General features: G+C 42.1%; 4 protein-coding genes and 1 non-coding gene across 9 annotated transcripts in view; 3 read left to right on the forward strand and 2 right to left on the reverse strand.

The window, feature by feature from the left end:
* Window positions 1-1,334: 1,334 nt before the first annotated feature.
* CA5B (carbonic anhydrase 5B) lies at window positions 1,335-32,962 on the reverse strand. Of its 5 annotated transcripts, XM_038757447.1 has the most exons (9): window positions 28,646-28,714; window positions 22,596-22,734; window positions 20,619-20,819; window positions 16,285-16,482; window positions 9,690-9,808; window positions 6,720-6,815; window positions 5,497-5,559; window positions 3,281-3,436; window positions 1,335-2,118 (listed from the first exon to the last, which is right to left on the reverse strand). In XM_038757447.1, the coding sequence occupies exons 3-9, from the start codon at window positions 20,752-20,754 to the stop codon at window positions 1,939-1,941; spliced, it is 948 nt and encodes a 315-aa protein (XP_038613375.1). In that variant the 5' UTR covers window positions 20,755-20,819; window positions 22,596-22,734; window positions 28,646-28,714; the 3' UTR covers window positions 1,335-1,938. The 5 variants fall into 5 exon arrangements, with proteins under 5 accessions (XP_038613375.1, XP_038613376.1, XP_038613378.1 ...); XM_038757448.1 differs by lacking the exons at window positions 22,596-22,734; window positions 28,646-28,714 and adding an exon at window positions 32,896-32,962; XM_038757450.1 differs by lacking the exons at window positions 22,596-22,734; window positions 28,646-28,714 and adding an exon at window positions 32,325-32,343.
* Window positions 32,963-41,218: 8,256 nt separating this feature from the next.
* On the forward strand, window positions 41,219-68,653 carry CLTRN (collectrin, amino acid transport regulator). The gene is made up of 6 exons (XM_038757518.1): window positions 41,219-41,316; window positions 41,654-41,712; window positions 46,304-46,389; window positions 54,191-54,304; window positions 58,786-58,980; window positions 67,783-68,653. The coding sequence occupies exons 1-6, from the start codon at window positions 41,250-41,252 to the stop codon at window positions 67,937-67,939; spliced, it is 678 nt and encodes a 225-aa protein (XP_038613446.1). The 5' UTR covers window positions 41,219-41,249; the 3' UTR covers window positions 67,940-68,653.
* A 14,679-nt stretch (window positions 68,654-83,332) lies between these two features.
* On the forward strand, window positions 83,333-110,810 carry ACE2 (angiotensin I converting enzyme 2). The gene is made up of 18 exons (XM_038757070.1): window positions 83,333-83,588; window positions 86,935-87,093; window positions 91,186-91,279; window positions 91,677-91,820; window positions 92,966-93,075; window positions 94,612-94,720; window positions 95,952-96,049; window positions 96,593-96,762; window positions 97,363-97,589; window positions 99,753-99,897; window positions 101,358-101,456; window positions 102,776-102,898; window positions 103,287-103,474; window positions 103,730-103,782; window positions 104,403-104,503; window positions 105,572-105,685; window positions 108,975-109,169; window positions 110,681-110,810. The coding sequence occupies exons 1-18, from the start codon at window positions 83,406-83,408 to the stop codon at window positions 110,781-110,783; spliced, it is 2,415 nt and encodes an 804-aa protein (XP_038612998.1). The 5' UTR covers window positions 83,333-83,405; the 3' UTR covers window positions 110,784-110,810.
* LOC119937902 lies at window positions 101,921-102,058 on the forward strand. The gene has a single exon (XR_005454274.1). It is a non-coding gene; the product is annotated as a small nucleolar RNA SNORA7 (small nucleolar RNA).
* Window positions 110,811-114,122: 3,312 nt separating the features above from the next.
* Window positions 114,123-144,179, reverse strand: part of BMX (BMX non-receptor tyrosine kinase) — a 42,460-nt gene continuing 12,403 nt past the window's right edge. The window contains exons 6-19 of the mRNA XM_038757071.1: window positions 141,686-141,747; window positions 139,576-139,751; window positions 137,248-137,319; window positions 135,989-136,105; window positions 132,759-132,813; window positions 131,067-131,146; window positions 129,166-129,293; window positions 127,877-127,951; window positions 125,613-125,784; window positions 122,904-123,120; window positions 122,071-122,135; window positions 118,704-118,822; window positions 116,214-116,371; window positions 114,123-114,490 (exon numbers count right to left, since the gene is read on the reverse strand). Of these exons, the coding sequence (XP_038612999.1) occupies window positions 114,416-114,490; window positions 116,214-116,371; window positions 118,704-118,822; window positions 122,071-122,135; window positions 122,904-123,120; window positions 125,613-125,784; window positions 127,877-127,951; window positions 129,166-129,293; window positions 131,067-131,146; window positions 132,759-132,813; window positions 135,989-136,105; window positions 137,248-137,319; window positions 139,576-139,751; window positions 141,686-141,747 (1,571 nt within the window). The 3' untranslated portion in view covers window positions 114,123-114,415. The remainder of the gene's footprint in view (window positions 114,491-116,213; window positions 116,372-118,703; window positions 118,823-122,070; window positions 122,136-122,903; window positions 123,121-125,612; window positions 125,785-127,876; window positions 127,952-129,165; window positions 129,294-131,066; window positions 131,147-132,758; window positions 132,814-135,988; window positions 136,106-137,247; window positions 137,320-139,575; window positions 139,752-141,685; window positions 141,748-144,179) is intronic.

Below are 144,179 nucleotides of genomic sequence, written 5' to 3' on the forward strand. Positions count from 1 at the left end.
GGCCTGACCTGGGTTCTAATCCCGACTCCCCCAACTGTCAGATGGGTGACTTTTGGGCAAGTCACTTCACTTCTCTGGGCCTCAGTTCCCTCATCTGTAAAATGGGGATGAAGACTGGGAGCCCCCCGGGGGACAACCTGACACCATGTACCCTTTCCAGCGCTTAGAACAGTGTTTTGCACATAGCAATCACTTAATAAATGTCATTATTATTATTCTAATCCCGGCTCCACCGATTATCATCTGGGAGACTTTGGGCAAGTCACTTCACTTCTCTGGGCCTCAGTTCCCTCATCTGTAAAATGGGGATGAAGACTGTGAACCCCTCGTGGGACAACCTCATCACCTTGTAACCTCCCCAGCTCTTAAAACAGTGGTTGACACATAGTAAGTGCTTAATAAATGCCATTATTATTATTATTATTATTAAGCCCCCCTCTTTTCCTCAGCTCCCCCTCACCCCCACCTCGCCCCAACTTGCTCCCTTTGCTCTACTCAGACCCCGGGCTGGGGAGTCAGAGGCCCTGGGTTCTAATGTGACTCTGCCACTTGTCTGTTGTGTGACCTTGGGCAAGTCACTTCACTTCTCTAGGCCTCAGTTCCCTCATCTGTAAAATGGGGATGAAGCCTGTGCACCCCCCGTGGGACAACCTGATTACCCTGTATCTACCCCTGTGCTTAGAACAGTGCTTGGCACATAATAAGCGCTTAACAAATACCATCATTATTACCACCCTCCCTCCCTGTCCCACAGCAGTTGTGTATATATGTACATATCTATAATTCTATTTAGATATTATAAATATAATGTTAATACATAATCTATATACACTATAATCTATATATAATATAATTATATATACAGTACAATATATTCATGCCTGTTTCACTTGTTCTGATGTATATTTAGATCTCTAATTCTATTTATTTAGCTTGAGGCTGCTGATGCCTGTTTACTTGTTTTGATGTCTGTTTCCCCCCTCCTAGACTGTGAGCCCTTTGTGGGCAGGGATTGTCTGTTGCTGAACTGTACTTTCCAAGCGCTTAGTACAGTGCTCTGCACATAGTAAGCGCTCAATAAATACGATTGAATGAATGAATGAATGATGTACACATTGGATATTTTTGAGTGCTCATGGTGCATGATGCTATACAGGGTGTTCTATTTAAAACACAGATTTAAATTAGTAAACATATTACTGTTCCGTCTGGCTACAGAACATCTTTTTCACCAGAGGGCCCAGTGAATATTCTGTAGCTGATGAGCAATATTAAGTGACCTCCAGACATTAAGGGAATTAACTGTAGAACTGACATGAATTCACCAACTATAATCACTTTTCTAAAGCATTTTATTAGAAATAAATGAGCTTGATTATTTGATCTATAATAGTCTGCTCCTTTTAAATAAGAATTTTCCCCATAATTAAATGTTCAAATATTTTCTAGCTCTCCGTATAAACTTATTTTTAAGACTTAAAAACAACCTTGCTTATAATCACTCTCATATGTTATTTTAAAGAAATCTTTTCCATACATTTGCCAGAACCACAGTCACCTTTATATGCTGATTTGGGGGATTCTTTATCTTCCCCTCTCTTTGAACAGATGTTTTTTAACATCTCTGGAATAGTTTCTAAAACCCAAGCAAGCTAGCTTCCAAAGGTGCTTCTCTACACCACATCTTGAATGTTTTACGAAGTTCCCTATGAATATTGCTCCTAAAACATGGAATGCATAGCAAGAAGTAATAGCAGGAATTTAAGACTCGAGTTACCTTGTAAATATTTTCCTCTTAGAGATGAGGAACTCTAAAGAAAAACCCAAATCCGTTAAAAATAATATTACCCACCTGCTTGGGCTGCTCTAAATGTTTTAAAAAGAAAGCTAAAATAGTAAACTATTTATGGGATGAGCAACTGCCCCTGTGTCCCTGCTTTATGGAATAACTTGCTGTGTCTGTTCCTTGGTTCGTTTTTGAATATGCAAGATATAGTCGTGCTGGAAGGAAGAACGGACAGTTCGGTTCATAAGTGGCTGAAGTGGACGGAAGTTGTCGACCATCTTCTTTTCTTTCTCCCCAGCTGAAGTGAAGAGCAGCATCCGAAATTCCTCAAGCTGGGAATAAAAGCACGGATAATGATTTCCAACACAACAGACTTTCCTAGAGGTCAATGGCTGTAACTGAGACTAGAACAGAAGACGGTGTGACATTACTCCCGACCATTAGACTGTGAGCTCATCGGGGACAGGGAATGGGTCCCATTTTTGTTTTGCACTTTTCAAGCCTTTAGTACAGCAGGTTGCACCCAACGGATGTTCAAAAAGTGTTACTATTTCTATTACTATCACCACTCCCACCTCCCACTTCTCACACTTGCAAATAACAGAAAGCTTTGGCCCTGTCATGCTCTTGCAGGCCCAGAGGCTGTGGAAAACATGCTCCGGAATCTGATGAATCAATAGAAACATCCCTCCACCCACCTCTTGCAGTCTCTGCCCCAAACGCTCCATACGGGAAGCCTGATAAGCAGAAAAGCACAACGATGGTTGTTTCCAGCAAAATCACTGTGTTTGGGTACCTGCCAGCCTACTCGCAACTCCCAGTGGCGCTAACCATCATTATGTGCCTAGTCAAGTAAGGACCAAGCATCCTGATGCTGGGAATTTATAAAGAGTTGCCCTCTGGTTCAAAGATGATGCTGGGGAGGGGACCACATAGTCCGTGGAGGTTGGGCCAGAAATGAAACAGTGACTTCAACAGACCTTTCTTAATTACAATCATGTCTAGAATCTTTGCAGTTGCCTCCTGAAAAACATATTGGCAAGGTCGGTGGGAGACCTGGGGGTGGTTGCAGTGGCCACTGGGACTACAGTAATGAGCTGGAAGTGGTGAAACTGAATCCTGAAGAATTGGAACTGGAGTCTTAGCTCACGTCTGATAAGGAGTCACCCTGGATCTGCTCTCTTCACCTCAAAGGGACTCCGTAGCCCTGGCTCGGGCATAGGGACGGCCAGGAAGAAGAGGTTGGGACACTGGGATTAAGCAAGGATCAGCACCAACAAAGGCCCGGTGAGGGAGAGTCGGGAACAAAGGACTCTGTGACAAGGAAATACTAATGCTAGAGAGGGTGAGGAGAAACCCGGTGAAGCTTTGGGAAGGGGACAGGATAATTGTGAATCAGAAGCTACATAGATTTTTGGCCCAAGTTTTCCCCCTTTGGTCCTGGAAAGCTTGGAACACAACATTTCTTAAGGGAATAAAAAGCGAAAAGCCTACCTGGTTATGATCAACCTCTATGGGCTTTTTCTTAATGATCCAAGTGACAGACTCTGAAAGCGGGGGAGTGGTCAGCGATCCCGAGTAGGTCCAAAAATCTGGGCAGGATGGCATTAGGCAGGAAGGATCAAATTGGCCAAATTCAATGAGTGTGTCCTGATGAAAAGAGTTAAGCATCAAAAAACAATTTCTTCCTTAAAAAATACAGCTACTTATAGTTCAAAGGAAGCAAAATACGGCACTGTTTAGTTTAACAGCCTTCCAAGGGGTTAAAATAAATAGAGCGTCTTTAGAGTTAGAATGAGAAAATACACACAGCACTTAGAGCCTTGTGGGGAAAGGCTTGGGCCGTGCTCTCACCCTAAACCTGGGTGTCTCTGAGCATATCGGGGTGGGGATTGAGAGAAGGGAAGGGTAGATTCCCTTCATCTTCCCTGGCTACCTCACCTACCCATTCTGGATCGCCTGTTCTGGCTGGTGGGAAACTCAACTCATCTAAGCGGTTGGAGAGACCTGATGGTTCCTCTGAAGGACTCTTAGCCCTGACACAACTCAGGATCCCCCTCTAGACTGTGAGCTCATTGTCGGCAGGGAATGTGTCTGTTTATTGTTATACTGTATTCTCCCAAATGCTTATTATAGTGCTTTCCGCACTGTAAGCGCTCGATGAATGAAGTCTCGAGGACAGACTGGAACTGGGAGTCGGAAGGTTATGGTTCTAAACTCCTCACGGGTACTGACCTGCTGTGTGACCTCAGGTAAATCGCTTAACCCGCCTGTGTCTCAGTGTCCTCATCTGTAAAATGGGAATCATAATATATCTGCCTACCTCAGAGGGATGTTGTGAGGATCAAGTGAGATAAGTATTTTAAAACCACTTGGCAAATTCTCAATGGCTCAGTGATGCGATGCATGACTTAAAAGGACATTATGTTTAAAATGTGAAAATGAGATGTCATTCCCCTGTACTTGAACAAAGTGGGAGAGTTTTCTGCATTCTTGAAAACAAAATCTGCAGATCCTGAATGTCCTGAACAGAAAGAAAAATACCGGTAACCTGATGCCTTTAAAACTCCTTAAGAAAGACTTCTGTTTCAAGAACTAATATAAATGGCTTTTGGGCATTAAAATAAATGGTATACTGTGTAATTTAAAAATTATCAATAATTAAAGTAGAAGAGCTGAGCCACTGCTTGAGGGAAGCTACAAGCCAACTGGATTATTGAATTCAATAAAAGGGAGAGCAGCTGTCAGAAAGAAAGCCCGCACACTACAATGTGGAGCCAAAGAATAAAAGTTTAGATGACAGCATAATGTAGTATACTGCAGCTGCATCTAATACCAACCTTCCAGACTGGCTCAGGGACATCAATTGGGTCATGATCCATAAAATATCGCAAAGAGACCGTCCTCCAATATATCAAACCATTCAAATGAATACTCAAGGATAAACACACAAAAAGGCATAAAAGCCATTAATTTTGCCCCACCCAAAATGGCATTTGTTATGCACTTATTATGTGCCAACCACTTAATCAGGCCCCATATGGGGCTCACAATCTGAGTACGAAGGAGGACAGGCATTGAGGCACAGAGAAGTTAAGTCTCAACTTATGCATCAAAGTCACACACCAAACAAATGGCGGAGCTTATATTAGAACCCAGGTCTTCTGATTCCCAGGCCTTTGCTCTTTCCACTAGATGATGGTGATTCACTGTCAACCAAGAGGCCTGCAGCTTCTAATATGGGATTGGAGTAAGAAATGAGACATAAATATGAAATGGGATACATCTTGGAGCAAAGGTGTACCAAATCTTCTAGGAATAAAACTCTTGAGTTCCATCCCTCCGCTATTTCTTCCTTGTTAAAGTGCGTTCTTTGGCTCAGCCCAAAGAGATAAAAGACAGCAGAATTTACAATAGAAAGGCCTTTTCCTCTGAACATTCATTCAAATCTATAATTAACTCATTGAAGTGAGGGAGTGGGTTTCTATTGGTCAACTATCAACAATACTTTAAAAACATTGTTTCTTAAAAGCTAATTTCATTTTGACATAATATTTAGCTCTTTTGCAGCAATCAATTACAGAATCAAGCTCCTTTAAATGTGATTAAGTTTAGAAACAGATTGCAAGCATTGCTTTATCACCTTGACCTTTGGGCAAATTACTGTATAGTTAAAAAAATTTCAAGTCCTTTTAGATGAAAAATATTACCTTATGTTTAATGGCAGGCAAAGCATCGACCAATTTCTGTAATTCCTTATGATGTGTTCCTAACTGGAAGAAGAAGAAGACGTATTTTAAAAGTGTCAACAGGAGACATCCCCTAAATAAACACTCAATCAGCAATTTGACAAAATCTAAGAAAAATCAAGATTTCCGGAGTACTCTAGAAACAAACCACATCTGGAGCTGAACGGCTAATCATAATATACTAGGGATAAGCGCTTGAAAGACAACTGTATTCAATGCGGGACAGGATAGGGAATGTCTCAGCTCTTCTCCCTGAGGTCATTGGGGGAATATAGCCAAACCACAGGAAGAAAAAGCCCATAGTGGTTGATCACAACCAGACAGGCCTGTCACTTTTTATTCTAATCTTAAGAAATGGCGCGTTCCAAAGGTGTCCACTGCATATACAACACAGACACACACACACCCACACACCCCGCCAGGGAGGAAACAAGTACCATCAGGTAGAGACTATGACTCCACATAGGAGGATGCACCATTTGTCAAATGAGTTCACGCCAAGGAATGCACATCCTCTTGGCCATCATCCCCGCCATCCAGATAAACGGAGAGCCAGAAATAATCAGAAGGCAACTATTCCCTGCCGGAGGTCGGGCCTCCAATTGGATTGACTGCAGAGGTGCCAGACTGTTGAGAGCTAAGCCGGCGTCCATCTAGGTTCACGGGGCCTCCACAGGCAGAAGAGACATCATGAGGGTGATTATCCCTAAATAAATCTGCTTGTGATACTGACTCTGTGTGTCCATGATCCCACTGTTGGGTAGGGACCGTCTCTATATGTTGCCGACTTGTACTTCCCAAGCGCTTAGTACAGTGTTCTGCACACAGTAAGCACTCAATAAATACAACTGAATGAATGAATGAATGTCTCTATCACACCTGGATCCTCAAAACAGCCCATTTCAGCACATCATTTCAGATTAGTGGGACTGGAGGAAGAGTAAAAGGGGTGAATGCTCCCAGGTCCCATGGCACTAGGGATGGGGAAACTACCAGTGACAAGGATTCGTCCTGCCCAAGACGTGGAAGCTCTCTTGGGTTCCCCTCTCGCCGGACTTTACACACCACTCCTAGCCCTCAAATTTGAATGCCAATGTCCACATCCATATCCTGGGTCTCTCCAACAGCCCCTCCTTGGGCTCATCCCACCCCAGAGCCAACACTGCAGACCCAACTGATTTTACCTTCAAAAATACTCCAATCACAGCCAAGCCATTTTCCTCCATTGCAGCATCTTCAAAACTTTCATATTTCACTGCATTCCAGTGCACTAAATGTAGCTAAAATATAATTAGGGGAGCATTAATGCATGAAAGTGGGGAAAATAAGCAAGATAATTAAAATTACTTGATCTTTTTAGATGAGATTTGGGTCTTTGGCTCAGTGAAAAGAGCCCAGGCTTGGGACTCAGTTCATGGGTTCAAATCCCGACTTAACCAATTGTCAGCTGTGTGACTTTGGGCAAGTCACTTAACTTCTCTGGGCCTCAGTTACCTCATCTGTAAAATGGGGATTAAGACTGTGAGCCTCACGTGAGGCAACCTGATCACCTTGTATCCTCCCCAGTGCTTAGAACAGTGCTTGGCACATAGTAAGTGCTTAATAAATGCCATCATTATTATTATTGTTATATTTTTAAATATCAGAGATTCCTAAAATGAACCCAACAGGAAAAGTGAACTTGAATACGGTGGTAGGTCAAATAAAAGAAAATCAGGAATCAAAATTTTTTGAAAGCGTGAAGGATTTATATGGGGGAATAATGAAAAGAAACAGACATATAGTAGATCGCTTTAGCAAACGTTGCCTCCGTGGTGGTGAGGTGCACTGCACTTGTCAATCATCATCATCAATCGTATTTATTCAGAGCTTACTATGTGCAGAGCACTGTACTAAGCGCTTGGGTAGTACAAATTGGCAACATATGTCAATTTTCATACTGTTACTCTGGAGACACCACTTATTCAGTCTACATATGCTTGAGAAGTGTTTGATATGTGGAAATGGCAGAGTCTATTTAAGTCAGAGAAAAAGACCTTCCAGGAGGAATGAGATGAGCATATAACATGTGGGTTAATCTCTGTGGGGTTACTTTGGTCGACAATTCAAAGCTACTGGAGTCCACACTTTCCTCTCCTTTCCAAGTTGCTCAGGTTGCTCAGCCCCTTACAGTGTTCTCACTAGCCAAAACAAAATTCCTGTTTTTTTCTTCTAAATGAAAAGTTCAGTGACTTGGCAAGTCATTTAACTTTTCTGTGCCTCTGTTTCCTCTTCTGCAAAATGGGGATTCAATACCTGTTCTTCCCCATACGTAGACTGTGAGCCCCATGTGGGCCAGGGACCAGTGTCCAACCTGTTTTCCTTGTATCTTCCCTAGTGGTTAGTACAGTGCTTGGCAGAAAGTAAGAGCTTAACAAATACCAGGATTATTATTACCATTGTTATGATCTTGGGAAAAAAATCTCCATGTTGGCTGCTTCACCACAAATTTTCTGCTTCCTACTGCTCCTTTTCTCATTTCCTCTCCCGTCAACCCCTGACTGCTCAAGTACAGCCCAGGGGAACAGAGAGGAAAAGTTACCTGTTAATTTGCCAGCTGGCTCCACCAGAGACAGAATTTTATTACCTGTGGGGATGATGTCCCAGGAGGAGGAAACCACACCTTAGATTACACCAGGACAGGACTGTGGGTTGTGAATGCATCTAAGCCAAGGGGATGCTATGACTGAGATGAATGCAAGTGGGTGGGTTCTGCTTATTTTTGATTTTGGTTTGTTAGGCTCATCTGACTAACTACAATTGCTCTCAAGCATGCCTGTACATGTATACAGCAGAATGTAATCTCCTGTATAGGGTATAGAGACATAGGGTATATGTATAGAGACATAGGGTATATGTCTCTATATGTCTCTATATGTCTCTATAGGGTATATGTATAGAGACATAGGGTATATGTCTCTGGCTTCTGTTGCGCTTGCCCACACGCTTAGTCCAGTGCGCTGACCCCAGCGGGCTGTCGATTACCACCATCATCATCATCATCATCAATCGTATTTATTGAGCGCTTACTGTGTGCAGAGCACTGTACTAAGCACTTGGGAAGTCAAATTGGCAACATATAGAGACAGTCCCTACCCAACAGTGGGCTCACAGTCTAAAAGGGGGAGACAGAGAACAAAACCAAACATACTAACAAAATAAAATAAATAGAATAGATATGTACAAGTAAAATAAATAGAGTAATAAATGTACAAAATAAATATGTACAAAGTCATGCTGCATCATCACTACTTCTACATTGTGCCCACGCACCCCTACAATCCCTGGCCATCTGACAGAATAAGTTTCGTTTCACTGGCAATCTAAGCCACTATTTGTCGAGTGCTGCCTCTCTGTATCTAATGTGGGTCGCATCCCTGAAGGCCTGCTCCAGGTTCTAATTTGTTGGTAGAATAAATTTCGTTTCACTGGCAATCTAAGCCAATATTTGTTGAGTGCTGCCTCTCTGTAGCTAATGTGGGTCGCATCCCTGAAGGCCTGCTCCAGGTTCTAATTTGTGGTTGGAGCAGTAGATCACGGCGGGACTCACTCTGGGCCACAGTTGTGATTCAGTTTTATGACCACACTAACCAAAGAATTTGTTTGAAATTCATGTGGCTACTGAATTCAATTAGAGCCTGTATTATCTCTATAAGTCCCCAGCATTGACTCTGGGGAGAAATGTGGCTGGAGGTACAAGAAAATAGAAGTCAGAATGAAAACTGGGCATTATTTTATTTAAAAAAGAAATCTTTAAAATTCTTCCTATTTGTGCTTTTACTTTATCCCTGCTCTTTGAGTCTTCTTTAAAATGTGATTTTCTTTGCCCACAGGTTGACAATTTAGGAAGAACTCATTTTTGTCTGTTTTATCTTTGCTATTGGTCTGTTTACTTAGTCTGTTTCACCTTCTACATCTCTAAAATAAGATATATACATATATTTACATATATACATTTCCACATATCTTATAGTAATCCTATGAGGAAGAAACGCCTGGTTAACAGTAATCACACTCATCAATATGGCTCTTTGCTAGATTTCAATTTTAGACTTTTTAAAAATGACTGTATTCATGTATCTATGTCTTTCATCTTAAACAGTTTTTCTGCATACCTCTGCTGGGTAACATTTACTGTCCACAGTGTGTTCTGAACCCCAGTCATTTATTGCTCCCCAGTGAAAGTGGAATTGCTTTAGTCTGTAGTTGCCTTCCAGCGGACCTCCAGTAATTACTGCAACAACAATAAAAACAATCTGTTAGTCACTCATTCGGGAAAGCTGGGGCTAGGATTTAAATTGATGGTGAGGGCTGTTTCAAAGCAGTCCCCATTTAAAGTCATGCTGCATTAAATAAAACTGCTTTAAATGAATCACTTTTTTTTAACCTCAATCTCTCTGAGCTAGTGATACGACTGAGCTAATGTGCATTAAAGGCACCCCCTGACTTTTAGTAATTGGCTGAAATTAGCCACCATCAAAGATAAAAGCCAGAGTAACTCTTTTCCTCATATTTTTAAAAGCAAACCGGGTGGGACAATGACAACTCTTGTGGATATCCAACACCCAGATTTATTACTCTATTTATTTTACTTGTACATATTCATTATTTAATTTATTTTGTTAATGATGTGCTTCTAGCTTTATTTCTATTTGCTCTGACGACTTGACAACCGTCCACATGTTTTGTTGTGTTGTCTGTCTCCCCCTTCTAGACTGTGAGGCCGTTGTTGGGTAGGGACCGTCTCTTTATGTTGCCAACTTGTACTTCCCAAGCGCTTAGTGCACAGTAAGCACTCAATAAATACAATTGAATGAATGAATGTATCATCACGTGTGTTACACTGGGCATGCCATGGAACACGATGATATCATATATGCCATTTTGTAGAAGTACACCTAGTTGGACCAAGAGTGTTTCTATGGAGGTACAGGCATAACCTTGCAACTCCAACCACTCCCTGCCACCCTGGGCTCCAGATGACTTGTATTTCTCTCCCAGGCCGTATGAATCCAGGTGCCAAATCCGAGTCATAGAACATGATGGCAGGAGGGAAATGATGATGTACAATTACAGAGAAGGGACAGACCAGGCTAGAAAACTGGATGACTGGCCATCCTACTTCCAACTTGGATAACATTCACCATCGGTGGGATCATCATCGTTTAAGTGCATTTTCCTAGAGAGAAAATGAAACATTTTCTTCTCAACACTTGCTTTGAAATTTAATTCATTCATTCAATCATATTTATTGAGCACTTACTCTGTGCAGAGCACTTCACTAGGTGCTTGGGAAGTACAATTCAGCAACAGAGACAATGTCCGCCCACAACGGGCTCACAGTCTAGAAGACTAATTGAAATTTAATATGAAGCCTCCCTTCTTCCCTTCCAAAAAAAAGAAAAAAAATGTGGCATCTCACAGACAGTTGTAGACAAAACTATACCTCATCTTAAGTTAGTTGGTTGCGTATGCTTAGGAAAGGTCTGGACCAACAGGAATGTTATAGGTTGGAACTGAGATGTTTATGGAGAACTGCATACTAAGTACCTAACAACAGAGAACACTCTAGTTCTAGCGCAATGCCATTGATCAATGACTTTCATGTGCACTAAATTAATAGAGTTAATGAACTATCTAATTAATTTCACCGAGTTTTGAAGAAAGAGGTCAGCCACACTCTAAAATGGATGAAAAAGAAATGCAGCGCAGAGTATAACTGGTAGACTTGACTGATTCAGGAGGGGGACGTTCCCAGGATAAGAGAAAAATGATGCTTTTATTTCTTCCTTTTTATGTCTTTTTAGCCAGACCTTTCAGCCTGGATAGTGGCATGTTCAGTAATGAGTAGCATAACTGAACATAAATGCCAATTCAAAGAAGTTTTTTCTTCTCCGTACTTACTTTCAAAAGGTAAACTTAAGTGATCCACTTTTTCCAGAGGGGAAGGAAAGTGCTTCCACAAATTAAAAACCCTTCATTTTCTAGTATATACAAGGTAAGAGTCATCTGTAACAGACAAGTGTGGGGAGCTAAGTTTGGCCCCTACCAAGGCTAGCTGGGATCAATCTCCATGAGTTACAGATAGCGTATCATCTTTACTTGAGGAAAAGGACTGGATGAGAGTAGGCCCTGTAAGGTTCTTAAATGTTGAAGACCCATTCAGTCAATTAACCAATAGCCATGCGTGTGAAAAAGACATACATTTGAAGTAAAGTTCAGCTGATCAGATCACTCTTGTGCTTTGTCTGCACAGCCCAGTTGAAATGGAAAAGCGAACAATCAGCCAATAATTAGGATGAAATCATGTAACCAATTTGGATCATTCAAGCCAAAAACCTTCTTTTCCCCTTAATAGCTTTTCCCATATACTAGATATTTGTCTAATCTTTCTGTTTCAGTTTGCTGAAGGACTCATGTGTTCCCAGACTCACAAAATGTATTTACATCTCCAGGTGGGACAGCAGACCCGATGTTTGCTCTAGGCCATACAGACGAGAAGTGCAGTAAAAAAAAAATAAGATTTCAATAGCATATCTGTTGACTTTATATAGGAAGTAGCGTGGTTTGGTGGATAGAGCACACACCTGGAAGCCAAGTGTCTGCTTTGTGACCCTGAACAGGTTGCTGACCTTCTCTGACTCAGTTGCTTCATTTGTAAATGGGGATTAAGAGCTGCACAAGGGTCAGGGACTGTGGCCAACCTGATCAACCTGTCCGTACCTCAGTGCTTAGAACAGTGCTTGGCACACAGTACTACTAATAATAATGATGATAATAATAATTTGTTAAGCGCTTACTAGGTGCCAAGCACTGTTCTAAACGCTGGGGTAGAGACAAGGTAATCAGGTGGTGCACATGGGGCACACAGTCTTAATCCCCATTTTACAGATGAGGTAACTGAGGCACAGAGAAGTTAAGTAAGCACTTAACAAGTATGATAATTGTTATTATCATTATGTGCATTTCATGTGATTAGCACTCTGGGATCTGCAGATGTTCAGGAAATCTGCCTGAAGAATTTCACCAAAATTCTAGGTTAATAGATGTTTAGATAAAAATACAATACACAGAAAGAAAAAAATGAGAGGGACATGAATGAAATCTACAAAATCATGAAAAATCATTATTCACCAAACCCTAAAGCATCAGAATTGGGGGCATCTAGTGAAGACTGAAGTTCATAGATTCAATAAAAAGGATATAAAAAGAGGGTTGAAAGTATGAGGAATTCATTATCCTAAGAAATTCTGCAGGTAGAAAATACCAATATGTTCAAGAATGGCTTGGAAAAATTCAGTGGGCCATAATGGGCTGTCTGTAGGGAAAAGTTAAAGATGTTATAAAATATCCCTAGCCAGGCAGTAGATCTCACGGCTTCTGAGGACTTTTTGTTGCCACATTTGGAGACAGAATACTGTCCTGGAATGACTAGATGTTAGCTAGACTCAATGTGGACTTAGGTAATGGTAAGGGTATATAGACAAAGGCACTGAGCAATGATCAGAAATAGAGCATCTCTCCTTGAATCTAAGCTTTAACCAGAGCCAAGGAAGTCCATGTGACAACAGCTCAGGTGATGCAAGTGGTAGCTGAGCCACAAACCAATAATATTTACCTGTGAACACGTGGATAGGATTGCTTTTACATATTGGTCTTTTCTATCTATAAACTCAGATATATAGTTCCCATATGATTCTATGTATAATATGCATACAGAATTACATACCTTCCTCAAACTCTTTTCTTGTGAGATTTTTTCCCCAAAATTCCTGGTGGAAAAATAAGCTGTGATACTTCCTAGTCTTCCATTTTGTTGTTTTAGGGTATTTATGTTCCATTAGCTCCTTACATTCTGGGATGTTTTTCTTATTAAAAGTGTCCTTAATTTCTTCAAAAATGTACCCATTTTCCAACTGCTGTATTTTATTTTGAGGCAGCATTTCTTTCCTTCTAAATAGTGTTTTCTTTTACTGCTGAATGGCATAAGCATGAAGAAAAGAAGAAATATTAACAGGAAGCAGAGGAGGTAAAAACTGAAAAGTGGAAGGAGAGAGAGAAAGATTAGGCTCTTTGAAGATTAGTTAAGGTATCATCATCATCATCATCAATCGTATTTATTGAGTGCTTACTATGTGCAGAGCACTGTACTTGGAAGGTATGACTTCCAAGGAGTGAAATCTTAGTAAACTTGGTAAGGACCATTAAAACAGGTCAGTCACATGCCAATTAATGATGTTCTGTAATTATCTCATATGGCTCTAGCCTAGAAATTAAAAGTGCTTCACAGTTAAAAAAATGAACAAATGACTTTGTTCTTTTAACACTATAGTATATTACTAATAACGGTGTGAATTCGGAAATAGAAGAATGGAAGGTATGACTTCCAAGGAGTGAAATCTTAGTAAACTTGGTAAGGACCATTAAAACAGGTCAGTCACATGCCAATTAATGATGTTCTGTAATTATCTCATATGGCTCTAGCCTAGAAATTAAAAGTGCTTCACAGTTAAAAAAATGAACAAATGACTTTGTTCTTTTAACACTATAGTATATTACTAATAACGGTGTGAATTCGGAAATAGAAGAATCATTGACAACTCTGAATTCAAGAGCATTACAGGAAAGCTGTTGGAAAAGACTAACTCCTATTACTATTTCACTATTACTATTAGCTATTACTATTACTATTAGCTGAACTAAATGCTTGAAAGTGCATTAAGAATTACTGCTAAAGGTTTAGCAAAAATAATTTTCAACATTTTAAAAGGTGATTTAGCATGTCAACCCTTGGATAAGGCTGCAATTTAAACTAGAGTGATATAAATTATGTTCTATTAAAACGACACACCTAGAAGGGGCATTTGGAAAAAAAAAAAGGAATTTCAGACTCAACACTGTAAGTTCCTTGTGGGCAGGGAAAATGTCTACAACTCTGTTATATAGTACTCTCCCAAGCACTTAGTAAAGTGCTCTGTACATAGTGCTAAATACATATGATTGATTGACTGATACAGAAGCCCAGAGTAAAGTTATGTGTGAGAAATATCATACTTTAAAAAGCAAAAATCTAAAAAAAGACAGAACTTTACAGTCAAGCAGTTTTAAAAGAATTTGCTTGCAATGAGAAAGAAGAAAGGCAAGACTGCAAGAAAAAGCCAAATGCCTGCTTTCTAATCCCAGTACTAGCCTTAATTCAGAAATTGGAAGTACTCCAGTTTATCGTATTTTAAGGAAATGATGATTTGGTCAAGTCTGGAATACAGCAATTCCTTTCAGAAGCATCATTCCTTCGTTAGAGCTCATGGCTGTTGATGTTATTAGAATGACTAACATACGAGGAACCCAGTTAGTTTCCCAGAAAAAAGGAATGGCTCAAAGAAGAGTGTAGTCGTGTAAACTTGTCCATACATTCCCAGCAATTTTAAGGAGGTGACATGAAGTGTTCCTTAAGCAACACTGTAGTGATCACTGAGGGATGGATCATAACTTGCAGGTTGTCATTCAGTTGGAATTACAGTTGGAATTTTTAGGTTGTGATATTTCAAATTTAAACTTGGCTAAGCTTTTCAGAACAATTGCAAAACAATTTAGACTCATTTCACACCCAGGTAGGCTGGAGGGAAGAGAACAATTATAAAACACTCTAACGGATGAACCTGTAAGGTGTTTGAATGATTTTTTTTTCAAATAACACCATTTAGCTTAATGATGCAATCAAATCACAAGTCCTAATTTCCCAATTTATTACCCAAATCTAACTAGCTATTGAAGAACAACCACCATGCGTAAAGGAAAAAGGCTTCTTTTTGATTTCCAGTGTTCTGAACTCACAGTTGCAATGGACAATATATTAGCAGTAACATATTTAAGGAAAATATTGAAGAACACATTTACTCTATAAAATCCCAATTTGATGAAATTCCCACAGGCATTACAATCACTTTAGTGTACTAGAACTTCATTAAAATGAAATCAGACTAGTTAATACAAGCATTTTTAAAATTGCCTATGTTCTAAATGTTCTATGTTTTAAATTGCCTGGGTTCTAAGTGTCTTAATGAGACACTTAATCAGGCTCTAGTAGAAAGAGCATGGGTCTGGCAATCAGAGGACCTGGATTCTAATCCTGGCTCCGCTACTTGTCTGCTGGGTGATCTTGGAAAAGTCACTTCAGTTCTCAGTGCTTCAGTTACCTCATCTCTAAAATGGGGATTAAGACTGTAACCCCCATGTGGGACAGGGACTGTGACCAACTGGATTAATTTGTATACATCCCAGCGTTTAGTACAGTGCCTGGCATGTAGTAGGCATTTACAAAAAAAAAAAAAAAAGAGGTGAAAAATCAGAGACAAAGCACGTGGTGTAGGGGCATGGCTTCCAGGTTCACTCTCAGCTGTGGGTGACGAGAGGTGAGTTTTAAGGAATGGAACTTGTTCTGGATGTAATAACTCCTCCACAGAGCCTGCCTTGAGGGAATGTGATGTGATGTCAAAAGAAACAGCTTTGTGTTTGCATCCGGCTTCTGGCGAAACGTGACCTATGACGTAAGTTTTTCTTAACACAAGGTAGGCAGGGATGTAGCCCCATGCTAAATGGAGAACTAACTGCTTACATTATAACAGGATTTAAATATGCACTGATTATATACAATATTAGTTATGATATGATCTGAATTCTTCAGGGCTGGACATAATTCTAGCCTCTTACCTGATTTATCTGAGGAATCTTCAAATTCCACTAGGAAAGAATATCCATTATTCCAGATGTGAAGACATGTAGTTGGGTCATAACAGATTTGTAAGGGTTTCAGGCATGGATCATACACACTGTCTCTCCACTGGATATTAATTGGTGACTGTCGATCTCCTCCGGGAACCAAGTCTGGCCTCTCCCAGAGTGGATGAACTAAGAGAAAAGTACACGTATCATTAACTCTCAATTATACATTAATCGATTAGTTAATTCATTCATTCAATCGTATTTATTGAGCGCTTCCTGTGTGCAGAGCACTGTACTAAGCGCTTGGGAAGTACAAGTTGGCAACATACAGAGACGGTCGCTACCCAACAAAGGGCTCACAGTCTAGAAGGGGGAGACAGACAACAAAACAAACCATGTAGACAGGTGTCAAAAGTATCCATCAGATACTTTTGAACTCATCAGCAGCAATCCTGTCTTCCTCCTTGCTGCACTTTAGCATAAGCACTCTGCAGTGCTTGGAGTCGTGAGTCCTATTCAATTCTGTCTCTGCCTCGAAAGAGGCATTCCAAAACAACTAACTAAAGGATAGGCCGGTGTGTTCCTGTCTGTTGCAGACTCCTGCTTTTCACAGCTGAGATTTTGGTTCCTTGGGTCCTTAAAAAATATTTTCTGTCCTTCTTGTAAGGCCCAACAAACTTCAGCTTATGTAGGGCAGCTGAATAGCCATCTAGCTGTTACCCAGGTTCCTCAGGGTTTATGTCCTGTGACCACCTTTAGCTTTGAACCTGGAAAGCAAGTGAAATCACAGAGTAAATGGAGATCATCTATCGGGTCACCCCTTGGGCCAAAAACGATCTGTGCTTGGAAGATAAAAGCATGTTTTTTTGTTCAATTTGTGCTGAAATTTTAAGTAGATTTGATAGGTCAGGACTTTCAAAAATATCTTTTTATTTAAACCACCTGAGAAGAGAGATATTCTAAACTCACAAGGATACCAAAAAGTCCAACTTCCAGCCAAAACATCCCTAGCAGCTCACCTAGGGTCAGGTTCAGACGGTAAGCAAATGAGGCAGAGACTCTGGCTGCAATGTCAAAGACCGTGATGGCCTGGCAGGAGAGAAGAAGGGATGCACTGTGGCGGATAAAAATATGAAAACCCCCAGTCACCCTCTGCTCAAAGCAGAATCTGGCAGGAGAAGGCAATGTTTTTGGAGAAAAGGGCAAAGGGAAGTCAGGAATTTTCCAGGAGAAATGCTCTACAGATAGGCTTTTGAAAAGTGTCATATATAGTATCATCAGATCAGGCTGAATGTGTAAGCTCTTTGTGGTCAAGGATCGCATCTACCAACTCTGTTGTATTGTACTTTCCCAAGCACTTAGTACAGTGCTCTGCACAAAATAAGTGCTCAGTAAAGACCATGGATTGAAAACATATTGATGTGAAACAAAAAAGGAGGGGTGACAAAACTTCCCTGCCTCAAGGTGGGCAAATATCTGAGCCCACCCACATTTAACAAAATGTCTCCCACTCTACTCTCTCGCCTCTTCTCCATCCCTCGTGGCCACAAATAGGGATCTTTTGGTCCACATCTATCACCTCCAGTTTCCGTTCACTTCTTGTATGTACCAATCCTTCCAGCCTCTTCCAGTCTGGCTATTTCACTGTTTATCAACCACCCACAAGCCTTCTAACCAAAACTAATTGAAACAAACTTTAGTCTTTATTTTCTCCTGCCATTCACCCATACAGACCAAGAAACATATGAAACACAGCAGTGATTTAATATGGTGAATTCTCCTCTTTACTCTGTGTTGGTGAGGGGAAATTAAGACTGAATTCAGGAAAATGTATACTTTTCCATTAATTCATTGCTTTGGGGAGTAGCTGGAAGAGACTGTAAACTGTAAACTCACTGTGGGCAGACAATGTGTCTACTTATATACTTTATACTTCACTCTCTCAAGCGCTTAGTACAGTGCTCTGCACAGTAGCGCTCAGTAAATGCAGTTGATTGATTGATTCAGGGGGTGTATTGATAAATGGATACTATGCAATTTACAGGTGCCATAATGAATTTTTCAAGAATGCTGATTTGGGGCAAAAAATAATTCCTGTTGACCACTGATTCAGAAACTCTGGGTTTCTACGGGTTTCTACACAAAGCCAAACTTCAGCTGCTGGTAGTTGCTAAAGATTGATTTTTTAAAGTACTTCTACACTTGATTTTCTTACTTTTTTCTATTCCTTGAAACTGAGGATACATACATATTTTTTAAAAATGCACCCTCATATTCAAAGAACAGAAAGGAATTTAAGGTAAGATGTCAAACATATCAGTATCAAAGGTTGCCACCTTTTCACTGGTTAGAAGGACTGTTATCAGTCTATTGTTTCTGATGTTTATCTTAAGGTTCCCAAAACAAACAAACCTGAAAATACTGAGTCTATTTTGGGACTGCCATAGTCCTTTCAGAAAACATTTCAAAACTAAACTTCTTAATACCACAGTTCTCACTCTGTCACCCACTATTTATTTGTTGAGCTAAAAAAGCAGTAGAGTTAAACAATTGCAGCAATTACTCCCAAACTACATCTCTAAAGTTTATCATTCAAGTTAATGAGAGATCCCGACCCTGTTATTTACCCTGAAAAGGGATGACTCTCTCCTTTTCCTAGAACAGAGAGATCATTGAAATTAAAAAAAAAATCAGCACAGTGTAATAGTGCGGTTTTAAGTCGGTGAGTTTTTGTGATTAGATTTGACATATCCGCCCCAGCGCTTAGAACAGTGCTTGGCACATAGTAAGCGCTTAAAAATACCATCATTATTGATCTATGGCATCTGTGTAACTAACTTCTTTGTTCCTTTGCCTTAGTCCTTTTTAATTTGGGGCTCTAGTTGTAGTGGATCATAAGGTTCTTGAGCTACTAATTCTACTTTACTCTTCCAACCCCTTAGTCCAGGAGTCTGCACAAAGAAGGCACTCAGTAAATACTACTGAATGACTGACTGGTAAGTAGACTAAGTTTCATTCTCTGAGGGTCATCATGGAAAATTAAGAGCCTTCTTCAGCACGTAGGGGCTGTTGCAAAGCTTTTCTTCAGAGCTACCCCAAGGCAGAAAAAGCCAACATCCAATCAATCGTATTTGAGTGCTTACTGTGCGCAGAGCACTATACTAAGTACTTAAAAGTGCTCTACTGGCTCTGCACGCCAATGATGGGCCTTGACGGACAACCGGGGCTTAGCTGAGGGTAGGCGCAGGTGGTTGCAGAGCAGTCTTCCACAGTGGCTCTTCCTCTAGGGTGGTCATTCAGCTGGCACCGGTCACCTTTATGTCTGACACTTGTATCGTAAAATTGTCATGTTCAGGGAACGTGCCTGTTAACTCTGTTGTACTCTCCCAAGCGTGCGCCCTGCACACAGTAAGTGCTCAATACATACCACTGATTGAAGCACCCAACTTCCTTCCATCATTACTCCAGCAACAGAGCACCGCATTTGATAAATCAACAGCAAGCTCTTATCCCTCTTTTTCCCCCACAGTAAAAAGGACCAATTGTCCCATCTTGAACCTCTCCCTGAGGTTCAGGGTCAATCAGCTTCTTTCTTCCAGTTAAAAACTGAAGGAAAGTCTGTAGCAAACGATTCTTGATGTTCCCTGTTTAAAGCCTTAGACCACAGAGTGCACTTTCTAAAATAAACCATTGGGGATGGGATGTGGGCATGTCCGGAGGAGCCGCACCCTGTTAACGGAAATTTCTTCTGAGTCATACCAGGCTGCTTTTCATAGCAACGCTACTTTTTGGAGAAACAAATGAACAACAGAAAAAGATGCTTTAACCAACTGAATTGAGCATGACAAATGAATTCCAAACAATGCTCATTTTTGGTGCTACAGGCATATCAATTTAACATTTGAATCGTACAGCAAAAACATGCATGCCCTAATCATGTTTATAAGATCAAAGTTGAAAGGGCTTGGCATTTGTGACCCATAACTGACCAGAAGCCGAAAGGATGAAGAAAATCACCAGATCAAGTCAGGCTTAAAACCAGAGTAGATTACATCATAAAATTCAAAGAGCAGGTTCCCACAAAGACCCATATAACTTGATCAATACATTTGTTTTTAATACCATAGAGATCAGTTTCAAAGAAAACACGATTCATAACCATCTGGTCACGTAAATTATGTTATGGTACCTCTGATAAACATGAAAGACAAATAAAGAGACAGGACATGATTTTTTTTCTGAGCCCCAAACCATTATTATTGCCATTGCCATCTCTCACGCAAGTCAGCAATTAGATCTTAGTGAAAGTAAAATATACTCACGGGCCCGATTCCTGGTTTTATACGTGCAGGTATATAAACTGCATGGTCTTGCTGGCACAGATTGCTGTCTCCCTATATTTCTCCACAACAGCTGGCGGGGAAGTGCCAGGCTGATGATCCTGTTCATCACTACCATTTTTCATATGATGCCTCTATCAGTCCAACAGCCAAAAAAGCTTTCAAGGATCTGAAAACCTAGAACTGCAAAAGGAAGGGAGAGAGGAAAAGCTGTGAAGAGCAGAGATTTTTGATAAACAAGAAACATCTGACTAGTTTGTGCCAGGCTGTTGCTAGTGCATACACCTTCAAGGCCCTGCTGAGAGCTCACCTCCTCCAGGAGGCCTTCCCAGACTGAGCCCCTTCCTTCCTCTCCCCCTCGTCCCCCTCTCCATCCCCCCATCTTACCTCCTTCCCTTCCCCACAGCACCTGTATATATGTATATATGGTTGTACATATTTATTACTCTATTTATTTATTTATTTTACTTGTACATTTCTATCCTATTTATTTTATTTTGTTGGTATGTTTGGTTCTGTTCTCTGTCTCCCCCTTTTAGACTGTGAGCCCACTGTTGGGTAGGGACTGTCTCTATGTGTTGCCAATTTGTACTTCCCAAGCGCTTAGTACAGTGCTCTGCACATAGTAGTAAGCACTCAATAAATACCTTTCTTGGGGGAGGCGAAAAGAGCACCCAAAAGAAAAGTTAATATTTAATCTCGCCCTGATTTAAAATTTAATTTTTTAAGGCTGTCAGGAGGCGGGACTATCTGATTACGGCTTCTGTATATGCTTGGTCTCACTTTCTAATGATGAAAACATTGAGGTTGCAGAGAAAAAAAACTTTGTCACCTAAGCGGAAGCCTTTTTCTTTTCATATATATTGCAGACATTTCAAAACGTTTTTTTTTTTCTCCATTTCTCTTTTAAAAACCCTAAAGCCTTGTACTGATGGACTAAATTTGGTGTTTGCTTACAGGGATGGGCCTTGATTGAAGCATAAAAATAATCCTGCCCTGGGGATATTATTGAAAAAAATGTGTATGACATATTACAAAAAATGGTTCTGCTGAGATACATTTATGAGTTCCACATACAAAACGGTACTCTTGGTAATTGTAGTTTATACATGGAGAAATAGGCATTCGTATTGAAGACAATGTGGCTGAGATTGTATCCACAGGGGTGTGTCTGAAGGTGAGATTGTATCCACAGGGGTGTGTCACACTGACTATCTCTTGCTCACTTATACAATGTGCCCAGGAAAATGTGACAGGATCCTAACATGATAATGCGTATCCTCAGCAATCTGAAGATTTCTGAATCAAACAATTCTGTTATATAACCTATTATGTAGAAACTGAATTTTAGGATTTTTTCCCAATACTGTGTTTCGCTTTTTTAAAAAAATGTACACCCATTATCCTTAACACAACTCTGCTTTTTACTACATTTTAGTTATTATTAGGTACAACAAAATAGATGGTGATATTTATAAAATACGACTAAATCCCTCTTCAAGTTTACTGAAGACACTCCATGTGGCTCTTATTTTTTCCTCAGTTCAATATTTATACCCCGCTGCCACAGAACACACAGTTTTTTAAATCAAAATACATTTATTATGATTTTACCTCCAGCCCTGACCTCTCACCCTCATTCCAAGTCTGGCTTTTTTTTTCTGCTCAGGGAACCCTGCTGTGGGCAGAGATTGTCTCTCTTAATTGCTGAATTGTACTTTCCAAGCACTTAGTACAGTGCTCTGCACATAGTAATACGACTGAATTAATGAATCTCCATTTGGATATCCCGTTCTTACCTTAAATTAAACACAATAGTCAATCAATAGTATTTATTGAGCAGCAATAGTGTTTAGGGCACTGTATTAAGCATTTGCGACGGAGCTCATTGTTTGCTACCTTCCCAATGTATGGATCCCACTCCCCAACTTATTCATCCCCAATAAAAGTACCATTTACCTGCCTAAAATCCACGCCACTTCTTTCAAAGTAGGCAGTTGTCAATATATATGTATATTTGCTTTATGGGCAATCTGTATGGTACAATGTATTCTTAAATACACATCCGTTTCTTTTTCTATAGGAAAGCACCATATCTCTGTTAATGGGAGAAACAAGAAACAGAGTAAATCAAAGGAAACAGCAAGAAAATCATCTAGACTATGAGGATTTCAAGGGCTCCTGCCATATTGACTACCAGCTCCCACTGCCATGCACTTTCCACTAGGCCTCTCTATCTCTGACCTTTCTTTCACGCTCTTCTGTGAACAAATAACATCCCTCTATCTTTGCAACCAGTTATGTCCCTCAACCCTTTCATGCTACCGTGACCACAGCTGCTTGACTCCAAGTGGGATGGGGGTTCCCAGTGGGCTGGGTCAATGACCTGCGCACAAAAGGGGAAAGGATATAAAAAGACAGGGAAGGCGGCAGTGTCCGATAGAATGAAAGAGAAATACAAATAAAGATAAATAAAATTTTTTAAAAAGGGTACACAAAAGGAGAGACAAAGATAGAAATCTCCAAGAATGAGACTGAGATAGAGGGATGTAGAGACTGAAATCCAAAAAAAATCAATGGTGTTTGCTGAGTGCTTCCCTGGGGCAGAGCATAATGTACTTGGTAGAAATGATGCCAGCCCTCAATCAATCAATCAATCAATCGTATTTATTGAGCGCTTACTGTGTGCAGAGCACTGTACTAAGCGCTTGGGAAGTACAAGTTCAAGTACAAGCCCTCAAGGAGCTTATAGTCTAATGGGAGGAAATGGAGAGAAAGAGTCCCATAATCACCCACACTCCATCACATTCATTCCCCCACCCAACTTTTCTTGTGTGAAGAAAGGGTAGGGAATGAAAAGAGATGCAGCTATGCCACCATGGTTTGCTTAGAGTTACCACCTCGGAGTGTCAAGTGACTCTATGCTGGATGGCAATCCTTAGGACAAGGGGAAACTAGAGCTCCATGGAACTTGTGGTGGCTGCTAGTGTCATTTGCCTCCTCCTGCATCACCCTGAACTGGCTCCTCACTGCCACCACCAGTACAGCTCAAAGTGAGACTTCTGTGGGCTCCATGATTCTTCTGTTAGGTAGCAAGACCAGGGAGCAAAATCAGACAATGTGAGACCTCTGGTCAAGGTAATTTGGCTACGCACTAAAGCCCAACTACAGGAGCTTCCCTCAACAAGGCAGACTAGGATGCTGAATGAAAATACCTCCACCGCAACCAGTACAACTTTCACATACAGATGCCCGCTTGCTCCCATTCTCTCTGTCAAGGGTTTTTTAATGGCTCATGAAGGCATCCAGGGAAAGTCATGGTGAAGTGCAATGAGCTTTGCACTCCAGAGGTTTGGTTGCTGGCTAGCCAGAAGGGCTCAGTCTCTCCCAGATTCTCCCAATCCGAAGAACTCCCGGATGGCCGAATTGGTTTTAAGGACCCATCGGGGCTACTTTGCTCAACAGTCAGGCTTTCCCTGGATTTTTATACTTCCCACCATCTCCATAAACCAAAAAATCAACGTGTATTACTTTCCCATTAATAGAAATGATTTACTTTGCCAGCCCTAATGATATTGTATTAATTCCTATCAATGACATCTATTAAGTACTATGTCGGAACACTGCACTAAGCGCTTGGGAGAGTATACTGCAACACAGTTGGCAGGCACGTTCCCTACCCACAATGGACACACAAACTCCAACACCCCATTCTCATTAGCGTGCAAGAAATGTGACCTTAGTAGTTGTCTTTCAGTAGCTACAGATGGACAACACAACGTTGAGAATTATTTAGTTGATCATCTCTTGAAAAATGGTGCATGGCCATGTAGACCCTGTTTTAGGCCTTTCCAGCTCTAGGATTCTAAAAGCCTTGTTACCTTCACACTTAATCAGGTCACCAGATACTCAACAGGGTGCCTAAAAATGTTGGCCTTCCTTACCTACAAAATCATAGCCTCGAGTCCCTAGAGGATGGGGACCTTTATAGTCTCTCTGTCCTGTGCTCAAAAATGCATATGGCTGTCCACTAGTCACTAGCAATAACATAATAGTCTAGCTAAGAGATTTGAGGTGCAGCCAGGGACTGCCACTTCAGACTGGAAATTTAGGCCAAACTAATGGCTAATGGGAGTGAACTGGGACTGAAGTCTCTTTCACAATCGCTACCCATGGTTCAGTGTTATTCCAACGTGTGTCATGAATCTTGGGCAGGAGCCCATATCCTGGTTTTCGGCTCCAAGATTAAACCAGTCTTTTCCACATATTCTTCCTTCTGCCACTGTGAAAGAAGAGTTATTATGACGCTTTAGGCAACTGCCTTTACGCTGTTTTAGCCATTGCACCGCAGCGGATTCACATTTACGTCAAACTTAAGACACTGAACCTTTTGTGGGACAGGGATTGCATCTAACCTGATTATCTTGTATCTATTTCAGCACTTAAAATTGTGCTTGACATATAGTAAGCACTTAAAAATGATAATTATTCAATTACAATATTAAAATTAAATTATTTTAATGTGGGGTTGATGATAGTAAAGGAAAATGATTAAACTACTTGCATGAAGCCTGTCAATTTTTTTCAAAAACCAAAAACTTCTCTTAGGAAAAAAAAAGAGGAGGATGGGAGGAGATAAAGAAAATTCTGAGAATAAAAGCCTGTTATTTTCTAACCCTGATACTTGTATTTTTTTTTTTTTTTGGAAAAACATTAGAGCACTGAAGAGGAAAAGAAATTAAGTCTTCAGGATCACTGGGGAGAAGGATAACAGTAAATGAGAGAGAAAAATGTCAGTCTTGCTACTAATGTAAAAGTTATGTCATGCTCTTCTTCAACGACTTTAGGACTTTTCCTGAGCAATCCATTTGTATCTTGCAGGTTCTCGGTCCCGAGTTCATCCATCATTCCTGGCAGGAGACTGCATCACCCTCATCAGCATTCTAATGCCTGGTCATATAAAATATTTTAATTCCTTGAAATTACGTGAATTATCTAATATTCCTCCTGCTTTAGAGGGGCACCAAAAACACAGTAAAAATAAACATTTTTTTTGGAAAAACTGTACTCATTCTTCCTCCTGATTCAGAAGATTGCATCTATTTTTCTTTTTAAATGCTCCGATATGCTCCTCAGAACATTAAATGCACTAAATTGGACACTGTCATTCAGTCCATTTATCATATTTATTCTATGTTTATGGGGTGCAGAGCACTGTACTAACCACTTGGGAAAGTACAATATAACAATATAACAGACACAATCCCTGCCCAAGTTTACACTCTAGAGTGCAACTCCTTAACCACCTATCTATTTGCAAGTGATCTGGACTTGATAATATTTGCAGGAAGTAGGCCTAACTTTAAACATACACAATGTCATTATAGTCTCAGACTTAAGTACACTGGCAAAACTATGCAAAACTACCTTGAAACACCCCTAGGTGTCTAGATAATTTTACATATTAACATTTTCAAATCACATTATTTCCCTGAAATATAACTAACTCCGAGTACTGTTATTCTGTTTCTATCTGTCAATCAAGCAATGGTATTTCTGGAGTACTTACTGTGTTCAGTGCTTTATATCCACTGAAAGTTCTCAAATGATTCCTGGGAGCGTTAACGCTACTCCCTATCTCCCTAGTGAGCAGCTTATTACTAGGAACTTGAGTCTTGAGTCATTATTTTTACAGACACAATATGGAATTCAAGATGGTACCTCATTGGGTCTGCCACCCTTAAATACCTGTCATCAACTGTTCAACAATGACAATGTTGGAAACACAACAAACATAAAATCACTATGTTTTCAAAAGTTTGATTTCTCCAATTATTGTAATTTTTCACTACACTGCAAGCTCCTTCTGGCAGGGAATGTATCCACCAACCGTTACACTGTACTCTCCCAAGTGCTCAGTACAGTGCTCTGCACTCACTAAATACTACTGATTTATCACTCTTTTGAAGAATAATGCCTGATAATTCTTTTTTCATAATTTCAGATCCATTTTCTTATGGTAAAATACTTTTCCCAATTCCCTGACCTTACTTCACACGGAATCCTCTATCCAAAATGCCCTTTAGTAATATTTCAGCATGAAAAAAGAACCAAATATTTCTCAAAAACAATCCAAACAGCCAAATTTCCTGTAACACAAAATGACCTAGTTCTAAATATCCACAATCAAATCCTATTTAGAAATCAGTTCAAAATGGGTTTAGTGGCTTCATCAAAATCCCACAAAACCTGGCATCAAACTGCACTATTGAAACTTTCTGTTCAGCAGAGTCACAGGACAGGATTAGGAGGGGTGTTGCGGAGAAACGTTGAAATGCAATGGATACATTATGTAAGATTGTTTTCAGCAAAGCTGAGAACGAGAAGTTCACCCTTTCTGCAAGTATTTTATTTCCAAGAGGGAGCCATAACCCACAGCAGACTGTGAGCTCACTGTGGGCAGGGAATGTATCTACCGACTCAGTTTTATTATACTGTCCCAGGCTCTTGCAGCAGGGCTCAGCGGAAAGAGCGCGGGCTTTGGAGTCAGAGGTCATAGGTTCTAATCCCGACTCCGCCAATTGTCAGCTGTGTGACTCTGGGCAAGTCACTTAACTTCTCTGTGCCTCAGTTACCTCATCTGGAAAATGGGGATAAAGACTGTGAGCCCCCCGTGGGACAAATTGATCACCTTGTAACCTCCCCAGCACCTAGAACAGTGCTTTGCACATAGTAAGTGCTTAATAAATGCCATTATTATTATTACTTACAGAGTACAGCCCGCTGCACTCAGTAAGCACTAAATAAATACGATTGATTGACTGACTGTAGTAATAGTATTTATTAAGTGCTTACTGTGTGCAGAGTACTGTATTAAGTGTCAGAAAGGGTGCCTAAGTGAGAGTTACGTACCCCGTCCCTAGAGAGTCTCATAATCTATGAATTATAGGTTAATGGGTGCGGGGGAAGGGGTACTGAAGAGAGTTACATAGGGAGCAGTGAAACAGACACAGAGCATATGGGACAAGGAAGAAGACACAATACAAAAATAAAAACACAAGTCAGTAGGGACCTGTGGCTAGAGGAGCAAAAAACGTCTTGCAATTTACAGTCCATAAGACAAGACTGTCTGGCCTTACGATCTTTATCTACCCTAGCACTTATTTTGGTGCTTGGCACAGAGTACTTAACAAAACCCACTATTATTATTACTTTTGGTTCTTTAAATTTTGTTGGCAAAACTTGATCTGATACCTACCCCAGTGCTTAGATGACTGTAAGCACTTTAAAAACACCATTATTAAAACCCCCACAATTTTAGTTTATAATTCCATTTTGTTTTTTGAAGGAGGTTAAAACACATGTAAGAGACAATTATGCAGTGGGAGAAGATTAATCTGGTACTAATATTTATAAAATGTCATTCACAAATATGGCCAAGCCTTGCCTTGATTTTCTTTATTAAATGCACCAGTAGAAATACCATCATTATTATTATTACTTCTAGATGGCAGATGTGTTGCATATAAAAACATAATGTCTATAAAACTTGTGATTGTGATTTCCAGAATATTTGTGCTTGCATTTGTACTAGTTAAAGGTGCTTGTTGGTTGAGGGTTGCGTAAATTTAAAAAGGATGTATTCTACAGTGTGAGTTGGCAGTTAATATTAAAAATAAAGGGGACATTTAAATATGAACATAGCCACAACAGTGACCAATGAAAGCTACTGTGGATAAAAGCAAATTCGAGTAACGCCTCAGCTTTGTGTTTTTTAAAATCATTATCTAATATAGCGCTATGAGTAATAACTGTTCTCAGTGAACCTTTAAGATAGCACCTTTGTTATTCAAAAGCACATTTCGTATTTCAAACTAGATTGAATTTTCAAAATGTAATTGCTTCTTCTTGGAAGCCTGGCTCAATACATTGACTACGAGGCAGACTGAGACTAGAAAAAAACAGCTGTGAGCAGATAACCCCAGCACTACCAACAGAGGAAATGCTACCTTGCTGCCTGTACAAAATTCCATTCTCCAAACATCTTTCTGGACAGCAGACATCCAATCATTCAGCCCCTGGGCAGATCCAGGAAGAAGCAGAGGGAAGAAGGCATTAGCTTATAAGCACTATAAAGGCAGGGATCACACATTTTATTTCTGATGTATGCTCCCCAATGCCCAGTGGCCCCTTTCTTTCAACTGCTTTTAATCTCCTGGGTTTTATCCACCCTCCCAATAGATCTATATCTTACTAGGAAGAATAGGTACTTATTTTCTAGCAGATCAGAATAAAATGAATGCTCAAGCTATGTTCCCTCTCCTTTATCCCTTCTAAAGAGGCATATTCAAAGTACACAAATAACAATACCCCGAAGCCTACATTTATTGCAATTCTTGCTCAAGGTACTTTACCAAGCCAGCCTGTTCATTTCCCTCACCTCCCCGTTATGAAAGCAAGCTTCGCTCTCTTATGTAATATTCTGAAGGGTTCACTTCGGGTCACCACACAGTATTGTAAAGTTTCTCTTATTCCAATTTGAGGAGAGCACGACGATATGAGTGACTGTCAGATCTTTTCATGGAATATAATTCTAATACAAATGCATTACACACTTCATATTTAGTCGTTAGGCTTACTTCACCATTCTGTGAGTCCGGCATGATCCTCCCTTTAAGCCCAGCACGCAGTAGAATGCTTTTCAGAGCCAAATGAAGGGTGATCCACACAGTGAGTACAATGAATCACTCTTCTAAGACAATAGTAATATTCTGTTTCTTGAATGCCCTAATTTGAAAGTACATCAAAGAGCTCAGCCAGTGAATTGGGAGTCAAACTGCAAAGTAATAGATGCAAGGAGGGTAAATCCTTCTGAAGTTCTCCTCAAAGCAGTAAATGAAAAAATGAAGGTACTTCTTAAGCGCTTATTATGTGCTAAGGACTGTTCTAAACGCTGGAGTAGGCACAAGTTAGTCAGGTTGGACACAGTCCCTATCCCACACTGGATTCACACTCTTAATCCCAATTTTTTACAGATAAGGTCTCTGAGACACAGAAAAGTTAAGTGACTTGCCCAAGGTTACACAGCCGACACGTGACATAGTAGGAATTAGAACCCATGTTCTCTTGACTCTCAGGCCCGTGCTCTCTCCACTAAGCCAAGCTGCTTTTCTATGAACAGCCCTGATAACCAAAAGAGGGCCATAACCTGAGATATAGAGCAGAATTTAAATTTACATTAATCATCATCATCATCACCATCAATCGTATTTATTGAGCGCTTACTGTGTGCAGAGTACTATACTAAGCACTTGGGAAGTACAAGTTGGCAACGTATAGAGACGGTCCCTACCCAACAGTGGGCTCACAGTCTGGAAGGGGGAGACACAGAACAAAACAAAACATACTAACAAAATAAAATAGACATTACCATCTATGACAGGGAGGTTGCCCTCAAATATTCCTCACTTGCCCCACTGGATACAGAGGAAAAGGGCAGTGATGGCAGTTGGCCAGAGGGCCCGGCATGCAACCCACAGCCTGGCTCAGTGGAAAGAGCACAGGCTTTGGAGTCAGAAGTCAGGGGTTCAAATCCCGGCTCCGCCAATTGTCAGCTGTGTGACTTTGGACAAGTCATCTAACCTCTCTGTGCCTCAGTTACCTCATCTGTAAAATGGGGATTAAGACTGTGAGCCCCATGTGGGACAACCTGATCGCCTTGTATCCCCCAGCGCTTAGAACAGTGCTTTGCACATAGTAAGCATCATCATTATTATTATTATTTACAGATGGAGCCACTGACATGATGGAAACTTGGTAGAAAGGAAATAAGTGGAAATGAGGAAAAAACTAGCCTCATTTCCCCTCCACTCCCAGATTACCTAACGCAACCTTCCTGGGGTTGGGAGCCACAGTCAGGTCTGTAAACCCCATATGGGACAGGGACTTTGCCTGATCTGCTTATCCAGTATCCACCCCAGTGCTTAGTACTTAGTACAGTGCTTGTCATATAAACACTGAAAGAATACCACAATTTATAATAATTATGGTATTTGTTAAGCACTTACTCTGTGCCAAGCACTGTTCTATGCGCTGGGGTAGATACAGGGCAATCAGGTTGTCCCGTGTGGGGCTCACACTTTTAATCCCCACTTCCAGATGAGGTAACTGAGACACACACAGAAAAGTGAAGTGACTTGCCCAAGGTCACAAAGCAGACAAGTGGCAGAGCTGGGACTATTACTTAGCATTAAGGTGAATACAATACAATCAGAGATTATTATTATTACTAATAATAATAATGGTATTCATTAAGCTCTTACTATGTACCAAGCATTGTTCCAAGCGCTGGAGTAGATACAAGGTAATCAGGCTGTCCCAAATGGGGTTCACAGTCTTAGTCCCCATTTTCCAGATGAGGTAATAATAATAATAATGGCATTTGTTAAATGCTTACTATATGCCAAGCACTGTTCTAAGCATTGGGGTAATAATAATAATTATGGCATTTGTTAAACACTTACTACATGTGAAGCACTGTTCTAAGCACTGGGGGGGATACAAGGTGATCAGGTTGTCCCCCGTGGGGCTCACAATCCCCATTTTCCAGATGAGGTCACTGAGGCCCAGAGAACTGAAGTGACTTGCCCAAACAATAATAATAATAATAATGGTATTTATTAAGTGCTTACTAGGTGCAAAGCACTGTTCTAGGCGCTGGGGCGGTTACAAGGTAATCAGGTTGTCCCCCGGGGGGCTCACAGTCTTCATCCCCATTTTACAGATCAGGGAACTGAGGCCCAGAGAAGTGAAGTGACTTGCCCAAAGTCACCCAATCAATCAATCAATCGTATTTATTGAGCGCTTACTATGTGCAGAGCACTGTACTAAGCGCTTGGGAAGTACAAATTGGCATCACATAGAGACAGTCCCTACCCAACAGTGGGCTCACAGTCTAAAAGGGGGAGACAGAGAACAGAACCAAACATACCAACAAAATAAAATAAGTAGGATAGAAATGTACAAGAAAAATAAATAAATAAATAAGTAAATAAATAGAGTAATAAATATGTACAACCATATATACATATATACAGGTGCTGTGGGGAAGGGAAGGAGGTAAGACGGGGGGATGGAGAGGGGGACGAGGGGGAGAGGAAAGAAGGGGCTCAGTCTGGGAAGGCCTCCTGGAGGAGGTGAGCTCTCAGCAGGGCCTTGAAGGGAGGAAGAGAGCTAGCTTGGCGGAGGGGCAGAGGGAGGGCATTCCAGGCCCGGGGGATGACGTGGGCCGGGGGTCGATGGCGGGACAGGCGAGAGCGAGGTACAGTGAGGAGATTAGTGGGACAAGCGGCGGAGCCTGGATTAGAACCCATGACCTCAAGGTATTCAGGTTGCCCCCGAGGGTCTCACAGTCTTAATCTTCATGTTCCAGAGGAGGAAACTGAGGCAGAGAGAAGTGAAGTGACTTGCCCAAGGTCACACAGCAGACGAGTGGCAAAGCCGGGAAGCGCCTGGTCCAGTGCTCTGCACAAAGTAAGCGCTCAATAAAAACGATTGACGGAATGAATGAACAACACAGTCCCTGTGTCCCAACCGGGGCTCCCAGTCTACGGGGAAGGCGCAGGAGGGACTTCATCCCTATTTTCATTCATTCATTCATTCATTCAATCGTATTTATTGAGCACTTACTGTGTGCAGAGCACTGTACTATGCGCTTGGGAAGTACAAGTCGACATCTAGGACGATCCCTACCCAACAACGGACTCAGTCTAGAATGGGGAGACAGACAACAAAACAAAGCATGTAGAAAGGTGTCGATACCATCAAAATAAATAGAATTATAGCTATATACACATCACTAATAGAATAGAGTAGTAACTGTGCAAGTAAAATGAATAGAGTAATAAATCTGTACAAATATATATACAAGTGCTGTGGGGAGGGGCAGGAGGTAGGGCGGGGGGGGGGGTGATGGGGAGGAGGAGAGGAAAAAGGGGGCTCAGTGTGGGAAGGCCTCCTGGAGGAGGTGAGTTGCCAGTAGGGCTTTGAAGGGAGGAAGGGAGCGAGTTTGGCGGCTGTGCGGAGGCCCGGTTATATTCCGGGGTTTGCCCAAGGTCCCGGGGATCCGAGGGCAAGGCCCCCGCCCAAGCCAAGGGCGGGGGCGCCGACAGCTGGCCCGCTCCCGGCCCGGCCTCGTTGCTAAGCAACGGCAGCCCCCGGTTCGGTTCGGCCCGGCCCGGCCCGGCCCGGCCCGGCTCACCTGGCCGTCTCCCGGGGCTCCCGAGGCTCCGGGGGCTCCCGGCTGAGCGGCCCGCTCCGCTCCCCACGTTGGGAGGCGGCCCTTCCTGCCCGGGCCCCGGCCCCGGCCCCGGCCCTCCGCGCCTCCCATTTGGGGAGACGCCCCCTCTCCGCCCCCTCTCCGCCCCCTCTCCGCCCCCTCTCCGCCCCCTCTCCGCCCCCTCTCCGCCCCTCTCGCCGTTAGGCCACACCAAAGGAAACCAGGACAGCCTCTACAATAAACAATCTCTCTCTTCCTCTCCCTCTCCCTCCTTCTCCCTTCTTCTCTCCCTCCCTCTCTCCTTCTCTCTCCCTCTCCCTCCCTTTCTCCCTCTCCTTTGCTCCCCCTTTTTTCTTTCCCTCCCTCTTTCTCCTCTTTCCCTCCCTCTCTCCTTCTCTCTCCCTCTCCCTCCCTTTCTCCTCTCCCCCTCCTCTCTCCCTCCCTCTCCTTCTCTCTCCCTTTTTCTTTCCCTCCCTCTTTCTCCTTCTCTCTCCCTCCCCCCTTTTTTCCTCCCTGTCTCCCTCTCCTCCTCTCTCCCTCTCCCCCTCCCTCCCTTTCTCCCTCTCCTTCTCTCCCCCTCCCTTTCTCTTTTTCTTTCCCTCCCTCCCTCTCCTTCTATCTCCCTTTTTCTTTCCCTCCCTCTTTCTCCTTCTCCCTCCCTCTCCCTTCCTCCCTCTCACTCTCTCTCGCCATTCTTCTCCCTCCCTCTTTCTCCCTCTTCTCTTCCCTCTCTTCTCACTCCCCCTTCCTCTCCCTCTCTCCCTCCCCATCTCTCTCCCCACCCCCCCAACTTCACCCATTTGCCATTGTACCACTGTACATATTTATTGCTCTATTTTATTAATGATGTGCATATACCTATAATTCTATTTAATCTATTCTAATGGTATTGACACCTGTTTACTTGTTTTGTTTTGTTGTCTGTCTCCCCTCTTCTAAACTGTGAGCCCGTTGTTGGGTAGGTAGGGACCATGTCTGTTGCCAAATTGTACTTTCCAAGCACTTAGTACAGTGCTCTTCACACAGTAAGCGCTCAATAAATACGATTGAATGAATGAATGAGTTGAATCTGTTTCCTCCCCAGCCCCAAAGGATGGGCGATGGGAAGGAAGCAAGGGTAAGGGAGGGTTACCATCATTAGCCATCAAATACCATCATTATTATTACCCCGGCATCCAAAGGGGCCGTCGTCTGTCCCCGGATCAGGCCTAGTGGGGCAAAGGGAGTCACTGGGGGATCTAACTTGACCCTTTCATCGGAGCAGTCATCCAGGCTGCTGGCTGGGTTCGGGTCTGTAGTGCCAACTGATGGGGTGAATTACAGCAAAAAGTATGTTTTTTGGTGAAATTTCAAGTGAACGCATAGTACTCGGATGATTCAGGCCAAAGCACATTCCTCCCCCCGAATCACTCAGATAATTTGCTAGAAAAGATTTAGTCCTTTTTTCTTCTTACTCTTCAAATAGTCTGAACCTCTAAAAACCCACTTTCCAACTCTAAAAGGAGAGCCTGGTTTTCACAATAGGAACACATCTCCCATTAAGCTTTTTAAAACCTTTTCTTCTAGTGCTACATACTCTATTCCAGTCATCCCACCACTTAGGTAATGAAGTAAATGACTACTGGTGCAACTTCTGCTAACAACCCCTCTTAACAATTAGAAAATGTTCAGTCTAAGGACAATTGAATATCACATCCATTGTAAATAAGGACAGGCATGCAACACGAGTAAATGCACCTAACTTCAAAAGCCTAAATACATACACTACACAGTTTACTCACCCGTACGGCCAGGTGAGGAAATAACAGCGGATTATCTGCAGTTTCGTTTTTCAGCAGGCCCAGACCCTTTAGTGGGGTTGGTGGGGTTCAACTGGGATTGCATTTAGTGAGAAGGAATGGCAATTCTCCCAGCAGTCATTGTTCCTTTATTTGGAGCTGGAAGTGAGAAAGGTGGTGATGGGGCACCCCAGAAGAATATGCTCCCCATTAACTGCTCCCCCCATTAGCAGCCTGAGCAGCTGTCAGTTCAAGGATTTCTCCAGCCCCAATTCCATGAAGGATGCAGAGCATGATGAGAAATCAGCTTTGGAACTTTGCTCCACTACATTTTCATTCTACTTTTAGAAAGATTTCTGTACCAGTGATGAAGATTCCACACTTACCCATGAAATCCTTTCGTTGATGTGTACAATACTGGATGAAGGGATCTGATTATCTGGATCGATTACTATCAGAGTCAGCAATTTTACTCGGTTGACACTGCCCTGTAAAGTTTTTCTTGCTCATTCTAGGACAAGTTTTCAGCTCAACTCTGTCAACTTTGATAAGGAAATAAAAAGTAGAAAAATACAAGAGGCAAAATGCATCCTGCACAATGACTTGAGCAAATCTTGGAATACCATTTTAAAAATCTCAGAGGACTTGGGGTATTCCTGCATTTATCCTGTGATAGTTACCCTGTTTTATTGTTCTTCAAGCAAGATGAAGTACATATATTTATCTACATGTGCACATGCATACTCATAGTCTCATGGGAATTCTTTCTTGCTTAAAATTTCTAGTTCTTTTCCACTAGTGTGAATGCTGGCAAAAACACTTTTGTGCACAGTTTGACATAGTTAATATTTAGTTTAAAATAGTAGTGATTAACCATCTCTGAAGAAAATGTTACCTTGGGAAAAATAAAAGTCAATGTCCATAAGGTGTTAGGCTATTAATTAACTTACATTTGATGATTGTCCTTGAATATACTAGTTTCATAGGACTTGCCCCTTCTCAAAAGAGGATGTAAGAGAAGGGAGGAGAGACAAAGGTATTTAAATACTGACTTTCTTTTTCATCACAGATGATCAGTGTTGTTTTTTTCTCTTATTGGAGAAAGCAATATAACGTACTTAATTTTAAACAGTTTAGCCCTCCCAACCTTCTTAAGAGTCGAAAAAGGCTCATTTCTTTGTTTGCAATTTAAATCAACAAAATGTATAGTTTCATTCCAGAGTCTACCAGCTCTATTATAGCATACTCTCCCAAGCACTTAGTATAGTGCTCTGCATACAGTAAGTGCTCAATAAATATGATTGAGGACATCTGAACAGACACAGAAGGAGGGATCACTTAATAGCAAAAATTAGCAAAAAGAAGCAAAACGATTTCACTGATTATAATAAATGGCAGAAGCAAACACTTATAGCTAAATTTTGTGGTGACCAGGATTTTCAATAAGGGTTCAAATGGTCAGTTCTGCTACGGCACATGTTTTCATTACATGATATGGATAACAGTAAGTGCTCAGTAAGTAGTGATGATGATGATGATGATGAGAAAAGAATTAAGGTACGTTCTTCCCTGTACATGAGTCTGTCCTGGATATACCACAGTCTGCAAGTTGGAACAACTTTCCCATGGAAAAGGAAGAAACAGTTGTGTGCATACATGTGGCATGTCAAGGAGACTGTAAGCTTGTTGTGGGCAGGGAATGTGTCTGGTATATTGTACTCTCCCAAGCACTTAGTAAACTGCTCTGCACACAGTAAGTGCTCAACAAGTATGATTGACTGTTGCTACTAAGCTTCCTGGCTTCTACTTCAGCTCTCCTTTACTGAACAGTACAGTATTTGTGTTTATGTTTTTGCACCTTTACAGGCTTGAGTACGGTAAAATAACCATGACTAGTAAGGGTGCAAAGCATTCTGCTAGTGATGGACACCGCAATAATCTAGGACTATACATGGAAAGATTTCATTCACAGAGGTGTATCAGAACAATAAATTAGGAATCGGTATTAAAAAATGGATGAGAGTAACTCACATTGAATCAGTGGTTACGATATGGTGATTTTTTCATAGCATATAGTTCTTCAAGAACACAATTACCATGTTCTAGGAAAACTGGGCATATCTGGTAACATAGGCCAGTTATTTAGGAGGGGGTAAAGTGAGCAGAGGAACAGGGTATAGAATTTTCCTTGGTAATCACATGATAGGTCTAAATAAGGCTACTGAACTTACAAATCTTAGTACATTGCCAATTTTCCTCCAAGTCTAAAGAAAAGTTAAACGTGTTAAAAATCCCAACCACGACAAGCAACCTGTCCTAGTGGAAAGAGCACAGGGCCTGGGAATCAGTTTCCACTCAGTTTTGATACCAGGATCCTTCCATCATGGATTTTAGCGCCTTTGAACCAAGCCTCCTCCGAGCTATCTATGCATGCCTAGAACAGCAAGTAACTTTTGCATGGAGATAAATGATCTAACCGTGGATCAGAAGTACCTGAAAAGGTACAGTACAGTCATATCCAAGCATGCAGCTATCAGTGCCTTCGGGCATGGAATACCCCCGGGTGATGTATCTGAGTCCTTTTATAACTATTGTAACTATGTTTTTCCTCCTACACCATCTATATGCAGACGATTTATGGCACCTTGTCCCCCACTTTAGACTCCTAGGTCCTTGAAGGCAGGGAATATGCCTTTTATTTCTATTGTACTCCCCCGAGTGCTTAGAACAGTACTTCGCGGATGATTAGTAAATACATTTAAGTCAATAAATGACAGAATAAATGAAACTTTAAAGATTTATATTTCAAATTGATCTATTAAATTTCATTCATTCATTCATTTAACCGTATTTATTGAGCGCTTACTGTATGCAGAACACTGTACTAAGCGCTTGGAAAGCACAATACAGCAATAAAGACAGACAATCCCTGCCCACAACTACCTCACAGTTTAGAGGAGGGGAGACAGACATCAATACAATTAAACAGGCATCAATATAAACAAACACAATTATAGATATATACATATATACATAAGTGTGGTGGGGCGGAGAGAGGGCGGAAGAGCAAAGGGAGCGAGTCAGAGTGGGGAAGGGAGTGGGAGCTGAGGAAAAGTGGGGCTTCGTCTGGGAAGACCTCTTGGAGGAGGTGTGACTTCCTAAGGGCTCTGATGATAAATTTATATCCTCTAACCTAAAACCCCAACTCCCACATCTATGATCTGAATTATTTTCCCAGAGAGAACTTGGAAAAGTCTTACAAAAAGCTGAATTTTATTTAGACAGCCATTCTTCATTGGACCAAAGCTGTAACTCTAATATAGGACAGCATCCACCCATAGGTGCCTTAAACATGCAAAGTGCTTGCATAAAGCCAAATGTGGCGGAAAGTGTCGGGGTGAGGATTGGGGGTTGCTAATAAGGGGAAATACAAAAATTCTATGAATTGTCCAAAGATCTCAGTATGTCCTGAAAATATTCACACAGTGAAATCTCAAATAGCAAACCTAATTTCCCATTGATTTCCATTCAGCAGGGCCTAGTATTAGAACCCACTACTTCAAAATCGGCACTAGGCTATCCTGCACTCTTAGCTACTCTGCCAACCATCAGCCAAAGCTTCCATTGTGATTTTGTGGATTCTCACCAGTCAAAAAATCTAGGGTTTAGGGTTTATAATCCTGCCTCTAGGCTTTCAATTTCTCTGTGTATTTAGCATGCTATTCTCAGCAGTTGTGAGACCATGTGGTCAACGATGACATTAAAATTTGACAATTCCAGACATGTGAGTTCTCACCCCACCACCAACTTCTAGTGCTCTGCCCGAGGGAGATATCCCTAAGCCGCAGTCAGGAGAAGATAATCTGTGAGGAAGTGGAGGAGTTCTCAAGAAATGGGAGAGTTGGCAAAATCCTATAAATGTGAATTAATGTATCCTCTATCTCGTTCATTTACTAAATTAAAGCTCATACGATAGCTAAATTATGTTTAGTACATTGCCTTGTGAAAAAGGATACTTCATGTGAAAAGGTCAGATGGATCAAGTGTTCCCAGATAAAATCATTTCTCCGGATGTCATCAAATATATCAAATTATATGCTTTTGCCTTTCTAGAACACTTTCATTGATCTGAACTTTAGGTTTCCCAAGATAATTTTAATGGGAAAAGGAGTTCCAGTTAATTATTCTCATCTTGGCTCAAAGCCTATGTTTGGCTTCCACTTCAACAACTGGGATTAGGTAGAAAATACCCCGGTTGACCTCTTAAGTTTTTCCAGTCCCTACTGCTGTGTAACTGCCCTTGTGACTTTGTTATACATTTCTTTCTCATGTGTGTTTACTTCTGAGAAAGGAGCTCTTTCTGGTTCATGAGCAGAAATCATTCTAAAATGGAGAGGAAAAGGTCAGTGTTTTTCTACAAAGCCTCTCACCGTGAATTTTTTTTTTTTTTGGTGATAGTAAATGTTTGTATTTATCTAGCTCTCATTTATAAAATTTAGAACATGAATCTTAGAAACTATGAAAAAGTAAAAGCTATGATTAGAGAATAGAAACTTTCTAATTACAAATAATCTTTCTTCTGGGGAACACAGACTATTTATTTCCCCCTCAAAATCTCCTAACAATAACTGAGGTTCTCTATTTTACAGATGGGAAAGTGGAAGGTTAGGTAGCTTACATAACGTCATGCGGTACGTCAATATCAGAGCTAGGTCTAGAAGTTCTGTTTCTCATCCAGAGCAGAAGGCCAAGTTCCTGCTACAAAACATTTATAGAAAGTGGGCATCTGTTGCCTAACCTCTAATCTCTAAGAATTAATTAGCAAGTAAATAAGGTCTTACTTTGAATATGATCTGATATGAATTTTGCAATTTTTATATGCCATTATATATTTTGATGTTGGTAGTAACATTCAATAGACTGAAGAGAGTCCTTGGTTAAAATTTGTTTGCTTCCAGCATTTTGCAACATTTCTACTTTCTTAAGGCGTTACCGTCGCTATATGAAACTCATTTTATAGGATCTGTTCAGTGCTTACTACGTGCCAGGCACTGTATTAAGGGCTGAGGTAGGTACAAGTTCATCAGGTTGGACGCAGTCCATGTTTCGCCTGGGACTCACAGTCTTAATCTCTATTTTACAGGTGAGGAACTGAGGCACAGAGCAGTTAAGTGACTTGCCCAAGGCCACGCAGCAAATCAGGATTAGAACCCAGGTCCTTCTGAGTCCCAGGCCTGTGTTCTATCCAGCAGGCCATACAGCTTCTCTCATCTTTACAAATTGTTGCCAATTTGTACTTCCCAAGTGCTTAGTACAGTGCTGTGCACACAGTAAGAACTCAATAAATACGATTGATGATGATGATGATGATCTTTTCCTACTTCACACTACTTTTCCCTTTACCTTCACATAGCTAAGCGAAAATCTTTCCCTCACAATCTTTTTGGCACAGCAAGTGGTAAGATTATTGAATTCATTACTACAGCCAATGTGCAGGCAGAAAATATCATTAGCTTCAAAAATGGATTAGATAAATTAATGGATGGGAGGTCTGCAATGAGATGTAAAAGCGAAAGTAAGAAATATTAGTAAATAAATGAGAAAAGCTGGGGGTGTTAGAGGACATCAATAGTTTCATCAATGATATGTCCTTGATGAGCTATTAGAGGTGAGTGTTAGCTAACACATCCATAACCACGAAGATGGATGTCAAGGAGGGGAACAATGCATTCTTTCTAAGTATCCTTTGTTGCTTATATCAGAAACCGAATACTAGTCCAGATGGACTATTGATCTGGCCCAGAAAGGCATGATGATGATGATGCTACTTGCTGAGCACTTACTATGGGTCAAGCACTGTTCTAAGGGAAGGGGTAGATACAAGATAATCAGGTTGGACACTGTCCCTGTCCCACATGGGCTTCACAATCTTAATCCCCATTTTACAGGTGAGGCTACTGAGGCACAGAGAAGTGAAGTGAGTTGACCAAGGTCACTCTTATGCTCCTTGATTCTTATCAGATAGTTGCCCCTGGGGGTTGGGGAAGAGAGTGCTTAGCATAGTGCTCTGCACACAATAAGCGCTCAATAAATATGATTAAATGAATGAAGGAATGAGTGAAGGATGAGATGGAAACAGTAAACCAGATTTTCTTCATCACAGAGAAAGAGGGATTGAATCGGGTCATAAATTCAAATTCCCAGCTGACTGCAAAATATTTTAGCACTAAACCTGGTTCCTAAGTATGTTTCTAACAGGGCTCTTTTCCCCTCCCATACACGTGGCTATGACAATGACTGAACGGACCACAATAGGGAAGCCTAGAGTTTAGGAAGGGAAATTCCTTCTGTTTTCCATAGATAATTGAGTAAATAACTGACATAAGATGGTTGGAGTCCCATTACTATATTAGTTAAAATAACATGGGTTAATTATTAAACCTTTTAGTTGATGGCTCACTTGTTCTGCCGATGTTCTAATCCTAGGTCACAGAAAGTTTAAGACTGCTTTTCACCGGTGTTTTTTTCCGTTTTGCCTTGAGTTTGCACGCTGACAGGATGGCAGGGGGGTTGCTGCTCGCCTTCTCTCTGGCTACAGTGGCTTACGGTCAGCTTTGTCAGCCGGGTAAGTTGTTCTGTGTCTCTTTGCAAGCTGAATATTAGCTTTCAGAATGACAGAAATGCTGGTAAATGGAAGGAACTGTGATTTGTGTACTTCTCTATGGAAGCTCAGCTCACACTTTTTATGATTTTGGAAATCATCTGGTAGTGCCAGTCTAAAAGGACAGTCTCTAGGCTCCCAGTGAAAATGTGTTGGGTTCCAAGCACGCTTACACTAATGGCTCGATTTTTAACTGGTGACCGTTGTGTTCTGTAGTATTTGGTTGTAGTCTAGCATGTGAAAAGTAATTATTTTGGGGGCTTTATCACAAACTGTTGCTATTTCTTTCTCTCTGAGGCAGATGCAAAAAATGCTTTTAAAGTGCGATTTAGTATCAAAACTGCTTTGGGAGATAATGCGGTAAGTTGAGTATTACTATGCGTTCTTTCTTCCTTTTGCTTTCTGATCAAATTATACAGTAATTTAAATAATAATTATTGATCCATCTGAAAAATGAATTAATCCTACCTAGATTATTTAACCATAATAAATTGTTCATCAGATTTTATTACCAGGGAGCTAGGTATTGCTAAACTAAGAACTGTTTACTCAGGGCTTGGAAATTAATGCGTGAATTCATATATTACAAGGCACACACTGTATTGCATTTTGGAAAGATGTAATGACGTATGTTCACCCCCAAAGAGCACCAAAAAAGCTGTCTCTTTTGCTTCCCCATTAACTTCCTTGTATTAAACCGAAGCATGTTTTGGTGAAGTTGGAATTTATAAAAGACCAACACCTCTAGGATTACTAGATATCCCTTTTATCAATCAATCAATAAATTAATCAATCATATCTATTAAGTGCTTTCTATGTGCAGAACTCTGTAATAAGTGCTTGGGGGAGTACAGTATAACAAAGTTGGTTGACGTTCCCTGCCCACAAGGAGCTTATAGGCTTGAAATATATCATTTGATTAAAAGATTTTCATGGTCACTTGAAATTTTTTATGGCTCAGTTCTACTGCACAGAGAAATCAGTGTATATAAAATTATTGTATAATGAAATCATTAACAGGAGCAATGACTTAATATTGAATTGTCCAGGAACTGGAGGTATCCATTTAATTGTCTTCAGTTTTTACTTCTAGGACCTATGATGAGTTTTTGCTATTTTGTTTCGGCACAATTCTCCCAAAGAGTTATAAAGACTGTGAATCTAATTAGCCACATGCAAATAGATATCTCTTCAAATTAGCTAAGGTTAGAATTGTTATTCAGAGAATATTGAAAATATTTTTTGAGTTTTAATGGACATTTTACTAATTGAAGCTTTGTCCTTGAGTTTTTCAGTACTGCACATCCTTTTTTATATATCTTTGTATATTTGCTGTTGCCTTGTTTTATCTGAGATTCACTAACATCCTGGTTTCCAAAATTTTTTTGGTAGGTTTACTAATCAAAAGTATATCTCAGTAATAATTAGATATTTGTACTATACTCGACCCTTACCTGTTTTAACGGGCTAAAGAAATCTTAATTTCAAGAGGAGGTACTGAATAAAGATTTATTTGGAAGCGTATCTTTTTTCTTGAAATGAACGTCCTATTACAGGGCCTCTATTTTGTGGCTATGACTATTTGCATCATCTCAGAATAATAATAGTTTTCTCTGGAATACTGCTTTGGTATATTTTTATTTTAATGGAAAGGTGGCCATTAAAATATCTGTGAGATATCAGAATCAAAAAGATCTCACTAAGAAAGTAGCAGGTGGTCTACAAATCTGTAGATGCATGCTGGCAACAGAGGAAATTGTCTTTCAGGAGAAAAGGACTTTAAGGGCCAGAATGTGAGAGGCTAGTCCAGTGATGCATCACCACGGCTTACCGATGCTGTCACCATTAGGAATCCATGTGAGGAAGGCATTATTGTGTACAGTCAGTCAATCGTATTTATTGAGCACTTATTGTATGCAGAGCACTGTACTAAGCACTTGGGAGAGTACAATATAACAGACAAATTCCTTGCCCACAACGAGTTTACGGTCTACAAGGCAAGCTGGTTAGAACATGGAATGGAAGGGGAGAAATCCTGCAGCCTAAAGTCTTTTATGTATTGGGTAACTGTGATAGAGGATTTGATAATTTTTTTGTCTCTAGGTCACTGACCTGTACTTCAAATTTTACATAACTTTCTAACCCATGCAAAATTTCCTGGACCCGTTAAAGGCCAGGTGATTGGGGGATGTCATTTCCTTGTGTTGTGCCTCAGTTTCTTGACTCTAAATTTTAAACAATGAGGCCAGCCCCTGCAGGATTGTCGGGAGGATTAGGGATTAATGAAAGACTGCTGCTGATGCCACCTAGTTCACAATGCTTCCCGACATATCCAGTAGATGGTAATCTCCTTGTGGGCAGGGATTGTGTATGCCAACTCTATTGTATCTCAAGTGCTTAGTATAGTGCTCTGCATTCAGTAAGTGCTCAATAAATACCATTGATTAATTGATATAGTAGATACAAAATAAGCAGGTCAGACACAGTCCCTGTCCCATATATGGTGCACATTCTAAATAGAAAGGAGAATAGATATTTGGTCTCCATTTAAAGGATGAAGAAACTGAGGTCCAGAGAAAGTAAATGACTTGTTCAAGGTTACAAAGCAGACAAGTAGAGGAGTGGGGATTAGAACTCGGTTCTTCTGACTCCCAGCCTGTTTCCTTTCTGTTAGGCCACAGTGCTTCTCAGCTGCTTCTTGTGAAATGACACCAAGCAGGTACAGGCCTGTTGGAGAATGCATTCATGAATGGGCATGAAAAACAGCGAAGCAGAAGCAGCGTGACTCAGTGGAAAGAGCACGGGTTTGGGAATCAGAGCTTGGGGGTTCTAACCCCGGCTCCATCACTTGTCAGCTGTGTCACTTTGGTTAAGTCACTTAACTTCTCTGGGCTTCAGTTAACCACCTGTAAAATGGGGATTAAAATTGTGAACGCTGTGTGGGACATGGACTGTGTCCAATCTGATTAGCTTGTATCTACCCGATGCTTAGTACAGTACCTGGCACATAGTAAGCGCTTAACAAATTCCATTTAAAAAAAATATGAAAATTGTTCAAGGATTGTGTTGACATGTTATGCTCAAGTGAATTGTGTTTTGGCATTGGCAAACAGTCCCAAAATGTGTTAAATCAACCCAGGTTATTGGAGGAGTGTTATAGATATGTTTAAATCTCTTCCAAACTACTGTTGCCACCAGAATGATTATTTCCCTTGTACAACAAGCCAAAGAAAATAGCCAAGGGAAGGCTTCCACTGAGGTGACAGTCCCACCAAACTAGAACTCTTCCTATTGCCAGCTAGTTGCCATATTCCTCTTAATCCTATATCAAGGCAGGTATTTGTAGAAGAGGAAAATCCCTGAAATTATTCCTCAATTTCCCCCCTTCCATCTTGATTATAACATTACTTTCAGCTTTCCTTATTTTCAAGGTAAAAAATGGGGATAAATGCACAACAGTTCAAAAGATGTATGTATAGAACACATGACATCAACCAGAGACATCTGTTAGAAGCGGGGTGGTTTAGGCTGCCCTGGGGGTCTGTTCCCACTAGAAGCAGACCTAAGGGATATAAACTTATCTACTCAGTCTTCAACTCCCCAAATTCTGGGGAAATGGGGATGGGGATACTTGTATCCTTGGGTTTATGATCAGTTTTTTAAAAGATTTAGTCCAGCCTGGCCACCTTGTTAAAGGGGATTGATCCATCCTGAAGCATTAAATATAGAGCAGCAGGACGCATGACCTCGTGGAAAGAGCACGGGCCTGGCAGTTAGAGGAATTGGGTTCTCATCCCTGTTCTTCCCCTTATCTGATGTATGACCTGGGGCAAGTCCCTTAATCAGTCAATCAATCGTATTTATCGAGCACTTACCGGGTGCAGTAACTTCTCTGTGCCTCAGTTTCCTCATCTGTAAAATAAGGATTCATTACCACTTCTCCATCCCCGCTAGACAGAGCCCTATGTTAGCAACTGTGTCCGACTCGATTATCCAGGATCCACCCTATATTCAAATCTTCTGTGTTGGTCTTTATCTCCGGTTGAGCTGGGAGCTGTCCTGGGAACTGTCTACTGAGCCTTCTGTCTAGTTCAGACCTAGTCACGCAGCAAGAAATAGAAGAAGGGGAACCGATCAAGCCTGGCTTGGATCCAAATGGGTCCAGTCAATTAAGAGCAATAACTGCATGTTTATTTTGTGCAGAGCACTATGCTAAACACTCCAGACACTACAAGTTAGTTTAGATAGGGTCCCTGCCATCAAGGACCGCACAATCTAGCCGGGGTGGCAGCACCATTTTGGTGTTGTCCGCCCCAGCCAGCCACCACAGGCTTAGTTACCACAGAGTTAACCAAGCTCATGCAAAACTCAATCTCAAGAATGCACATATCATATATGTCATATCATGTTATATCATATATGATATATCATATCATATATGTGCGTTAGAGAAGCAGTGTGGCTCAGTGGAAAGAGCATGGGCTTTGGAGTCAGAGGTCATGTGTTCAAATCCCAGCCCTGCCAATTGTCAGCTGTGTGACTTTGGTCAAGTCACTTAATTTCTCTGTGCCTCAGTCCCCTCATCTGTAAAATGGGGATTAAGACTGTGAGCCCCCCGTGGGACAACCTGATCACCTTGTAACCTCCCCAGCACTTAGAACAGTGCTTTGCACATAGTAAGTGCTTAATAAATGCCATCATAATTATTATTATTATTATTATTATTATTATTATTATTATAGAGAGAGCTATCGAGGTGAGGGGAGTGTGAAGGAAGCTAGTATATGATTCTGGTGCCTGGCCACTGTCAGCCTCCTTAGAGGTCAACACATCCATTGAGACTTATTCCATGCTGAAGCATTTAATAATTCTGTTTCAGTGCTCTATTTTCCACCTGTTCTCCAACTTCTCTGTGTTTTCTAATTGTTCATTTTTCTGTCTTGCTTTCTAGTATGCCTGGGATGCAAACGAAGAATACCTCTTCAAAGCAATGGTGGCTTTTTCTATGAGAAAATATCCCAACCGAGGAAAAACAGAGTAAGCTAACAAATGAAATGTCTGAATCAAGAATCTGGATAATTTCATTCCAAATCTTTTAAACGAACTACATTTAAAGCCAACATAAATTAGTGGTTTGGTTACAGGAATTATGGAGGGTTACTCTAAAACCTTATTACTTTGCACACTTTAAGGAATGATTTGAAGCAGCGTGGCTCAGTGGAAAGAGCGCGGGCTTTGGAGTCAGAGGTCATGGGTTCAAATTCCGGCTCCACCACTTGTCAGCTGTGTGAATTTGGGCAGGTTACTTAACTTCTCTGTGCCTCAGTTCCCTCATCTGTAAAATGAGGATTAAGACTGTGAGCCCCCCGTGGGACAACCTGATCACCTTGTAACGTCCCCAGCGCTTAGAACACTGCTTTGCATATAGTAAGCGCTTAATAAATGCCATTATTATTATTATCTCAGTAAGAAATATATTACTTTTTCAGAGTTTCTGGAATGGATCTTAATACAGAGCATGTAAATCGAGGGGACAACATACCCAATGCTCCAACTATTCATGATGCAATCCACAATTTAAAGCAACTTAACGTGGGTGTACAAAGGGATATGCCTGTATTCTGAAGATTTCATCTAGCCCCAAATTTTTCAAGACTTTGATCAATACCTAAATGTGTCTGTAATCATTCACCCACAAAAAATCTCAAGCTGATGAATTCATCGTTATCAACTAATGCTTTTGGTTCTGATGATTACCGAATAATTCTGAGTGGCATTTTATGACCCCTAATGAAAGACTCTTATCAGGCAGTCAGTGATCGTATTGATCATATATCATTTAAAACAGACTAATTATGATAGCCTCATAGAAAAATGATCTTGCTCATTAAACATCATTTAAAAAAATCTCATTCTGAAAAGATTGTGGAATCATAGTGCCGTTCAAGGGAACTTTTCACTTTGTGAGGCAGAGAACTACATACTGATAGAAAAAGGAAATTACTGTATTTCTCATTTTAAGTTGCAGTTTTGGATTGGAGTGTTATAGTGTGAAAACGATTCCTTTGACAAACTGGGAACTTTCTAAACAGTATATTGCCATAATCATCACACAATCACAACTGTATATCTTTACTAAGTATATGGGTGACACCTTATAAGACAAATAATTTTACATCATATGGAAAAGTAATAGTCTCTGTCCCCACCAGTAGTAATTATTTGTCCTTTTACTGTAGGAAGGAAAAATGTGGACACACATTCACCTAAATATATTAAATACCTTCACTTTATCTTATTAAACAATATCTTTCTCTCCCTCTCTCTCTCTCTCTCTCTCCACAAATCAGTGTATTTGTTTATTCACTGTGATAAGAAAGATGGGTGGGTTGTGTTGGAGAATAAGATTTCATGAATGAGATGTTTTGAATGTGAGACCAGTGAAAATATTTGTAGGTTGAGATAAGAGGTATCCGGGGGAAAATGCCCCCAGATCCCACCCTCAAAGCAAAGAGAAAAGTGAAAACATAGAATTTTGGATAAGATCTTGGTTGAGATAGGGGAAACACCCAGAAACTCAGTGTGAGACCTCCCAACTAGGTCCATACAATTTCCCAGGAATATAATTAGGGTTAAGATTAAGGTTAGGAAGAGAATACTGAGAATTAAATCAGTGTAAATTATTTCCATTCCCACCCTCCGACATAAATACCCACAAACCACTAATCTCTGACTTTTCCTTGTTAAAAACAAACCTTTTGTTGTTGCACTAATTATTCTAACTCCACTAATTTGTGACACTTGTAGTGTACGTACTTTTTTCCCACTCTTGGAGCCATTTATCTTTAGAAGAAAATGGCATATTTTTCCTTATATGCACCATCTGATTTTAGGTCTCTTCTTGATAGTAGATAAATTAAATGAAGAACTCTATGTGCCAACGTTTACAAACAATAGGTTTTTTTTGAACATTTATTGAACCATGTGCTTCTAATTCAAAAAGATTCATTCAATCATATTATTGAGCGCTTACTGTGTGCAGAGCACTGTACTAAGCACTTGGGAAGTACAAGTTGGCAACATATACAGACGGTCCCTACCCAACAGCGGGCTCGCAGTCTAGAAAAGATATCCAAAGGATGCAGTAGTAGGAATAGGAGTAGGAGTAGTATTTAAGTGATTACTATGTGCAGAGCACTTTTCTATTCACTGGAAAAGGATACAGAGGTGGGAATCCCCTTTGGCCATCACTTGTAATGAAATTACATTATTTGGATACCATGAGACTCTTGTCTCATTTGTTTCAAATGGTGAATTGTAGTCTAGACTGAAGGTGGGGAATTTTTCTACAGTGATCAGACATCCATCAGTGGTGAGATAGCACTGAATTTTGGATTACGAGATTACGAGAATATTTTTTTATTTCTTTTATTTTTTTATTTTATTTGTACATATTTATTATAGTTATTTTATTTTGTTAATATGTTTTGTTTTGTTGTCTGTCTCCCCCTTCTAGACTGTGAGCCCACTGTTGGGTAGGGACCGTCTCTATATGTTGCCAACTTGTACTTCCCAAGCGCTTAGTACAGTGTTCTGCACACAGTAAGCGCTCAATAAATACGATCGAATGAATGAATGAATCACCCAAATTATGGTCAACTAAGCAGTTTGGGGTCACTGTGTCAGTCTCAGAAGCGATGATGAGCCACCGAGACTACAGCTGCTGCTGCAGGGAGTCAGTGAGGAAGACTCTTCCACTGTTGCAGCTCCCCGCTGCTGACCCCACTACCACCATGACCCAAATGGTGATAGCAGTGGGCAGAGGACACAGGCCTGCCACCCCTGTGAGTTTTCTCTGCCTTGAGCAAGGGACTTTTTAACAGCATCCTGGTACGTAAATCGGCAATTTCCAGGAATTTTATAGTACTTTCTTTCATATAATTCACTGCTACACCATTTCCCCCCTCACTGATTTGCATGAATCATTTCATTCCCATAGACAATACTGTAAGTTAGGGAATCGTTTTTGTAAGAGCTGAAATTAAGTTGGTTTCCCTGTTTTTGCCAATTTCTTCGATGGAGTGCAAGTCAATAAGATGCACCTGCCTAGTTTCTTAAAATATAGGTGCTTGAAGATAGTTTCTGCTTTCTTGCAAGAGAGCTAACTGGACAGATTGCCTAACATAGTATCCTGAGTTTCACAATCTAAGATTTTAATGAATCTCTTCTTTTGTTTAATTATGCAGGCTTAAATTGGGTGATAGGGAAATAACTCAGTGTTATATCAAAACCAAGGGGATTAAAGAGCTTGTGTTTGTGGAACACATTTCCATCTCAGAGTTTTCCCCTCTGGATTTCTAGGAACAATAGATTGATTCTCTTTTGACTTGGACAGATTTAGTACGGTCCAGCTCTACTGATAAAAAGCAAGTGTGGAGCCAGGTGTCAGAATTTCTTGACCTAAGTAATACTTTCCGCATTAAAAGCAGCAAATTGAGATATTCATTTTTAGTGGGTAGAAAAAAACAGTTCTGACTTGTTCAAAACAGCAATTTCCCATACCAACTACACCGTGGCAAAAATGGTGTCGGACATTTTCATGTGACCCATCTATAGTTGAACAGAGAGGTAAATGCCAAAACCCCACTGAAGCGAATTATATTTTTAATTGTCCTGGTAACATGGCAGGCTGTCTAGGAATGAAATATTATGATATGTTAAAATGAATTAATGTTTTGTTTTCTATGGTGTACAAATTAAAGATGAGAAATACAGTGTTCCCTTAACGTGTTTTTGCTATGCATTTCAGTTAGACTATTCCCTAATTCTGTCACTGCACTCTTCTTCAAGAAGCAGTAGCCTAGTGGAAAGAGAGCAGCATAGTTTAGTAGATAGAGCACGGGCCTGGGTTCTAATCCCGGCTCCTCCGTTTGTGTGCAGTGTGACCTCGATCAAGTCCCTTAACTTCTCTGTGCCTCAGTGACCTCATCTGTAAAATGGGGATTAGGATAGTGAACCCCATGTGGGTCATGGACTGTGTCCAACCTGATCCGCGTGTATCTATTTCAGTGCTTAGTACAATGCCTGGCACATGGAAAGCACTTAACAAATACCATTAAAAAAAAAAGCACAGGACTAAGAATTAGTGACCTTGGAGAAGGCACTTAACTTCTCTGTACCTCAGTTTCTTCATCTGAAAAATGGGGATTAAATAGCTGTTCTCTCTCCCCCTCCCCCCACCAAACTGTGAGCCACCTTATTTGGATAGAATCAGCAATCTGAATGAAGCAGATTATTAAATAACATCAAATGTGAGTGGCATACGTCAATATTTTAATACTTTGGTATTTATTTGTGACCAACCCAACAACTTTTCTGTTACAAAAAGTTTGCATTATTCCTCACAGTATCGGGAAGGGAAGACAGTCTTTGGAGATGGAAGGAGGGAGAGGATGTGGAGTGAATTCATAAGCAGCTGTTAGTTTTCATAATGAACAGGGCTCTTGACAATCAGAGTGCAGACAGCAAAGTAGTTGTTCTTTGTTCAAAATCCCAGAAAAGGTTTTGTACCATACAAAATAAAATTAAAGCTTATTAATGCAATGATGCAAGTCAGCACTAACTAATCGCCTTAGTTAATATCATTCCTGAAGTTCATTTCACCCCTGCTCAAGCTAGTCTGCCTGGTAATCCCTTCTCAAAAACGAGTCATTTTTAATAAAACTGAATGAAAGTAACCTGACAGCTGAGAAGCCAAACTTCTAAAAAGTATGCTCCAGAATTATGAACAGCAAAGAAGAATATTAAATTGGTAGGAAAGAACAACAAAGATTGAAAAATAAATTACAGATATACCGTAAGCAAAATGATTTAGACACCAGCTACACCGTTTTTCAGAAACATGAATTCAGCATTAAAAAGCACAGGGGCTACTACCAAAACTAAACTCTTGAGACAGACAGACAGACAGACAAGGAAACAGAAAGAAAAGGGGGAAAGAGAGGACGGAGAGAAGAAATGAAGTTGCAGAACCTGGTTGCAGGAGTCCTAGGCCCAGGCAGAAGAGGTTTAAGCTCTCATCCTATCTCTCACCCTGGGCTTCAAGGCTGTCCATCACCTCACCCCCTCCTACCTCACTTCCCTTCTGTCCTCCTCCAGCCCACCCTGCACCCTCCGCTCCTCCGCCGCTAATCTCCTCACCGGACCTCGTTCTCGCCTGTCCCGCCATCGACCCCCGGCCCACGTCATCCCCCGGGCTTGGAATGCCCTCCCTCTGCCCCTCCGCCAAGCTAGCTCTCTTCCTCCCTTCAAGGCCCTACTGAGAGCTCACCTCCTCCAGGAGGCCTTCCCAGACTGAGCCCCTTCCTTCCTCTCCCCCTTGTCCCCCTCTCCACCCCCCCATCTTACCTCGTTCCCTTCCCCACAGCACCTGTATATATCTTTTTATATGTTTGTACATATTTGTTACTCTATTCATTCATTTATTTATTTATTTATTTTACTTGTACATATCTATTCTATTTATTTTATTTTCTTAGCATGTTTGGTTTTGTTCTCTGTCTCCCCCTTTTAGACTGTGAGCCCACTGTTGGGTAGGGACTGTCTCTATATGTTGCCAACTTGTACTTCCCAAGCGCTTAGTACAGTGCTCTGCACACAGTAAGTGCTCAATAAATACGATTGATGATGATCTCTCAGACCCAGCAGACAAGCACAGAGGGATTTGCTAGGCTCACAGTCACACCAAGAGGGATCTCGGTCATCTCCGGAAGGGCCAGAAGGGGTAAACCTGCTCCCGGCTGTGGGTGAATTCAGGTGAGACCCCACTCACAGCCAGGGATGGGGCTGGAAAGATCCCTACCCCACTGTGGAAAGGAGCAAGCTAGAATCCAGGCCATTTGAGGAGCCATCATCTCGTGTCTCCATTTCTTGCTGGTTCTCAAGGGACGGGATGGTTTAGCTTTAGCTGCCTGCTCTGCCCCCAAAATTACAGACCTCAATCCCGCAACCCCAGTTAATGGAGGATCGTTCTCTCTGGACTGTCGGAATTGGTGTTCCTGCTAAGGAGAATTAGGGAATCTAATTCATTTTAATGATTCTATGTGCTCTCTGATTCTTCCTCAGAATGTTTTTGTTCATGTTTCTACTTGAAGCGTAGCTATTAAGTTCTAATACTGAAATGATCTGTAGGATTTATGCATCGAACCAGAGACATTAATAATCTATTGACTATACTTCATGGTTTAAACATAGAAATTCATTCACTGATTGATCTCTGTCATTTAACCCTAATACAGTTTTTTATATTTGCAATTATATTGAAGAATCAGAGTATTTCACAGATGTCTGTCTCCCCTTTCTAGACTGTGAGCCCGTTGTTGGGTACGGTAGCATCTCTATAGAGACGCTGCTTCTCTTAGAGAAGCAGTGTGGCTCAGTGGAAAGAGCCCAGGCTTTGGAGTCAGAGGTCATGGGTTTGAATCCCGGTTCCACCACATGTCTGCTGTGTGACCTTGGGCAAGTCACTTAACTTCTCTGAGCCTCAGTTACCTCATCTGTAAAATGGGGATGAAGACTGTGAGCCCCACGTGAGGTAACCTGATCAACTTGTATCCTCCCCAGCGCTTAGAACAGTGCTTTGCACATAGTAAACGCTTAACAAATGCCATCATCATTATTATTATTATTATTATATGTTGCCGACTTGTACTTCCCAAGTGCTTAGTACAGTGCTCTGCACACAGTAAACGCTCAATAAATATGATTGAATGAATGAATGAATTACTTTGAGGCACACAAATCCTAACACAACCTTTATTTCATAGCAGCCTCCTGGGTAATTGATTAGGCGTTCAGGAGATCAACTCCTAAGTGTACTTCTGCAAAACCACATTGATATCGTGTAGCCAGAATGTGGCTGCTTGCTACAGTAAAAGAAAAATAATCAAATAAATCTTTCACTTCCCTTGTGGGCAGGGAATGTCTACCAATTCCGTACATTGTACTCTCCCAATTGATCAGAACAGTACTCTGCACACAGTAGGTGCTCAATAAATATGATTGATTGAACTAACTCCTGATTACCCAGCATCACCTTGGAAACTGAGGTGGGACTGATGGGAACTGAAAACTAAAGTCACCTGTGTGCATCCGCCCCCAAGCCCTTACTGCCTTAAGTTTCCCATCTCCCATCCCCTGAGGCCATATATGAATCACGTACCATATGGCTTGCCCCTTGAACAATCATGGCCCAAGTAGAGAAATCAATGGAAAAATTCATTCAGAACTTCCTTGTGAGGTCATAATATTAATTAATAACAGTGTGGGGCAGGTGGTGAGAAAAAGAATTCTCTCGGAGGCCTTGTCTATACCACCAAAGTGCTCTCCTTAAAATAAGAGCACTACGTGATTTGTAGATTTTTCTAATTTCATTGGCCTATTTTGTTAATATTTTAAATATTATAATGCTTCACATTGGCATGGGTTTTGAGAGGAGGAGACCAGAATAAACACCATTTGTGGGTTTGAAAAGTGGTCCATTGCTCAGTGTTCTGTCTTCAACAGTGGCACCAGAATGCTTAGAGTAACTATGTGATAGCTGTCCTCCTGGACATCCATTCTAATGTTTAGGAGAAATATGGAGTGAACAATTCAGTTGCCAGATAAGGCCAGATGTAGCCAAGGCATGTTTCTAGAGGAATCTTTCATTTCGTAATACTGTAACAACCTTTTCCTTTTGCCCAGGACACCTTGAAAAATTACAAAAGTATCAAGCAAATAGCTGATCTTATTCTGATCTATTTTCTTTATTTTGCATTTTTCCCCTCAATATTTACAGAGTTTCCAATGTGCTGCTTTGCAATATAACAGAGCGTGTGTCATTCTGGTTTGTGGTTACAGACCTGTCCAACAACCAGACTGTTCCTGCAGGTGAGGTACAGGCAGCAATAAGGTAATTATTTTTTTCCATTTTACTCTCTCCCAAACTTGTCTTGCAAACAGAGGGGCCAGCATGGGAATAATCAGTGACTGATTAGGCATGGTATAAACATACCTGAATAGCTATTTTTGCCGGAAATATTCTTTTTGGACCTGAAGCTACACGGGGCAGGGCAAACCTCTGGGGACAAACTAATGCCCTTCTACCTGGATGTGACACCTGTGGAACCTCAGTTTCTCTATTCACAACCTGGACCCTTCCAGGGAACATGGCCACCAGCAGTACTCTCCACCCTCCTGGTTGCCACTGTCAGACTGATGATACCACAGATGAGGGAAAAGTCTTCAAGGAGAGCTCATTTGTTTACAGCTTCATAATGGATCTGCCTACTGAGAAAATTACTATATCTTGAGGAATGGAAATTATGTCCAAAAAAATAAAAAGATCCAAGAACGTTAGGCCATCAGCGAGGTTATTACTGGATCAGACCAAGGGTTAATTCAGTCCAGTAGGCCATCTCTGACGGAGGATGTTTAGAAGAACAGTGCAAAGGTTGCCTTCCTTAGCATTCATCCTAATGGTTAGGGATGTTCCATTTAACATTCCTTAATTTTTTTCCTCCACATCCCTTTAGTAACACATTATTTTCCTGCTCACCCATATATTTATACAAATCCCTTTTGAACTGGCTGATATTTGCAGACTTCATAGTTTCACGTGGTAATTTATCTTCTGCTGGGTCCTTTTGTTTCAAGTCTATCCTCTTAAGCTAAAAGGGTGTCCCTTCCTCCTGGTGTTGTGGATTGGTTGTGTGGCCTAGTTTTTAGAGGCCGGGCCTGAGACTTCTGGTAAGTCACTTAGCTTCTCTGGGCTTCAGTTACCTCATCTGTAAAATGGGGATTAATACTGTGATCCCCATGTGGGACCGGGGCTGTGTCCATCCTGATAAGCTTGTATCTACCCCAGTGCCTGGCATGTAGTAAGCACTTAACAAACACCATAAAACTGACAAAGAAACCAATTTTTTTGTGTGCACTATTCATATCCTTCATGATTTTGTAGATTTTAATCAAGTCCCATCTCAGTCTGCATCTTTACCTGTTGAAGAGTCCTCTTATGGCTATCTTCACTTGGAAGTTCCTCTGCCTCCACAAACATCTTGATCAAACCCTTCTCCGGTTTTGTCATTTCCTTTTTAATCTACAGGGGCAATATCGTTGCTCATTGCATTGAAAACCAGACCAGAAAGGTCTCTAAGATTTAGGGATTTTTTTCTGCAAAAATTAGTTTTGCCTCCTGTAAAGATAAGAACTTTACCTACATGGTGAAGAAGTTTATTATCCTCCACATTGTCAATAAACAAAGCTTTCAGGTTACCCCAAACCCATGAATCTAAAGGGCATGGATTTTACCTATTTGTAATAGCTTTTAGACCTGACTCATTAACATCCTAAATCTGTGTTCCTATGTTCAAGGAAGGTCTACTTAATCCTATGCACTTAGGTGCTTGCTGACTTCATCAGTGAGGACAAATCTTCTAAAAGTAAGCATGAGATTATTGAGAGGTAATAAAAATGTACAATTATCTCATTTTCAATCACTATTTACTTTCTGGTGGCAGAATGCCAGATAGAATCCACAGTCCTCTGTGGCTTCAAAATGAAAGGTAGGAAACCCAGAGGACTTGCAAGATAGATGCCCACAAACGGAATGATTTCTTCAGTGCTCAATTCATTGAAAGAAACTAGATCCCTGGGGTTTACCACATGCAAAGTTTAATCTTTAAAATATATTATCTTTGGAAAGGTGAAATTCCTAGTATCTAGTAGGACACGCATTCTTTCTAGAAAAGATTAACATTTAAGCTTCTGATTGTGTCAAGGAGTTACAGAAGTAAATGCACAAAGGGAAAATGTACATTCCTCTACTCTTATCTAGCCCTCGTGAACAAATAATCTCCTCCCCTCCGTTAAACAAAAACATTGTTTGGAGAGTCTCTTGTCTTCGGAAATAGCCTAATCTGCTCAATTTTATAAGCTGATTGGAACCAAGACTTATTTGGCAGTTTGCCAGAAAATTTGAATGCTATTATTGTCAATTACTTAGTAAATGTGAGTCATCGGGTATATTTTATGGGAAGAGAGATTTTTAAAACTTCCACTGGTCAATTAGAACATGACTTATAAATCAAATAGTAATTATTTATTGAATAATTTAAAAGATGAAACTTTGAAACTATCATCCAGTTCAGACCATCTTGCAGGCAGGGTCAGAGAGTCGGCGTATGGGTCTGTGAACAGGAGGAGTGATAAGTGCTAAGTGATATTTGCTGTCCTGATCGAGAAGATCAAGCCCAGCAGAGGCTCTATGCATACCACATCTGCACTGCCGCCAGCTTCAAGTGACCGTATTTTCTCCAGCAGAGTGGGATCGCTGTTGGACTTCTTTCCTTTGTGTTTGTGTGGGGAGAGGAGGAAGCACTTGGCATGGGAATTGAGGGGAGAAAAGACAGGGAAAATGGACCAAATAGAGGCAGTAATTGCAATCTCCTCACCCACAAACATATAGCCACCCCCCCACCCCGACACATGAGAGATAGGGCAGAGATGGACAGAAAGAAGGAAGGAAGGTGTGTGGAGAAATAAGAGCTAGAGGGACGCAGGGACGGGGGCAATGGATGACTAGAAATGCATGCAGAGACCCATGTGTACACATATATGCACAGAGAAAGAAACAGAGAAACCCTCACCCAAGCTTCTGACATGGGGAGGCTGAGAGAGGTGGAGAAGGAAAGGCAAGGCTGCCTTGCCCAGCTCTGGATGAAGAGCTGCGTCCTCCCATCCGCACCTCAGCCAACTGCAGTTGCCACGGGCTGCTCCCAGGAGGAGTTTGAAGTGGGAGCTCTGGCCCTGCAAAAACCTCCAGGGAGCAGCTGTAAAACTAGCCACAGGTGGATGGCCATTCATCTGGTTATCATCTGGTCGACCCCCCTCTTCTGTTCTGAAATGGCACTGGACCCCCTTAGGCCCGGTTCTAATCCCCAGCCTCCCTCTGCCTTGGCTCCTGCCGGAGCCGCACAGCTCAGAAACAGCTTCTGGTATGTCCGGGGCCTTAGGAGGGCAGCATAATGACTCTGGAGAAAAGACAGAGGGCAAGGTTTGACTGCTCAGCTGCCCCAGCCCCATGCCAGGGCAGCCCTTTGACAGTGTGGACTGGCGTGTGGGAGTGTCAGCCCGGCATCGGGCAGCGGACCAGACTCTCCCTGCTCCCTTTCGTGCCATCCTTGCCAGAGAACCTACCCTATGCTCTAGCAAATATTAGCCAGGAGTTTTTCTGCCCACTACCCAGACTGATTTCATATTTGAATTTGAATATACTCTTCCCCAAATTGCCAGATCCTAAAATTTGTGAGCTTGATATTGTTCGGCTTTCTGCACTCTCGCTCCATGGAATTTCTGGTGACACAGACTTTCCAAAGCATTTTTTGAACTGCAATTTGATGGAATGCGTATGCACGGCTCACATAGATTGCATGATTATGAAATACCCGAGTGCTTTACTCCTACAAAGTGAAATGAATTATTTATTTGTGAATTGAACGGAGAATAACTATGCTATAAACTAGGCATAACGGGGGTATTGTGGTGGGCAGATAAGTTAGGTACGTGCAGTTTAGATAATTAGCTGCTGAGTATGCCTGTTCTGTCAAAATAAAATGGGAGATTAAAATAGTCCAGTCAATCCAGGCAAAAAGCAGGATTGGAAGCAGCATGGCCCAGAGGAAAAAGCCCGGGTTTGGGAGCCAAAGGCCCTGGGTTGTAATTCTGATTCTATGCCTTTCCTGCTGTGTGACCTTGGGCATGTCACTTAACTTCTCTGTGCTTCAGTTTCCTCAACAGTAAAATGAGGATTCAGTATCTATTCTCCCTTCTACTAAGACTGTGAACATTATGTGGGACAGGGACTGTGTTTGACTTGATTAACTTTTATCTACCCCAGCGCTTAGAACAGTGCTTGACACCTAAGAAGCGCTCAACAAATACCTTCAGGAACAAATATCATTATGAAGAATCAATGAATATGAAGAGAAGTTCTTTGGCTCATAATCCTGGTCAAAGTTGCCCACATCTCCACTTCAACTTCCTTGAGTAAATTCAGCCTTGGACACATTTTTGGAATAGATTTAGTTCCTCCTCAGTTTCAGAAGAAGGACTCGATTTGACAAGGTCCCTAACCAGCACTGGAATTGTGCGATCTCCTGTGTTACGCAAACTATGTTCCAAAAGCCATTGGCAGTGAATGGATCTGAATTGGCCCAATAGAGAGCAGTGCTACCCAGACACACCACTTCATCAAGTCAACATTGGCCTAAGCACCTGGACTGTGATTCTGTTTCACCGAACTATCGACCATCGGACTATTCATAGTGCAAGATGCTCCGTATAAATGAAGGTGTTTTTTATCTTTGTGTTTGGTGTTTTTTGTTGTTCCAGGATGAACAGAAACAGGATCAACAATGCCTTCTTTTTGAATGACCAAACTCTTGAGTTTTTAAAAATTCCCTCCACTCTCGCTCCACCAACTGAGCCCTCAGTGCCTGTCTGGATGATTGTGTTTGGTGTGGTGTTTTGCCTTGTCATCATTGGAATTGCTTTACTCATTATGTCGGGGATCCAGCAGCACAGAAGGTAAGTAACTCAAATTGTGTTCAGTTGTTTCAAAATCAAGGGAGGAGTGAAGTTTGTAATTTTGTGTGGTTTCTCCCAAGTTGAAAATAAAGTTTGCAGTCTAGAACCCACTAATTTATATCACACTCAAAATTATCCACAGTGGCAGAGACGGTTGGGCTGATTATTCAAATAAGCATTTTAAACACCCAATTTCCCAGTCATCCATTCTCAAACTCTTTTCAGCCACTTCTAGCACTTACATATTTTTAAATACCTTTCACCAAGATGTGTAAACATATACCTAATTGACTGTACTTTAATTCTTTATTCAGGTTACTCTATATTTTCAAGGCTGTCACTCATAATACAGTGCAAGCTCCTTGTAGGCAGCGAATGTGACTCATGTTTCTACTTTTCCAAGCACTTAATACAGTGCATTGCACCCATTGGGTGCTTCATAAAATACTTTTATTACTACTTTACTATTACAACTACTAACAGGAGAGAAAGCCAGCATAGCAAGAAACAGTCTTCATGTGGGCAGGGTGGGCAGGACTGTGGACACGGGCTTTTTTGTCAAATCTGTACGTGCCCATAGGTGAATTACATTATCAGGGATGTCTCCTTTGAGAACGAATGACCATTACAGATATGAGAGATGCTGACAAGATGAGTGATGGAACCAGTGCTTCAGCCTCCGTGCTAAGCGAAATCGCTCCTGCCCAGAAGACTTGAGCAGGGGTCAAGAGGGGAAGGGAGATTAGGGCTGAAAGTGCCTCTACTTCCAAGACTGGATGGCTGCAACCCTAAACATCTGCCCTTCCCTGTTGATCTAGACCCAAACTATGCACAAAGTCCAGAAAATTTTAGGGCCGGGTCTGCGATGTAAATCAGTGCAAGGATGGGAAGAGGTAGTGAGGTCTTCACTGCGCATATTATCAGCAATGCTAAGACCCAGAGGTTTACAGGCACCAAACTTTGATTGTCACAGTTGATTCCAAGTCACAGAAAGAGGACAAACAGAAGCACAAGATTGGTAACAATGCGGTGAATTTTGATTTTCTGATTTGTCAGTCACCTTACAGAATCTATGTCTGTACCTCATTTTTCCCCATCTCAGCTCCTCATACTCTTGAATGGTTAAGTGCTTCAGGCTAGGGATAAGCAATGCTGCTACCATTTCTCCTCAACTTTTTTATTTTTCATGTGTTTCATAACTCACAAATGAAATGAATGTGACATTTACCTCACAAAACAAATCTATTTTGGTAGTGTGTCTTGTTTGACTGTGTATGGGTCTCTCGGTGTGGGTGTGTCTGTATCTCTGTGTGCTTTTTTAGGTTCATTATTGTCTGTCTCCCCCTCTAGACTCCAAGCTCCCTGTGGTCAGGGAACATCTCTACCAACTCTGCTGTGTCTCATATTGTACTCTCCCAAGTGCTTAGTACAGTGCTCTGCACACAGTAAGTGCTCAATAAATATGATGGAATAAATAACTACAATTGATTAATTCTACTCTCCCAAGAGTTTAGTACAGTGCTCTTCATACAGTAAGATCTCAAAAAATAACATTGTTTGTTTTATCGTTTGATTTGGGCTTGATTTCCTGGATTTACTGGCAGCTAGAGCTCAAGTTAGTCCTCAGAAAAACTCTAGTTTATTTTACTTTCACTACTGAAAACTCCATCCCACTACTTGAATGACTTTTTAAAATCTGATCCTTCATTGGAGGGGTTTGAATGCTATAAAATCTCAAAATGAGCTAATATTTTGCCTCATGTAGGCAGTTACTCATTAATCTGATCCTTCATGTAGATCATTTTGTAGTTGGGTATCAGTATAAGACTTAGATTTATGGATGGTGAAATTTCTAATTGGTCTACTCAGCATTTGTTGGAATATCAGTGACACACAGGACTTTGAAGCAAGAAAAAAAAAGATAAATTTTCTCTCCTGCCTATTTGCCACTTTTCCCCATGGCTGCTTCGAGCTAAAAACATGTCTCTCCCAGCAATTCAGACTCTTCTCTGGGTGAATTCTGCAGCATAAACATAATGCTGTGTTTGCTTCATTTGAGTCTGTTGCCAAGGAGAAGTGATTGTAGTGTCACAAATATAGCCCTATGACCACTGAGGGATCAGACAGGAAAAAGCAGATGGGCAGTGAAAAGGCAATCTTCTTGTTTAAACATGAATATTTTCAATGATTAGCAAATGTAGTAAGAAAAATTTTGACAATCCAGCAAAGACAAATGGGTTTATAGGGCTTTGAATCTGGCATGTTTCATGGTTTCCTTAAGCAGAAAATCTGTGTAAAAAGACACGATAAAAAGCTGAATACAAAGAATGACACATAGACTTCCTTGGCAAGGATGTGAGGGATCCAAAAAGAAGCTACACTTGTCATCTTTCCACAAAGAAAGACAGAGACTTGGACATTAAACAGTCCAATACAAATGGACAGATATTACTGTCCCACAGTGAACTAATTATAAGAACAGAAGAAACCACCCAGGTCATCTAAGCAAGTCCCCTGCCTTCTAACAAAACAATTTTAAACGTATTCTGAAATAATTATCTCTAGCATATAACCATTTACAATCTTTTTTAGTACCCTGATATTTGGTAAGTACTTACTCTGTTCAAAACACTGTAGTAAATGCTGGGGTAGATAAGAGATAATCAGATCAGGCAAGTTTCCTGTCCCATACAGACTCACAGTTTAAGAGGGAGGGAGAACAGGTATTTAATTCTCATTTTACAGATAAGGAAACTTAGGTATAGAGATATTCAGTGACTTGCCTAAGGTCCCAAGCAGGCAAATGGCAGAATTGGGATTGGAACCTGTTTCCTGTATCCCAGACCCATGCTCTTTCCACTAGGTCATACTGCTTTATAAGTACTCACTGTGCCTGTGGTCACCAGATCCAGACATCTTCTTTACCAAACTGAGGAGTCACCCTTTCTTCACTTGGCTTCTCAAAATACCCGAAAAGCAACAGCCTGTAATTCAAACTTCTTTAGCTTTTCTCCTAAGCTCTACTTTGATACGTTTGGATCTTCTAGACCCTCTCCAATTTTTCCATATCCAGTCTTAAAATGCAAAACCCCAAACCAAATGCGGGACTCCACTAATAAGTGCATTACTAATGTTGACTTTGTTGAAAGTATTATTTCAGAGTTCTTGCATGCTGTACATTCCTATTTCAGGATAGTTTTTCAACAACATCTCACTAATTACTCTAAGCTTGGGACCTCCCAAGAGTCATCTTTGAGCCAAAGGGGAGAACATTATAATTGCCTGATGAATTTGAAACCAATGATACAAAGTCAATTCAGATCATTCTGGCAAGGGCTTTCCCCCTGAATCATCTTACAAGGGGCAGGCAGCAGAGCCGAATTTTCTGATTAATTGCTCAATCTTACACTTTGCTGACACTCTGTATATGGCGAAGCTGCCACGTTTAGCTTTGCTAAAAACAGTAGTACTAATGTTATGTATTAAGCGCTTGTTTTGTGCAGAGCACCTTACTAAGTGCTGGTAGAGAATATGCAGGTAGGAATTAGACCTGGTTAATCTCTTTTGGGGGGCTCACAATCTCAGACCTAATCCTTGCTCTAATCTGTCATTCCGGTCATGCACTGTGGGGATGTGGTCCAATCAATAAATCAGTGGTATTTATTGAGTGCTTACTATGTGCAGAGCACTGTACTAAATGCTTGGGAGAGTACGATATAACAGAATTAGCAGCCACATTCCCAATTACAGGCAAAGAGTGGTCTCCATGGTCATTGGACCGAGTTCTGCCTCAGAAGTCATTCATTCATTCATTCATTCATTCAATCGTATCTATTGAGCACTTACTGTGTGCAGAGCACTGTACTAAGCGCTTGGGAATAATAACAATAATAACGGCATTTATTAAGTGCTTACTATGTGCAAAGCACTGTTCTAAGCGCTGGGGAGGTTACAAGATGATCAGGTTGTCCCACGGGGGGCTCACAGCCTTAATCCCCATTTTACAGATGAGGTAACTGAGGCACAGAGAAGTTAAGTGACTTGCCCAAAGTCACACAGCTGACAATTGGCAGAGCCGGGATTTGAACCCATGAACTCTGACTCCAAAGCCCGTGCTCTTTCCACTGAGCCATGGAGTCGGCAACATATAGAGATGGTCCCTACCCAACAATGGGCTCATAGTCTAGAAGGGGGAGACAGACAACAAAACAAAACAAGTAGACAGGTGTCAAAACCGTCAGAATAAACAGAATGATAGCTTGATGCACATCGTTAATAAAATAGAGTAGTAAATATGTACGAGTAAAATAAAGTAATAATAAATAGTCCTCAAGCAACTACCACGGGGGGTGTGTGTGTAAAGTAATAAATAGCCCTCAAGCAACTACCACGTGGGTGTGTGTGTAAAGTAATAAATAGTCCTCAAGCAACTACCGTGTGTTTGTGTGTGTGTGTGTGCGCGCACACACACACACACACAAGTACTTGTATGCACAGGCCTGCTGGATTACCAGGCTTTCAAATTGGGTGTATTTATTGGAGCCAATGCAGCCATTGATCCTTTCCCTCGTCAGGAGTGCAGCCAGGGACCTTGACTTTGGGGCTTGAACTCGTAGCTATTGGGCACCTAGACATGGGAGTGCAGCCACCGAGTCCAAAGATCTCTAGTGAGGGCAGTACCCTGCCTACCTTTCGTCCCACCCAGAGGCCATCAGAACATGCGGGGGGGAGGGGTCAGTCCTCGCCTCTGCTCCTGGGAGTCCCCGAGATTGACTCACTCCGCACTAAGGGGACAGGAATCCTTCAGCTCTCCCTTAAGACCCCATGACCTCACCTGGATAAAACGCTTCTCTTCAACACTCCATGAATCTTTAGAACCTCTTGCTGATTTTTCTGTACGACCTCGGTTGATTTTGCTAGCTTTTCAGTTAGGGGCCGTCAAAGCAATAAAATCCTAAAATCCTGTTCCCCGATTTGCTTTTTCTATTTCGCATCATTTAAATAGAGTAAACCTCCCAAATTGTTGGGATTTGTCAACATAAGGCCCAGAGCATGGAGCTGCTCTGTGCCTGTGTGCAAATTTGGAGTGGAATTTCAGGAAGCCGTAATGGAAGAATCCCTGGGCTGAATGGGCAAACTGACTCACCTGAGTGACATTTGGTTACATCTATGGGTCTGGCACTTAGTTGTCTCTTTGGTGGCTATCAGAGTATACTTTCATCGTTTAGGAAATGTGGGAGATGAGCAGGGTGGAGGACAGTGGGTGGGGCCTACTGAATCTCATTTTACCGGCCCGTTTCTGAAGGCAAGAAACAGGACAAGTGAGATGAGACTCAGTAGAGGGCCAGAAACTGGAGGCCTCGGGAAGCAGGAGGTGAACTGCAGAGTGCGGTGGGGGTAGGGCAGGAGAGAGGAATGTGTGGACTGAATCTGTATTACCTGCACTAGTGGGGCAGGTTCCCCACTGTTTATTACTTCCTTTTGCCTAGTTTCCTGCAACCTTCTTTCTGCTCACATAGTGAGAACATGGTAGGAGAGATGTAATTACTCTCTCCCCATTCAAAGCTTTTTTGAAGACACATCTCCACCAAGAAACCTTTCCTGACTAAGCCCTCCTTTCCTCTTCTCCCATTCCCTTCTGCATCGCCCAGACTTGCTCCCTTTATTGGTCCCCTCTCCCTGCCTTAGAACAGTTCTGCACTTATCTGTAATTTATTTATTTATTTATTAATATTAAACTCTGTCTTCCCCTATAGACTGTAAGCTCATTGTGGGCAGAGAATGTGTCTGTTTACTGTTATATTGTACTCTCCCAAGTGCTTAGTACAGTGCTTTGCACACAGTAAGCACTCAATAAATACAATTAAGTGATTGATTGAATGAATGAATGAATCTTAGAGATGTGGCCATGCATATTCAATCTTACTTATCACTTCATATCCCATAGCTGGTAGACAGGAAGTGATGAACACTTAGCTTTATTTTTAGAAGTCATGTTACCCTACTTTTAGCTGAACATTAAATGAGAATGTCTCAGATAGTAAAAGTTCATTATTCTTGATGATAGCAGTACCATAAGCAGTGTCTCAAGATATTACACTATATGCTTTGACATGTGGAAAAATAGCATCAGGTAAACTTTGAGCTTTTTATCATCCCAATTAACTTTCAAGTTGCTGATGCTGTAGGTTTCATATGAAATCAGTTTCCTAGACCCGGAATTAGCTCATCTCAAGGTCATTGGGTAGGGACCGTCTCTATATGTTGCCAACTTGTACTTCCCAGGTGCTTAGTACAGTGCTCTGTACATAGCACTCAATAAATACGGTTGAATGAATGAATGAAAGGAAAACAAAATTAAAATGTAAGTAAGTTGAATTCTGAAACTATGACCATTGGGATCCATTTGTTGGTTTGGAAAATTTTGGGCTCTGCCATCTGTCTGCTGTGTGATCTTGGGCAAGTCACTTCACTTCTCTGTGCCTCAGTTCCCTCATCTGTAAAATGGGAATTACAACTGTGAGCCCCATGTGGGACATGGGCTGTGTCCAACCTGATTACCTTGTATCTACCCCAGCACTTGGAACAGTGCCTGGCACATAGTAAGCACCTAACAAATACCATAAAAAAAGAGTAGGATCCATTTGTTGCTTTGTAAAATTTTCCTCAGCAGTTGCCTAATCCTGGAGTTGCTTTTATTTTGAAATGATAAAAACTGCTATTGCTATTTATATTTTATCCATTTTTTACGTGCCCTCATTATTCTTAATTATTTTCCACTCCCATCTTGGGGCTCCATTCATTTTATTGCCCTATATCTTCAATTACCTTCAGGAGTTGTCCTCCTCCATGAAATGGTCAGAAATAGCTTCCTGTACTCCTCTTTCAGTGTCTAAAAATAACACTCTTTTCACCTATCTCCTTTACCTTTGAAAACTTTCCCTTTATCAATTATATTGCAAGCATAATCATTATGCTGTTTTCCTAGGTAGATAAAAACATTTCTGTTAATGGGAAGGAAGACAAAAACCTTACTGGTATCGTTAGCTGCTGTAAATTAGTTGTACCATTCTTTGATGTTGCCAAGGAAGAGATTAACCTCCCCAAGACCAGGATTCTTTCAGAACTGCCTCCTTTCAAGTGAATAGGTTTGGTCCAAGGTTTCTTGTTCCATTCTATGACTCCAGAAGACATGACTATGCTATCAGGGCATAAGGCACGGGGAAAACCGATCTCTCTCAGGCTCCATTATGGCACCCAAAGGCCAAAGAACTAGCCCAAACACCAAAAATGAGTGAAAATGAGAAATGACCAGGCACTGATATGAGCCCAAGTCATGAAACCACCTGCTGGAATAGAGAACACAGGGCAGAACCAGGGCACTTCTATTTCCCATATAAAGAAACTGAGCACTTTAGACTGAGCCTTACGATTCATTCAACCGCATTTATTGAACGCTTACTGTGTGCAGAGCACTGTACTAAGCGCTTGGGAAGTACAAGTTGGCAACATATAGAGACGGTCCCTACTTTTTAATGGCCATTAACCTGTTACAGAGCCCTGGTTTCTCCAGTCTGAACTCCAGTCTAACTGGGCCTTCAAACCAAGCAGCTGTTGGTGAATTCATGGGGAGTTTTAATCAAGATGTGAGACCAGATATGTGTAGGGACAGTTAGTACGCTCTGTGGACCAGAAGCGGAAGCCCCTCAAATATCCAATATCTGAGACTGTGGAGATATCCCAACCAGATCAGCACTGGGGCTTTGAGACTGATGCTACCATTTGGCCACAGTATGTAGACTTTGCTGGTCGAGGCATCATTACTGAGGTTGGTATCATTGCATATTATTCGCCAAAAAAGCCCGAGAAATGTTTTTCACAAGTATTATTTAATACTTGAAAAGCAGCATGACATAGTGGATAGAGCATGCCTGGGAGTCAGAAGGTAACGGGTTCTAAATCCGGCTCCGCCACTTGTCTGCTGTGTGACCTTGGGCAAGTCACTTCACTTTTCTATGCTTCAGTTACCTCATCTGAAAAATGAGGATTGAGACTGTGACCCCCACATGGGACAGGGACTATATCAAACCCTATTTGCTTGTATCCATCCCAGCGAATAGTACAGTGCCTGGCACATAGTAAGCACTCAACAAATTAGTATATAATAATATACTACTAATAATAATATTTAATTAGTATTATTACTTTCTGGCATTATTTTTCCAGTGGACATAACTGTTTTCTTGATTTGTTGGCTCTTTTAACTGCTGCTGTTTGCAACCGCTACTCTCTTGTTTTATCCATCTACTCGCTCCCAGACTGTGAGCCCTCCGTGGGAGAGGGACTTTTTGATCTACTGTGTCGCTATCTAACTCAGTTCTTGGAACAGTGCTTGGCACACACAACTAATTTTAAAATCAGTAGTAGTAATGGTATTTACTGATAACTTACCGAGTACAATACAGTATACTAAGTGCTTGGGAAAATGAAATATAGGCACAAGACACATTCCCTGCCTTCAAGGAATTTACATTCTAGCAGAAAAGACAAATATACTTGACCTGGGGAGCACAGCTATGCTTTGTCTCCTTATACTTACACTAGTCATCCACCTCATCGATTCATTCATTCATTCATTCACCTGTCCATCTCCATTAAAACTCACCTGGAAATCCATTTCACTGACTTCAGCCACACAACACTTCTCTCCCTCTCCCTTCTTTCATTTTGTATTTGTTTGGAAAACACTGTTCAAACGAAGCACGATTTTAACTTCAAGTGATGCCTTCCATATGTTTTCAGGAAAAGCAAATCATCGCCAGAAACCGATGATGTGGAAGACAAATGTGAAACAACGGTGACAGTGGAAAATGGGATTCCCTGCGAAACGCTAGATCCCAGAGGGGGCCAGATTAACGGGGTCTTTGTAGCAGATGATGAAAGGTTTACACCGCTCTGAAATCCTTCGGCTTCAGTTCTGCTTCCCCGAGAGACTCATTGCCCATTTTGTTGCTACTACTGAGGGTCAGAGAGCATTCGGGATAGGGAAATGTTTTCTTTTGACTGTGACACTTGCCAAAACAAGTGGCAAGTAGAGGAAGAAGAAACCAGCAACATGAAGCAATTAATGTGGGAAATTTGAATTCTAAGATATTTAATAGTCGATCTTTTGTAAAATATTTTCCCAAAAAGGCTGGGAATAGTAATTAAGGCTACTTCATGTTAAATTTTTAGCTATAAACAATTTAAAATGATGACTCTATTTTTTTATTTTTGCTATTTTCTAGAGATATTCATAAAACATTGTATTCTTATTTCTGCTTAGAAGGCCAAACAATATTTTTGTTAATATGAATTTTCTCAGAATGCCTGAAGAAAGTCCTCTGAAGACTGAGTGGCCAAGTAATTTTTATGTCTTTAGTTAAAAAATGAATCTGTGTGATGTTTACTGTAAACAGGCTAGAGAGGGAAATGTTGATAGTTATTTTATGGATTGATAAAAGTAGGTGACATGGAGGGGAGGAATTTGATCTTGTCAATTAAGCAGCCTCTGACACTCTTGATGAATGCTTTGCTTCACTTAAAGGTACCATTTTTGTTAGGCGAGTATTCTTAAAATATGTACAGTTCCCGAGACCTAATGAAAAATCTAATAAAATATTAGTTGATCATTTCTGTTTGTCAGTGCAACTCCAGGACAGTTAGATTCAGGAACTGTCCTTCCCCAGCTTATTAGGGGTTTTGCCCCAGTACCTTCATATACAGAAATCTCTGCAAATGGAATCAAGTAAGTGTTGAGTGAAGACGCTTTTGCATGGAGTCCGTCTCACAAACACTCGTATCACCAGTTAGAGATTAATTCTAGCATATTTTTGTTGAAAATAATCCAATGATGTACCCTTTACACACTAAGCCCTTTATCAAGGTTTAGAATTCTGTTGAAATGTGATGATTCCTGAGGACCAAGTGTCACCCTGGAGCTAAAGAAACTGAATTTCGGAAACCAGTTTCCAAGGATAGGATATTTTTGAGAGACCAACTCCCTCAATCAATCAATCAGTGTTATTTATTGAGCGCTTAGTGTGCAGCGCACTGAACTAAGTGGTCAGGAGAGTACAGTACACTAGACTTGGTAGACAGGATTCCTGCCCACATGGAGCAGACAGTAAAATCGATCATGGATGAGGGAAGTGGCAGAGTGAAAGGCTGTGTAAATAATTGCTATGGTGCTGAGGGTGTTGTGAATATCAAGTGCTTAAAGAGTGGAGTGAATATCAGATGCTTAAGGGTTACAGATCTGTTTGCATAAGTGATGCAGAAGGGAGGGCAAAAATGAGGGCTTAGCCAGGGAAGGCCTCTTGCAGGAGATATGATTTTAGGAAGAGCTTGAAGGTGGGGAGAGTGATAATCTGTGATTTATTCTGACGGCTTTGACACCTGTCTATATGCTTTGTTTTGTTGTCTGTCTCCCTCTTCTAGACTGTGAGCCCGTGAGCCTGTGAGCGCTCAATAAATACGATTGAATGAATTAATTTCCTTTTAAAAAATCATGTCAGTTCAAAAAATCGTGTTGATGAGAGGCCAATCAATCCATGATATTTACTGAGACCTGACTGTGTACAGAGCACTGTACTAAGTGCTTGGGAGAGTACAAAATAACAATAAGCAGACACATTCCCCCTTCTAGCTCTCCCCCTTCTAGACTGTGAGCCCGTTGTTGGGTAGGGACCATCTCTATATGTTGCCGACTTGTACTGTGCTGCACACAGTAAGCGCTCAATAAATATGAGTGAATGAATGACTGAATACGAAGGGGGAGAGAGAGCCAAGGCAGAAGGAGGATGTGGGCAAGGGGTGGGCAGTGAGATGTACACTGAGGAGGTGGGAGTTACAGAAATGAATTGTATGGGCTGGGTTTGTAGTAGGACATTGGTGAGGTAAGATAGAAGAGGAAGAACTGACTGAGTGTCAATGGGAAGAGTTTCTGTTTGGTGCAGAGGTGAATGGGCAACTCCTGGAAGTGCTTGAGGAGTGGGCACTTACGGACTGAACAGTTTTTTTAGAAAAGTGATCCGGGCAATAGACTGAAGTATAGACTGGAGTGAGGCAAGACAGGAGGCAGGGCCATCAGGGAGGCGGCTGATGCAGTAGTCAAGATGAGATAAGAACTTGAACCTTCACAGTACACAATCCACAAAGTAGGTAGTTCATTAATTTGCAGGAACAAGTGGGTTAATCAAGATTAAAGCTTCACAAGATAGTAGCAGGGATGTCTGCTTAGCTTGCTAGATTCTTAAGAAGTAATGGACCAGGAAGCTCCAGCTACTGACTAGCTAAACAGTACACTAATCTCATCAGCATAGAGATTTTTCACCAATAACATTCAGAGGAGGAAAACTGCTAGTTTTAGAGGAGGATTTCTTTGAAATTCAAAATAGACCAGTGTTAATGTTTTGCTTTGACCAATAATTTGTGAATCTGTAGCTAAGATGTTGTCTTCTTTTTCCCTTGCATATCATTATCAAAACCAGCCTTATTTAGTGCTGTAGAGAAGCAGTGTGGCTTAATGGTTAGGGCATGGGCCTAGGTGTCAAAAGGTTCTGGGTTCTAATCCCAGCTCTACCACATGTGTGCTGTGTTACCACAGCTGACAGAACATGTATTTCATTGTGCTATTTACTATAAATAAAATGACATAAAATGGGGATTCATCTCTGTCAATCCAATACTTAGTAATAATAATAATAATGGTATTTGCTATGCGCTTACTATGTGCCAAGCACTGTTCTAAGCACTGGAGGAGATACAAGGAATCAGGTTGTCCCATGTGGGGCTCAAAGTCTTTAATTCCTTTTATAGATGAGGTAACTGAGGCACAGAGAAGTGCCTCAGTCTCCCCCTTTCAGACTGTGAGCCCACTGTTGGGTAGGGACTGTCTCTATATGTTGCCAACTTGTACTTCCCAAGCGCTTAGTACAGTGCTCTGCACAAAGTAAGCACTCAATAAATACAATTGATGATGATGATGATGAAGTAACTTGCCCAAAGTCACACAGCTGACAAGTGGCGGAGCTGGGATTAGAACCCACGACCCCTGACTCCTAAACCCATGCTCTTTCCACAGAGCCAAATAGCTTCAGAATGAAACTGGGAGAACAGGAGTCGCTGAAGAAAAAATTTGAACGGAATAAACTAGGTGGGCTATCTGCTCTGGTTCTCTGACAGCAGAAACGACTTTTACTTTATTTTGTTTTTACAACTGTAACCATGTCAAAAAAACCACGCTTCAGCAGGAAAGGATTAGATGATAAATAAATAGTGATTTCCCCAGTGTGGTATTTCTTATATTACTAATGCCTCTTGGGAAATATTTTGATTCTCCTCTAGAAATAGCCCACCACTTTGCCAGCATTAACAGGTTAACTCTCCCACCACCAAAGTGAAGTACTCCTCCTTATTACTATTTCACTGATGAGAACACTAACTATAACTGAAGGCACAAAACTGGCACCGTGTCAAGTAGCAAGTACCTGGTGAAATGAGGATTAAAACAGTTCCTGGAAAAATTAGTGTGTCAGTAATATCAAACAGCTCGTGGCCTGGGGTGAAGTTGAGGAGAGAGTCATTCCACTTCACTCTTTCCACTCCCAAAACGAACACCTTCCTACAACAATCCAGGAGGCATTGCTTCTCAGGGCCCCGTGGTTCTCAGCTCCATCCAAGGAGGGTCTATTTAAGGAGCAAAATGAGCGAAGCCACAGGTAGTTCCTCTCTATAGCACCCTGCTACCTCTCTTCCACCCCCTGAACCCGGGCTACAAATTGTGAGCCTGCCCAAGGATCCCTAACGCTCTAGGGGTCAGAAGAGATTCCCTCAGGGTCTCTTCTCCCGGGGTCTCATCCCCACAGCCATCTCTATAAGCAGAATTGTAAGCCATAAAAGGGACCTATGCCATCTCTCTCTACTCCATTAGGTGTTGATGGTTCATTTCTGAACCATAAACTTGCCATTGCCAATATTATTATTCATCTTCTTCTAGATTTTTAGGTTACTCGGTTTATTATCTCTCAGCATGGAGTCCATCAGCCTGCCATTTAATTTCAGCACTCTGATGAAAATAGCAGTATATTGTCATGTTATTTACTTCTAGGAATCAAGCAAGAGACAATGATTTGGGAGACAGTGAATGGGCATAGCCTGGACTGGTGTGGAGTGACTGGGAGTTGGGATTAGCAACTCCTTTATCCCACCATTGATATTGATGCTATAATAATAATAACAATGATAATAAGAATAAGAATAATGGTATTTGTTAAGCGCTTACTATGTGTCAAGCACTGTTCTAAGCACTGGGGTAGATACAACGTAATCAGGTTGTCCCATGTGGGGCTCACAGTCTCAATCCCCATTTTCCAGAAGAGGTAACTGAGGCGCAGAGAAGTGAAGGGACTTGCCCAAAGTCACACAGCTGACAAGTGGCGGAGCCGGGATTAGAACCTAAGACCTCTGATTCCCAAGCCAGTGCTCTTGCCGCTGAGCCACGCTGCTTTCCTATTGACATTGACTCCCACATGATGCTGCTTGGTGTACCAACAATGTACAAGTATTATCAATACCAACATCAACCCAGATCACGGTACTCTGGCCCTGATTTTCAGGATGAGACCCACAGACAGAGTTTGTCATCAGTGTTCAGGGGTGGACTGGAAATAGTTCTTTTTTCCAGGGAGACCAGGAACAGGGTCAATATATTTAAGCTGGTAAAACCTTCTCTGGAGGCTGTGTTGATACTGGACTCAAATTAAATGTGGGGAAGAGAAAATTATCTCCTTTCTCCCTACTCTACTAGAACCAAGCCAAGGTGAGGACTTGGTGAGGAAGAGAGATCTCCACTGTCAGCTCACTGTGTGAAGGGATTGAACGCATCTGCCAACTCTGTTGTTTTGAACTCTCCCAAGTGCTTAGTCCAGTGCTCTGCATGCAGTAAGTGCTCAATAAATACCATATGTGGATTATTTATTTTATTTGTACATATTTATTCTATTTATTTTATTTTGTTAATATGTTTTGTTTTGTTCTCTGTCTCCCCCTTCTAGACTGTGAGCCCACTGTTGGGTAGGCACCGTCTCTATATGTTGCCAACTTGTACTTCCCAAGCGCTTAGTACAGTGCTCTGCACACAGTAAGCGCTCAATAAATACGATTGAATGAATGAATGAATGAAGTAGGAACGGTAGAAACTCAATCCTTCTTCAACTTTCTTCCAATAAAGGGGCAGTAATCGTGGAGCTGAGTTTCAGACCTATGTCCAAATGACTGATTTTATCAGTACATTAGTGCTTTGACATTGAGGACTCAGTCCAGTTTACTCAGCTACTTGATAATGAGGATGTCACACATCTTTTTTTCTCTCCCTCAGGGATCTTGCAAGAAAGAGCCACAAAGGTCCTTGTAGAATATGCAATCAACAAAGTTGAATGGCCTTTCTAGCAGGGCTGAGTTGTAGAGGCTGAGTGAGCTATTAACTTGATGAGATTTTTTGTTCCCATTAAGGAAACTTGTAAGTGGTAAAGGAGAGTTGAGGAAAGGGCAGGGGTCAGGGGACAGAGGAGCTGTGTTCTAATCTCAGTTCTGTGACTGGCCTGCTGAGTGACATTAGGCAAGGCACTGACCCTCCTGGGCTTCAGTTTCCTTATCTATAATAATAACAATAATAATGATAATGATATTTTGTTAAGCACTTACTCTGTGCCAAGCATTGTTCTAAGCACTGGGGTAGATACAAGGTAAACAGGCTGTCCCACATGGAGCTCACAGTCTTAATCCCCATTTTACAGACAAGGTAACTGAGGCACAGAAAAGTGCCCAAAGTCAAAGCCCAAAGTCACACAGCTGATAAGTGTCACGCTGCTTCCCCTTATTTCTATAAAGCAGAAGTAAGGTATGACTGTCCCAGCCTGTGAGGGTGGGAGACCAAAGTGAGAGAGGGTAAAAGCACTTTGGAAAAAAAAAATGAACGCTTGCAACTACATATTCAAGGTGTATTGCAGAGAAAACAAAAAAAAAAATCACTGAAGAAGAAAAGGAAGTCTTCTGCAAAAGAATGCAAGAAGACATTACCAAGTATTATCAGGTGAGTATGAAAATTTCCAGTTTTATCTTCCAGACATGGCAAGATTCAATTTCACAAACACAGTATCTATGGGCACCTTTCTCCCCAAGGACTAAGCCTTTAAAAATAGTTGGGCAGCTACTGTAAACCATGAAGTGCTCAACTTCAGTGATCTACCGAACTGATCATAAAATAAAATATCAAGGTCCATTCAGATATTGTCGTGACTTTGATATTCCTTCGGTTACTAACTGTGATGATCTAAGACCATGAACCACATTGAAAATAATTATCCTAAAATATCAAAAAACAGATTTAGCTGGATTTTTTTCTCCTTCATTCACTCCATCTTCCATGAGGGAGCAGTCAGAGGGCTGCGGTAGAGAGATCTCTCCTGTCATTCTATCTTTTCTCAGGATCGGGTGGTTAGGAAGGTGGGAAGAGTGATGGAGTGCTACAAGGTGACTCAGTCCTGCTGCATCCCTGCTGCCCTGGGCCAGTAGCAGTCCAAAGGGTTGTGACCCGATCAGGCAAACGGCGAAGTTGGCACCTGTGGGTGGATGGCATTTCTGCCCTTGGCTGGAGCACAGGAATGATGCTTGCAAAGCAAAATGACAGCATGTGGGGTGTGACCGTTATTGTCCTTTAAGTGGGGCCTGCTTGTGGCTGAAGGGAAGAATCCCACACCAGGGCCCACAGGAGGGAGAATCCAACTCCTCTCATCAACAAGTCTTAATTTGGTGTTCTGATTTCTTGTTTTGGTTTTTTCCCCCATCTGTCAGTCTCCTCCAAATTTTGCCTTTCTTTTATACTATTCAGTGGTTGCTACATCTTTCTAATTGTTCATTCAAAAATCTTTCACTTCATCTTTTTGACCAACTACATTAGAGCGGTCACTAAAATGATTTCCATGTGGCTTTTTTCCTCATTGTTCTTCTCTGAGAATGGTCACACGGTCTCCTATTTCACTATAGACCGACATCTGGGGCTGAGATCTTGAGGGGAATTCCCACCCCGTCTTCATACAGGGCCACTCCTCAATCATTTTCACCAAACGCAAATATCCCCTGTTCTAGGGACCAACCAATCAATCAATCACTTCTCTGCCTCAGTTTCCTCATCCGTAAAATGGGGATTAAATCCTACTCCATTGTACCTGGACTGTGAGCCCCATGCAGGCAGGGACTGTGTCCAACCAGATGATCTTGAATCTACCACAGGTCTTACAGCAGTACTTGGCATAGAGTAAGCCCTCTACAAATTCAATAATAGTGATAATAATAAACAACATTATTACTGTAATTATTACGGAGCCCTCCAGAAAAAGGATTCCATTGCCTACTCCACTGAGGGGAGCATCTTTTCTTAAGGAATCTAAATTTTTGTTTTCTCCTGAGGGGAGATGGAAAAGAGCTGTCCACTTTCTCTCATTCTAGTCAGCACTTTCAGGCTAAATAGTCCCGGTTACTTTAACCTTTCCTCATAGGTCTTATTTACTCATCTTTTAATCATCCTGGTCTATTCAGAAAGCTCATTTTTACATCTTTCTTAGAAGCTGGAAGCTAGGACACTAAGTGAGCTCTTCGATACTCTGTGGGTGATTTATTTTTCTCACTCTCCTTCAGGAAGCCATTGATTTGGGAGTATGAATTTTTTCTGCGGAGCTAGCATCTGCCTTACAAATCACCCAGACGCCCTTGGATACAGGGGGACTCTCCAAGCAATCCAACATGACTCTGTAGAATCACTGGCCTCATCCCAAAAGCCCAATTTGCGCTGAGATAGGAAAAGCTGAAAAAGAATTGGGAGCTGAAGGAGAAAGGAGACGGAGCACAGGCAGGAGGCCTGTCAACACAGATCAGATCTGCTTACGACATTTTGGCTTTTTGTTTTTAATCTATATTTCATTGCTAAAGCCAGGGGAATTTAGTAACAAAGAGACAAAGACCACCAGCTCTCTAGGCATAACCAACACAAGGGCTGTCTATCTCTCCGTCCTTTTCCAAGAGGACCCTGTTGACACAAAGTCCTATCCGTGTGTGTGAGTGTGGCTGAAAAGACTGATGTGTAACTAACACACCCTTCTATACTGTTTGCCCTTGGGTATAGATCGATTTTCGTGCGTTAATGGATGTGTTCTGTACAGGGCCGACTTCTGTTCATTGTTTTCTTTTTTTTCCTATCACACTGTGAGATATAGAGGGCCACCAGATTCAATAATCTGGTGAACCTTTTTGAGTTTGATTAAAAAGGTAGTGTTTTGGGGACCTTTTCTAGCCTCTCCCCTATTTGGGGTGAGCAGTATGTCCCTAATGAAAGCTAGGGTGTCACCAAACACTGCTGCTGCCACAACAACAATCTAACAACAAATATCCTGAGCCTTCTACTTAGATAGGACTCCTTCTGGACCACAGGTGCTATTTTCACGTGACTTTTGTTTAGAGGAAATGGAAGAAGAAAGTCCTCTGCCAGTAAGTCTAAGCTTGAGTGTTTTTTTCATGAGTGGGGATGGTTTGCACAGAGCCATGCATGGTACTTTCTTGGCCGGACTTCCTTAGATCAGCAGTAGGCATCACAAGATGGCTGACTGGGGCGAGGGGTGCCACCCTCGTTAATGACATAAGGAACAGGTAAGGGCAACTGCGGAGATACTCTCTACCATAATCATGCTCTGAGCCTGTTCCTCCTTCCTGCCGTTGCTACACAGAGGACAGGGGAAGGAGTGTGAATGGCTCAGCACAACCCATCACCACTGTTGGAAAAATAATTCAAGAGCATATGCCGGCGAGCCTACTGCCAAATCCAGCCACATCTCCTAGATCTGTCCCTTCTTCTCCTTCCAAGCAGTTGCCAATCTGTTACAAGATCTGATCATATCACAGCTGGGTTGCCTTCTGCAGCTGGTGAGTTCCTGTGAGCAGCAGTGAGCAGTGAGTCTGCTCTTGTGTTATAATAAAGGACTTCTCTTGAGCTAGGTGCTCATCCTTCATGTTTCCATTAGATCCTCCTAGAGGCTGCTCACATGGAATAATATGAGCAGGGAAAGTGGGAGTTTTCCCCAGGAGAGGGTGGGCTGGAGTTGGGCTGGACAGGATTAATCCAGGGCCTGTTCTCCCAGAAACAGTCCCCGAGGCTCCAGGTTGTTCCCAGCAGGTCAGTCAGTCAGTCAATTGTATTTACTGAGTGCCTACTGTAGGCAGAGCACTGTATTAAGCACTTGGAAGAGTACAACATAACAATTGTTATGCAATTGTTAAGCAGCGTGGCTCAGTGGAAAGAGCACGGGCTTTGGAGTCAGAGGTCATGGGTTCAAATCCCCACTCCACCAATTGTCAGCTGTGTGACTTTGGGCAAGTCACTTTACTTCTCTGGGCCACAGTTACCTCATCTGTAAAATGGGGATTAAGACTGTGAGCCCCCCGTGGGACAACCTGATCACCTTGTAACCTTCCCAGCGCTTAGAACAGTGCTTTGCACATAGTAAGTGCTTAATAAATGCTATCATTATTATTATTATTACTATTATTAAACAGAGGTGTGCCAGCAGGTGCCCCATTTCCTAAACTCCAGGTGGTGGATGACTGGAAACTCACAACAAATAAACCAGGCAAGTTTCTCTTTCCATTACACTGAATCTAAGCTAGCATTGTCTGCATCACGCAGCAATCTCTCTCCATAAATCCAATTTCAAGGGGGAATCATTTGATTACATAAGCACTGCCTTTCACTGTTAGGACTTTGGAGTGCTGTTGCCAGATGATTATAACAGCATAAGGAAATAGGAACCCTCTTTCCGTTGTTAATTATAGCACAGGGTAACTCTTCTGAGTGGAGGGCTTATGTCAGGAGCAGAACTCTACCAGAGGCTTTTGTCTCTCCCAGGCCCACAGCCACACATTTCCTCCATCTTTACCCCAGCACATGTAGGATTCCACATAGGCACACACACACATGCAAGTGCAGACCTGCCCATAGGCCCATGGGTTGCCCTGGCTGTGTTTTTGTGAGTGGACGCAAGCACATCCTTTCCAGTGTGGGTATTTATGTCTGCATGTTCACCTTGCCCTGGGGCTTATTACAAAGCCAATGGGAGTGGGGAAAGGTTGAACAACTCTGCTATATTGTACTCTCCCAAGAGCTTAGTACAGTGCTCTGCAAACAGTAAGTGCCCAATACATACCACCGATTCATTGATTAGATTATTGGATCAGCCTCCTGCCTGGTCTTCCTGCCTCCAGTCTCTCCCCTTCCAACCTATTGATCAATCAATGGTATTTGTTGAGCACTTACTGTGTGCAGAGCACTATATTAAGCACTTGGGTGAGTACAATCGAGCAGAATTGGTAGATATGTTCCCTGCCCACAGTGAGCTTTCAGCCTAGAGTCTATACGAGCCCGTTTTTGGGTAGGGACCGTCTCTGCATGTTGCCGACTTGTACTTCCCAAGCGCTTAGTACAGTGCTCTGCACACAGTAAGCTCTCAATAAATATGATTGAATGAATGAACAGTACCCACAGTGACATGGGTTATCTTCTTAAAGTACCGCTCAGCCCACAGATCTCTTAAAACCCTTCACTGGCTTCCTGGGTCACTCTACAGTGAACAAAAACTCCTCACAGTGAGGGTTTTTTTAAATGATACTTGTTAAGTGCTTACTATGCTAGGTACTGTATTAAGTGCCGGGTTAAATACAAGTTGGACACAGTCCATGTCCCACCTGGGGCTCACAGTCTTCATCTCCAGCTTCAAGGTTCTCCACCAACTTGCCCAGTCTTACTTTTCTCCTCTCTTCACTTCTTCGCTCTTCTTATTCTCTTCAAGTTGTCTCTCACTGTGACGTCTCCCATCTCCATCCCCTGGCTCACTTTGTTTTCCCAGCTTGGAATTCCCTCCTTCCCCAAATCCAACAAACCACAGCAAGGGACAGGGTCCATTCATTATTTTCAATTGTATACTCTTTCCCAGCATTTAGTTCAGTGCTCTACACAGAGTAAGTGCTTAATAATTTCTATTACTGAACAACAACTACTACTCTCTTCATATTCACTCGTTGCCAGGGTAGAAGAAAAGACCCTCCTTCTGCTGGTGTATTGATTCCTGACTTAAATAGCTTTAAGATATCTGTCCCCAGGCACTGACTGCAGCTTGGTTCCTCTAGAGAAGGTCAGGAGGTCATGGGTTCTAATCTCGGCTCCGCCACTGGTCTGCTGTGTGATCTGGGGCAAGTCACTTAACTTCTCTGTGCCTCAGTTAACTCAAATATAAAACAGGGATTCAGACTGTGAGCCCCACACGGGACAGGGACTGTATCCAAACTGATTTGCTTGTATGCACCCCAGCGATTAGTACAGTGCCTGGCACATAGTAAGTGCTTAATACCATAATAATAATAATAATTATTATTATTACAAGGTCTGTGGTGCTAGCTCTCTCTTCCCTGCTGGGCTAGTTCCCTGACTTTCCTGCTGTTGTCTCTTCTCTCCCAGTCAGCATTGCCCCTGACTGGAGTTCAGTCAATTGGTTTCCGAGGCAGTAGAAGTTTCCTCCCCCCATGGAGATCCATTTCATGTTATCATCCCTTAGGGCGTCCTCACCTCTCCTCCTTATAGGCCAAAGTGGGGGCACCGGGGGCCTCAGCATAAGCCTGGGCAGAGAGGGAAGGGAAAAACAGCTGTTTGACCACTTGGGCACCTGGTCAAGGGGTCACCGGGGTTGGGTAAAAGGCCCACTGCCCGGACTCAGAATGGGGCAGGAAGTTCTGGCTACTCAGGCCTACCTCGGCTAGATCAAAGGGGATGCCCCCAGCATATGGTTATCCAGTTATGTCATTGCAGCCGTGCCAGTCCCACAAGCGACTGACTATCCGAGCGACTCCTTGGCGCCTCACGGGCACCTTGTAATTCCCAAGCAAACTCTTCTTCTCGTTAGCTAGGACTCGGCTTATTCTGCCTCTATGCATTTGTTTTCAATTTAGAGGTCACTGTAATCTGCACCTTCCTTCATCTATCTCTCTTCCTTTCAATTTGATCACGTTAATCCTGTTTTCTACCTCACTGGTTTGAATTAGAAATACAATTTTTTTTGGTTGGTTTTTTTCCCATTTACTTTAGGACTTTTTCTGAAATAACTGAATCCAGTTTTGGTTCTGCTGGTTTTTTTCAAGTGCTATTATTATTTTTTTTTTTCTTTTCAGTCTGACATTCCAGTTGAGGGTGTTTTGGATTCATTTCCTTTCTTCCATCTGATGAGGAGGAATTTCGGAAGGTGAGCAGGAGGGGAAGGGGGCCTACGGGGAGCTGGCATCTGGTGGGCTTAGTGGTCCCAGGGAAATAGATAGTGAGTTCATCGGGAGTGAGGAAGGGAGAGCGGAGAAAGAGAGAAGTTGGATGAAGAAGAGAGGTAGTTGGATAACACCTTTTCTTCATATTCACTGAGTGCTGTATGAATATAAACTCTGAGTAGAAGAGAAACACAGCCAGCACCTCCCTGCCAACCCTTTAAAAGACCTGCTATGCTTAAAGCAGCATGGCCTAATGGAAGCAGCATGGTCTACTGGATGGAGCACAGGCCTGGGATTCAGATGGATATGGGTTCGAATCCTGACTCCTCCACTTGTCTGCTGTGCTACCTTGGGCAAGTCACTTCACTTTTCTGTGCCTCAATTACCTCATTTGTGAAATGGGGATTAAGACCGTGAGACCGATGAGGGACAGGGACTGTGTCCAACTCATTTTGCTTTGTCTCCCCCCCCCCAGTGCTTAGTACAGTGCCTGACACATAGTAAACTCTTAACAAATACCACAATTCTTCTTCTTCTTCTTCTTCTTCTTCTTCTTCTTCTTGTTAATAACAATAATAATGAGAATAAAAATAATAATACCCTGCAGGGCACACAGTGGTTAACCATCTTGGGCTCCAGAGTTCTTGAAACTGTTATACTTTATTTCTTCTTCTCTCTCTCTCTCTCTCTCTCTCTCTCTCTCTCTCTCTCTCTCTCCCTCTCTCTCTCTCTGTCTCTCTCTCTCTCGTAGGGAGGGGAGGGTTTCTCAAGTTCCCCAATGCCTGCCTCAAGGGTCCGCGGTCTTGGGCCCTTCTCCTATATTTACAGTCACACATTAAAAACAAGCTCGAATCACCCTGCACCTGGACTTCTGAACATCTTCTTTGCTGATCTCCCTGCCACCAGTCTTTTTACCTCTGGCCAAGATCATCTCTCTGCCTATTAACCTGATTACATCAGTTTATTCTTTAAAAGCCATCAGAAGGCCCTCTTTTCTTCTTGAGTCCAGTTCAGATTTCACACCATGGACTCTATAACTCCCCATCAGTCCACTCCATCAAACTTAATAGCGCCCTTCTCCCCATCAAGCCAACCTTCCCAAAATCCACTGCATTGATTTCCATCTCCGAGCCACTGCTCACCCGACTGTTCCTCCAAGGCACCAACCTCCCCTCCACAAAGCTGCCACAAACCCACCTCCTGCCCTGACCAAGCAACCCAATCCATTCGGCTAGCTCTCATTACATTTGTAAGTCTCCAGAAAGCGTGAGTTCATATTTCTGTAAGTTGTACTTTTATGTCTTTGGCTTTTGGCTCTGGTGTTTGTGCTGAATGAATGCTCATGACTTTGTGCTTACCTGACCCTCTTGTGGACTGTTTGCACATCAAGACTGGGGTAATTCTGTGTTGGTCATTTTCTTCTGTGCTCGATCAACACCTTTCCTGGTGACGGCTGTTGAGGTCCATCGTGGACTGAACGACTGGTGAGAAGCAAAAAGAAAGAAGTTGAAGGAATAATGTGCTTGGCCCTGCCTTTGGCTGTGACTTACCCAGTCACTCTGTTTGTCAATTTTATTTATTAAGTGCTTACTTTCTGTAGAGCACTGAACTAAACTCAATTCAAAATAAAAATCAATAATTTACAGATATGTACATAAATGCTACTGCACAGAACCCAAAATAATTCCCACCCTAGAATGAGAGCCTTCTTTTTATTGCATCCAAAATCCTGTGGGTTCTCAACTGTTTTAATAAATTGTAATTAAATTATATTAAACGTAAAATCATAATAATAAAAAATATTGCTTTATCAATCGTATTTATTGAGCACTTACCGTGTGCAGAGCACTGTACTAAGCGCTTGGGAAGTACACGTTGGCTTTATTCCCCTTCCCTGTCAGAGAGTCTCTCCTTGGGTCCCGTTCCTATTACCCACAACTTGTTTCCAGACCCAGATTCCTTTCCAAGACCCTAGCTGCCTTCTTTCTCCGGCTTTTTCTATCACACACTAATTTGTCTCTCAATCAATGAATCAAATCTACTGAGTGCTTACTGTGTGCAGGGCACTGTACTAAGTGCTTGGGAGAGTACAATATTACAGTATAACAGGTTAGAAGACATGTTCCCTTTCCCTCACTTACAGTCTAGGCAGGGATTCTTTATGTGCTACATTTTATTTGCTTTGATCTACCTCTTATTTGTAAATTATTTTATGACTGTCACCCCAAGTGGATTGTAAGGTCCCTGTGGCCAGGCATCATGTCTTCCTTTATTGTACTCTCTCATGGGCTTAGTATAGTAATTGGCACAAATCAGGTGCTCACGTTCCATAAATATGATTGCTGATTGATTACTTCTGTAATTAAAGGCATATGGATTAGGCAAAATAAAATTAGTTCACCTAAAATAATGCTTTGAGACACAGCCCATACTTCTCCATCTCTTAAAGAGTCTATAGAGTCAAATTTATGGAGTTGCGTGTGGGGTGGATGTTGTGAAACCCATTGTGATGATCTGCATGGGCTTGAGACACAGCTGTCGTGTATGTTTCCCCAGAGCCGAACTTCTCCGACCATCAAAAGACAAAAGAATCCGTCAAGGACTCACTGAATCTTCTAAAAATTTTCCAGATTAATATCACAAAACCAGAAACACCACTGGATTTATGTATTCCTACCTGTTGTAGCTACTTTGTAAAGCTATATGTACCCAAATGTATCATTGACAGCATTTTAGGGAAATATTAACCAAAAGTAAAAGCTTTGTAAAAGTCCATAAAACGCTACTAGTGTTATGGTTCTCTGAAGTTAATAATTAACATTTGTTTATTTGCCATCTTTATCGTTCTTAAAACTGTTTACATTTCTTTCACTGGAGGAAAACTGTAATGCTTCAGCAAATTGTTTACCACCTCTTTTCTTGGTGCTTAGGGCCCAACCCAAGTTCAAAGGCTGCAGGAAGAGAGAAATCCCTGAGAAGCTTTGCTCAAGAGAGTCTCATTCAGTTGATGGGATCTTGGAGCGGAAGAAAGGATGGGAAGTTCTCTGTGGCTCATTTTCAGCTTCATTGCTGTGGCGGCTGCTCAGAGCCCCGAAGAGGAGGTAAAAAAATTTCTGACACAGTTCAACCAGCAGGCAGAAGATCTGTCTCATGAGAGCTCACTGGCTTCTTGGGAATATAATACCAACATCTCTGCTGAGAATGCCAACAAGATGGTAAGTTCTCATGACTCTCTGTTGCTAGTGAAGGATTAGCCTGATAGTCATTTCGTGACTGTAACATGGAAAGTAAATGAAACTGACAATGATTTAGGATTATTCACGTTCTAAGGGTAATGTTCCCCAGTCTTTATTTGGAGAGAGCTTAGCAAACTCTTCACTGGTCTTAGTCTAGGTAGATTGGATTCCGCAGTCACCACTATAATTCAATGCCCAGGCATAGCTTGAGAAACCGATCAGTAAATCACAACCCACCCATCTCTCCCGCAATAAGCCCAGATCTAGGCTGCTCTGGGTGAATAAAAAATTAATGTGGGAGAGGGGCTGTGTCTGATTTGATTGTGTTGTATCTATCCAGCTTAACAGTCTTAAAAAATACCGTAATAATAATGAACTTAATAGTCCGGGAAGGTGAACCTTGGACAATGTCAAGAAATCTAAATGAAGAGCAAGGGAGTGAACCCTGGCCATGTGTCTGATAACTGTGGACTTGGAAATTCCTTTCCTACTTGTCATGAGGCCTTATCTATATCAGCTCTGGGCTGCCTCAGTGGATTGGCCGCATCTAGCTGAACGTGCAGAATCAGGGTCCCAGTTGCTCCTTTCCTTCCTCAAAGTTCAAATTACTTCATTAATTCACATTCACCCTGCAGCACTGATTCATTCGTTTTTACCATTAATTTATTTAAATATGTGGTGAATTATTTGGGTATTTTTAGCAATTCCCTCACTCTAGTGCTCTGTCATTGGGCTGTGGGCCCAACTTGGCCCAGGCTGGGAAATAACAGTAATAATAATGGCATTTATTAAGCACTTACTATGTGCAAAGCACTGTTCTAAGAAATGTGACAAAGTTTGGGCCAAGCTCAGGGTGGGGCGCCCTGGACACATCTCTTCCACCACGGGTTGGGAGAGGGGTTAAAAAAGGAAAAATAATGTGTTAACTAGGAGTTGGGAGCAGGAGCCAAGGAGGTGGGGAGGGAGGGAGGGACCGACCCACCAACCATTTCCTACCACTCACTGGACCTTGGACAGTGAGACACTTCAAGTCTGATGCCAACCCAATTTCACTCAATTGTCTTATCAATTGTGTACACCGGAGAGAAGATCTCTCAGCCATCCAACAGAGAGCAGTACGGCCGAGCCAGCTCTTGCGTCAAGGGGTCGGGCCAGGACAAGGCATACCCAATCGCAGCTGGATTTGGGCTGGTTGGGCAATGATGTGATAAAATGGGGTGATGATAACGACAACGATAACTGTCATATTTGGTAAGTGCTGACTGTGTGCCAGGCACTGTACTAAGCACTGTCTGCTGTGAGACCTTGGGCAAGTCATTTTACTTCTCTGGGCCTCAGTTACCTCATCTGTAAATGGGGATTGAAACTGTGAGCCCCATGTGGGGCAGGAGTTGTGTTGAACCTGGTTATCTTGTATCTACCCCAGTGCTTAGAACAGTGCTTGGCACATAGTAAGCAAATACCATAGTTATTAATCAAGATAATTGAGTTGGACACAGTCCCTGTCCTATATTGGGCTCACAGACTTAATCCCCATTTTACAGATGAGAAGCAGTGTGGCTTACTGGAAAAAGCATGGGTTTGGAATCAGAGGTTATAAATTCTAATCCAGACTCCACCACTTGTCAGCTGTATGACTTTGGGCAAGTCACTTAACCTCTCTGTGCCTCAGTTACCTCAACTGTAAAATGGGGATTAAGACTGTGAACCCCACGTGGGACAACCTGATTACCTTGTATCTACCCCAGCGCTTAGAACAGAGCCTGGCACATAGTAAGCACTTAACAAATACCATCATTATTATTATTATCGTTAACGGAGGCACAGAGAAGTAAAGTGACTAGCCCAAGTTCCCGCAGCAGACATGGGGCGGGGCCGAGGATTAGAACCCTGGTCCTTCTGACTGCCAGGCCTGTGCTCTATCCAGTAGGCCACGCTGTGTTTCCTGATGACACACACGTACAATAGCTTCCCGGAGATCCTTGAGGGCCGGTGGGTCTGTATTTCCCATGGTAAGAGATGCTTGCCCTCTGTACCCAATCCAACTCGACCTGACTAGATTGGGATGCCAGAGTTTTAGATCTCCCTCTAAAAGGGACGGCTGAGGCTGGAGCAGGCTCAGGTTGGACAGCCCTTAGAAAATCTGGCCTGCAGGACTGACTCTACCACAACTCTGCAACCTGGAAGCGGGAATAATAATACCAGCCCACTGTTGGGTAGGGACCATCTCTATATGCTGCCAACTTGTACTTCTCAAGCGCTTAGTACAGTGCTCTGCACACAGTAAGTGCTCAATAAATACAACTGAATGAATGAATAAATGACTACTTATCATAATTATGGTATTTGTGAAGCGCTTTCTCTATGCCGAGCACTGGAGTAGGTACAGTGTAATCAGATCAGACACAGTCCCTGCCCAACGTGGCATTTAAGCGGGAAGGAGAAAGTGTATTTAACTCCCATTTTACAGATCAGGAAACCGAAGCCCGGAGATGTCAAGTGAATTGCCCAAGGTCACACAGCAGGCAAGTGGCAGAAACAGGATTAAAACCTGGGACTCCTGGGACCCGACTTCCAGGCCTGTGCACTTTCCACTAGGTCATGCTGCTCTGTCAGCTTTTGGGAAAGCTTCTGGGAGCTTCTAGGCTATACAGATTCAGCTTTCACTACAACAGTCTCATCTAGATCGGTGGTTCATCATGTGGATTGAAGTTCTATTGCTCGCAGCAGGCTCTGGGCTGCCCTGCTGGACAGCAGCATGACTTTCAAACTTGGTCCCCTTCTCCTGGGTCTGAAGAGTCTGTAGAACGAGCCAAGGTGTATATTCTTCAAGTGCCCCTTTTTGCCGGGGTGATGGCTCGAAACCTGTGGTCCTGGTCAACGTTCTGATAGTCAAAGGTTAATTTTGGACCCCTAACTAATAATAATAATAACAATGATGGCATTTGCTAAGTTCTTACTTTGTGCCAAGCACTGTTCTAAGCGCTGGGGGGGATACAAGGTAATCAGGTTGTCCCACATGGGGCTCACAGTCTAAATCCCCATTTTATAGATAAGGTAACTGAGGCCCAGAGAAGTTAAGTGACTTGCCCAAAGTCACACAGCTGACAAGTGGCGGAGTCGGGATTAGAACCCATGATGTCTGACTCCCAAGCCCGTGCTCTTTCCACTGAGCCACACTGCTTCTCTAATTCTTAGTAAAGGAAAGAATTCAGGGATTTTAAAGGAAAAATGGCTCATCTTCCTGATTTACTATTCATTAACTAAAAAAGCCCGATGATTCAGACTTTCTTTTTTCCTCAAAGATTATTTTTCATTCCTAAAGGCTGAAGCCGGAGCTAAATGGTCTGCGTTTTACGAGGAAGCAGTCAACAATGCCAGTAAATTTGATCTCAGTCAAATTTTAAATGCCAGTCTCAAACTGCAGCTGGAATCTTTCCAGAACAGAGGCTCCTCGGTCTTGACAGAGGACAAGCAGAAGAAGGTAAGTGGATCAGTGAGTCAGAGAGGTCTGTAAGAGATAAACTCTGGTGGGAAACATAAGAACTGCTGAGGTGATGTTATGGTCCTCTTCCTGACTATTCTGCAAAGAGGATCCAGTCTCCTCTAAGCAAAGGAGGTATTAAGCAGACACACAACAGAAAACTTTGGGTTCCTTTGAGCTGACAAGACACTGCTCACTAATCAAAGCATCGTTCCATGCTGCGTGTTGACAGCTCCTATACTGCCAGTTCTCCTAAAATGCCGGGAACCTCATAATGTGGGAAAACCATCACCACTGATTCAGTGGGAATTAATAAGTTTGGGGGTAGATGGTTTGAGAAACCACAATGACTGCCAGTTATGAAAACAAATTCCTACATTAATGTGATCTTCACCCTTTGGAGAATAGTTAACATCATTACCCCTTGGCATTTTATGTTATTAAAGACTGTCAAGTTGCAAAAAACACTGTACAGTTTAGGGTAGTATCCAGTCATACTAAAGTGTCCAGTACAGTAGAATATATAGTTGGGAAGAGGCAGAGGCTAGTAGCATCATTCCTGAACCAATACCTCACGTATGTGCACATCTTATCTCCCAACACCTCTTCTACTTGCACCAAATTTAACAGTCCCTTGCTGCGATAGAGAATGTTCCCAAACTCTTTCAACATGTTATATCTAAATTGTGTAATGAAAACATGTGTTTTATAACAGAACCGTCCCAGAATCAGGCCTTTTTTAAAGTGCAATCAATAATATTGTTGACTATCTTCTACTAATTAAATATTAGTAGGCTGTAGGACATAAGCTTTTTGTGGGCAGGGAGTGCATCTACCAATTCAATTGGCTTGTACTTTCCCGAAGCCCTTAGATACTGCTCAGCACACAGTAAGCACTCAATAAATATCACTGATTAACTTCAGACTTTCTCACTGCATTGGCTATTATCAAGCATAACCTGCAGGAGGAATTCCTCTGTTGGGTTTTCAATAGTTATCATTAGCCTTCCCTGATTCTACAATAGGTTGTGAAGCAAAGACTATGACCCTGAAGCGGATAGTAATGTTCCAGAGAACAATGAGGTTGAGGAGGGGTTCGATTCTGCAGCTTTGGAGCTAACACCGAGAAAGCCAATCGATCCTTACTTAATTTATTAATGCTCGCATGGTAGGCAATGAGGTCAAGATGCTGAGAAAGGAAATTACAAAGGATGTAAACCATAGCTAGCACAGAGACAATGCAGGAAAGAATGGCTGTTCATAATAATAATTACCATTGTGGTATTTGATAAGCACTTACTAGCACTGTTCTAAGTGTTGAGGTAAAATAGGTACATATAGAAATCGTCACTGGCCCACAAGGAGCCTACTGTGGCCAGTGATGAGCCATCTTCCACAGGCCCGAGGCTATGGGTATAGACTGTTTCTCATGGCTTGGGGGAAAGAATGAGGTCAAAATGTAAGCCGATTTCCCCCTTGACAAAAGCCAAATGGCCATCATCAGCTGGTCTTAGCTTTCCCTACGTTTCTGGCTCACGGTGGCCTAATAACAGCAATAACAGGGTGGAAATAAGGACAACATTTATCATCCATTTAATAAATGCTATAATGCTATACCAGTGCTAAATGAAGTTAAGGAACCGGACACAATCCCTATCCCAATTAGGGCTCACAATCTATCTTATCCCCGTTTTACACATGAAGAAGGATCTGGGTTCTAATCCTGCCTCTACCACTTGTCTGTTCTGTGACTTTAGACACGTGACCTCTCTGTGCCTCACTTCCCCCAAATACAATAAAAGAAAAAGAAACTGAGACCAGAGGAGATTAAGTGAGTTGTCCAGGGTTACATGGCAGATCACTAGCAGAGCTGGTACTAGAACCATGGTATGCTAGTCACATGCTCAGGCATGGGTCAGGCAGTAGGTCACATTAAGAACAATAACTGGAGAAAGGTTGAACAGGAGTAGCAACCATCCTGGGGTAATTTAGGGCGGGGGATAGTGTTTAATATTTTATTCCAAATTAAAAGTGAATTTTCAGGGGCTGGTTTTTTTTCAGGATTTTTTTTCTCCCATTTTATTTTTTTATGGCATTTAATAATGATAATAATGTCGGTATCTGTTAAGTGCTTACTATGTATTGAGCACTGTTCTAAGCGCTGGGGTAATTACAACCTAATCAGGTTGGACACAGTCCTTACCCCACATGGGGCTCACAATCTTCATCCCCATTTTACAGATGAGGTAACTGAGGCCCAGAGAAGTTAAGTGACTTGTCCAAAGTCACACAGCAGACAAGTGGCAGGGCCAGGATAAGAACCCTGGACCTTCTGACTCCCAGGCCTGTAGCCACTAGGTCATGCTGCTTCTCACTGGGGTTCCACTGGGAAAATACAAAAGAATGAACTTTTAATTTGGAAACAAATCCTGAAAGCTGCAGCCCACTTTCCCCACCTCCACTGACGTTGCCACCACCTGGGAATAACCTAGTATTCGTTGCTGCTCCTTGGGTAACCTTTTCATAGGGATTGGCACATAGTAAGCGCTTAACAAATGCCATTATTATTATTATTATTATTATTATTATCATTATCCATTGGAGACCCAGTTTTCTCATCTTGGGGCTTGGGCTGGTTTGGGATAAGCTGGGGACTCACTGCAGCATTCAATACTTTCTTTAGAATGGATCACTTTTCACTGAGCACTTGCTCCTGAGGACTGTACTAAGTGCTTTGGAGAATACAATATCGTAGACACAATCTCTGTCTCCCAGAGCTTACAATCTAGCAGATCCATGAGAGTCCATTTTCTCTAGTTTTGCAGCTCCCTTAATCATATACAAGCTTAGGTTGATCTTCCAAATAGTTTCTAGGATCTTATCCCCTTACTACCTGTATCAGGAAATATATAAATTTACCTTTGACAACTCCCTAATATTAAGGTTGACTGTAATGTGCCTTAACTGTCAAAAAAATCAGTGTTTTATGTTTAAAACTTGACTGACCTTTGAGTACCTCGGAGATGTCCTGATTGAAGAATAGAGTAATTCATTTCAAAGGGACCAAATCACTGCATCTGTTCAAAAGTGAGAAAAGGCTAAATTATTTCCTTGATGATTAATTGCTTCAATCAATAAATCAATCAATGATATTTATTTAGCATTTTCCATGTGTGGAGCATTGCACTAAGCACTTGAGAGAGTAAAATACAATTGGGTTGATAGTTGTGATTCCTGCCCGCAAGGAGCTAACAGTCTCTCATTAGAAAGGGAGGGGGAAAAAAGGAGCAAAGACTCTGGGGGAGTAGATGGGGTTAATTTATTTTAATTTGTTTCACTCTGAGCAAATAATAGAATACTTGGTATTGATTAGGAAAAGAAAAGCGTTGGGAATAGAGTTGAAATAACAACTCTGATTTGGGGAACCATTTGAGAAACCAGGGCATGTTTATGGAAAACCTTGTCTATAAAAAATATAATAATGATGGCATTTATTAAGCGCTTACTATGTGCAAAGCATTGTTCTAAGCGCTGGGATTTTAGTACCCTCAATCAATCAATATTGAGCAATTACTATGCGCAGAGCCCTGTACTATGTGCTTGGAAGAGCACAATACAACAGAATAGCAGGCTTGTTCCCTGCCCAGTCCTGGGGTTGAAAAATGCATCTTGGGGAAAGTCATGTTTTCTAGTCAGCAAGCAATGTTAAGCATACTGCTTGATGTGAACAACAATTCACTTCCACGTGGTCTGAATTTTACCTAGTCATAGCCTGGGCCCATGCTTACATTTCATAGAGAGAGGAAAAGACTCAGGTAAAGAGTCCTCAAATAAAGAGGAATACAATACATACAAATTATGGGACTTCACATGCAGCTGAGATGAAAAATATTCTCCGGTAAATGGCAGATGAGCGGCCTTTTGGAAGCATTCTTACAGGTGTACGTCCATTAATGTCTGAGATGCTCTAGCAAGGCGAGTTTTTCTTAAGGAAATCGCATTATTCAACCTAGGACTGAAGAACAACACATTTACCTCAGTTGTTTAGTATATTTTCTGCTTTTAAGGAAGTTTGTAACATTTCAATTGCAGTTAAGCGAAGCTCTAAATTCAATGAGCACTCTCTACAGCACCGGAACAGTCTGTAAACCTGGAAAACCACACGAATGTCTGCTGCTTGAACCAGGTATTCCACACATTTCAAATGGCGATTACCAAAACGCCCTTGATTTTCCATTCAGAGATAAAATGAAATAACGCTTTGTCTTTGATAAGCCCATGTTTGGCCATAAACAAGCCAAATGAAACTGTGATATGAATTTTACCATGTTCAAATTATCCAGCTGCCTGGAAAGGGATCAGACTCTTTGGCTAAGAAATACTATGAAGTGCTATTCATTGATCAGTATCACTTCCTGAGCATGTAGAGCACTGTTTTTAGCCCTTGGAGAGTTACCTGATTGAAAATCAGTGGTATTTATTAAGCCCTTAACTGGGTGTGGATTTGTTTTCAAATTAAATGTAGATAGGAGTCAAAACTAAAAGGCGGTAACAGATGGTTTACATTTGCTCTTTTTTGACAGGTCTGGATGATATTATGGCACAAAGTACTGATTACAGCGAGAGGCTGTGGGCCTGGGAAGGCTGGAGGGCTGGTGTTGGAAGGCAGATGAGACCGTTCTACGAAACCTATGTGGAACTTAAAAATGAAGTCGCTAGAGGAAACAGTGAGTTTGTGATTTACTTTCTTTTGGTGAAAACAGAGCTTTTGAACGATCACCCCACTCAGTGACATTTCCCTCCTGTGATACACAGAATGGAAAGAGCCCAGACCAAGGGAGTTAGAGGACCTGGGTTCTAATCCTGGCTCCGCCACTTGCCTGGCGTGTTCGATCTTGGGTGAGGCACATAACAGGAGAAGCAGCGTGGCTCAGTGGAAAGAGTATGGGTTTTGGAGTCAGAGGTCATGGGTTCCAATCTCGGCTCCGCCAACTGTCAGCTGTGTGACTTTGGGCAAGTCATTTAACTTCTCTGTGCCTCAGTTCCCTCATCTGTAAAATGGGGATTAAGACTGTGAGCCCCAAGTGGGACAACCTGATCACCTTGTATCTCCCCAGTGCTTAGAACAGTGCTTTGCACATAGTAAGTGCTTAACAAATACCATTATTATTATTATTTATTATAAAAACTTCTCGGTGCCTCAGTTTCTTTATCTGTAAAATGGGGATTCAACACCAGTTCTCCTTCCAAGTTAGGCTGTGAGCCCCAAGTAAGACGGGGACTGTGTCTAACCTAATTATCTCATAGCCTCCACAGTGCTCAGAACATAGTAAGCACTGGAAAAATACCATTATTGTTTTGAAAGCCTCTGGATTGTGCAGTCACCCATCAGGCTTGGTCCTGCAACTTCAGGACTGGAAACCAGCACAGAGGATTGATTATAGTGCTCATGGCTTGGGCAGTGCCCCTCTCTCTCTCTTCATCCCTACCGATGAGAACACGGTTGACAATGAATTTGGGGTCTCAATGCTGTTGCATGTCAAACTAGAACTAGGAAGTACTATTTCATTTTAAGGTGAAAATGTCATAATGTAAAGACCATCCTAAGAGACTGTGGTTACTTGAAGGTAATTTCTATGACTAAGAGTTTCCCACTGTGAAGGAGCTCAGGAATAATTTTTTCAGTGCAACCTGACCTTTCAACCCATCGGGCATCCTGTAGTTCTCTTGATTATTGCTGCTCCCAGGAATTACCCCCAGAATTGGGAAAGGGACTCGTGAAAATAACTGAAAGTTGATAAATGCTTTGGAGTGGTCTATTTTTTTGATCTGCCAGCAAGATTGGTATATGTGCTCTATTCTTTTTTAACAGGCTACAAGGACTACGGGGATTATTGGAGAGCAAATTATGAAACTAAAGAGAAAGGATACGAATACAGCCGTGAGCAGCTTATTAACGATGTGGAACGCACCTTTGAAGAGGTAACTGATAACACAACTTATCTCCAAGGCTGATTTTCTTCCATTTTATGTAAGATATCAACTTCCAACATCTTCATGCCATGCTTCAGGGCTTATAAAACATGGGCTTGACTAAGTGTACCTCTGGACTACAGGATTCTGGATGGTTCTGCAAAACAAGAGCCATCATTTCATTATATACCTCAGTGCATCTTGCTTCCAGGACTGGCACACCCTAGGCATTATTTATGAGACACAAAAATGGCAAGTTATTTGACAAGCACATGATTAGGAATCTAGTCTGTGTGGTTCTACTTTGCTCCCTACTTTCCCCTCCATCCCACCTTCTTAGCCTTTTTTTATTAATGGTATTTGTTAAACTCTATGTGCCAAGAACTGTTCTAAGCACTGAGGTAGGTAATAATAATAATAATAATGATGACATTTATTAAGCACTTACTATGTGCATAGCACTGTTCTAAGTGCTGGGGGGGGGATACAAGGTGATCAGGTTGTCCCACGTGGGGCTCACAGTTTTAAGCCCCATTTTACAGATGAGGTCACTGAGGCTCAGAGAAGTAAAGTGACTTGCCCAAGGTCACACAGCAGACATGTGGCAGAGTCGGGATTCGAATCCATGACCTCTGACTCCAAACCCTGTGCTCTTTTCCACTGAGCCACGCTGGTTCTCATGGTACAAGGTAATCATGTTGGGCACAGTTCCTGTCCCATATAGGGCTCACAGTCTTAACCTCCATTTTAATAGATGAGGTTACTGAGGCACAGAGAAGTGAAGTAACATGCCCAAGGTCACACAGCAGACAAGTGGCAGGGCTGGGATTAGAACCCAGGTCCTCTGACTCCCAGGCCCTTCCACTGAGCCAAGCTGCTTCTCTTTTTTTGAAATGATGTCTCTGATGACCTCAGAACTAGCTACTTCTCTAGCAGGCAAAGTGAGAACCCTCCTCAAGGCCCCCACTTCCTCTGGCTTCCTTCTGGTCCAGGACACGGGCTAATCACAACAAAAAAACTGAGAAAGAAATCCCTTTGGCATGCTCCCCTTTTTTTTCCTCGAGAAAGGTGTGTGACCTTGGGCAACTCACTTCACTTCTCTGTGCTTCTGTTACCTCATCTGTAAAATGGGGATTGAGATTGTGAGCCCTATGTGGGACAGGGGCTGTGTTCAAGCTAATTTGCTGATATCCACCCCAACCCTTGGTGCTGTTCTTGGCACACAGTAAGTGCTTAACAAATACCATCATTAGTATTAATATTATTATTAGGAACTTTTTCCATGTTGATAATTCTGAATGTCAAAGGAAGCCCTAGCACTGAAGCCTTTTTCAGAAAAGGTGCAGTAGGGATGCAGAAGTGAGGGGGGATAGAAGGGCTTAGGAAGGTTTCTGATTTCAGGTTCTTTGATATACCTAATCAGACACTGGTATTTATTGAATGCTTACTGTGTGCACAGCACTGTCCAAATGCTTGAGTGAGAACAAGAGAGTCACAGTTCCTGCCCTAAAGAACTTAAAATCTTCCTTCCTATTTTTTTTTCAGATAAAACCACTGTACAAGCAACTCCACGCCTATGTGAGATCCAAATTGGTACAAAAGTATGGCAACAATCTAGTCAGCCCAACCGGATGCCTCCCTGCTCACTTGCTTGGTGAGAAAGGGCAGCTTGCTTTGCTTTGTTTATCAGTAGTTCATTTATATTTAAATTTGCCTTGGCTGAAACGACTGGAGCCAGATCATTGAGAAGCAGCGAGGCTCAGTGGAAAGAGCACGGGCTTTGAAGTCAGAGGTCATGGGTTCAAATCCCAGCTCCGCCAATTGTCAGCTGTGTGACTTTGGACAAGTCACTTCACTTCTCTGTGCCTCAGTTACCTCATCTGTAAAATGGGGATTAAGACTGTGAGCCCCCCGGGACAACCTGATCACCTTGTAACCTCCCCAGCACTTAGAACAGTGTTTTGCACATAATAAGCACTTAATAAATGCCACCATTATTATCTCTTTATGGAGATTTCTCCCTCCTCTCCTTGACTGTGAGCCACATGTGGGATAAGGACTGTGCCCAACCTGATGATCTTGTATCTACCCCAGAGCTAAGTAGAGTGCTTGGCACATAGTAAGCAGTTGACAAGTATTATAGAAACAACTTTCCTGTGAAAACAAAAAATTTGTTCGTGGAGCCACGGACCGCAATTCCCGAATCAGGCGGGCTAACATCACCACACCCATGTGCCCAACTGAAAGGCTGCCATCGGAGGTCTGGAACCATGCCTCCGCTTGGTTGTTAGGTCGGGGTGCTGCTCTCTCATGCATCTTCTCCCTCTTTTACTTTTCCTCTTGACTTTCTGGTCACAGTGCACAGTAGTTGTCTGGACCATTGGAGGATGCGGAGGAGAAAGTATGTGACAAAGAATTTACTGGCAGAGTCTCCTAACTCCAGTTAAAGAACAATGCTCTGCATTCAGTAAATGATCAATAAATATCATTAATGGAATGATTGATTGATTAATTGAGGATTAATTGATTAATTGATTGAGGATTCTGTTTTAAATGGGGATTCAATGTCTGTTCTCCCGCCTACTTAGACCGTGAGCCCCATGAGAGGCTGATTAACTTATAACTACCCCAGTGTTTAGAACATGCTTGACACATAGTAAGCTACTACTATTTACTCATGATTAAAGTTTTTTATTTTATCAATGGTGCTGGGGCAGATAATTTGGAAGTGAATCAGAGGGCTATACTGACTGCTTGAACTCACTCTACCCATTGAGAATCCCTATTCAGGCCTTCAAATAGGCTTAATAATTATGGGAAGGCTTTGAGCACAGATGCCTGGTTTCCGTGACTTTCACTTTTTAATTGTTCTTTTCTTGTTACAGGTGATATGTGGGGTAGATTTTGGACAAATCTGTACCCTATTACAGTCCCCTATCCAAGTCAGCCCAATATTGATGTAACCGATGAAATGGTGAAGCAGGTAGGATTCTTGCTTGTCATTTGGATCATTTAATTCCAACCCAAGTGAAAATGTTAAGGATTTTCAAAGAAGCAAGTTCTTTTCATACTACAAAGTGAGTAGTGCTTTTGAGCACGACTATCATTAGTGCTGAGCTCTTGCAATATATGAAATTTAAAAAGGGGAGATAATTCTGTCCAAAATTTCCAACAAACAAATAAGGAATTTATGTACAGGTCTCCAACCTTGATATAAATAATTAATAATTGCTAAGCATTTATTAATTGAGGAAAGACATATTTTCTGAGGAAAGACTGAATTCGTAGCTTTTAAAAAAATATATTAGCTTTATTTCTATAACACTATAAAAATCATAGTTACTATTTACATCCCATGCATGTTCAGCTTCCTTAGTGAGTTTTGCACTTGAAGAAACTGACGAGGGGTCTTATTCATTCTTTCACAGCCATTGACCTTACATAGTATATTCATTCAATCTGGAAGGTGGAATACTTCCTAAACAGTGCCTTAGGAATTTCAGAATAATGTCACTATTTCTTTTAGAAATGGACTGAAACGAGAATTTTTAAGGAAGCTGAGAAGTTTTTCAGCTCTGTTCACCTCCCAAATATGACAGATGGTTTCTGGAAAAACTCCATGCTCACAGAGCCTAAAGATGGCAGAAAAGTTGTTTGCCATCCCACAGCCTGGGATCTGGGAAAGAATGATTTCAGGTAAGGATGCCTGATGTTTCCTTTTGGAGGAAGGAAGCTGTGATGTCTCTAGACAAGAGCCTCTAAACACTGTATACATAACCTTGGTCAGTGATATTCAAGAAGAGCACCCCTGTAGCCTTGAGTCTTTCTGTTTCAGTTTCTTCATTTGTAAAAAAAAGAATGGAATTCATCCCTCAGGGTTTTGCAAAGAATGATTAGATACTGTGACAACACAGGCATAGGAAACATGATCAGGCCCCAAAGAAATCAGAGTGCTAAAGGAAATCACATCACTGGGGCCTGATGAAATGCAGGCAGTTGACTTAAAAATGTTAATACCCCTTTGATTCATCTTTCTGTATTCACCAAAACCTCAGTCTGGGGGGGCTCTGTGTTTGCTATAGATAGCTTTGCATTTTCTTAGCCAGTGAGGTGGGAGGCCGGAGATGATTAAAAGGTGGTGATATGAGGCGTGGCAATGCAAATTTCTCCAGCCAAAGGGATTTTTATGTCCACTGTTTTTGAAAAGCAATTTGCAAGACTGTGGCAAGATGTTGAACAGCCAATCACGGCCTTGAGGTGGTCTAATTCATTTTAATCCTCTCGGTTGAAATCAAGGATCAAGATGTGCACGAAGGTGGCAATGGACGACTTCTTGACTGCTCACCACGAGATGGGTCACATCCAGTATGACATGGCCTATGCCTCACAGCCTTACCTACTGAGAAGTGGAGCCAATGAAGGGTTCCATGAAGCAGTGGGGGAGATCATGTCACTGTCTGCAGCCACACCAATGCATTTGAAATCCCTTGGTCTCTTAGCGCCAGATTTCCAGGAGCTCCAAGGTAAAACTGGGCAGATGCTGGCAAAAGCATCTATTGATATAAGGCACTGGGCTGTTACTTGCTTTGGGCAGCATAGGCAGAGGGTTTATAATTGGACACTGCTTCCAGAGTCCAGAAGAATAGAGGAGTCAAATCAGGCACATATACAGTTCAAGTGAAGCAGCGTGGCTCAGTGGAAAGAGCACGGGCTTGGGAGCCAGGGGATGTGGGTTCTAATCTGGCCTCTGCCGCTTGTCTGCTGTGACCTTGGGCAAGTCACTTAACTTCTCTGTGCCTCAGTTGTCTCATCTGTAAAATGGGGATTAAGATTGTGAGCCCCATGTGGGTCAACCTGATTACCTTGTAACCTCCCCAGTGCTTAGAACAGTGCTTGGCACATAGTAAGCACTTAATAAATGCCATTATTATTATTATTATTATTATGAATAAATAAATGAATAAGTCATTTTTCCCATTCCCCAACTTCATCTCTGGAGGCTAATTTGATTCTCTCCTATCTTTGTCTTTGTCTTGGGGTTTTTATTATGACATCACTCTTTCTTTCTGGAGCATGAGGTAAACATACATGAAAATCCTGTTCTGAGCTTTGGTAGGGCTGCAAACCTGGGGGCATACTCAGTTCTACCATAGCACGTATTTCCACTGTGCACTTTTGCTGCACTACAACTCTATCAGAGAATTAGGGAGCATCTATTTGATAACATTTGAATACAATGCACTGCGATGTGGGAAGAAATTATTTGGACACATGCACGTGTGCATGTTTGTGAAACCCCAAAACAAGCAGGTCAAACAGACCCTCACTGGACCCAGAACCTCAGGGAAGATGGTTGATTTGATGGGTAATTGATTTGATGCTGGATCAGTTCCTTCTCCCACAACTGAGTCCAAAGCCCTGGGTTCTGCCCTGACTCAGCAAAGAGCAGGGGGCTGGGAGTCAGAGAACCTAGGTTCTAATCCCGGCTCTGCCACATGCCCACTGTGTGACCTTGGGCAAGTCACTTTGCTATTCTGTGCTTCAGTTATCTCATCTGTAAAATGGGGATTGAGACTGTGAGTCCCATGTGGGACAGGGACGGTGTCCAACCTGATTACCTTGCATCTATCCCCGTGCTTAGAACAGTGGTTGGCATATAGTAAGCACTTAGCAAATACCATTATTATTATTAGCTATTCAGTCTGAGGCTTTAAAGGTTCGTAGCTACTGCCTCTTCGCCTGGCAGCCAATAGTTCCCAAGCGCTTAGTACACTGCTCTGCACACAGTAAGCGCTCAATAAATACGATTGATGATCACTTCCATTGTTCCCCATATTTCCCCAGAGGGCGAGAAGAGTCAAGAGGGGATATGAATCAACTCTTATTATTGTTAAGTGCTGTCGAGTCACTTCTGATTCTTAGCGACTCTATGGATAGGCTTTCTCCAGAACGTCCTGTCCTCTGCCATAATCCGCAACCTTTCTAATGGTTCTTCTGTTACTGCTGTTATGGTCTCTATCCATCTAGCTGGCGGTCTGCCTCTTTCACATTTTCCCTGGACTTTTCCTAGCATTAGTGTCTTCTCCAGAGAATTAGTCACTTAGAACAGTGCCCAGCACTTAGACCAGTGCTTTGCACATAGTAAGCGCTTAACAAACACCATCAAAAAAAAAAATTAGTCCTCCTGATTATGTGTCCAAAATATGCTGATCTAAGTTGAGTCATTTGACCTTCCAAAGACCACTTTGGTCTTTGAATCATCAATCGTATTTATTGAGTGCTTACTATGTGCAGAGCACTGTACTAAGTGCTTGGGAAGTACAAATTGCGCAATCAGTGAGGGAAAAGTTCAAATAATAGCTGAAATGGTAAAACAGGGTTATCTGTGAAATTCAATATCCCTCTTATTCCTGCCTTCCATTTCTGGGTTTAATCTGGAGCTGGCAGCACTACTATTTTACGCTGCAATCAATCAGTTATTGGTATTTATTGAGGGCTGTGCACAGAGCACTGTACTAAACACTTGGGAGAGAACAATACAGTTGGTAGACATGATCCCTACCTTTAAGGATCTTTCTACAATAAATATATGCTAAAAAGAAATACGACCTCAAGGATCAAGTAGAGTTCCTACTGACTAGAAGCATCAGTCACGTCTCCTCATATTTTCACTGCTTTTCTTTCAGAAACTGAAATTAACTTCCTTCTCAAGCAAGCCCTCACCATTGTTGGAACCCTGCCCTTCACTTACATGCTCGAGAAATGGAGATGGATGGTCTTTAAAGGGGAGATTCCGAAAGACCAATGGATGGAAAAGTGGTGGGAGATGAAGTAAGTGAGATAAATGGGAGAGGGAGATCCAAATTTCTTCAAGGGTGTCCAAGATGCAGCACTATTATTTCATTTGTGCCTCCAAGAGTTCTGAGAAAATTTGCCCTGTGCTGTCTCTTTCCTCTGGCAAAATTGATTCTATTAACACAGCGAGGACACTTACGGTTATCAATCACTGGTGCATACACGTGAAAAGTTTCCAATGAAACACCACCTGTTCTTGCCACAAGAAGTGGAATGAGGGAGAGCCCAGTAGAGCATTGGTGAAGAGTGGCAGGTCACAGAGAGACCTGTCCATGGAGATCTCTCCGTGATCCCCTGGATTATTCCCTGGGCTTTAATCCCAGTTCCACCACCTGTCTGTTGGGGTGACCTTACCTCATCTGTAAAATGGGGACTAAGACTGTAAGCCCCAAGTTGGACACGGACTGTGTCCAAACTGATTAGCTTGTATCTACCTCAGCGCTTAGTACAGTGCCTGGCACGTAGTAAGAACGTAACAAATTTCATTTAAACAACTCCCCCCACAAAAAAAACCCAAAGAACCTGATGAGATAAATCAAGCACAGAAAAGTTAGGTGACTTGTCCAAGGTCATAAAGCAGACAAGTGGTGGAGCCACAGTTAGAATCCAGGTCCTCTGACTCCCGAGCCAGGGCTCTTTCCTCGAGGCCATGCTGTTTCCCAGTTTTTCATGGCTCCAGGCACTTTTTCCCAACATGGCTCTGGGCAGTCTCAGTTTCCTATCATTCCCACTGTTGGTAATGGCTAGGCAGAGTGCCTAGACTGTGAGCCCACTGTTGGGTAGGGACCGCCTGTATATGTTGCCAACTTGTACTTCCCAAGTGCTTAGTACAGTGCTCTGCACCCAGTAAGCGCTCAATAAATACGATTGAATGAATGAATCATCATCAATCGTATTTACTGAGCGCTTACTGAGTGCAGAGCACTGTACTAAGCGCTTAATGAATGAATGAATGAGGTGAATCCTCTTGAAATTCATGGACTCAGACAAAGGGCAGTTTGTTCTCCTAAACACATATTCATACAGGCCCACACAAACCCACTTTCCTTTCAGGCAACCTACAGTCTGGGTGTAACCATGGACCCTCAGATTTCTTGATTGACTCCCAAAGTGTCTAATTTACTCCAAGGAGCAATGAGGCTTTTACTAGTGAGATGTGGCCGAGTAGGAGATCACGATTAGACAATATCATGTGTTTGCTGTATTTTTACTGGGAGGGACCCTTCATTCCAATGAAACCTGAAGGCTTGAGTTTAAAGCTCCAAGTCCCTTCCTTAGAGAACCCCCTATCCTCCTAGCAGAGCAACCTCCACTGACTGACATGGCTCTATCCTTCTTCCTCCTCCTCCCCCCCTGACTCTGGGTAAGTTTAGGTGAAACCACACCTACTAGCTCTTGAAATGCACAGTGTAAATCTTTCTTTTTCCTCCACACAGGCGGGAGATAGTTGGTGTGGTCGAACCTTTTCCACATGATGAAACGTACTGTGATCCTGCAGCTCTCTTTCACGTTTCTAGTGATTACTCTTTCATCAGGTATGTGGAATTGTTCTCCTCCCTATTTAGTTTGTAATTCTCTTTAAACCTGACATGCTAGTACTCTGAAGCAAAATACTACCGCCAGATGGGTATTTTACCTCCAAAGATAACTTGTATTTACTTATAAATTTTCCCCAGTATTCAAAACTCAGTAGACAATAACACCTTTCTGCAGAAGAGGTACAGGTGGAAAGTCTAATTCTTCCTGCTAGACTGTAAGCTCCATAAGGGCAGGAAATGTGTATTTTGTTATCTGAGGTAGAGAATATTCCCAAGGGATCTCCATAAGTACCATCAATATCAATCAGTGGTATTTACTGAGTGTTTACGGTGTGCAATGCACTGTACTAAATGCTTGGGAAAGTACAACAGAGTTGGTAGACACAATCCCCATGGGAAAAGAGCTTGCAGTCTGGAGAGGGAGACAGACACTAAAATTAATTACAGGTACAGAGTGTAATCCCCTCTCAGGGTTGCACCTGGAGAGTTTCCAGTACTCTACAAGTCTCGGCTATGGGAGGGACAGTCAAACAGGGGCCTACCCATTCCATTCCAAGCTTGGGCAGTGGCTAGCGAGTGGAAGGCAATCTGCTACAAGTCAACATTCACCCACGCTGGGCAGCAGCGGCAAGGGAGAGAGTCGAGGGCAGAGACTCGAGTTTACTGCGTGGAAGGCGGCAATGGTAAACCTCTTCCGTATTTTTACCAAGAAAACTCTATGGATACACCACCAGAACGATTGCAGATGGAGAGCGGGGCGTTCTGGGACAGCTGTGTCCGTGGCGGTGCTATGGGTAGGAAACGACTTGACGGCATAAGACAAGAGAGTGTAAGGGTATGCATATAAATGCTGGGGGGCTATTATTGCTACCGTTACTATGACTAGGAGTAACTAATGGTTCAGTGTCAAATCTGGGATGGGTGGAGGGGCTGGGGGAGCGGGAAGGGAGTTGCAGAACAAGTCGAGTCCTACAACTGGTCCTGGACGGGTCCTGTTCAATATCTACATTGCTGTCCCAGGATACAAATCAAGAACAAGCTCATCAAATTTGTGGCGGCTGCACATCAGCAGGTATAACAGCTCAAAAATCCAAAGGGACCATGACAAACTGGGAAATGGTCCTACAGAAAGATGAGAAAATATAATAAGGACAACAGCAAGTAGTTTAATCAATCTCTTAGTAAACAACATAAATACAGGATGGGGAAAGCCTGAGTAGGGATAAAGACAGCAGAAAAAGTAGAGGATATTAGCTAGTCTGTCCTTAAGATATTTTTAGAAATTGAAGTGCATTTGCTGTTTGTGTCTTACATAGATACTACACGAGGACCATTTATCAATTCCAGTTCCAGGAAGCGCTTTGTAAACTTGCTCAACACAAGGGTGATCTTCATAAATGTGACATCACCAATTCTATCCAGGCTGGGGAAAAATTAATGTAAGATACCATTCACTCTTTCGAACTATTTGATCATTAAATACTGTCCCCTCCTTGCTTCATTTCTCTTTTAATTCTGTCAAAAATGAATACAGTTTCAGTCTCAATTTCTTCTCCAGTTACTGTGTTTCCTAACTGTCCTCCTTGTTATCAGGCCCGAATCAATAGAATTAAATGACTACACTTAAGTGTACACATTCAAATCTTGTCATTCCCTTTGATGTCTACAGGACTCTGAAAAGAAGATGGATGGGACCTTATTTTGTTTTCTGTGACCAGGAAAATTATCCCCAATTTTTTTTTAACTTGACTAGTAACATCAATACTTAAAGGTGGAATTTTTCCAACGTCTTTAACTGCGAGCCTTTTCTCCCACGCCCCCATACAGTGAGATGCTGAAACTTGGAAAGTCAAAATCCTGGACCTATGCACTAGAGAGTGTGACACAAACAAAGAATATGGATGCTGGACCACTACTCAAGTACTTTGAGCCTCTGGCAAAGTGGCTGAATGACACAAACAAGAATTCCTACGTGGGTTGGAATGTTACCTGGGCTCCTCCCACCTGGGATCTGGGTATGTACAGCGTGACCTTCGCAAGCCTAAAACGTCTCAAGCTCTGCCCATCCCCTCTCTTTCACTCCTTTTACGCCACACTGCCTGCTATGAGTTGTCACTGGGAGAGTAGCACAAAAGAATTCATTCAATTCTACACCTGCTATAATGTTGGGCACCAGCACGTGAAAAAATGGAAGAGGGAGTAGGGGACCCCATTCCACACACTCATTCAACTACCCCTCTAACTGCAGAACTGTGTTCTTTTTTAATCAGAGAATGCCATCAAAGTGAGGATAAGTTTGAAATCGGCATTTGGAGATGATGCAGTGAGTACCCTGAACAGACTGTCCATTATTTGTTTATGTTTTGTTCTCAAACAATTGGATATAGTAGGATAGAAAGAGGGAGCTGCCCCAGAGCTATGGAAGGAAATTTTGGGTGGCTTTATGGTGTGGACGTATGTCTCTAAGGCGAAGAGTGAGGGGTGGAGAATGAGGACATTGAGAATATTAGACCTTGTATCAATTAGTTGCCCAATTCACAGAGTCTGGTTAGGAAAGAAATATAGTGGGTCATTTGTCTAAAACGACAGAGGTGAAAGTAAAATTAGGACGGGAGCCACTTGTGAACACAATGGCAGCTGAGAAACCCAGCTGTAGAGAAAACATTTTTTACATTTTAAATATTTGTGGTCCTATCACAGCCAATTACTGGGTGGGTTTATTGATCTAAAAGACTTTACATTTTTACTCAAGCTCTATTTTAATCTCCAAGAAATAAATCTGGAAACATACCAGTTGAGCAAAAATCTAAACAGTCATTTGGGAATTCATCTATTAAAGGCAACTGGCTCAAGACCTGAAAAAGCTTTAAAAACGAGAAATGGCTTATTTAAAATTGCTCCATTCTGACATCCTAATGAAAAATCATCACTCTAAATTCACAGTACGAGTGGAATGAAAATGAAAAATACCTGTTCCAGGCAACAATCGCGTACGCCTTGAGGCAATATTACTTGCAAGTCCAGAATGAGACCGTGAATTTCCAGTGAGTTATTTTCTGGGGGTTTCTTACTTTGTGTTTAGTGCTTTTTTTCCAGAATCGGATTAGAGGTGTAAAAGTTGTCCTAAGGCAACCCAGTTTCTCTTTCCCAGAGATATTAAGCCTTTCTAGAAAAACTACTTCTGAACGCAGTTGATAAGAATAAAAAGTTTAGTACTGTCCAAAGAACAATGTTTCGAAGGACAGCAGATCAACTCCCTTTCCCCCCAAATATGGGCCTCAGAAGACCTGACGGGATCCTCCCTGTCCATTGGCTCACAAGCTGGGCCGGGTGAGTGCTCAAAGTCGCTGGAAAGTCTGAGGAGGTCGTTTTCCTCCTTTCCTCAAGTCTGCTCATCCTAATTGTCTGAAAGCCTCTGTGATGAAACATGGCAGCCCACTCTTCTTCCTTTTTATTCTTTCTAAGGAGAAAAGTCTCTTGAGTCTATCTGACTAGGCCAGTCAACTTCTGCACCTTCCTTTGAGACCTATCATCCTACTCCTGGGACTTCGCCCTCGACTCATCTCCTATTCCCACACGACTGATTCTTCCTCTCTTTCATTTCCTATCACATGGACTCTACTGATGTGGGGAGGAATAGGGACTCAGCCTCTCTCGTGTCTTTCCAAGAACCGAGGGAAGAAACTTCTACCTCTACCTAAATCTTCCCACTTCCTCACTGCTTCCCGGTACTACAGTCTGAATCTAATCAAATGCTTAGTACAGTGCTCTGCACACAGTAAGCGCTCAATAAATACAATTGAATGAATGAATGAATGATGCCTAGGGAAGGAACTTGCTTCAGATATGCCACAAAGAGGCTGCAGGAAGATTGGCCCAGGGGCTGCTGCCTCTACTCCCAACATGCCCATGAGCAAACCAACTCCTGGTGATAGTTTCTACCCAAGATTGTTCTGCTCATGTTGGGGTGGGGCGAGTGTACCTCCCTCCATTTTACCAGTTGGATTAGGGTCCTGGAGTGAGCACATCCTCCTACCTTCTTTTAGTTGGGGGCCACACTGTTTGGTAAAGCATCTTTACCAAAAGGAGAAATATCTTGTGTTTCTCTTCAGGACTGATGACGTGATCATATACCACGAGACTTCCAGGATTTCCTTCTATTTCAAAGTTCAAAACAGAAAAGACAACACAATTCTTCCCAAGCAAGAAGTGGAAAAAGCAATCAGGTAGAGAGTTATGTTTTAAGATGGAATCACATAAGAATGAGTGGGAAATGCCAGCGATTAATATAGAGCAGAGACTAGTGCATTTACATGCTATATTAAGAGGCAGGGGTGCTCTATGGAACTTTTTTTGTTTTTTGAAGCACTTATGATGTGTCAATTGTTCTAAGGGCGGGCAGACACAAGATGATCAGGTTGTCAGTCAGTCAATTGTATTTATTGAGCACTTAATGTGTGCAGAGCACTGTACTAAGTGGCTGGGAGAGTACAACAATATAACAGACACGTTTCCTGCCCACAAACAGCTTACAGTGTAGGGGGGAGAAAGACGTTAATAGAAATGAATTACAGATATAAACCAAAGTGTTTTGGGCTGGGAGGGGGGATGAATAAAGGGAGCAAATCATGGCAATGCAGAAGAGAGTGGGAGAAAAGGAAAGGAGGGCTTAATCAGGGAAGGCCTCTCGGAGCAGATGTTCCTTCAATAAGGCTTTGAAGGTGTGGGGAGTAATTGTCTTTTGGATATGAGGAGGGAAGGCATTCCAGGCCAGAAGCAAGACGTGGACGAGAGGTTGGCGGTGAGATAGACAAGATGGAGGTACAGTGAGAAGGTTAGCATTAGAGGAGTGAGGGGCTTGTGCTAGGTTACAGTAGGAGAGGTGAGGTAGGAGGGGGCAAGGTGACTGAGTGCTTTAAAGTCAATGGCGAGGAGTTTCTGTTTCATGTGGTGGTGGATGGACACAGTCCATGTCCTACATGGGTTTCACAGTCTTAATGCCCATTTTGCAGATGAGGTAACTGAGGCACACAGAAGTCGAGTGACTTACCCCAAGTCACAAAACAGACAAGCAGCAGAGTCAGGATTAGAACCCAGGTCCTTTGACTTCCAAGCCCATACTCTTTGCTCTAGGCCACACTGCTACCCAGCATGTACAAAGAACATTTAGTTAAATTCATTTACCAGGACAAGGGCTGATTTCTGTCTGACATTAGCCACTGCCAGCCTTTAGGTTGGGAAATAAATCCCTTTCAACAAAGGGTCCAGTTATATAGGCAACGTTGAGGGAAAAATTGACTGATTATACTGATCCAACTCAGTGGGTTGTTGTTAAGAATTTTTCTACTTCCCCTCTTTAGATGTGGTTTGGTCACATTGCTGGGGTAGTCTGGAGATTAACAAAATAGGTATTGAAAGATGAGAATTGACAGCCATCGTTGCATATATTAGCCAGTGCAATTTTCACTTCATGTTCAGTGGCAACTGTAATAGTCACCGAGTATCTTCTGTACCAAACAACATTTTGTCAGTGGGGAGTTTCCCCCACCTATGTTCTCTGTGGGAAATCTTCCAGAAAAGACCCTCATGATGGTAATGGGCCCCAACACTGAGGAAGAGAATTTAGAGGACCCTTCAGTCCATATCTCTTCTTATACAACTAGAGATATATAAATGTGGATCAGTGGAAAGAGCACAGGCTTTGGAGCAGTGGTCAGGGGTTCAAATCCCGGCTCTGCCAATTGTCAGCTTTGTGACTTGGGCAAGTCACTTAACTTCTCTGTGCCTCAGTTACCTCATCTGTAAAATGGGGATTGACTGTGAGCCCCCATGGGACAACCTGGTCACCTTGTAACCTCCCCAGCACTTAGAACAGTGCTTTGCACATAGTAAGCGCTTAATAAATGCCATCGTCATTTTTATTATTATTATTTAAAATAACCTACTGATGCCCCTGCCTCTAAATAGTACCACATCTAAGTATGAAACGGAACAGAGTATTGCTAAAGAGAAACTCAGCAGGGGACATAAAAACTATTCAAACAATGGGACCAATTAAAAAAATCCATAAAACTAGATTTAAACCTATACTTGATATTGACTATGTTCTACCTTAGATGGCAGGACTGTCATTGGAGTCCCAGGGTATGTAGGCTTTCAAGCCCCAATCCTACCTCTCAGATTTACAATGGGAATCTTGATTTATCACGTAGAAGTCAAGTTGATGTACTTATATTTCCCCATAGGCTTTATTTTGGCCCTAGGACAGTGCAGCTCTTGGTTCTGTAGCCTAGAGGAGTTAATATGCATGTCTAGTTATCTCGGTCACCTTGGGGGCAAGCAGGCAGAGTTGATGACACGAGGCACAGGGTGATTTCAACCCAGCCAAGGTGCAGAATGCTACTGCAGCATGGCTCAGTGGAAAGGGCACGGGCTTTGGAGTCAGAGGTCATGGGTTCCAATCCCGACTCCACCAATTGTCAGCTGTGTGACTTTGGGCAGGTCATTTCACTTCTCTGTGCCTCAGTTACTTCATCTGTAAAATGGGGATGAAGACTGTGAGCCCCCCGTGGGACACCCTGATGATCATCTTGTAACCTCCCCAGTGCTTAGAACAGTGCTTTGCACATAGTAGCGCTTAATAAATGCCATCGTTATTGTTACTGCAAATTCCTGTTGGGGAAATTTTTTGCTACATGATCCCAAAAGAGGCGGCCACTAGCTGGTTTGGGGATCTTTGCTACCATCATTGTCGCTACACGGTTTCGGCAGTAGATGGCGCTGCTGAGCTGCACGAGGAAGTCCGCCTTGGAGGAGGATGCTCCCGGCAAAATGACCCAGGGAAGGCTGAGAGGATCCCTCTCTTTTCCTCCTCTCTTGAACTTCATCCTCCAGAGTTCTGGGGTGGGAACCTTCAAAGTCCAATTCAGCCACCTGGATTGGCTCGTTAGGAGGTTCACTGCAATCCCCGAGGTCCCAAATCTGGCCCCTAAACCTATCCATACCTTGTATTCCGGCTGGATTTCCTTTCTCAAAAGGCCTTCCAGTGATGGTGGTTGCAGATTTCCTGGAGTCTCTTTGGATGTTCTTCAGGAATGGAACTGGACTGGCCTCTAGGTTAGGGAGTGGGGACAGACTGCCTTGAGCCTGGGTATATTCTTCATATCAACTCCTACTCTCCCCTACTTAGACTGTGAGCCCCATGTGGGACAGGGACTGTGTCCAACCTGATTAACTTACATCTACCCCAGTACTTACAACAGTGCTTGATACACAGTAAGTGCTTAACAAATATAACAACCATAATAATAAAAAAACTCCACTATAATTTACATCACTGGAAGCACATGGAAATGTGATACCACAAAGAATTGAAAATGGAAAAAAAAATTTAAACTACCTGCCATTTGGTCAAAAGTATTTTTTTAAGCTGATGCTATTGCTAAAAAATTCTAGGGACTCAAATATTTTTACGTTCTATTTATTCTCTTTATTTACTCTCCCTCTTGCTGATAGGATGTCTCGGGGCCGCATTAACAAGGCCTTCCAACTGGACGACAACACCCTGGAGTTTCTGGGCATTTCTCCTACACTAGCACCACCAAATGTGCCACCTGTCACCATCTGGCTAATTCTTTTCGGCGTGGTGATGGGTGTTGTGGTGATCGGAATCGTTGTACTGATTGCGACTGGGATAAGAGATAGAAAGAGGTGGGTACTATGTTTCCCCGATGTTCCCTAGTGGAGCAAGGATAGAGAATGCTCACCTAGCAGTGCCCTGTGTATACAAGATGGCTCAAGATAAAAAGGCCTCACAGAATCACAAGGCAATTGCTGGGGCCTCTCTGGGCCCTCTTGATTTTACAAAGCCCAAAGGCAGATTTTTCACATACCATCATTCTAGGTTTTCAGCTGACTGGGGTCGCTTCTGTTGCAGTCAGCATAAGCACACTCCGATGAAGGTTTGCAGGTGGCCACGACCCTAAGTCTGCCAGTGTGGAGTCAATTTATGAAGCTTCAGTAGGGAATGGTGATTTGAAATGTCACCAGATCACGCTAACGATCCACAGTATTCCCATACCTAGCATTTGGTTCAAATCCCGGCTCTGCCACTTGTCAGCTGTGTGACTTTGGGCAAGTCACTTAACTTCTCTGGGCCTCAGTTACCTCATCTGTGAAATGGGGATTAAGTGTGTGAGCCCCACGTAGGACACAACTTGATTACCTTGTACCTACCCCAGCGCTTAGAACAGTGCTTTGCACATAGTAAGTGCTTAATAAATGCCATTATTATTATTATTATTATTATTATTATTATTGAAAAAGATACAATCCCTGCTCTTAAGGAATTTATAATCTAGCAGGAGAGACAGACACAACCTTTGGTAATACTTAAGTACCTATTTTACATGGCTTATTATCTGAGCACTAACTCTTGTAATGTAACTCCTTTTCCTCCTTTCTCCTATCTGTAATTTATACTAGTGTCCATGGGAGAGATCCACAAGGACGTAGGTCTTTGAGTCCTGAGTATCTCTTTGGAGATGGCAGAAGGAGAACAGTTCTTTACAAATATCCTTATGCCACTTATCTACTCCCAAAACAATCTGTGTTTGTGATCTGGGCCCCTTGTCTTTATTGTTTACCACTGGCTTCACCTTCCTTCCTTGATGATGAGTATTGATTTTATATGCACTCCACCTTCCCCACTGAAGACGTACAAGAAATCCATTTTGAAACACTATGACAGGCAAAAAAAAAAAATTGGATCCCAAATAGTTGTCTCTCGCCATCCATCCTGACCCCAATCCTTCCAGAGTCTTCTTGGTCAGCAGTGGCTTCCAAAGAAAGGAGTGTCAATGTAAAATTAAGGATGCATTTTGCATCCAGTCTTGCCAATGTTCAAAGCCAAAGCTGTGGTTTGAATAACTGGCTTCTTTCAATAACTCAATTCCTTTGGCCAGTGTAGATATACTGGTTCCAGAGCATTGTTTTCCACCCTACCAAATGTTTGTTTCTTGCTATTTGCATACATGCAACAAAAAATTAGGAAAAGGGGGAAGGTCAATAATAACCCAAAAGTTCCACAATCAACTGCTGAAGAGAAACAACAGGAATGTTTATTTTAGAACATAAACAAAGGATTTTTTTGCAAGAAAAACATAACACTTTAAAAAATGTACTGTATTCTAAATGCTAACGCCTTTTCTTTTGAATAACAGGAAAAACAAAAAAGGAGAATTACGTGAAGAAAATCCCTATGCTATTGGAAATGGGTCAGAAAATCTGGGTTTTGAAAACGATGAATCCCAGACAGAATTCTAGTAAACTTTTTTCAGTTTTTCTTCCATAGAAGTGGTTTTGTTTCATGTTTTTCAACATCACTGAATGAAGAGTGTGGAGGTTAATTCAGCTCTCTACAGAAAACTGTTCCTGCTCTGCCAAAAATCATTACATGGAATGTTAATGCATCAGTGTGCACATCTACAGGGGTTTTTATTTATTGCTATTTCAAAGCTTCATTACCCCCATGTTTCCATACTGAGAGCACTCACATTAGAGACAAATAAAAGAAGAAATTGCTTCTTTGCAGGATGAGATGTCCAGGGAGATGAAGACAATTTGGCCCGGCTGGGTGGTTGGATTAGTTGATTTGGAAAAGATATTTTTTCAGGAGTCAGGCACTGGTTGGTGATGAAGGGCCCGTTTGGGTCCTAGATCTACAGCTTGGTTGTCAATGACTGTATCCTCGGCAAACATACACAGTTCAGAAAGAAATGCCGAGTCCAGATAGGAAGGACTTTCCCTTTTCTCTGATCCGATGTCTACCGATTGGACTACATGATCAGAAAAATCCAAGACCAACTATCTAGCGCATACCACTCAGAGAGGTTTCCTGAAGTTAATTTTCCTGCCAAAAAAGGACTTTCCAATTTAGTCTATAAAGGTTTCAGTAACTAAAACGGACCAGAAAAGCGATTTAGTTTGAGTGCATCTAGTAATGGTTTGACAGTCGCCGATAAAAACAAACCGTACCAGCAGAAAATGGAATTGAGTGAGGGAGAGGGAAGGCACATCCAAACTAAAGGACCCAAAGGTGAGGCAGGCAAATTGACTGTGTTTATGCAATGTGGTCAGCTATTAAAAAGGAACAGGAATGATACTGGCCTCTCAAAGGAGAATTGGTGGGGGACTTCACCGTTGTCTGTCAGCATGATACTGCTGCTGCCGGCCCCAGATCCTTGCAGTTCAGGATGAGTGTCCTCTTTAGCTCTCACGGCAACCTGGCATTCATGCAAACTGCTGGATGTTTCCAGTGCAAGTTGTACACAGGGACTGAGGCCATGTGTTCTTTTCCTCAAACTGACCGGCTCAAGAGGAATAGGTTGAAGTGCAGTGTGGGTTATTTCCCCCACCAAAGTGATCCTCAGGCTCAAACGTTCGAAGACTAGAGGTCTGTGGGCAATTCTTACGGGTAGAATCAATTATTTGCTCCACATCCCAAATCCAACCACTGTCTCCCCTGTCATTCCATGGCTTTTCAATTCTATTTCAATTCTCCAGACTTTGATTTATTTCTTAAACAGCTGTTCCTGTGAATGCCACCACTGCCAGTGGCGTCCCATTCTGCGGCTTTCAATTCCTACCTTTTATAGTCTCAGAGCTTGGGGACTAGATCCAGAATGGGGTGGGGTTCGTGGAAGGTAGGTATTGGCAATAGTGGAGGTGACTGAAAAGGTCAATGGGTTAGGAGGTTTGAGGAGGCAACCCCCTTCCAAATCTCCTTCGGACAGCCAATCAATCACCTGCTCTTCTCTCCAGGTCCCCGGGATCCCCAGTAAGCTATGGATAGGGAGCCAGTGGCAATGAAAGTGGGGTTAACAGCAACAATCATGAACTGTTAACAAAAGGGATGGAAACTAAAAGAATAAAAACAGAATAGAAGAACTTTGGGGGACAGGGGAGATAATGAGGTGAGATCAAGGTGCACGGAAATGAGGCAGGAAAGCTGTGGACCAGGAAGTGGTGATGATAGGGAAGTAAGTGGAGACGGATTTCTGTATCTCAGAGGGGACAGGGCTGGATTTACATATCTCAACGGGGAACAAGTCAGTTCTTCACGCTTCTGATAGTGCAGTGGAATGCGCTTCAACGATGGATAACCGATGAGTGTTTGGACTACATTATTCAATGTACAGTTGCTTCCCAGTGTTCATGTTTTTATAAAGAAAGAAAGAGCAAAGTTGATTTTGAAGGCCTCTGTCTGTGCTAGAAAAGTAGCACGGGATTGCGGATAGAGCCCAGGACTGGGAGTCAGAAGGTCATGGGTTCTACTCCCAGCTCCAAGACTTGTCTGCTGTGTGACCTAGGGCAAGTCACTTCATTTTTCTGTGCTTCAGTTACCTCATCTGGAAAATGGGGATTGAGACTGTGAGCCCCATGTGGGACAGGGACTATGCCCAACCCAATTTGCTTGTATCCGCCCCAGCACTAGGAACAGTGCCTGGCACACAGTAAGCACTTAACAAATACCATTATTATTATTAGCTTGCTGATATAGTGGAAGCCACAAGGATTTCCTCTAACACCAAAAAGACAAAGAATGGCCATTCTTGTCCCTTTGCTCCCCCAAACCTCCCCCAAATACAGTGAATTGATAATTATAGTAACTCAAATGCCCCAAATCAACCTTTGGATTCATCAAAAGCTCTTAGAAAAATCTCCCAAAACAGAAAACTCTTATTTCCAAGGGGCAAACTGCATCAGGGATGCAGCATATTCCCAAGTAAGGAATTGGAGAAGGTACACACCAACACCCCCAAAATCAGATCATTTCTCCTTGCCAAAATTTTCCTCCTTCCCTTATGGCTAGTGAGGCCAGATGTTTTCTTTAAGGAATACAGATTTACAAAGGACATTTATCTGCTTTTTCTGGAATATTACATTCTTCAAGAATTATATCAGGAGAGAGATGGATTTATCATTGTAAACTTTCTTTCCAGAGCTCACATTTCCATTGCTACGTAACGTCTGACTGACCCCTCTGGCAGCTCAATCCCCCAATAATCAGCACAAACTACTACTTCCTAGGCTCTTCAAGGCTACCTAGCATTTTTGTCCTGCTTTCTCTCTCTGTGTTCATTTCCCACTAACACCTCTACCTCACCTCTCCAGTATAGCCAGGCAAACCTATTTGCTGTTCTTAGTGTATAACCCTTCATCTTTCACCTGTTCCATTATTCAACATAAGCAACTCCTTCACAGTTTCCCTCTGCCATTCTGCATCCACCTGACTCTTTAGAGTTCAACTTCAATCCTCCCCAAAGAGGCTTTTGCCGACTCTCCTCATCTCATGTCTGTGGTCATATGTATGATCTAAACAATCTATGCTATTTTGTCCTAGTCAACCTTCAGGAGATATTTATCTCTATTATATTTAGATCTGCTTATCCACTCTTCCCCTAGTCTGTAAGCTCTGTGAAGACAGGAACCGAATCTGGCCAAAATTCTACAAACTTCACCGTCTCCTGGACAGAGACATGTGCCCTGTAAAAAATCAACAAATCGTTTGTTGATGGTGATGATAAAGGCTTGAGGAACACAACAAGTATTCTGTATGAACGAATAAACCTCAAAAATTTTAATATTTTTCATTTCCTGTTCAAAGTTTAAAAAACCAATACAGGTCCATTCTTAGAATAAACAAATGCAAATATTCCTCTGCGGTACGTCCTTTGATAACTACAAGTCCACCCCACTCACCCCCCACAATCTTAAGAGCTCTCTTTTGAAATCTTACCTTGTTCAATTTCTCAGTGAGTTAAAGGGTAAACAATAAACAGGGTAAAACTGAATTGATGTATCTAGATTTCTGATCATCCATTCCCTCGTTTCCACTTGAAAACCTGAAGGTGCGGTCACCAACATTCACAACCAAGCTTTGTGGCCTCTCTTCATCAAGACTTGTCACCTTCTTGGAGAGGTTCAATGGTAGATAAAAGCTGCTGAAAGGTGGGACGCTTTTCTGGCTGCTACGTGGAAACAAAAGCCAATAGTTTTGTCACTATATTTACTGTTTCTAAACAATAATACACTCAGAAATATTGTTATAATACGCTCAGGTTGACAGACAATAAGAGGAGAGGAATTACGGAAAAATAACGATAATGACTTTTTAGGGTATTTAAGTGTTTTTACTACGTGCCAAGCATTGTACCATGCACTGGGGTAATACAAGATAATCAGGTCTTAAATAATGTGACCCAATCTCTGGGTCACACTGGGCTCATAGTCTAAGTAGGAGGGAGTAGGAGCAGCGTGGCTCAGTGGAAAGAGCACGGGATTTGGAGTCAGAAGTTATGGGTTCAAATTCTGGCTCCGCCAATTGTCAGCTGTGTGACTTTGGGAAAGTCACTTAACTTCTCTGAGCCTCAGTGACCTCATCTGTAAAATGGGGATTAAGACTGTGAGCCCCACGAGACAACATGATCATCTTGCGTCTCCCCAGCGCTTAGAACAGTGCTTTGCACATAGTAAGCGCTTAATAGATGCCATTATTATTATTACTGTTTAATCCCCACTTGCAGTTGAAGACATGGAGGCTCAGAGAAGTTAAAAGCGACTTGTCCAATGTCACCTAGCAGACAAGTGGTAGAACCAAGCTTAGAACCCAGGACGTTTGATTCCCAGGCCCATGCTCTTTCTCCTAGGCCACGCTGCTTCCCAATGACCAAGGCTGCCCTGCTGGAAAACATTTCCGTCTTTCCACTGCTCCAGAGATCTGACTGTACAACTGCATACAGTGTGCTGATGCCGGCACTTTTGGGAAGCGAAGGAGCTGAGAAGCTGTAGCATAAACTCTATGGTGAGGCATCTCCTTATAATTTACGCTGACTGTCACCCGCCACAATAGTAGGAGGACAATGAGTCACATTCGGGCAGGGATTCTACATCTTAAAAAGTGGACTGCAAAGCTTTAGCAAGTTCCATAGATCTTTTTCGTCAATATCAATTCAGCAATGGCACCTGGAGTTCAGAGCTGGGCCCAGGACAACCCCATTACAACTTAATACCATGAAGTCACATGTCTTCCCGAGTGAACTCCCAGCTCCATATGCAGCCCACTTTATCTGGGCTGGCCTTCCTGATAGGAAGCACTGCTGTATTAGACAAGCGAGAGTCTCATGTTGCTACCTTTCCTGCTATCAATCTGGTCCAGGCCAGATATCCTTTCCTCTGCTACCCATCTTTCTCAGACCTGGAGGAAACCCTGATGGGGCAGGAGTAAGCGCCGGAGCAGTGATGATGTGGAGCTAGTGTCAAGATGCTCTAGTGTTGAAGGGGGCTCCTCACCATTCCCTGAGCCAGCACAGGGCCCTGTTTGGGCTCTCTGGAGTGCCCAACCTCTCCACCCCTAGCCCGGCTTCAGGCATAAACCAGGCTCAGTTCTTTCAGACCCTAATATCAGAGGATTCCAAAGCTTCCGTTTCAGGGGAAAAATAACATCCACAGAGTCACAGTGCTTTGCTTTATATTTAGGTTGGATGTTGGCTACAAGGCATCAAAATGTTCCAACCAACTTTATCTTCCAGAAAACAACCCTATTCTACTGCTGAGGGGGTCTAAGGAAAAGAGGCGCCTTGGGGAACATGGCAGAAGGGTCAGGACCACATGCGATAAGACGGTTAGAGCATCACGTCTCCCCGAGAATCCCCCGAAACCAATATAGCCAATCAAATGAACAAGTGCACTTGCCTCATGCCAGCAGCTGTACATGATCTGATAGATGGTGTCGGAAGCTAACTGCGGTCGGTAGAGCCGATAACCTTGGAAAACCTTCTCCACTACCTGGGTGTTGTCGTAGAGTTCGTAGGGTTGTTTCCCCAGGCTGAAAACCTCCCACATCAGGATCCCTATAACAAAGACCACCGGTTGGGTGTTGAGCATTAAAAGAAAATAAAGGTCAAACAATAAGGAATTGGTGAAACGCACTTCGTATACTGAAGTCAAGTCCACTTCATTTAAATGGATCTGATGATAACTGTGGTATTTATTAAGCGATTACTACATGCCAAGCACTGCACTAAGCGCTGGTGTAGATACAAGATAATCAGGTCCCACATGGGACTCACAGTCAAAGTAGGAGGGAAGGCAGGTATTGAATCCCCATTTTGCAGATGGGGAAACTGAGGCACAGAGATGTTAAGTGACTTGTTCAAGGTCACACAGCAGGGAGCGGCAGAACTGGGACTAGAACCCAAATCATCTGATTCCCAGGCCCATGTTCTTTCAGCTAGGTCATGCTGTTCTGTCCAGAAATATCAGTTACCTAGAGTGTAAGCTCATTGTGGGCAGGGGATGTGTCTGATTATTGCTATTTTGTACTCTCCCAAGTGCTTAGTACAGTGATTTACTCACAATAAGTGCTCAGTAAATCTGACTGATAGAATGAATTTTAAATGCCAAACTCAAAAGTTCCTGCACTGAGTTTGCCTTCGGTAGGGATTTTCTTCAAGGCAGATGGGCCTGACAGGACAGATGATCTTTCACCCATCGAGGAGAAAATTCAAACCTGCCTCCTCCTATCTCCATAGGCCCTCCGTGTCTCTTCTTGCAAGATGCCTAAAAATGGCAGGAAAGGAAGGTCTTTGCATTTGAGAAGCAGCGTGGCTCAGTGGAAGGAGCCCGGGCTTGGGAGTCAGAGGCCATGGGTTCAAATCCCAGCTCTGCCAATTGTCAGCTGTGTGATTTTGGGCAAGACACTTCACTTCTCTGTGCCTCAGTTACCTCATCTGTAAAATGGGGATTAAGACTGTGAGCCCCACGTGGGACAACCTGATCACCTTGTAACTTCCCCAGCGCTTAGAACAGTGTTTTGCACATAGTAAGTGCTTAATAAATGTCATTATTATTATTATTATTATTATTATTTGGACAACTGCAATTTTGTTTTTAGCATATTTGTGCAATTTTTAGCTTTAGGCCCACTACGGCCTCTAGCTTGTCAAAGCAAGTTATTAATTTGGTCTTGCCAAATTACTGTTTGATGGCAGGGCACAGCTACTGCTTCTCCTTCTACAGTAACACATCTCTACTAATGAGACCATTTGAAAATTTGGAGAAAAAAGATCATTTCCTATTAAGGCAGCTATGAAAACAGGTTCAGAATTTTTCCCCAGCCTAGGGAGGACTTGTTACAGGCTCTGATATTCAACTAGTGTGAATGGTTACTAGGGGTGCCTCTCTACAGGGCTGTTCTAAAGCATTTTTACATGGACAAATTCAATGTAACATTCAAGTCTCTGTCCCAAGTATTCCTGGCCAGTCTGGTACTGAATAACAGACATCAATGGAAGTTGGAGAAAAGGGGGTGAAGGATTACACCAAAATTACTGTATTAAAAAATAATTCACTGACTGACACTTAACAATTTAAGACCCACCGGACGATTTTAATCCACACTTACAATACTGACGGGCCTTTCCTGAGCTTAAGACAGGGGAGTGGGGTGGGGGGGAAAGAGGACAGATGATGAGCCTGAATATTTGTTAACTGGCAAGGCTGGGCTTTATTTTTCTAGCTAGCCATCAGAAGCACAAATTCTTATAATTGCACTCTAATATTCAGTTTGCCTTTAATTTATTCATTGGCTTTGAGATAGCCTTGTTCCTTTTACTTCACTGGCTGGATAAGGACTGAAAATGTACGGCCGCATTGTAATTCTGAGGGCAGTAGGACTCAGTAATAAAGCACACACAATTGCCATTTCAGAGCAGCTACCCTTTTTTCACAGTCTGGAACAATTTTTCAATAAATTCTCCTTTGGGTAATGAGACAAAATATGGATTTTCACAAGAAAAAGAGATTAACTGAAGCCAGAGAGGGGCTAAATGGAAATCACAGAAATGCTGCACATCTCCCCATTTTGCCATAACAGAATCTCAGGGTCATAATTCTAGAAAAAGTGAAGCAATTTGAAATCTGGGCTGAAATATGTCTGCATCACTTCTAAATCTTGGCAAGCATCCAGCAGGATATATATTCTCTACAATGTCATTACCACCATGATGCACAACCCAAGAATGCAAACTCATTTAGGTCCATCCCTTGCCCGTCACTTCCCAGGTCACTCAGACTATTTATTTTCGCTTGGCAAATGGGGATGGACTTGGGTTTGAGGACTGTATTAATTTTGGGATTTGGCTTATGAAATATTTGCAGTATGCCGTCCATCGGCGTTCTTACCGAAGGCCCACACGTCTGACTTGCTGCTGTACTTGGAGTAGTGAAAAACCTCAGGTGCGGACCACCTGACAGGGAACTTAGTTCCTACCGAGCTGACATACTGGTCATCCAGAACATACCTAGAAGGGAAGAACGAGACTTGGTCACCACACAATGAACTGACATTTGCAACTCCCACCCAGAACAGTCACTATCTGCCCTGCTTGTGCAAAGTAATGTACTGACGCCAAATGGAACGGAAGGGAGTGGCAAATTGTGTTCTTTTTCAGGACAGACAAATATCTGAAGCCAGCCCCACTGAGGACCTGTGCAAAGGATTAGTAATCATAGTAGTAACAGTATGTATTAAGCACCTATTGGGTGCTATGCACTGAACTAAGGCTCTGGATGTAGATTGATTATATTTAAGAATAGCATTCAGGAAATGATCCTTTCCAATATGCCATTGCCATAATAACAAAAAAGAGTTAATGTGCAGTGGATCTCAAAGTGTAACACTTGTTGCAGTCTCATCCAGTAGCCACAACCAATAAGTGGGGAGAAGCAGCTTGGTCCAATGGATAGAGCACTAGTCTGGGAATCAGAAAGACCTGAGTTCTAATCCTGACTCCACCACTTGTCTGATGTGTGACCTAAGTCACTTAATTTCCCTGGGCCTCAGTCACCTCACCTGTAAAATGGGGATTAAGACGGTGAGCCCCATATGGGACATGGACTGCGTCCAACCCGACTAGCCTGTGTCTAGCCCAGCACTGCATAGTGCCTGGCACATAACAAGTGTTTAACAAATACAATTAAAAAAAAAAAAACTGGAGTAGAGAAAGCATTCCAAGTTTACTGCTAGGATCCTTCAGACTGTGTGATTTTGAAATATTTAAATTTCGAACTTTTTAATGAAAATAGTTCAACAAATTAAGTTTATTCTGTTAGGCCTCACTTGCTATTACTACTCAGTGAGCAGGCATTACCTTCCTAAATTTGAGGTGATTTATAAATAAAAAACAATAAGGCCTTCTTAATATGATTTTTCCAAGAACTAGCTATAAAGGATTTCTTATTAGCATTTGGGAGAAAACATACAATTATAGAATCAGAACATTAGAAAGGGAGTCTGAATAAGCAAGCGCTTCTTAAGAGGGTTTTTAGTGCAATTATAAAGATTGGAAAAACTGGTTTAGCAGAGACGAAGATTTCCAAATGATTTTTTCACTGTAGCTTTTCCCTAATATTCCGTATTTCTTTATATTTTATTTTGGGGGAAAAAAACCCCTAGGATTTTTCCCATTCTCAGGGTATGAGAATAATGAACCAAAGCACCTTAACTGCTGTTTAAAAGTCACCTTAAAGATTTTACGATTATTGTAGGAAATTTTCAAATTATATCTTAAAATGGAAGTTTTTTCTAAATCTAAACCATTACATGGGCTACTTATAAACACTTTTCTCACACACATGAAATAAGTATAAAGTTTCAGTGACCTAGCTGTTAAACAGTTCCAAAATTTAACATTAGAAGGATCTGTAAAAAAGAGGAAAGTTTCCATCAGGCAGTGACTTTGTTTTGTACTTGTTTTCTACTTTCTCAAGCACTTAGTACAGTGCATTGTACTCACAGATGATCAACAACATTACTTTTTCTACTGAAGTAGGTCCAGCCAATGCTGTTGCTAACAACACGAGGTTGAATTTAAGGATATCTTAAAGTTCCCTTCTCCCCTATGATACCATTTTAATCTTGCCCTGTGTCAGACACGCAAGGCAAAAAGTCAGCATAATTGAAACTACATTTTTGGCCTACTTTAGAAAATTACAAGCTTGGAAAAAACACATTGTTCTTTTATCTGCTAACTCACAAATATGAAACCTGCATTCTTTTTCCTGCACACACATACAAAAAGAAATTACCCTACAGTTTAAACAACTTTAGGGTTGGGAACCCAAGTGATGAAAGACGGGAAGGCAGGAAATTCACAACTAAAGTAAACATTCTGTCCTTACTCCTACAGTTGAAGACAAAGGAAAAATGTTTCCAGTAGCATGATTTACTAGTAAAATGGTTAACGCCAACAATATTATCTCAAAAGGTCAGTCTCACACCCTACTTAGGTCTATGGAAAACTTTATGGAATGAAGAATACAAATTTCATAGCCTACTTGTGCATCAGAAAGAGGCCTTTCTTACTGTGTTTAAGGTAAAAAATGTTATTCAGCAAAGATAGAAGTTACTTAAATCCTATTTTCTGTGATGATCCTTTAACTAGAAAATAATAGTTCTGCTTGATAAACATGCAACATGTTCTCAGAAATTACTTTCCAGCCCTTTATGCTCCATCAAGACTTTACACATCATCACAATTAACAATAGCAACTGAGCTCTGAGTAGATGGAAAACACTAAAGCACTTAAGAAATTGAGAAAATTCATGCCACTATCCCTAACCTCAAGGAGTTTATGGATTAATGGGGAGACAAGTACAATTTGAAAATTAGATTCAAATGTTAGGAATTCTTGAACACAGAAAAAAGCACAAACATAAGAAGAAAATAAATAATTAACTGAAAAAGATGATCCACAGGGGTGAGGAGGTGGTGATGCTGCCATGACCAGTAGAGGAGGGGGATTAATCAGTTAATGCCTCACTGGAAGGTGACTTCTTAGAAGGGCTTTTGAAGAAATGGAAAAATGTGATTTCATGAGGCCGTAGGGGGAAGGCAAACCAAGTATCGGATGGAATGAGGTCAGAGGTGGGACAGTTGACCGTGTGAGGGATGACTGCATGGGAACAACATATTAGTGGGGAAAAAGGGAAGCAAAATACAAGGGAACCTGTAGATGGAGAGCCTTAAAACCAATGGTCAAGATTATGGGTTTTACGCGAGAGGCAAAGGAGGACTATTAATAATAATAATGGCATTTGTTAAGTGCTTACTATGTGCCAAGCACTGTTCAAAGCACTGGGGGGGATACAGGGTAATCAGGTTGTCCCCCGTAGGGCTCACAGTCTTAATCCCCATTTTACAGATGAGGGAACTGAGACACAGAGAAGTTAAGTGAGTTGCCCAAAGCCACACAGCTGACAAGTGGCGGAGATGAGATTAGAACCCATGACCTCTGACTCCCAAGCCCATGCTCTTTCCACTGAGCCACTCTGCTTTGGATTCTGAGGAATTATGGGCTCCGTTTGGCATTTGTGAAAGATGATCTAAACAGCTTTATGTGGAAGACTTTGAAAAGAGTGATGCTTAGAGGACAGGACACTAGTAAATACACTATCACAGTAAACCAGGTGGGAGAAGATTAGGATTCGTACCAGGGTGAATTCCATAGTCCAATGTCCTTAGAAGCCTACCTTGAACATTTAACTTACCTTGTCATCCCAAAATCAGTTACTTTCACAGTCAGATCACCATCAACCAAGCAATTCCTAGCAGCCTTGAGAACGAGAAAAGAAAATGGGATGAATGCTAACAGAAAAGAGAATTGATTGATTAACTTTGGTTCCTTATCAACAGGCAGAGTGTTCACTTAGAAACCAAAGTGCCAAGTGTCTGAATACTTTATCTTTCTTACGTGCGGTTGTCAATTCTTTATTCCTCGCATCAATCTCTTTCTTCTTTAACCCCAAAACATAAGTGAATACTCTCAATTCACCCACACCAATCATGAGCCACTAAACTCATCATCAGTCCCACCATCAGATTAACTATTAGTCTCAGAGGAAAGAGGAATACGTTTTGGCCCTCGGGATACCAGTTAGTGGCCATAAAGTGATCATGGACTTAATGGGTGCTTGTGACTTTAAAAGATTAACTGCCCTCCAGAAAGTGAGTTTACTCCCTTCTCAATGACAGAATCTGCTCCACTATAAGCTAAATGAAATGATGAAGGATGAGTCAAAGGGATTCATTCAAAATGTAGTCCAGAACATTCTCTGTAGCTAGATTTCAAGTCAAATACACCCAGAAAAGTGTATGTGCCTCTGGGTTTTATATTTCTAGTTCCTAGCAAATGACTACTTTGGCACAAGGCATTTCCTTGAGGAATAAATGACTGGTTAGAATTAACAATTCTCAGTATGCGCTAAATTAGAACAAATTCTTTCCTCCCCATCTGCTTTAGTTAATTCCCAAGTACAACACTAGGCTGCTTTATATCCACCTACTCCCCTTTCATTCCTTGAACACAAAACACTTTGCTTACCAAGTCTCGGTGTAGGAACTGAAGACTCTCTAAGAAGGCCATACCTTCGCAGATGTTATGACACATTTCCAACAGCTGAATGGATTGGAGTTGCTTTCCATGGCATTTTAAATAGGTCAGCAAACAGCCGTTGGGGATGTATTCAGTCACTATATAGATGGGATATCTCCTGGTGCACACTCCATAGAGTTTAACGAGCTTAGGATGACTAAGTTTCCTGGAACAAAACATTCTGTTCAATTTGAATTTTGAATTCCTTCTCATATTTCCCCGTTACTTTAAACAGTAATGATGGTGAGTACTTACTATACACACTTTATTAAATCCAGGGTTGAAATAAGATAACAAAATCAGATCAAGTCCCTGTCTTATTTCCACAAGTCTCAGTATAAGATGGAAGGAGAACAGGTATTCTATCATTATTTTACAGATGGGGAACCTGAAATGCAGAGCAGTTAAGTGACTTCCCGAAGTCATACAGCAGGCAAGTGGCAGAGCTATAATCTACGTCATCTGATTTCCAGTCTCGTCCTCTCTACACTAGCTTAAGATGCCTTCCGAGATGTTATGTTGGCATCACCCCGATATTACAGAGGGTTTGACTTCTCTCCCCTCCCATCTTGGAGAGAGAAAGAGAGAAAAGGAGTGTTTCTTGTTCAGAAAGCATGAGTATTCAAGAAGAATCGTGCTCCTTTCAGAATATTTTATTCATATACAGGGTAATTAGTCTGGGACAGTGGCCCTTTAAAGTGACTGTGGTCATGGTGGCAAGACATACAACTCTCTTAAATGTATCTTTTATACTTTTGAGTGTTAATTTAATATTTCCTCTAGATATTATAATAATAATGTTATTTGTTAAGCACTGACTGTGCAAAGCACTGTTCTAAGCACTGGGGGGATACAAGGTGATCAGGTTGTCTCACATGCGGCTCACAGTCTTAATCCCCATTTTACAGATGAGGGAACTGAAGCACAGAGAAGTGAAGTGACTTGCCCAAAGTCACACAGCTGACAATTAGCGGAGCCGGGATATGCGGAATATCCACTCCCATTATAATAAGTAGAGTTTTTAACTGCATCCTCTTCCTCTCTCCTAGTCCAAATATACGGTCCTGACTGTAATAGCTCTAGACGTGCTGTATCATATTTCTAAAGACCCAGATAGCCCAATATAGATCTCTCAAGTGGAATGGTAGCAACGGATCTGGACTTGATTGCTGCCAAAAGGGATGTCAGTGCCAATAGGTATCAACTTGGAGAAAGCAGCGTGGCTCAGTGGAAAGAGCCCAGGCTTTGGAGTCAGAGGTCACGGGCTCAAATCCTGGCTCCGCCAACTGTCAGCTGCGTGACTTTGGGCAAGTCACTTAACTTCTCTGTGCCTCAGTGACCTCATCTGTAAAATGGGGATGAAGACTGTGAGCCCCCCGTGGGACAACCTGATCACCCTGTAACCTCCCCAGTGCTTAGAACAGTGCTTTGCACATAGTAAGCGCTTAACAAATACTATTATTATTATTATCAACTCCATGGAGGTGATAAGGGCAACTGCGGAGATGCGATTCCCACTCCAGGAGCGACGCCATCATTTTTGCTACTATAGATTTTCTCAGCTGAATTTCCAGCCTTGAACATCCCAGGTCTATGACAAAACCCAAGTGATTCCAAGCAGGAATAAAGAGACTCCAAATTGAGTCTGATCCCATTAGTAGTAGTAATAGTAGTTATTAGGCATTTATGGAGCACACAGCACCGTACTAAGCACTATGAGAGAATACAGAGATGGGCATTTCATATGGTCCCTGCCCCTCAGTGGACTTAGAACTCCATTTTGCTTGAAAACTTTATCTTCTTTTGGCCCCAAGACTTGAAACTTAGGTCACTATAATGGCAGGGTCAGCTAAGTGTGCTACTGACTGACAAAAGAAACATTCACCTCAAAGTTCAACCCCATGACAGCTTTGGTATGGGAACAGTATTGAAACCCTTTGAAGCCTAGGATTTAAAACTTCCCTTTTATTTAAAGATAATAATAAAAATAATGATGGCATTTATTAAGCGCTTACTATGTGCAAAGCACTGTTCTAAGCGCTGGGGAGGTTACAAGATGATCAGGTTGTCCCACGTGGGGCACACAGTCTTAATCCTCATTTTACAGATGAGAGAACTGAGGCACAGAGAAGTTAAGTGATTTGCCCAAAGTCACACGGCTGACAAGTGGCAGAGCCGGGATTTGAACCCATGACCTCTGACTCCAAAGCCCTTGCTCCTTCCACTGAGCCATGCTGCTTCTCAGATCTTTCCAAAGGCTTTAAGAACATGTCATGGAAAAATTCACAAGTAAAATAAATTTATTAAAAAGGCATGAGAACATTCTGAAAAACTGAAAATCCAGTTATCACCCTGTCATAACTCTGTAACCAATCTGTCAAACGGCTTCTCGCTCCACCAACATGGTGACCTTGGAGGGTTTATATCCTTTTCTTTCCTAAATCCCAAACTTCCCTGCATGACATGATTTATGAATTCCCAAGTATGCTCCAGAGTTTTACAGGTTTGTGATGACTATGCTTCATGAAAAAAACACGCTTCAAAATTTAAGAGTTGAGATCTCAATTTGTTCACATTCTGAACAAGGGATAATCTCATAAATTAACCTTAAATCCCGGAGGTTCTAATGTATTTCTTCACTTAACTTGGGATACTTACATCATGGTCTGGGCTTCCTGTATGAATTCATCTTCTGACATTGCTCCTTCCTTAATCATTTTTACTGCAACATCATATTTCCCTTTCCATTTCCCCAAGTGCACCACTCCAAATTGTCCACAACCCAATTCCTTTATCAGGACAATCTCTTCGCGTTTCAGTTCCCAAACTCCTAGTTGGTAAAACAGATTACCATTAATGACCCTAGAGACTAGGAGGCAGATGCAGACAACATTCTAAGGAGAATCCTGGTGTTATTAGTAGTAGTAGTAGTGGTAATAATAATAATAGTAATGATTGTGGACTGTTAAGCACTCATGATGTGTTAAGTGCTGGGAAAGATACAAGATAGTCAAACCATAGTCCCTGTCCCAAAGTGGGGTTCACAGTCTTTGTACAGACTTATTACTATTTATGGTACTTGTACATATTTACTATTCTATTTATTTTGTTAATGATGTACATCTAGCTTTACTTCTATTTATTCTGATGACTTGACACCTGTCCACATGTTTTGTTTTGTTGTCTTTCTCCCCCTTCTAGACTGTGAGCCCGTTGTTGGGTAGGGACCATCTCTATGTGTTGCCAACTTGGACTTCCCAAGCACTTAGTACAGTGCTCTGCACAAAGTAAGCGCTCAATAAATACAATTGAATGAATGAATGAATGTGGGGGGAAGAAAAAAAGGTATTTCATCCCCATTTTGCTGGTGAAGAGAAGAGGCATAGAGAAGTTGAGGGTCTTGCCCAAGGTCATACAGCGGGCAAGTGGCAGTGTCCAGATTAGAATGTGGTCTAATGGGAAGAGCACAGGCCTGGAAGTCTAAGGACTGTGCTCTTTCCATTAGGCCACACTGTTTAATCAACAGCATTCACTAGGTGGTAACAGATACACAATCCTCATCTGGGCATATAAATTGGAATACAATAGATGGGTAAATTTCCCATTGGGGTGAAGCAGTGTTCTACCCCAATGTCCACTTACTTTCCCACTTTCCCCGGCCTCTTTCCTGCCCTTCAGGCCATCTCCACCCTTCTTGGGGCTTAATGCAACTTCTGTTCCCTGGGTCTCCTATATGTGCTTCACACCCTGCTCTCCCAAACCCAATCCTCCTTGAATCCATGGTCCTCCTAGTGGTGTGCTTTTTTCCTTCACACTTGACTTCCCACCCTTCCCCCTCCATTCCTTGCAGTCTTTGCCTCCCGGAACCTCCAAACCAAGAGGACAGGACAGGACAGACTGGTGGGGTTGAGGAGAGATGACAGAAGACAACGCTGTTGGCCTCTTCCCATGTTGCCTCTGTCTGAGGCAGTCTTGTCCCATACCTATGATTTTGCAAGTCCTGGGAGGAGCAGGCTGTAAAGACCAGGAAGGGGCAGGGCAACTAGAGTAAGAAGTTTTTTTTATAAAAGCTACTTGAGGCTGGTCTGGCTACTGGGGCATGGGAACCATGAGATCGTAATAGCAGAGGTTTAGGGAAGTAGTGGGGGTGGCATGCATGGGATAGACGAGGAATGGAAATTTCAAAGAGCTGCAAGGAGGGCAGGGTGCCATGTCAACCTGGTTTCTCCCAGAAGATAAATTTGTGAAAATTTGTGACTTCTATAGCAATATAATATATTGTGCTTTTGACAGAATAAACCACGCATTTGGTGATCAATGATCATAATCAGCAGCAGCAATATACTGTGTGCACAGCATGCTGCTATGGGGGAGAATCTGGTAAGCGAGAAACAGACTCTATTCTCCACTCCCCAGTGGACTCATTGTTAGAACTCTCCACCATGCAAAGAGAAGCTTTGGCAATACTAATCAACAAAATTTTAGGAGGGTGCGGGTTAGCCCTTTGCTGTCAGGGAACATGACTACCAACTGTGTTGTACTGTACTCTCCCAAGTGCTTAAGTGCAGTGCTCTCCACATAATAAGCACTCAACAACTATTATGGATTGATTGATTATGTCAAAATGGGACCATATTTAGTAAATCTGAAAACACTGTCTTGGGACAGTGTGATAAAACTCAGTCTTCCCATGGGGACTCTTACGGAGAATACGGAGTTGGTTAAAACCAACTTCTTTTTTTTATTTTTTGAGGAAATAAAATCACACACTGTAGCATTACATAAGATCACTGCAGGCAGGGAATGTGTCTGTTTATTGTTATATTGTACTCTCCCAAGCTCTAATACAGTGCTCTGCACACAGTAAATGCTAAGTAAACACGACTGACTGACTAACTGACTTGAAAAGTCTGTCGGCTTACCAGTTCCCAAAGCTGCTGTGGAGGGGACTTTTGTGGTTTTGTTGGAAACAGGATGGCGAAGCCGGGTAATCATGCCTATAATAAAAACAGGACCATTAATATTATATCCATCCTCTTCCTGATACAAAAGTTGTGCTTTCCAAAATGAGTGCTTCAGCCACATTTTAATTATAAGCCCACCTAATTTCTAGCCCAATATACAGTACGCTGAGAATTACCATTTATAATTTTCTCGGAACATTTTATCAGCTAGGAAGTTGACTAGGGGCCCCCAAGCTGGGCTCGCTTTACTAAACTCGGGTTTTGCTGTGTTGTGCTCCTATCTCTAGCCCCGCATCCCTTACTGCTCCTTTTCAGAGCAAGAAAGGTCGGGTAAGGGCTGGCCAGAGGAGCAGGGTGGGTGACAAATGAGGCGGGCTGAGAAAGGGGAGATCTGAGGGTACCGTAGAGGGAACGGCCAACCAGAAAAATTGGGGGAAACCCCTGGCGCTTGTGGATTATCACAGCTCATAGCTCCGGGAGACTCCTGGGGGAGGAAGCAAGAATGAGAGTCTTCCAAAGAGGTCCCAGGAGTTCAAAGGAAATCACATTTACAACCACAGGCGGGATCGTGACCTTTGTCTTGACCCAGACCTCTTCCTAGTGTTTCAATAGGCTAGATATAGGGTAGCACTGAAGAAAATGAGCTGGAGTTGATCTAAGCTGGTTCATAGTTTCAGAGTCACTCTGCTTTATTTATATGACTATATGATGCCTAAAGGAACTGAAAGGAAAAAATTAGGAGAGAAATATTTGCCTAAAACAATCCCTTTTCAGAAGGTGCTTCCTGGTGCATATATTTTTTTTTTTGGTAGTCCCAAGATCAGATCCCCCTCTCCTGTTAAATATATTCCTCTCCTGACTTTTCTGGGGTTATCTGCTTTAAGTTGTAACTCACCCATTAAAGTATAAAATCCTTGTGGGTTGGGATTATGTGTTTTGCTTTTATTGTGTCTTCCCAAATGCTTAGCAAAGGGCTCTGCATTCAGCATGTGATCACCATTAACTATTAAGGCAAAACTCAGAGGCAGAAGTATTGGAACAGAAAATATAAGGAGATTTTGGAACAATTTCTTCATTACACGATGAATTTAGCATTTTCCAGAACTTGTTCATTCATAAACAGTCATGATTTCACTGGTAACTAGACTTTCCCATTCCAAAATGCTCTTTTCATCACCAAGTACACCATAGCAACAGCACAAAAGGGAAATTCACATTCAACAACAGGAGACAGATAAGAGAATTACCTGCGGAGTTATGTTGATGATAATGGATTAGTTTGGGAATTGAATCAAAACAGTAATTTTCTGCTAGGTACAATTTGTTTTCAGCATTTGTGTGCACATGATAATGCTTGACGGTTCCTTTTTTGTCACTGGAAAATAAGGTAAAGGGTGTTTAGAGACTCCTCCTTTAGCTAAAATTCAATTAAATAAATTATGGAATGATATGGCTAATTATTTTTAAAACCAGTCACTGACATCTATTTTCTCCTTCTGAATCCAGTTTACTTCTCCCTTCTTTCCCAAACAAGCTGAGAGGGGTAATGCAGAATTACTTTTTTTTCATATATCTTTCATGAGTCTGAATGATGCACCTCCCTTTTGTAGCTATGATGTGAAAGTCACTGATAAAAGCTGAAAGAATACCTGTCTCCATTCTAAAATTGTTGTAGACACGAGTTTTTTCAGTTCATTTAGGACAATTTGAAGGCCAATACAGGAAGACATTCCTAGTTCCTGATTTTCTCCCTTTGAGCAGAAAGGGTTGTTGGGAAGGCTCACGTCTCTGGGTATGGTTGCGTTTGTGTGTGTGTAAACAGAGTCAGAGGACCTGAGTTCTAATCCCAGTAATGCCACTGGGTTGCTATGTGACTATGGGGAAGTTACTTAACCTCTCTGTGCCTCATTTTCCTCATCTGTAAAATGAGGATTAAATACTTGTTCTACTTCCTACTTAGATGGTAAACCCCAGGGGGAAGAGGGACTGTGTCTGACATGATTATCTTGCATCTACCCCAGGGCTTAGTCCAGTGCTTGGTTGACAGTAAGCACTTTAAAAATACCACAATTATTATTAGTAGTAGTAGAATTTCATCTTATGCAGAGCTGGAAGGAGAAACTCTCAAAAAGGGCATGATCCAGGGTTAAAAATAGGGCAAGAAAGGGAAGAGGAGGAAGAAGAGAAGGAGAAGAAGAAGGAAAAGGAATGAGGGGAGGGGAGATCACATTAGAGCCTAATTTGCTGTAATCCTGATGTCCAGCCTCTCTGTGGACAGCTATCCCTACAGGAAAAATCTAGCCTTATTTTAATGAGAGCATGGAAATTCCCAGAAGCTTGTGTTGGAATATGGTGGCTCCTGTAATTATCCTAGTTGACACGATCCTGCTCAAAGTGGATAACACCACTGAGGCTCAGCTTGTCTTCCCTCTGGACCCCAAAGTGTACGCAACTGGTGGCCTCCTGCATAGAAAAGGAGGAGGACAGGACTGATTGATGCTTTTGTTTGTTCGAAAGGGGACTTGTAGAGTTGACTAGATTCTTAAATGGGAATTGACTTGGAGGGTGAGGACATGAAGATCCTCACACAGCATATCACCCCAGTCCCCCAGTGTGCTCTGCTTGCCATGCAGAACTATCTCCTGGAGGAGAAGATCAGAAGCAAAAATGACTCTGAGAGGGGCTGACTATCACCTCTCTCTTCGTCACTTGTAGGTTTCCGCGTTCTTGTGGGAGCGAGTCAAGGACTGCAGCCAAGGGCCAAGGAGATCCAGAGTTCCCTTGCTCATCCATGACTGCCATCATTGGTTGGTGGTGGTGCAGAGCAACAGAGGGAGAGTCTCTGTCAGTGTGGGTGGGTCTTTCTCCCCCTGCCATGTCTCTCTGAGTTAGTTCTTGTGACGATCTGTGCATTTGCTCTTTTTATCTCTTTCATTGTGTCTGGATCTCTCTTCCTCAGGTGTCTGTCTGGGTTAGTCTGTTACGCCAAGCCCAACTTTATGCTAACATCAATTCTTCCCTAGTATTCAACTCAAATATACAGAAACCAGGCATTGCCAAGTGGAGTGGAAGGGGTAATTAGTAAACTTACTAGGTGATAAGCATACATGAGCAGGGATAAAAAAAAGTTAAATCCTCTCATACTCACTCAAAGGCCATACTGAATAAGGACACTGTGTACATTCCTGCTTGACTGGAATTTCGAACCATAAAAGCTCCTTCTTTACCCTACAAAAAGAACGAACACACCCAGGTAATATGAAGGAGGTAGCTAGGGCTAGGTTCATTTTGAAAAATTATTTGCAGCTCTGTATACAGTTCATTTCCTGTTTTGGCTCTTCTTTAGAGCAGGGAGTTCTCAAATGTTTTCCTACCGAAACTCCCTGAAGAGTCCTAAAAACTTTACGCTCCGCAACTACTCCACCCAACAACAAAAAACCGGGCTATTCCTGCTGTGGCATCATTGCAAACTCTAAGGATTGGGAAATATGGAGTTCAGGGAGAAGACAAAGAAGTAGACAGGGATGACACCCAAACTTGCTACTGTCACTAACAGAGATTCAGCACTCTGTAGCTCCAGTTTCTGTGAAGCCCTAGAAATGCAACATAGCTATCCATTTATTAGTCATCCCAAGTAGAACAGCAGTACTCTAGACTACCCCTTTATTTTTCCTGATATCTGCCTACCTAAATCCTAAGCCTGTAATAAGTAAACCATATCACCTTAGGTCCTACACAATGAAAACAATACAAAGAAGTAGTGTGGCCTAGTCAAAACAGCACAAGCCTGGGAGCCAGAGGTCCTGGCTAATTCTGCCTCAGCCACCTGCCTGCTATGAGACCTGGGGCAAGTCACTTAACTTCTTTATGCCTCCATTTCCTCATCTGTAAAATGGAGGGTTCAATTCCTGTTATCCCTTCCGCTTAGACTGTGGACCCCATGTGGGTCAGGGATTGTGTCCAACTTGATTATCTTGTAACAACCCCAACTCTTAGTACAGTGCTTGGCACATGGTAAGCACTTAACGGATACCATATTTAAAAAAGGAAGAACAAAGAACACTACCGTCTGTTATAGAATATGCATTTTTATGGAATAGAATATTCCTGTATTTTCTAACACTATCTATAGATAACTGTTAAGTATATAGCCACAAGAAGTTTCATCTTCTCTCCAACACTTCAAAAGATTGTACTCTCATGGTATTATTCATTCATTCATTTAATCACATTTATTGAGCGCTTACTGTGTGCAGAGCACTGTACTAAGTGCTTGGGAAGTACAAGCTGGCAAGATATAGAGACGGTCCCTACCCAACAGCGGGCTCACAGTCTAGAAGGGGGCGACAGACAACAAAACAAAACATATTAACAAAATAAAATAAACAGAATAGTAATCAATTATTCCTTAGTTTAGGACAATGTACAGAAAATGAAGCTTTCCAGGAATCAGTGGGTCTGTTTTTCCTTTTGCAATATAACATATTCACAGTTAACAGAAGTATGCTGTAGAGCATGCACACAGATAGCTTTAATTCCTCATTTAGTTTCAGTGCCCTCCTACAAAAAAACCCTATCAATCATATCAGTTAATAAATGTACATACATCTACTGGGACACGGCCAAAAGGTCTGTGGCAAAGAGGAGAGGGAAAAGTGAGGGGCCAGGATAATTCACAAAGAGGATAATCACCCTCAAAGCTAACAAGAATAGACTGAGTATTCACTGTGGGATTTTCACAAACATATGTTTCCCCATCTTACTACCCAGGGCAAACTCAGAATAATAGAAAGAGATCTTTACAACTAGCTACAAAGGAGAACAAAAATATTTCTGGTACCTTTTGTCTCAGTAACTGTTCTGAGAGGGCTCTTGTCATAGTTCCCGCAAACCAGCTGCAATGGAAAGATTGTTCATTATTAATCATAACATTAAGTCTCATAATGGGTTGGGAGTTCAAAATGATAAATCAATGGTATTTACTGTGTGCAGAGCACTCTACTCAACTTTTGGGAGAGTATAATTGAGAGTTGGTAGACATGTTCCCTGACCACAAGGAGAGTACAGGATAGAGATAAGAAAAATAGCAAGATAAGAAATTATAATTGTCTTATTTAACATGGCCCACTTACAAGGTTACTTGTGGTGGCTCACACCTTTCTGAAGTAAACTATCACTCACAGCTCTTGGTTTCCTGCCCCTTTGGGGGCAAGATAGATGGGATCCGGGAACAGTGAGTATGTTGGTGTTGAAGGAGCGAAGCTGTGTTATATTAGGAAAACACCAAAGTAAGATTGAAGGGAATGAGCTGACTGAATGTTCAAAGGCTGGTGGTATGGAGTTTCTGTTGATGTGGTGGTGAATGGGCAACAATCGGAGGTTTTTCAAGTGTGGGGAAACATGAACAGAACAGTTTACTACAACTGACCATTGCGTGAAATATCACCAGACTGTTATGTTTCTGAGTTGGAGTTATAGTCCAGGAAGAAAGGATCGGAAAGAGGTGGTCAACTGTGGGTGGGAGAGGGAAAGAATGGGGGGCATGGGGAAGACTGAATGCATTGGAAGGGAAAAGAAGAAGTGGCAATTACCTATGAAAGGATGGGAGCCTGGACACAAAAGCAAAAAAGGAAGCTTGTAAAGTTTAGACAAATCCCAGAAGTGCCTTGGCAGGAAAAAACTGGAACGAATACACAACAACAGGAAGTTCAAGTGCATTGTTCTTTCAGTCGCCACTCTTGGAACAACATAGGTTTCGGCCTGCTTGACAAAGCCTCCAGGCCCAGTTAGGCAAATGTCCATGAAATATTTCGGAAGCCAAGAAAATGTGGGCAAAGCAGTTAAGCTGGTTTTCCAATTAAGAACAAGGTGGGCTGCTCTTAAAGCAGTAGCAATACAACGCGTCTTCTATCCTGCTGCTGGCACATCCCGCAATACTGTAAGCATGGGGACACCAGGCCAGAGTTTCAAGTACTGCTCTGGCTGTTTGGCTCTTGGGAGCTCGGGCCCAATTTGGGCTTCCCAGTTACTGCCCGAGGTACTAAAGCTCCTCTAGGGAAGGCTCAATTGTATCCACTCCCTCTCCACCCACCTCAGTCTGACTTACACACCCATCTAAAGACGGTCAACAAGTGGGGCATCAGAAGTATGTGGGAAGGGAGGAAGGAGACCTGCTAAATTCTCCAAGCCAATGAAACAGTCCAGTGGACTGGTCTCCCTTTGCTCGGGTTCCGAGTCAAGAGGGACTGAGACACTAAACAAAGAAAACTGGAAAACATTAGCATGCTCTTCTTATACCTCCAGAGCTTAAACAGCCAATTGAGCCAGATAATAAATACCGAAGTTGATGCTTCAAAATTTTGGAGGGTGTATATGTTCAAGCCCTTGGGGCACTGTGGGGAAATGGGTTGTAAACTAGACCACAGTGATAGTTTGCATCTGTTTACATGTTTCCCCATACAATCTCTCAGGGCAGAATTTACTGGTTCCTCAAAATATGGGGAAATAATAATAATAATAATAATTTTCGTATTTGTTAAGCGCATACTATGTGCAAAGCACTGTTCTAAGCGCTGTGGAGGATACAAGGTGATCAGGTTGTCCCACGTGGGGCTCATAATCTTAACCCCCATTTTACAGATGAGGTAACTGCGGCACAGAGAAGTTAAGTGACTTGCCCAAAGTCACACAGCTGACAAGCGGCAGAGCCGGAATTTGAACCCATGACCTCTGACTCCCAAGCCTGTGCTCTTTCCACTGAGCCACGCTGCTTCTCTAGTCAAGGTCACTATAACTGAAGGACTCAGTTCAGTTTACTGTGTAATTAAAGGTGCGACACTCTCAGGTTCTCTTCCTCAAGAATAAACTGTTTAAGAAGGAAAGATTTCCAAATGCAAACAAGCTTTGCTCAACCTGCCCAAACAACCTAATATCTCTATTATTTCTCCCCCTTCTAGACTGTGAGCCTGCTGTTGGGTAGGGACCATCTCTATATGTTGCCAACTTGTACTTCCCAAGCGCTTAGTACAGTGCTCTGCATAGAGTAAGTGCTCAATAAATACGACAATGAATGAATGAATGAATATTAAGACTGTTCCTACATTGAAATTGCTCAACTCTTCCATTACTTCATGAATTACCATGAATGCTCAATGGATACAGCCTATCAGGGCTGCGCTTAGGTGTTTGTGGCATGAATCCAACTGTACCCTAACCCCTAGTGGCTTTTTTCAGTCCTGGTTGCATAAATTTGCAGTCCTGGAAGGGGAGGAGGAGGAGGAGGATGGGAAAGCAAACACTGTCTTGTACCCCATCTGCCCTTGCTTCCCCATGATTCCCAGTGGCTTTTTAACAACCCCCAAGCTGTTTAGGAGGGAATGTTAACTGACATGGCGTGCATACAGATAGTCACCAATACCTGCACCACTGGCCACCTTGTTTGAGTGCCCCCGGCCCATCCAAAGTAAGGTGGGGTTATGGGTACTGTGTCCTGGAGGAGAAGAGGGCAAGTATGTATGGCAAGGGACCGTGAGCAGCAGTGTGCCCTAGTGGAAAGAGCATGGGCATGGGAGTTGGGGGATCTGGATTCTAATCCCTGCTCTGCCATGTCTGCTGTGAGACCTTGAGCAAGTCACTTAACTTCTCCATGCCTCAGTTACCTCATCTGGAAAATGAGGACTAGGCCAGTGAGGCCCATCTGGCACGTGGACTGTGTACCAACCTGATTATCATATATCTTTCAAAGTGCTTAATACAGTGCCTGGCACGTAGTAAGGGCTTAATAAAGATCATTTTGTAAAACGTGACCACCCCTAACCATTTTTTGGCATGGGACTGAATAATCACTATCAATCCCCCCTATCTTTTCCCTAAAAACAGGTTAGCATTTTTGTCTCAATTATCTGGATAATTGGGTCAATTTCCCATTGCATTTTGATGCTGTAATTTGACTTTAAGACCGCAGTGTGTTGCCCTGATATCATTTTTCTCTGAATTATGAGAAGGCATCACAGTACATACATTAATTAAGCTAAAGGCCCCCAGAAGAATACAGCAATCCCCTACACTTACTCATAATCATCTAGACTACCTTCCTCCTCTTCTTCTTCTCCTTTTCTTCCTTCATCTTCTCCTTTTCCTTCATCTTCTAACCCTTCTTCTTCTGGGCACCCAGATCTGGGGTCTCCCCTGCAGGAGAGAATGAAGTGCAATGAGGACGGAACAACTCAAGTCAAATGTACCATTTACTCAGATGGGTAGAATTCCACACCTAACTTGTAAAGCTGCTTGAAACTTATATCCTCTGTAGTTCAGGCCTATTAGCTCATAACTTGCCATGACTTATTTCTTCACTCAGAACAAATACCTTCCATATTTGAGACATTTTTCTTTTGGCCAGAAATGGCTCAGCAGAATGGCCTGCTAATCACATCTGTATGTTTGTGTAAGAATTGTGAGGGAGGGAGCAACTCTATAATGTTTTTAAGAAGCAGCTAACAAAATTTTATTAATTCATATTTTTGTCTCCCCTCCCCATGAAGACAAACCACAGAAAAAAAGAAATCACAGAACAGAGAAATGTCATTTCTTGCTTAATAAACATTAATGCCGGCAGGGCCACATACGGTTGTGATTTTAAGGGACGGAGCCTTCAAAAATGGAACTGTTAAAAACTTTAATGAACATTTTAGACTTTGAAAATAAATTTTAAAATGCATATTTTTATAAGGTTCAACCTATTGTCTAGATAAGCCTTCTAATTTGACTTTACTCCCCTTACCTGTCCTTATCCTCTCCTGATTCCTGCTCCCAAGTTGCCCCCCTCTTCATGTGGCTTTCTTGAGCCACTCCCTGCATTTCAAACACAAACCTTCCTCTGGCTCTATGGGCACTGACTGGTCCAGTCCCTCTTTCATATCCAATCCTACCTCACATGGCTTTCTTTTCAACCTTGTCCCACTGCAGCCATTCCGGCCCTTCCCCTGCTTCATGATTTCTTTACAGTCCACAACATCCGGGATTCCCAAAGCCACTGAATGAGTCCAGGATTTTGTCTGCAGTTTGGGAGGGTCCTGGGTTTTAAGGGATCCTCACGACAGGAGGTCAGGAAATTCAGGAGCTGGGCCAACTCAGTGGGGGTGGCTATTAAAAAGTATGAGACACTGTGCTGCCCATCTGATTTCACATGGGATGTGTGACCCTTCAGGAAAAACAGTATTTGGGGCATATGATCATTACCCACCCTAAGCAAGTTCAAAGCTGCTATCGATAAACCAACCCAGATTTGTTGACATGACTGGATGATATAAAAAAAAAATAGACTGACATACCAAGAAATCTTTGAAGCTCTTTGACATTTGAAAATTCTGGTCAGTTGGCTTTCAGGAAGAAAGTTTTCATTACTACAAAAGAACAGATCATGGTCTAAATATAAATTGTGGATAAAATGTTCACTTGTGTTTTTAGACTCTAAAAATGTGAAATTTGCAAATGATTATTTTACTTCTGAAAACACATCTTCGACAGGGAAACCAATGAAATACCTTTATTATTGTGTCTAGCTCTTGTTTCCTAAGTTGCTCTCATCATCTATAATATTACAGAGGTGGCTATAATGAGGATGAAGCATCTACTATGATGGATTTTTATTTTTACAAAAGTCACAAAAACCTTTCTAAAACATTTTAAAAGCATTGAAGACTGCTAATCAAAATGAGCAATTTCTTTAATGCTTTAGAAATGCTGTTAAAATAATCCTTGCCATCAGTTGTTGGCACCATCCTCAAATTTGAAGGAAAACTAAATATACACTATATATGCAGTATGTATTTAAAATAAGAATCTGGAAAAATGAAACAGTTTGAATGCTAACTTCTTAGAATACAAAACTACCAGATTTATGGCCATTTTCACCCATGATATTTCACTCATCATTTACGGCAGATTTGTAATATAGTACAATGGGAACTTGCAATTAGATGATAGTTATATGAAAAGTCTCCAAAATCTATGCCAATTTAAGTGTCATCCCCTTATATGGTGTCAGTTAAATTTTTGGTATACAAGCTGCTTCAGAAGCTGCTTAATAATCATGTTTAGAAAGACACCTTATACTTGAAAGAAAGCTTTGTTTTTCTTTGACCATCATGAGCAGTTCCTCTCTCAACTTTCCTTCAGGATGATCCTGCATGGATAAGCAAAAGTGCACCAGCCACCTTTTGAAACATTGTTAAAGGAAAACTGAGGATGCTAGGACCAACTTGGCTTTGAGGCTCTTCACATCCTACTGTCTAGGATACAAAGACAAGGGACAGGGGACAAAGGCAAAGGAATAAAACTCAGCGCAGAACTTCCCAGCAATGAGGGATCGCTCCCCATAAAACAGCATGTGACTTATGCACACCCAGGGAAATATAATTAACGAGTTCACAATAAAGCAGCTAAAAATGCTGGAAGAAGCATGAGATGTCACCTCAAACTGGCATAGGTCAGGCAGACATAGAGACCACTGTCACCATCTTCAACTACTTGTTTACAAAGTTCCCCAAAGAGGACCTGGCAATACCCTACATGCTACAAAGCCCCTAAGTCAATTGCCAGTTTGTTTTTATTACATATCAAAAACATATATCTGAGGCTATTCGTAAGCTCCTGGAGGGCACGGATCAGGTCTCCTAAGTCCATTATACTCTCCCAAGTGATCAGTACGCTTCCTGTACAGAGTAGGAGCTCAGTAAATGTCACTGATTAATTACAACTCCTCAGTGTTCTCCTACCCCCTCTCCTTTTGGCATAGCCTTTACACTTGGATTTTTATCCTTCATTCCCCCACCCTCAGTCCCACAGCACTTACATATATACCTCTACTTTATTTTAATGTCCGTCTCCCCTTCTAAGACTGTACATTCCTTGTGGGCAGGGAGCGAGTCTACCTATTATGTTACATTGTACTATCTCAAGCACTCAATACAATGCTCTGTACACAGTAAGTGTTCAATAAATAAGATTGGCTGATGGATAAACCATCATCGAGGTTGACTGAGCTTCTGAAGGAGTTTAAATTATGACTCTACTTCAGTTCCTTTTGTTCGGGTCCCGCATTTGCTTTATGCGAAGCTGTCAGAAGGGAGAAAAAAAGAATAAAGAAACAGGAAGGACTAGGGAGGAAGAAAGAAGACAGGGGTTAAGATGAGGGAGATGATCCGAAGAGGAGCATAATGAGGGCAGGGCCATTAGTAACCAAAGAGACATTCGGGTAGCGAAGGTCTGACAGAAGTGGGAGGTGGAAGTGTGTGGCAGGGAAGGTGGAAAGGATTAGAGACCTCCTAAAGCCACAGAAAACAGAAAGCATTACCAGCCTCCTGACCATTTGAGGGAGATAGGTAATAATAATAATAGTGATTATTATTATTACTATTATTAAGTAAGGAAAGATTGGGAGAAGAGGGAACAAATGTGAAACAAAATGCCTGAGGAATTAGCCAATGTAATGATGCCTAGCAAAGGGCGCTAGTCCTAAAATCTGAGTAACACCAAGAAGTCTGGTGAGGGGATTGTTTTGGGGTCCTCAGTGATTACTGTTAGCCTATGGGGCGCCCCACTACATGAGGCTGCACCTTCAACCACTTCTCCGAACTAATCGTGAAGCCAGAACTGACCTTTGCTTAGTTTTAGCTGGCCACTCGTCAGGAGACTCATTCTTCAGAGCATACACGTTGCTGACATTGGGCTGGACCTCCGAGTTTCTCTTGGACTCAGAGTCCCCCTCTTCCACTGTGGTACTTAGGGACGACTCGTCTTCTGGAAAGAATGAGACTGGATGAGGGATCTTCACCTATTGCAAACAGAAAAAAATGAACTAATTACAGACAACTGTAGGATGGGTAGGCGAGAGATAGAAATCCCAGAATAAACCTTTCTCCACAAAAACGGTGCAAGTGGTTGATTTCCAGGTTTGGGCCTGGTTGGGAAATGGGGTGGAGGTAAAATTCCTGAGAAGTATTCATTTCAGAGGCGATGGAGGGGAGGTTCTGAACAGCTGTTTAGACATACAGGGAGCATGGCAATTGTGGGTGTTTGCTTTCTAGCACTCCTCTTGTGTATTTATCACCACTCCCATCAACAGAACTCAGTTACTCTCTTATCACTCAAGGAAAAGGTCTGGGTTTTTGGAATTCTTTCATTTGTCCTTGAATTTTATTTTGATATTTAGTCTACATCCTTCAGGACAGTTTGAATTTCAGGTATTAAACTAACTGGAAGTGAAGCAAAGATCTACATTGAAATATAAACTAAAAGGCTGGAGGACTGGCTTATTTATCCTGGGTTCACCAAAGCCAGCTCTCTACAGCATGCATTATAAAAAATATCTTTTCAAAATTCCCTTTCAATCAAGTTCCCAAGTTCATTCATGCAGCAAATAATCAAACTGGGCTCATGTAACAGTCAAACTCTTCAGCTGCTGATTTGCATGACCGATAATTTTCAGTGCATACCCAAAATAATCCCCTACCAGGAAATGGAGACAATAGATCCTGGCACATGCTCTTTGCTCTTGCGTTTTTGGGATGCCAGTATTCTCAAGCTTCATTACTGAAGAATGTATCAAAAATCCCTTTTAATAAGGGAAAACTTTATTCTTCAGACTTGGTTCACGAAAATCGGCCAGACTTTAGTTATACAAAGGGCTGGGGAGAGAGTGAAACATGTGGGCAAACATATGTGTGTAGGATGATTCGTAGTCTAGGAGGCAAGGGGTCAAAGGCACTATCCCAGAGTTCTTGTGTAGCTGACTGGAATGCATTTAACTCTTGGGTCATCTAAGCACATCATCCATAGAAGCCTAGTAGCTGATTTTCATTTCAGAGACTTGGAGAATCCTAGCCCGTACCTCAGCATTGTGGATGGGGCCACAGATTAGAAAGACTGTCAATACTGTCAGTGAATACCAGTGAAGTTACTGAGTCCTCTGAGTCTCCCCAGACGTAGGGCAATCCTGACTCAGGTAGAAATGGCAAGAATGGTATTTCCACAATGGTCACTCAGTGCAGAGGAAGGACGACTACCTACCTGCCTCATCTCTAACCTCCTCGACTCCCTAACCCGTGGGACAGAGGCCCATGGTTCACTTTGACGCATGACTAAGGTTGCGTTTGATCCTCTAATCCTAACTTATAGCACTGTACCTCGATCTCGTCTGTCTCCCCTTCGACCTCCCACCCACGTCCTGCCTCTGGTCTGGAATGCCTGCTCTCTTCATATGAGACAAAAAATTAATCTCCCCACCTTTAAAGCCTTATTAAAGGCACATCTCCTCCAAGAGGCCTTCTGTGATTAAGTCCTCATTTCTTCTTCTTGCCACCCTCCTGCATCACCCTTGCACTTGTATTTGCTCCCTTTATTCATCTCTCCCTCTCAGCCCCACTGTACTTATGTAAATATCCACTATATATTTATTTATATTAATGTCTGTCTCTGCCTCTAGACTGTAAGGTCGTTGTGGGCAGGGAACATGTCTAGGCACTCTATTGTATCGTACTCTCCTAAGTGCTTATTACAGTGCTCTCCATGCAGTGAGGCCTCAATAAATACGATTGATCCTCAGTTGTTGTTGGTATCGACTGGCAAACATTGCCTTGGAATGCAGCCTCAGTACCCCCTGGATACTTTGGTGCAAAAATCTGTGTATGTTAAAGGGCACTTAATAGTGGGTAATAGGGAACAATTATGTTCAGAAAAACTCATGTTTCATCCAGGTTTTTGGCTTACCGGTGTGCCAGGGATGAGAAGAAGTGGTTCAAAGGGGCTGGGTGCCACCTGCAGATTTGCATCTGAAAAAATAAACACAAAAATGACAACAGCCTATTAGCCCAATTTTTGATACTAAATTAAAGGAATGTATTATCTTTTGCTGTACATTTATAATTAAAGATATATCAACACAACCTTTGAAGAATTTCTACTATTGTAGACCAACTGTCTAAAGGTAAGAATCTAAGATATGAGCGTGTCCCTTTTCGCCCTTACACTCCAAAAAAATGGAGTGATGGAAAGAATGAGGAGGCTTTTTACCAACTCATCAAATTATGTACATAAGAAAATGACTGCCCTGTAAATTTAAATTAATTCTATTTTAATTTCCCAAGTCCAAATTCCACTGAACTCCAAGCATGTGTGTTAGCTGGGAAGGCAAAAGGCAAATCATATTCCTACAGACAGAATGAAAACTCATGCTCAAAGCCAGAGCTTGACTTGGTGTTTGGTGCTTGTCAGCCACCAACAGCATTTGTTGTACCTCCACTGTGTATACGGCACACTGTGAGGGTGGATTACCTAGAGCTGCTTGTCTCTACTATAGTTGCTATTGTGTCACTGAAAATGCTGGATAATCTTCCCTCCCAAACCTTGTCCTCTCCCTGACTTTCCCATCTCTGTTGACGGCACTACCATCCTTCCCGTCTCACAAGCCCGCAACCTTGGTGTCATCCTCGACTCCGCTCTCTCATTCACCCCTCACATCCAAGCCGTCACCAAAACCTGCCGGTCTCAGCTCCGCAACATTGCCAAGATCCGCCCTTTCCTCTCCATCCAAACTGCTACCCTGCTCATTCAAGCTCTCATCCTATCCCGTCTGGACTACTGCACCAGCCTTCTCTCTGATCTCCCATCCTCGTGTCTCTCTCCACTTCAATCCATACTTCATGCTGCTGCCCGGATTATCTTTGTCCAGAAACGCTCTGGGCATATTACTCCCCTCCTCAAAAATCTCCAGTGGCTACCAGTCAATCTGCGCATGAGGCAGAAACTCCTCACCCTGGACTTCAAGGCTGTCCATCACCTCGCCCCCTCCTACCTCACCTCCCTTCTCTCCTTCTCCAGCCCAGCCCGCACCCTCCGCTCCTCCACCGCTAATCTCCTCACTGTACCTCGCTCTCGCCTGTCCCGCCGTCGACCCCCGGCCCACGTCATCCCCCGGGCCTGGAATGCCCTCCCTCTGCCCATTCGCCAAGCTAGCTCTCTTCCTCCCTTCAAGGCCCTGCTGAGAGCTCACCTCCTCCAGGAGGCCTTCCCAGACTGAGCCCCTTCTTTCCTCTCCCCCTCGTCCCCCTCTCCAACCCCCCGTCTTACCTCCTTCCCTTCCCCACAGCACCTGTATATATGTATATATGGTTGTACATATTTATTACTCTATTTATTTATTTATTTATTTTACTTGTACATTTCTATCCTACTTATTTTATTTTGTTGGTATGTTTGGTTCTGTTCTCTGTCTCCCCCTTTTAGACTGTGAGCCCACTGTTGGGTAGGGACTGTCTCTATGTGATGCCAATTTGTACTTCCCAAGCGCTTAGTACAGTGCTCTGCACATAGTAAGTGCTCAATAAATACGATTGATTGATTGATTGATTGAATGCCCTCCCTCTGCCCCTCCGCCAAGCTAGCTCTCTTCCTCCCTTCAAGGCCCTGCTGAGAGCTCACCTCCTCCAGGAGGCCTTCCCAGACTGAGCCCCTTCCTTCCTCTCCCCCTTGTCCCCCTCTCCATCCCCCCATCTTACCTCCTTCCCTTCCCCACAGCACCTGTATATATGTATATATGGTTGTACATATTTATTACTCTATTTATTTATTTATTTATTTATTTTACTTGTACATTCCTATCCTATTTATTTTATTTTGTTAGTATGTTTGGTTCTGTTCTCTGTCTCCCCCTTTTAGACTGTGAGCCCACTGTTGGGTAGGGACTGTCTCTATGTGTTGCCAATTTGTACTTCCCAAGTGCTTAGTACAGTGCTCTGCACATAGTAAGCGCTCAATAAATACGATTGATTGATTGATTGAAAAGACTTCACCCACAGAAGTAATAGTATCCTGTGCGTCAAGCTTATTTGCCTTTCTTCTCCTTGTGTACATTTCTAAATCCAACTTTTCCTCCCCTCAGCCCATTGGACCATTATTAGGGGATGAATACACCTAGGTATACTCGGGTGTCCAAAGGTACACACACAACGTGTAGTTCACTGACTGATCTGAAGGACATCTAGCTTGTGCAGCTCGTAAAGCTGATGAGGCTCTGCCATCTTGCCCTGCTCGGAAAAAGGGTACGAGATAAACGGGGTAAATTTAACCGTCTCACCTCTGCCCAAATACAAAGAGGTAGATAAAGGACACAGAGAACGTCTTACCTACTAAGAGCAAACAGGAAAAGAAAGCCTAGAGTGTGTGCTGTTGTTGCACAGAACACGTATGTCAAATACTCAATGGC

Source organism: Tachyglossus aculeatus, chromosome 15 (assembly GCF_015852505.1).
Source record: "Tachyglossus aculeatus isolate mTacAcu1 chromosome 15, mTacAcu1.pri, whole genome shotgun sequence".
Lineage (NCBI taxonomy): Eukaryota > Metazoa > Chordata > Mammalia > Monotremata > Tachyglossidae > Tachyglossus > Tachyglossus aculeatus.

Bases quoted from the DNA above. Each gene is read 5' to 3' on its own strand.
- CA5B (XM_038757448.1), bottom strand. From the start codon at position 20,754: ATGGTAGTGATGAACAGGATCATCAGCCTGGCACTTCCCCGCCAGCTG. The intron at 6,816-9,689 runs GTATGCAGAAAA...ATTATATTTTAG, and splicing joins GTAAATGTTACCCAGCAGAG to CTACATTTAGTGCACTGGAA. The intron at 2,119-3,280 runs GTAGGCTTTTCG...TTTTATTCCCAG, and splicing joins TAGAGGTTGATCATAACCAG to CTTGAGGAATTTCGGATGCT.
- CLTRN (XM_038757518.1), top strand. From the start codon at position 41,250: ATGGCAGGGGGGTTGCTGCTCGCCTTCTCTCTGGCTACAGTGGCTTAC. The intron at 46,390-54,190 runs GTAAGCTAACAA...CAATATTTACAG, and splicing joins CCCAACCGAGGAAAAACAGA to AGTTTCCAATGTGCTGCTTT. The intron at 54,305-58,785 runs GTAATTATTTTT...TTGTTGTTCCAG, and splicing joins GAGGTACAGGCAGCAATAAG to GATGAACAGAAACAGGATCA.
- ACE2 (XM_038757070.1), top strand. From the start codon at position 83,406: ATGGGAAGTTCTCTGTGGCTCATTTTCAGCTTCATTGCTGTGGCGGCT. The intron at 99,898-101,357 runs GTAAGTGAGATA...TCCTCCACACAG, and splicing joins GAAAAGTGGTGGGAGATGAA to GCGGGAGATAGTTGGTGTGG. The intron at 104,504-105,571 runs GTGAGTTATTTT...GTTTCTCTTCAG, and splicing joins AATGAGACCGTGAATTTCCA to GACTGATGACGTGATCATAT.